The following is a 144,179-nucleotide window of genomic DNA, read 5'->3' on the forward strand; positions in this document are numbered from 1 at the left end:
AACTTTCTAGAAATGGAATTGCTGGGCCAAAGATTAGATGTACTTGATATTTACATAGATACCACAAAAATGCCATCCAAAAAGGTTATGCCAGCCTGTGTTCTTACCAACAGCATGTGTCTGAGAGCATCTGTTTTAAATCTTTGCCATTCTGTTAGTGAAACATGGTATAGCATTGTTATTTTGATATGCATTTCTTTAATCATGGATGAGATCTAGCACTTCTCATACATTTATTAACCATTCATATTTCTTCTTCTCTGAGTTATATTCTTTTTGTGACTGGATTTTTATATTGCAGATAATTTCTAAGAAAGAGTACATGTTTTTGCATTTCGTATTAAGAAACTCTGAAAATTTTAAAGCTTATAATTAAAATTAGAATTATGTTGGTACCAGGGTCATGTATAATGAAATAATGGTTTTTACTTTGGGGAAAAGCTCTCCAGTCCATCTGTGTCTACTTGCATTCGCCATACCCGGGAATAATAGTCTCAGACATTCACATACTCTTTAAAAAGCTGCACAATGACATGTTTTATTGTAACCATGAGGCTCAAAAATATAAAAGTCATAGAGGATGGGCTGGCTCAGTGCCAACAGCACAGAAAACAGCTTTCCAAGGTTATGTAAGAAGGAGGTAAGAAACTACATGATTATTCCATGTGTGAAATTAAAAAGCTGGGGTTGGCCCAGATCTCAAGTGCAGCTGGGAAAGAAACAGGAGCAGTAGTCAAATGCAAAGGAGAAAGTCACCAGCACTGGTGTGAATTCGAATACTGTTTGCCACACAAAGATTAAGCAAAGGACCTATTTATCTTTGTTTCAATTCAAGGTAAGTAGATCTCCAACATAGGGAAGCCCCTGAGTAGGACAAACCAACTGCTTTAGTTTTAGTTTGTTTGGTGGTGGTGGTTTTTGGTTGCAAGTGCAGGAGCCTGACTCAAACTAGTTCAGGCTAAAGGAGAATTCACCGGTTTATGTAAAAGAAAGTTGAGAGATTAACAATGTTCTAGTGTCAGTGAGTTCACGGCTGATTCTAAAGGGCTGTGCCTTATCCTCCAGCTCTTGCCTGCTTTTCTCTGCTTGGGCTCCTTCTCAGGCGGGCTCTCCCTACAAGGTAGAAGAGATGGCTGAGAATATAAAGATGGATAAGACATCATCCCTATTTTTTTCTTTTTTTTTTTTTTTCTTTTTTTTTGCGGTACGCGGGCCTCTCACTGTTGTGGCCTCTCCCATTGCGGAGCCCAGGCTCCGGATGCACAGGCTCAGCGGCCATGGCTCACGGGCCCAGCTGCTCCGCGGCATGTGGGATCTTCCCGGACCGGGGCACAAACCCATGTCCCCTGCATCGGCAGGCGGACTCTCAACCACTGCGCCGCCAGGGAAGCCCTTCTTTTCATTTTATAAAAATTTATTATTAAGGTCATTTCCAGAGAATTCATCTTTATCCCCTTTACTTAAACTAATTCCTTCTTTTCTTGGACTATTTTTGTTCTCTTTCTACATATAACCACTATAGTAAATTCCGGAATATATGTAATTTTTTACCTTTTCACAAAGTCACATTTCATATTTCATTTATTTCATTTGTACTTGCCCAAGAATGTAATCTTTATATTTTTATTAATGGCTACCTAATCCTAATTGTTCATTGACTCAATGCACATTTTTTTTCATATTTAAAGAGCAATTTTAGGTTCACAGCAAAATTGAGGGAAAGGTACACAGATTTCTCATGTACCCCCTGCCTTCACACATGCGTAGCCTCCCCCATTACCAACATTCCCCATTAGAGTGGTACATTTGTTACAATTAATGAACCTACATTGACACATCATTATCAGCCAAAGTCCATAGTTTACAGTACAGTTCATTGTTGGCGTTGTACATTCTATGGGTTTGGACAAATGTTAATGACATGTATCCTCCATTATAGTATCATAGAGAATTTTCAATGCCCTAAACATTCCCTGGGCTTTGCCTACTCTTTCCTCACCTGTACCCACCCCCCAACCCTGGACAACCACCGATCTTTTTATTGTCTCCGTAGTTTTGCCTTTTCCAGAATGTCATATATTTAGAATCATACAATATGTAGCCTTTATTTTTTATTTTATTATTTTAAAATTAATTTTTATTGCAGTATAGTTGCCAATAAGTAGCCTTTTAAAATTGGCTTCTTTGGGCTTCCCTGGTGGCGTGGTGGTTGGGAGTCCGCCTGCCGATGCGGGGGACACGGGTTCGTGCCCCGGTCTGGGAAGATCCCACATGCCACGGAGCGGCTGGGCCCGTGAGCCATGGCCGCTGAGCCTGCACGTCGCGAGCCTGTGCTCCGCAACGGGAGAGGCCACAACAGTTGAGAGGCCCGCGTACCGCAAAAAAAAAAAAAAAAAAAAAAAAAAAGGCTTCTTTCACTGAGTAATATGCATTTAAGTTTCCTCCATGTTGTTTAATGGCTTGTTGGCTTATTTTTTTTTAACCCTGAATAATACTCCATTGTCTGTATGTACCACAATTTGTCCATTCACCTACTGAAGGACACCTTGGTTCCTTCCAAGTTTGGGCAGTAAAGAATAAAGCTTCTATAAACATCCATGTGCAGGTTTTTATGTGTGGACATAAATTTTCAACTCCTTTGGGTAACTACCAACAAGCATGATTGCTGGATCTTATGGTATGAGTATAGTTCATTTCAGATGAAGCTGCCAAACTGCCTTCCAAAGTGGCTGTCCCATTTTGCATTCCCACCAGCAATGCATGAGAGTTCCTGCTGCTCCTCCACATCATGGCCAGCATTGTTGTCAGTGTTCCAGATTTTGACCTTTTTAATAGGTATATAGTGGAGTCTCGTTGTTTTAATTTGCATTTCCCTGATGACATGTGTTGTGGAGCAGCTTTTCATAAGCTTATTTGTCATCTGTATATCTTCTCTGGTAATGTGTCTGTTCAGACTGTGGCCTATTTTTAATCAGGTTGTTTGTTTTCTTATTGTTGAATTTTAAGCGTTCTTTGTATTATTTGGATAACAGTCCTTTAACAGATGTGTCTTTTGCAAATATTTTCTCCTAGTCTGTGGATTGTACTCTCATGCTTGTGACATTGTTTTTTGCAGAGCAGAAGTTTTTAAGTTTTAATAAGGCTAGCTTATCCATTATTTCTTTCATGGATCATCCCTTTGGTGTTGTATCTAGAAAGTCATCACCATAAGCAAGGTCATCTAGGTTTTTTCCTATAGTATCTTCTAGAAGTTTTTATAGTTTGCATTTAGATCTGTCATCCATTTTGAGTTAATCTTTGTGAAGGGTTTAAGGTCTATGTCTAGAGTCACTTTTTTTGTGTGCATGTGGATGTCCAGTTGTTCCAGCACCATTTGTTGAAAACACTATCTTTGCTCTATTGTAATGCCTTATCTCATTTGTCAGATAAGTTCACTATCTATACCAGGGTCTATTTCTGGGCTTTCTATTTTGTTCCATTGATCTATTTGTCTAGTCTTTCACCAATAACACACTGTCCTGATTACTATAGCTGTATAGTTAGTCTTAAATTGGGTAGTGTCATCCTTGACCTTTGTTATTTTCTTTCAATATTGTGTTGACTATTCTATTTTTTGCCTCTCCATATATACTTTAGAATCATTTTGTCAATATCCACAAAATAACTTTCTGGGATTTTGATTGGGATTGCATTGGATTTATATATCAAGCTGGGAAGAACAATATTGACTCTTCCTATCTATGAACATGGAATACCTCTCCATTTATTTAGTTCTTTAATTTGGTTCTTAAGAGTTTTGCAGTTTTCCTCATACAGATCCTGTACATATTTTGTTAGATTTGTACCAGTTATTTCATTTTTGTAAATTGCATTGTGTTCTTAATTTCAAATTCCACTTGTTCACTGCTAGTATACAGGAAAGCAATTGACATATGTGTATTAATCTTGTATCCTGCAAACTTCCTATAATCAATTATTAGCTCCAGGATTTTTTTTGTCACATCTCTTAGATTTTCTACATAGATGATCATGCCATCTGCAAACAAAGACAGTTTAATTTCTTCCTTCTCAATCTGTATACCTTTTATTAAATTTTCTTCTCTTATGGCATTAACTAGTACTTCCACTATGGTGCTGAAAAGGAGCAATGAGAGGGAATATCCTTGCCTTATTCCTGATTTTAGTGGGAAAGCTTCTAGTTTCTCACCACTAAGTGTGATGTTAGCTGTAGATATTTTTCATTTTTAAAATCAAGTTGAGAATGTTCCCATTTATTCCTAATTTACTGAGAGTTTTTATGATGAATGGGTATTAGATTTTGTCAAATGCTTCTTCCGCATCTATTGATATGATCATTTTATTTTTCTTTTTTAGCCTATTGATGTGATGGATTATGTTAATTGATTTCCATTGAATCAGCCTGTGTGGCTGGGATAAATCCCACTTGGTTGAGTTAGGAAGTATTCTTTCTGATTCTGTCCTCTAAAAAAGATTGTAGAGAATCAGTATAACTTCCTCCTTAAATGTTAAATCAAGGTACACTTTTAAAGTACAGTTTGTATTTGGAAATTATATGATAGCTTAGGGTGAAAGAGCTCAAATCCTAAGCACAGTGCCCTGAATTATCATCATGGGAAAAGGAAATGCTAGATCACCTAGAAACCTGTCCTTGGTTTGTTTCAGAGCACTCCTCTCCTGATTTCTACAACATTTACTGAAAACCTACTATATGACAGCAGGCATTGTGCCAGGTGCTTGATAATTAATTAATTAATTACACATGCACATATATACACATATATACATATATGTGAATAAATATATATCCATTTATTTTGTTTAAAATTAAATTTTTTTATTTTGACATAATTTCAGACCTTTGTTGCAATAAGTGAATAAAGAATTTCTACAAATCCTTCACTCAGTTTCCTCAAATATTTACATTTTATTATCATTTCTCTTGGAGAATGATACTTCAGCATATATTTCCTAAAAACAAGAACATTCTTTTATATAACCATAGAACAATGATTAAAATAAGGAAATTAGCATTGATGCAAAAGGACTGTCTACTATATGGATTGTATTCAAATTTTGGCAATTGTTCTAATAAGTGTCTGCTATAGGAAAACAAAATTCTGGATCATATGTTGCATTCAATTTTTATTTAATTTGGAATAATTCCTCACTCTTCTTTTGTCTTTCATGACATTGACATTTTTTTAGGAGTACAGGCCATAAATTTTGTAGAATGTCCCTCAGTTTGGGTTTGTCAGACGTTTATTCACAATTAGATTCAGGATATGACTTTTGGTAAGAATACCACAGAAGCGACATTGTCTTCTTCTCAATGCATCATTTCAGGAGACACATAATGCCAATTTATTCCATGTCCCTATTTTTAAAGTACTTAGCATCTAGGAGTGGTGACAGGCACGCAGAGAAATAACTTTGACGTAGTCTGATTATCACAAGTCAGATGTACATGTGCGTAGACATCTTTTATTCATTCTTCATATTTTCTTGGCTTACCTTTTTGCTCCAACCATTGCTGTTGCAGCCAACTATGCTCTGCCACAGCCTTGCCTCAATTGCATGGAGCATCTCCTACTTTGCAGTAGGAATTCTCTGCCACCACCACCTGGGATGCCTGCAGAAGCCCATCCAGCTATTCTGGCACAGGCACAGACTGGGAAGTGGAAGGAGCTGACACTCACTGGAGAAACCACTGAGGGGTAGAGCCAGTGAATCAATCATCAACTGATTCTGTGTCAGTCAGTTCTGACAATTTTGAGGCACAATTACACAGCTCTTCAAAGGCTCTCATCAGGACAAAGCTCCTGGTACCCACAGTGGTGACCAGCTCAAAAATGCATGCTTGGATTGGCTTTCTTTCCTTCTATTTACCATTCTTCTCCATACTCACACTCCTGTCTCTTGGAATTACTTCCAAAGCAAACCAACTGCATCTAAACCCTTGTCTCAGACTCTACCTTTCGAGGGAACCCAAGATAAGACATTTGATCTCAGGAGTAGACCTAGAAAGCAGACACCCAGAAAAGAATTCTGGAACTGAATCCCTCGCCAGTCAGACACTTGCACTTTTGGTGGAAGTGTGGGTGGTGATAACCCCTGGCCTGAATCAGCGTCACTAAGACTTTTACTGGTAGATGACTGGGATGAATTATAGGTAGAAGGTCAAGCATTTGCTTATGAACTAAGGATAGCCCTTGAACAGTTGGAAGGCAATGGTAATTATAAGACCTGTGGATTGGCTTATTTTTGTTAAGGGCTCATGAAAACTTAAAAAAAAAGAAAAAGAAAAAAGAAAGAAAGAAAAAAAAAGAAGGGACAGGCTCAAGTTACCAACTTTCAAGTCTAGGCAGGCTGTGAAAATCAGAAAGCATCCAAGGCAGTATTTAAAGAGGTGTTTATCTTTTGTATCCACAGAGCAAACTGTGCTCATAATCAGACCCAGGATCGAGTTGTAAGGTAGCATAGCTACAAAGGAGACTGAAATACTGTCTTGAGAAGTCTTCTATGCCAAAGGCAGGGACCTAAAAGGGAATAAATGGAAACCTGAGACTTGCAACAGTAGCATTTAGATGAACAAGCCTGAGAAATGTCAAAATGTCTTCTGAAATCTGTGTTGGTACAAGTAGCTTCCTCTGCTCTGCTTAAGAATAGCCTACCTTTTCTGGAGCCCCTGCAAAAACCTGTATGAAGCAATAGACACATAAACAAAGGTCTGTAAGACCAGGTTAATATTTATTTACCTGAAGGAACTGAGGAGTGAATCCTGAAAGTGTTGGACCAGTGAAGGCAAATGTGGACAGGAGAGAATTAACTAACATTGAAAAACACCTGGAGTTTCATGACATAGCAAGGACACATGGAGCTAGTTCTAATATATTGCTGGGATGGCTCCTTAAAGCTTAGATAGGATGAAGTCCTATAGCAAATGAAGGAGAGATTCTAGAAGTGCCTTGACTTCCTTGAGGAAGGTGTCAGAAGGCTCTGGGAGGTTAGAATGTAAGAACAAATGTATAATATTATACCTGAGAACCCACCATCTGACTATGTCTCTTGTAAGAGCCCAGTGGACACACCTATCTCCAAGGCAGTAAGAAATACAGTGGTGAGGGTACCACTGGCATCTTTGAGAAGCTCAGTGGTATTTATCCACTGTAGGTGACAGTAAGAGATGATGCTATGGGACTGGGCTCCTTAATATTAATTCGATTGATAAGAACACAAAATAGCAGAGGCCAGATGGTAGTACTTGACCAACAGAAGGAAGTGTACATAATTGTGATAATGCAAGGCCAGAATGGCAACCAGAATATCTTCACCCGCAGGGCTCTGTTATAATGACTAATAGACAATGGTGTGTCTCAGGGCAAGTTAAATGAGCATCCACTAGGGTGTTACTTGATCTATATGTACAACCACACACACACACACACACACACACACACACACACACAAATCAACAGCTGGTTAAAAGAAGGCAGATGACAAAGAAACTATAAGGGACTAAAAATAACTACACTCATGCACAGTTAGGGCAATTATCAACAATAAGATTCAAAAAGGTCATAAACTAGCTGCCGTTTTGGAGGTATGGGGAGCAAAGGCATGGTATTTCCCCAAATCCCTGCACACAGTAGCACCAAGGGGCTGGCCAGACCACCTAAGCACCCACCTCCAGCCCAACCCACCAATAGGTCCCTACCAGTCATCCCATTGAAGGAACCAGCCTGCCCTCCTTGGAGCAAGCAAGGGCGCCTGTTACTTGGTTTCATTCCCTCGTGCTGCATGCAGCACAAGTCCCAGTAAAGCCTTACCTGAATTTCTCATCTGGCCTCTTATCAATTTCTATTGATTAAAGGGTCCAAGGACACGGGTCGGTAACAGCACCACATCCCTAAATTAAACACATGTCAAATTCCACATATTCCCCTTAATTCTCTAATTTGCTTTTATCTACACCAGTGACATAGGGTAAGGAGGGGCAAGATGAAGACTGAATTGTTGAAGTGAAAATTATTTCTGTCCATGTTAAAAGGTGTCTGAAAGCAGTTTGGAGCTCCAAAGGCAGAACCCTAATTCTGACTAGTTCTGCATACTGGGTGGAAGAGTTAAAACCAAAATTCTTGGTTTGGGCCAGGACCAAAAGAATGAAAATGTTGCTTTTTCTCATTTCAGTCTGAGAAAAATGCTTTTTCTCATTTCAGTCTGAGAAAAAGCAAAAGTGCTGGAACACAGACATAGCCAGCCACAAAGTTAACAGGGAAGCTATTTTTCCCCCCCTGCGATGCAGCATCTGTCAAATGCCATACCCACCCCTCTTTGAGTGATACTGTTCTCTTGCCAGTGATGCCCAGACCCACTTTACTATTTTCGTTTATTACTAGACTACCCAATTACTGAACGGGCCCTCTCCTCACGACAGCATCCAATCCCTGGTTAATCCTCTTTTCCTAATCCCGCCTCAGAAACAGCATCCAATCCAGAACTGATCCCCGCTCTCCCTAGACCTACAGAGTCCTTTGGCGGGAACCTAAACTTTACAAAAGACTCTTTCTCCTCCCTTTTCCAGTGGTATCCAAGCTTCCTCTGGAGTGCCCTTCCTCTTGATTTACAAATAAATCTGATGTTATCGGATTGCAGGCTTCTTCCAGTTTGGCTTTAACACGAGACAGGTTAGTATCAGGATCTCTACTAGATGTTCCACGATTTTTGCTACATCGTCCTCTGAGCAGTTTGGATTTTCGATTTTTAATAGCTAAAAACAAAGATAAATGCTTTCTATAACAGTCCCATCAGCACATTTCTAGAAAGCAATCCCCTCCACCCCCCATGCAGCCCTAATACCCGTTTAATAATGGCTTTAGTCATTTTATCTGGTTCTCATTTCAGCGAATTCAGCTTAAATGATTTCAGTTCTGAATTCCTGGATTACATTAAAATGTAGCAGATGGGGCGTGCGGGCTTTGAGGGCGTACATTCTTAACGTGGTTACTCTTAATTCAAGACCAATGAGGGCAGGTTGCGATCATTTTTAACAGGCTTCTCCAGGAGGAAATCCCAAGCTTTATCCGTGTTTTCCCGGGCGCCCCCCGGAGGCATAAATTGCGGGATGACCTTTTTGAATGCGGAGAAAGGGGTGCGTGTTTCGTCTTCTGGAGCGATGCACATCTGGATTCAAGCCTGAGAGCCCAAAACCTAGTACCTGGAGCGAAGTGATGGTTCCACTCCGGGTCTCTGAGAAGCGGTCCCGGGGGTCTCGTATCGGGACAGTGGGGTTTGCGGGCTTGGCCGCCCCGACTGCCGGGGATCCCGAATCTCGGCTGCGCCTCTCCAGAGCCCTGCTTTCGTTCCCGTGCCGCCGCTTGGTTTCTCACGTTAACTACCCGGTTGCCCAGCAGCCGCCTCCCCGGGGTAGCCAGAGGCGCACAGCTGCCTGGGGCGCGGGCCCGCTTGCGAGTGGCAGCGCCCACGCCCAGAGCCTTCCGCCCGCCTGCCCCGGCGCAGTGCAGCAGAGCGCGCTCCCGCTCGGGCCGGGCCGGGCCGGCACGCGCGCACGCGCGCAGGGACCCGTGCTCCCCGAGGGGGGAGGGAGCAGAGGGGGCGTCACGGGGGGAAGGGAAGGAGGAGGAGGAGGCGGCCGCGTTGCCTCCGGCGGGGCTCGAGCTCGCCCTCGCGCTCGCCCTCCGCCTTGCCCGAACCCTGCGAGGGTGAAACGCTTTCTCCCGGCATGCAGCGGGAGGAGGGATTTAACACCAAGATGGCGGACGGCCCGGATGAGTACGAGACCGAAGCGGGCTGCGTGCCCCTTCTCCATCCAGAGGTGAGAAACGGCGCCGAGCCCATTCCTAGCCCTTCGATCCTCCAACCTTTCTCCCCCGGACTTGCAGGGGGCGGTGGCCTGCGTGTTCGGGGTAGTGGAACGCGCGGAAGTTGGGGAGGGCGGGGAGGCAAATCCAGGCCCGAGCGCGGCTGTGAGCGGATAACGGGGGAGGAGATAGCGGGGCGGGCCCGGCCGGGGCGGGCTCTGGGACGCCGTCCCTGGCTGTGCCTGGAGGACAGAGGTGGAGATGTTGACGGTTCTACTCTGTCGCCGCGCTACTCGCGGGTGCAGTGGCGGCGGGGGCCTGGTGCTTGTTTGGAACCGCATGATAAGCTCTAGTCCTGCTCCAAGCCTCTCGGGGCGAGAAGGAAGCGCGTCTGGTTTTGATTTCTTCTCATTTCCTTCGCCAGAGTGAATGACGGTTATCTATTTCTCCCATTTGGCTCACTGTGGGGGAGTGTAGGGGACGAACACAGTTTTTTGGCCAAAGTGATGTCCTTCCCGTGATGCAGTAGGCAGCACCTCGGGGCCCCTTGTGTCGGATGTCCTTCTTTGAGCGTTTGTCCTTAAGCGATTAAAAAGAGAGGTCAAAACTTTTGGGAATAGACCCACGCTCACATTAGCTTGTCAAAGTACCGTGTTTTTTCGGGGGGGGTGGCGGGAGCCAGAGGAGGACAGTGCAACACGTTTCCCATCACATGAGTATCTTCACCTGTAAGTAAACAGTGCCCCTCTCCAAGATCAGTAGCATTCTGTTAGTTTATAGCTGAGCTAGTGTTAGTTCAGGCCTGGAAGCAATTCTTGGTGCATTCCGGTTTTTAATGATCCACAGTGATGTGCGGAGGGCAGCAGCAAAGCTTGCTGAAGAACTCCTGTAGTTTTTATGAGCTTAAGGGTTGAAGACAATCTTTGTGTTGTAGGGTGAACAAACATGGAAGTCTCTACCTGGTTATCTTGCATTAGAATGATTCTGTTTATTTCTGGAGTTGGGATTATAGCATGCTTATATTACTTAGTATAATATAAATACAAGCACTTACCCATGTTATATGTTAATACTCATCACCTTCTCATTCATCACTTTGACTTATCAAAAACAGTGGCACAGTTCCTTAGGAATATACCTGGGCCACTCTCAATGAAAAGGCTACTTTGGATTTCTGACAAACAGAGTTCTACAGTAAAACTAAACTTTTTTTTTTTTGACCAAAGTGGTAAAAAAAAATTCTCAGAATTGGCATCGGAGACATCTCTCTTTTAGTTCACACTTTAGGCCCTAAAAATATATCAAGAAATAGACAAAGTTTTCAGATGATGCATTGAAAATGTTGCTAAGGAATATTTCTATTCATCTACTCCTGTGAAAGTATTTTAAATACTTAAATATTGATTCTATAACATAAATCTTCTCTCTTCGTGAACCTTTGCTTTGTGAAATAGTTCATTGTTTGGTACTTTAGGAATAATTTCAACAGGCAACAAATCCAGAAATTGCTTGGTATAATGTAATGGCCTGTAGGCTTGGAATTTAGAGACCAGTCTTCAGGTTGCCATTTCATAGACTATTACTAGAAAATCAACTTCCTCATCATTGAAAGTGGAAGTTGAAGTAGATGATATCTACCATTCCTTTTTGCTTGACAAACACAAGGTCCACTTAGTTTAGGTGTTTTGAGTCTTAAGCTCATAACTACCAGGCCTAAGGTCTTTCTGAATTTTTGCTGTGGTTAGTTTTGCATTCACACCTGGTACAGACCTGGTATAGTTCTGCTGCTTTCTTGCTGTGCATTCTTGGGCAAGCTACTTCCCTGAGTTTTGGCTTCATGATTTATAATAATGGGATGAAATAATAATAGCTAATAAGCTAAGGATTAAGTGAGGTAATATATTCATTTTTGTTATTAAAGTAAGTGGTGTCTTCCTACTCCCTTGGAAAGAAACCTAGCAAACCTTTTTTGCGTTGGTGAGCAAATAATAGTACCTTTTACTCGTTTTTGGAGAGAACATAGACTTTTGGTCAAACTTGGGTTCCAATTCTGGATTTGTAGTAATTAGCCAAGTAACCTGAGACAGGTTCTTAATCTCTTAAAGCCTCAATTTGTTCATCAGAAAATGGAGATGCTGCCTAGTTCACTTGGCTTTAAGGGATTAGGTGAGACTCTTTGTTGAGGTTTAAGAACTGGCACATTGTAGGTGCTCAGTTAATGTTACTCCTTTCTCCACCAAAAGGAGGGCGGTGTTATATATTTATTTTGATTTTGATGACTGGTGTAGGAACTTGTGTGGGTTTTAATTTAGTGGAATAGGATCTTGTAGGAACAAGTTTATTTTACTTTTTATGTTCAAATTTAACATTGTGTCACAAAAATAGTTTCTCACTATTTGTTGAATAGATGAATTATTTGTGGGATAAAGAAATTAGCTATCCTTAAATCTCCTGTTAGTATGCAGACTGCTCACTGTTAAAACCTTTCTTAGGGAATTATGTAATTAGATTAACAACAAACCCTTCTTTTTAGAGATATTTGCTATGAGAGAACCTTACTTTTTAATTAATTAAATAATCCATTCATTTAGTCAGTCACTTAAACATTTGTTTATCTTGAGACTTCAGTATATTTGTGGTAAATACAGTGAGAAACAGTATAGGATACTGGTCAAGAGCCAAGACTCTGGTGACAAATGGAGAATCTAGATTCTGCCACTTACTATCATCATGGTCAAATTACATTTTACGCTTTTGTGAAATTAGGATAATAGTACCTACCTCTTAGGGTCGTTGTGAGTATTAACTAGAATAATGTTTGTAAAGCAGTCATCACAGACCTAGGCATGTAGACTGCCAAGCAAATGTAAAGGGCTCTGACATATAGTGAGTACTGATGCTGTTGACTTTGTTTTCTGATGAAATAAGATTGTTTTATTTTAATGGAAGAAATTAGAGGCTATTTGGAAAAAGATAAACTGAGTATCAGGGGATTAGGGTGCTAATCCCAGCTCTTCCATTTTAGGCTAGCGGACATTTAAACTACACTTAGTTTCTTTGCTTTTAAGATAAAGAGGCTAGACTGGACGCTCTCTTCAGATTTCTTTAAACTCTAATGCTCTGTTGTATGTTGTGATTTTTCAAGATTGATAGGCTTGAGCATCTATCTGCTAGATGCATAGCACTGTACTAGGTTATATGGATGAAAATAGAATAAATAGAATAGCTTCTGCTCTCCAGAAGTTAATGATCCAGTTGGAAAGATATCAGAATACAAATAAGTGCTGAAATGAGAAGTGTAGCCTGTAAGTAGGTTTGGATTTCTGTTATCTAGAATGGTTAGAAGTAAAACTTCAGCAGAGATAAAGACCATATGTTGGTCTACAGGTCCAGCTGGCTTGCTGTCACCAGCCTTCCGTTTCACTCACTAGTATGTCCTCAGTAAGCCTTCTCTGCTCTTTCATAGAATGAGGCCACAATACTCCCTTCAGCCAGAGTATTATTATAAGGGCTCTCTGTCTCAGCAAGGTCTGACTCAGAGCTTTGAACTGGATTGCCTAGATTACCTGGGGCTTTCATCTCTTGCTTGCTTCCTTTTTTTCTCAATTTCAAACTACTGCCTTTTCTCTAATGTCTCATTTTTTTTTTAATGGTAACTTTTTTGCTTCACATGAAATTTGTCCATGTTCATGTCTCATTTTTTCTTTGTTTAGAATATTAAACTGAAGAACTACTACATCTCCTGTCTTTACAGATTTTACAGAATCTATTTTTTGAAACTTTTCTTCAGTGAAAGTGATTTTGCCTTTTTCCTTTACTAAATTTTTTTGCCCGATTATATAGAGATACACATGTGTACAGATATATAAATTAACTCATTTGTTTTCATAAAGCAGATGGAAAGTTACTTTGAAAATTACTTTTCTTTTTCTGATAGATTGCTGGCACACTCTTTCCCTTCAGAACATGTCTTTCTGTCAGTCTTTAGGATCTGATGCCTTTTTTATTCAGCAAAAATGCTATAGTCCATATACTTGTAATTTAGATTTAAAAATACTATACCCTAAGCATAGTAACTACTGAGTCAATATATAAAAATGAAAATGCAACTAATCGGTGACCTCATGGACTGTGGCAAAGCCAAAGTTGAAAATTACTGACGTGTAGAACCAAAAAATTATATTTGATTGTGAGAAATGCCACTTTACTGTTTTGACATCTTTGTTTTGATCCCTATTTTTATTTAATTTGTGAGACCTATCCCAAAAGTATTTATTAAGAGGGGACTGTGGAGTGGGTAAATATAAGAGGATGCAGGTTAAAAGTGAGAATGCTGGTGTTTGGCTGCTTGAGTTCAGATCCTAGTTTTGTACTTACTAGCTTTGTGACTCTGGGCAAGTTATTGAGCTGTGTTCCAATTTTCCAGACTAAAACGGGAATATAATAGCTCCTACCTCATGAAGCTGTCGTGAAGATGAAATGAGAGAATATATATAAAGTTCTGTGTCTGGCACTTAGTAACACAATACATGTTAGCTATTAATGTTATGATTAGTTATTAATACCTCAAGCAATCGTAGTATACATATATTAGATATTGAGGCAACTGTCTAGGTAGCTAAGATAACGAAAATTGGGGTTTGAGGAGAGGACAGGCAGAGTACTCTTTATTATAAGCCTTTTTTGCACTATTTAATGTTCTTAAAGATGTGTGCTTTGATATTTGGAGTGTTTGTTGAGCATCTCAGTATGGCCTTGATGCTTTGATAGGCCATAGAGTAATGAGGAATACAGAATAAGGCATTGTAAAATAACAAAAGGTGAATTGGAGGCCTTCAGATCCCTCAGGATAGATGAACGTGTGTGTGTATTTTGTTAAAAATTTAAAATGCATTGTGGACCTCCTTTCCTCTAGAGAGTATCCTAAGGGTGTGTTAGGGTAGTTAGGGTTGGTTAGTCATTTAAAGTGTCTTGATGTAGTGTGATTTTAACAGAACTCCTAACAGCCACATAATCCAGAAAGATGTTATTTCAATATCAGGGTTATGTGAAATTCTCTTTCAAAGCATCATCTATTTCTAATATTATTTTATGATTAGATTCTATTACAGATAGGTAATTCAAGAATAAAATATCAAATAGTTTAAGCTTTGGAATTTACAAAGTTGATTCAAGGCAGTATTATATTTATAAAATATGCAAGTAAAATTCTCACCCAGTGCAATAATTATCCATTTGTAGGATGATATCTTCTGTTAAATTCTCCTTAAAATAGAGCTACAGGCAGCTAATTTAAAAGTAGAGTGAAACTTGAGCCTTCTTTAAATGAAATATTATGAAGAACTTAATTTCCTGAATTGTAGACGGCTAACAGAATATTTTTGATTTTTGTCTCAAATGGTGTTGAAAATTTTCCAAATGAATTACTCTACTTTCTAGGGTTAATACATACTAAATATGATAGAATCTTTCTTTGATAACTCAGAATATTATAGTGTCCTAGGCTTATCTTTCTGATTACTGATAATTATTGTTGAGGAGATGGAAATGATAGGGCTAAATGTACCTGAAGGGGTTTCTTTGTATATATGTCAGATAACCTGTGTTTTTTATCAGTTGTTTTATACTAGGAAAAATCAAGTGAAAAATACTGTTAATTACTGATTGAGATGTTACTGTACCCTCATTCAGTTTTTTAAAATGTATGTGTGTGTGTGTGTGTGTGTATGTGTATTATGAACTTCTGTTAATTTATGAAGGATTTAATGAAGGATGAAGAAAACTGGTGACCAAAACTATTCCCATTATCATTAAAATAAATGAACGAATGAATGAATGAACAAACCCTTTTGTGAGCTGAGGAAGTTGCTTGTCGTGTTAGTTAGAATCCTTGGATTGCAGATGTCACCAACCTTTTAAAAATCTACTTGGGCAAAAAAGGGAATTTACTGGTCCACATAACCCAAACTCAGGATGGCAGGAGTGCAGTTGGACTCAAGGATAATTGGAACCTGAGCTGAGAATGTCACCAAGACAATCTTCTCTCTCTCCTCATCTCTGCCCTTCAGCTTCATTTTCTCCTAATGCAGAGTAGCTTCTTTCCTCTGTGTAGTGGTGACGTGGATGCCAGCGTTGATATCTCAAATCTCAGCTGACCATTAGAGAGGGACTGCTTGTCTTTCCTTATTCCACATTGGAAAGAGGCAGTGTGTCCACTCCTATGACCACAGGAGAGGGTCTGAACTTTGCCAAGCCATCTTGCTTGGAGTTGGAGGAGGAACAGTTTCCTTAAAGCAGGAATGCTAGCAAGGAAACTGTTTCTGTCCTCTGTACTCTTAGTGTGAAGAACTGTTTGTTTGCTTTGTTCCAGTCTTCTAGTTTTTTACGTACTTTGAGATGCTGTAATTACACTGCACTCATTGTTAACAGTAAATGTTCTAGTTGAGCTACTGAATAGCATGCTGCATGAATAATCTAGACCAAGATTGGGAAACTTCCTCTGTAAAGGCCAGATAGTAAGAATGTTCCAGTTTGTGGGCCATGTAGTCTCTGTAGCAACTACTCAGCTCTGTGGTGGTTGTATGAAAGCAGCTGTAGACAATATGGAAATGAATGGGTGTGCTGTGTTTCAATAAAACTTTATATGTAAAGTCAGGTGCTGGGCCAGATTTGAACTGTGGACTCTATTTGCCAGCCCTGATCTAGATAATACATAGGAACTCCAAGAAATTTATTTTAAAATATATGATATTTCAGTGCATTAAATCCCATTAACCACTGGTGTGCAATAACTTCATCAGAACTAGATTTGCATGGTAGATGGGTTGGGTAAAGTAAGAATGTGTGTGTGTGTGTGTGTGTGTGTATTAGAACCTTATGGAGAACTTCGTTAGAATACACGTGTTTCCATATACACCTCTCACAGTTTCTAATTTAGTATTTGGGTTTGTGGTATGTATGTTTTGAAAAACTTTCAGAGGTGATTCTGATAATACCATACTTCATCCTCCCCTCTCTGATACGCACTTGATGTGTGGGAAAAGTTTTATTACTTTTTTTTTTTTTAACACAAGGAGGAGGAAAGTAGCTAATTTTACATTTAAGGTATGAGGCATTGTATTGTGTGCTTTTCACGTTATCTTCTCAATCTGATGGATAATCACAATGGTAATTGCTAACAGTTACCGAATTATAACTGAACTAGCCACTGTCCTAAACAGTTTTGCTTATATATTCATTCATTTAATTCTCACACCTTTCTTAATACCTTTTTTACAAATGAGAGGATTGAGGCATAGAGAGGGTAAGTAACTTGCTTGGTAAGTGGCAGAATTGAATTAGAATCCAGGTTCAAACTGCTTGAATCCAGTTGCCCATTTTGTATTGTGATAGTGATGATACAGAGTTGATTGAATAGTTAGCTGTGATGGCAAAAGTCCTCATTTATTGGAAAAAATATTTTTAATAGACTATTTTTTAGAGTAGTTTGAGGTTCACAGCAACATTGAGCAGAAAGTACAGAGAATTCCCATATACCCTGTGTCAACAACTTGCCCCGGAGGTGGCACATTTGTTACAGTTGATGAACCTGTGTTGACACATCATTATCACCCAAAGTCTGTACTTTACCTTAGGGTTCACTTTTGGGTTTTAATATGGGTTTTGACAAAGATATAATGACATGTATCCACTATTACAGTATCATACAGAATAGTTTCACTACCCTAAAAATCCTTTGTGTTCCGCCTACTCATCCCTCCCTCTCTGCTAACTCTGGCAACCACTGATCTTTTTGCTGTCTCCATAGTTTTCCCTTTACCATAATGTCATGTACAGTTGATCCTTGAACAACACATGTTTGAACTGTGTGGATCCACTTATGCACAGATTTTTTTCAGTAGTAAATACTACAGTACTATGTGCATCTTACAATCAACAGCATCTTTGATTCTGAGGAATCCTGCCTCTACATAAAGTTTAGAACGGCACTTGACACATAGAGTTAGCCATCATCTGTTTTATAATCTTTCCTTTCTTTCTGCTGTTCAAGGTTATGAGAGAGAATTTTAACAGATTGTTAAATCTGTTTCTACCTTGGAGATTTTATCTCCCTTCACTGTGATTATAAATACTCATTAATCTTCATTCATAATTCTGTAACTATGATCATGAATAAATTGTAGACATTATTTTCTAAGGAAATTTTGCTTTCTGATAGAACACTTGATATAAATATCCAGATCTTACAGCTGTTTATGTAAGAAGTTAATTAACTTGATTTCATAAGTTCCCATTATTTATACTTGTTTTTTCCTTATTTGTCTCCTTTTTCCTGTGGGTAATTGTATGTTACTAAGTCCAAAAAAAGGCCACACTTGGGGAAAAAAATTGACAAACTAGAATCTAGCAGACCAAATAAAAACTTAAACTTTCTGAAATATCCTAACGTGATTTATTTTGTATTGTTGGATAGTATATGAATTTTCAAGGTATCAGAAATTTAAATTCCACCATGGGCTTTTGGCTTTTAAAAGAAAGCAGCACGGAATTATTGTCAAAAAAAATTTAAATAGTACAGAAGGCTATGTAGTAGAAGGTAAAAGCATATATAAATGTATATTTCATATACACGCTTATATACATTTATTTCCTTGTTTTTGTCACATAAATGGTATCATACAATGTTATACAATTTACATTTTTTCTGAATACACTTTGGCCATAGTTTTATCTTAGCGTATGATGATCTTTCCCGTTCTTTGTAATGTCTAGACCTGCCTTGTCCAATATGGTAGCCACCAATGACATGTGGCTATTTAAATTTAAATTGATTAAAATGAATAAAATAAAAAATTGAGTTTTCAGTCATATTAGTCACATTTTAAGTGTTTATTAGCCATGTGTGGCTAGTGACTACTGTTTTAGACAGCACAGAAATATAGAATATATCAGTAATTGCAGAAAGTTATGGGATAACACTGGTCTGGACAGTTTTTAAAAAATTTATGTCTTTTAAAAGTATTTTTTACTACATAACTATTTTTATTGAGACATATTGTGTTTATAAGTTGCACATATTTTAAATGTTTAAGTTGATGACTTTCTTTGAATTAAAATCTTTTATATGGAGATAATTGTAGATTCTCATGTAGTTGTAAGAAAAAATGCAGAGAGATCCTGTGTACCCTTTACCCATATTTTCCCAATGGTAACACCTTGCAAAATTATAATACCACATCCAGGAGATTGATATTGAATCAGTGAAGTTACAGAATATTTCTATCACCACAGAGATCTTTCATATTGTCTTTGTATACCCATACCAATCTATTCTCCCATTTCTATAATTTTGTAATTTTAAGAATGTTATTTAACTGGAATCATGTTGAGTGTATCCCTGTGGGACTGGCTTTTTTTCATTCAGCATAATACTTTGGAGATTCATCCAGGTGTTAGCATGTATCAGTAGTTCATTCCTTATTATTACTAGGTAGTACGTTGGATGTACCACAGTTTATTTAACTATTTACCCATTGATGGACATCTGTGTTGTTTCCGATTCTTGGTTATTATAAATAAAGCTGCTTTAAATATTTGTGTAAAGGTCTTTGTGTAAACATAAGTTTTCGTTTCTGTAGGATAAATGCCCAGGAGTGCAGTTAGTGGGTCATATGATAGTTGTGTGTTAATATTTTTAAGAAACTATCAAGCTGTTTTCTGGAGTGGCTGTACATTTTACTTTACAAACAGCTGTATATGAGTAATCTGATCTCTCTGCATCTCCTTAGCCCATTTTAATAGGTATGTGATGATAAGTCATTGTGTTATTAATTTACATTTCCCTAATGGCTAATGATGCTGACTTTGTTTTCATGTGTTTATTTGCCATCTATATATCCTCCTGGGTTAAATGTCTCTTTGTGTCTGTATTAGTTTGCCAGGGCTGCCATAACAAAAGACCACATATGGAGTGGCTTAAATAATGGAAATTTATTTTCTCACAGTTCTGGAGGCTAGGAATCCAAGAACAACGTGATGGCAGGTTTGGTTTCTTCTGAGGTCTCACTCTGCTTAACAGATGGCAGCCCTCTTGCTGTGTCCTCAACATGGTTTTTCCATTGTGTATATGCATCTCTAGTGTCTGTGTGTCCAAATTTTCTCTTCCTCTAAGGACACCAGTCACACTGGATTAGGGCCCACCCTGATGACTTCATTTTAACTTGATTCCCTCTGTAAAGGGCCTAGCTCCAAATACGTTCACATTCTGAGGTACTAGAAGTTAGGGCTTCAACAGATGGATTTGGGGGGACACAATTCAGCCCATAACAGTATCTTTTGCCAACTTTAAAAAAATGGATTGTTAATTTTACTGTTGAGTTTTGAGAAGTTTCTGTTTTCATTTTTGTTTTTAATACCCTAGACACTACTCTTTTGTTGTGGTTTGCAAATATTTTCTCCCAGTCTGTAGCTTGTCTGTTCATCCTCATAACAGGGTCTTTCTCAGAGCATAAATTTAAATTTTGATGAATTTCAGTTTATAAATTTTTTCTTTTATGGATTGTGCTTTTTATGTCAAGTTTAAGATCTCTTTGCCTAGCTATAGATCCAAGAGTTTTTTTGCCTTTTTCTTTTTTAAACAGTTTATGGTTTTACATGTAACATTTAAGTTTAAGTTCAGGATCAATTTTGAATTACTTTTTGTATAAATTGTGAGAATTAGATTGAACTTCATTTTTTCTCCCCCTTTAAATGTCCAACTACTCCAGCACTATTTGTTGAAAAGCTTATCGTTCCTCCATTGAATTGCTTTTACATGTTGTCAAAATCAGGTGAGCATATTTGTATGTTTTTATTTCTGGGTTCTATCTTCTGTTTCATTGATCTGTGTGTCTATCTCTCAGCCAGTACGACACAATCTTGATTGTTGGAGCTATATAATAGGTCTTGAAATTGAGTAGACTCCTTCCTACAATTCTTTTTTTTTTTTAATTATTTTGCCTGTTTTAGTTGCTTTCGCATATAAATTTTATTTATTTTTAGTGTTTATTTAAAATAATATTTTTATTGGAGTATAACTGCTTTACAATGTTGTGTTCGTTTTTGCTGTACAATAAAGTGAATCAGCTGTATGTATACCTATATCCCCTCCCTCTTGGACCTCCCTCCCACCCCCCACCCCACCCATCTAGGTCGTCAGAGAGCACCGAGGTGAGCTTCCTGTGCTTTATAGCATGTTCCCACTAGCTATCTATTTTACACATGGTAGTGTATATATGCAGTCCTAATCTCCCAATTCGTCCCACACTCCCTTTCCTCCCCGTGTCCACATGTCCGTTCTCTACCTCTGTGTCTCTATTCCTGCCCTGCAAATAGGTTCATCTGTACCATTTTTCTAGACTCCACATATATGTGTTAATATATGATACTTATTTTTCTCTTTCTGGCTTACTTCACTCTGTATGATAAACTCTAGGTCCATCCACATCTCTACAAATGACCCAATTTCATTTCTTTTTATGGCTGAGTAATATTCCATTGTATATATGTACCACATCTTCTTTATCCATTCATCTGTCATTGGATATTTAGGTTGTTTTCATGTCCTGGCTATTGTAAATAGTGCTGCAATGAACATTGGGGTACATATGTCCTTTTGAGTTATGGTTTTCTCAGGGTATATGCCCAGTAGTGGGATTGCTGGGTCATATGGTAGTTCTCTTTTTAGTTTTTTAAGGAACCTCCATACTGTTCTCCATAGTGGCTGTATCAATTTACATTCCCATCAACAGTACAAGAGGGTTCTCTTTTCTTCACATCCTCACCAGCATTTATTGTTTGTAGATCTTTTGATGATGGCCCTTCTGACTGGTGTGAGGTGATACCTCATGGTAGTTTTCATTTCCATTTCTCTAATAATTAGTGATGTTGAGCATCCATTTATATGCCCCTTGGCCATTTGTCTGTCCTCCTTGGAGAGATGTCTGTTTAGGTCTTCCACCCATTTTGTTTTAAAATAAATTTATTTATTTTATTAATTTATTTTTGGCTGCATTGCGTCTTTGTTGCTGTGCACGGGCTTTCTCTAGTTATGGTGAGTGGGGGCTACTCTTTGTTGCAGTGTGCGGGCTTCTCATTGCGGTGGCTTCTCTTGTGGAGCTCGGGCTCTAGGAGCACAGGCTTCACTAGTTGTGGCACACAGGCTCAGTAGTTGTGGCTTGCAGGCTCTACAGTGCAGGCTCAGTAGTTGTGGTGCATGGGCTTAGTTGCTCTGCAGCATGTGGGATCTTCCCAGACCAGAGCTTGAACCTGTGTCCCCTGCATTGGCAGGCAGATTCTTAACCACTGTGCCAGCAGGGAAGCCCTGCCCATTTTTTGATTGGGTTGTTTTTTCTGACATTGAGCTCCATGAGCTGTTTGTATATTTTGGAGATTAATCCTTTGTCTGTTGCTTCGTTTGCAAATATTTTCTCCCATTCTGAGGGTTGTCTTTTCATCTTGTTTATGGTTTCCTTTGCTGTGCAAAAGCTTTTAAGTTTCATTGGGTTTCATTTGTTTATTTTTGTTTTTATTTTCATTACTGTAGGAGGTGGGTCAAAAAAGATCTTGCTGTGGTCTATGTCAAAGAGTGTTTTTCCCATGTTTTCCTCTAAGAGTTTTATAGTATCCATTCTTACATTTAGGTCTTTAATCCATTTTGAGTTTATTTTTGTGTATGGTGTTAGGGAGTGTTCTAATTTCATTCTTTTACATGTAGCTGTCTAGTGTTCCCAGCACCACTTATTGAAGAGGCTGTCTTTTCTCCATTTTATGTTCTTGCCTCCTTTGTCATAAATTAGGTGAGCATATGTACATGGGTTTACCTCTGGGCTTTCTGTCCTGTACCATTGATCTATATTGCTGCTGTTGTGCCAGTACCATACTGTCTTGATTATTGTAGCTTTGTAGTATAGTTTGAAGTCAGGGAGCCTGATTCCTCCAGCTCCATTTTTCTTTCTCAAGATTGCTTTGGCTATTCAGGGTCCTTTGTGTTTCCATACAAATTGTAAAATTTTTTGTTCTCCTTCTGTGAAGAATGCAATTGTCAATTTGATAGGGATTGCATTGACTCTGTAGATTGCTTAGGATAGTATAGTCATTTTCACAGTATTGATTCTTCCATTCCAAGAACATGGTATATCTTTCCATCTCTTTGTGTCATCTTTGACTTCTTTCATCAGGGTTTTATAGTTTTCGGAGTACAGGTCTTTTGCCTCCTTACGTAGGCTTATTCTAGGTATTTTACTCTTTTTGTTGCAGTGGTAAAGGGGATTGTTTCCCTAATTTCTCTTTCTGATCTTTCGTTGTTAGTGTATAGGAATGTAAGAGATTTCTGTGCATTAATTTTGTATCCTGTAACTTTACCAGATTCATTGATTAGCTCTAGTAGTTTTCTGGTGGCATCTTTAGGATATTGTGTGTATAGTATCATTTCATCTGCAAACAGTGACAGATTTACTTCTTCTTTTCCAATTTGTATTCCTTTTATTTTTTTCTTCTCTGATTGCCATGGCTAGGACTTCCAAACTATGTTGAATAAGAGTGACGAGAGTGGACATCCTTGTCTTGTTCCTGATCTTAGAGGAAATGCTTTCAGTTTTTTCACCATTGAGAATGATGTTTGCTGTGGGTTTGTCATGTATGGCCTTTATTATGTTGAGGTAGGTTCCCTCTATGCCCACTTTCTGGAGAGTTTTTATCATAAATGGGTGTTGAATTTGTCAGAAGCTTTTTCTGCATCTATTGAGATGATCATATGGTTTTTATTCTTCAATTTGTTAATGTGGTGTATCACATTAATTGATTTGTGTATACTGGAGAATCCATCCATTCCTGGGACAAATCCCACTTGATCATGGTGTATAATCTTTTCAATGTGTTGTTGGATTCTGTTTGCTTGTATTTTGTTGAGGAATTTTGGGTCTATGTTCATCATTGATATCAGTCTTTAATTTTCTTTTTTTTTTAAATCTTTTTTGGAGTATAATTGCTTTACAATGGTGTGTTAGTTTCTGCTTTATAACAAAGTGAATCAGTTATACATATGTTCCCATATCTCTTCCCTCTTGCATCTCCCTCCCTCCCACCCTCCCTATCCCACGCCTCTAGGTGGTCACAAACCACCTAGCTGATCTCCCTGTGCTATGTGGCTACTTCCCACTAGCTATCTATTTTATGTTTGGTAGTGTATATATGTCCATGCCACTCTTTCACTTTGTCACAGCTTACCCTTCCCCCTCCCCATATCCTCAAGTCCATGCTCTAGTAGGTCTGTATCTTTTTTTTAAATTTTTTTTAGGTCTGTATCTTTATTCCTGTCTTAACCCTAGGTTCTTCATGACCTTTTTTTTTTTTCTTAGATTCCATATGTATGTGTTAGCATACGGTATTTGTTTTTCTCTTTCTGACTTACTTCACTCTGTATGACAGACCCCAGGTCCATCCACCTCACTACAAATAACTCAATTTCCTTTCTTTTTCTGGCTGAGTAATATTCCATTGTATATATGTGCCACATCTTCTTTATCCATTCATCCGATGATGGGCACTTAGGTTGTTTCCATCTTCGGGCTATTGTAAATAGAGCTGCAATGAACATTTTGGTACATGACTCTTTTTGAATTATGGTTTTCTCAGGGTATATGCCCAGTAGTGGTATTGCTGGGTTGTATGGTAGTTCTATTTGTAGTTTTTTAAGGAACCTCCATACTGTTCTTCATAGTTGCTGTATCAATTTACATTCCCACCAACAGTGCAAGAGTGTTCCCTTTTCTCCACACCCTCTCCAACATTTATTGTTTCTAGATTTTTTGATGATGGCCATTCTGACCGGTGTGAGATGATATCTCATTGTAGTTTTGATTTGCATTTCTCTAATGATTAATGATGTTGAGCATTCTTTCATTTGTTTGTTGGCAATCTGTATATCTTCTTTGGAGAAATGTCTATTTAGGTCTTCAGCCCATTTTTGGATTGGGTTGTTTGTTTTTTTGTTATTGAGCTGCATGAGCTGCTTGTAAATTTTGGAGATTAATCCTTTGTCAGTTGCTTCATTTGCAAATATTTTCTCCCATTCTGAGGGTTGTCTCGTGGTCTTTTTTTTTTTTTAACATCTTTATTGGGGTATAATTGCTTCACAATGGTGTGTTAGTTTCTGCTTTATAACAAAGTGAATCAGTTATACATATACATATGTTCCCATATCTCTTCCCTCTTGCGTCTCCCTCCCTCCTACCCTCCCTATCCCACCCCTCCAGGTGGTCACAAAGCACAGAGCGATCTCCTTGTGCTATGCGGCTGCTTCCCATTAGCTATCTACCTTACATTTGGTAGTGTATATATGTCCATGCCTCTTTCTCGCTTTGTCACAGCTCACCCTTCCCCCTCCCCATATCCTCAAGTCCGTTCTCTAGTAGGTCTGTGTCTTTATTCCTGTCTTACCCCTAGGTTCTTCATGAGATTTTTTTTTCTTAAATTCCATATATATGTGTTAGCATATGGTATTTTTCTTTCTCTTTCTGACTTACTTTACTCTGTATGACAGACTCTAGGTCTATCCACCTCATTACAAATAGCTCAATTTCGTTTCTTTTTATGGCTGAGTAATATTCCATTGTATATATGTGCCGCATCTTCTTTATCCATTCATCTGATGATGGGCACTTAGGTTGTTTTCATCTCCGGGCTATTGTAAATAGAGCTGCAATGAACATTTTGGTACATGACTCTTTTTGAATTATGGTTTTCTCAGGGTGCATGCCCAGTATTGGGATTGCTGGTTCATATGGTAGTCCTATTTGTAGTTTTTTAAGGAACCTCCATACTGTTCTCCATAGTGGCTGTACCAATTCACATTCCCACCAACAGTGCAAGAGTGTTCCCTTTTCTCCACACCTTCTCCAGCGTTTATTGTTTCTAGATTTTTTGATGATGCCCATTCTGACTGGTGTGAGATGATATCTCATTGTAGTTTTGATTTGCATTTCTCTAATAATTAATGATGTTGAGCATTCTTTCATGTGTTTGTTGGCAGTCTGTATATCTTCTTTGGAGAAATGTTTATTTAGGTCTTCTGCCCATTTTTGGATTGAGTTGTTTGTTTTTTTGTTACTGAGCTGCATGAGCTGCTTGTAAATTTTGGAAATTAATCCTTTGTCAGTTGCTTCATTTGCAAATATTTTCTCCCATTCTGACAGTTGTCTTTTGGTCTTGTTTATGGTTTCCTTTGCTGTGAAAAAGCTTTGAAGTTTCATTAGTTCCCATTTGTTTATTTTTGTTTTTTTTTCCATTTCTCTAGGAGGTGGGTCCAAAAGGATCTTGCTGTGATTTACGTCATAGAGTGTTCTGCTTATGTTTTCCTCTAAGAGTTTGATAGTGTCTGTCCTTACATTTAGGTCTTTAATCCATTTTGAGCTTATTTTTATGTATGGTGTTAGGGAGTGTTCACGTACCTGTCGACTTATTGAAGAGGCTGTCTTTTTTCCACTGTATATTCCTGCCTGCTTTATCAAAGATAAGGGGACCATACGTGCATGGGTTTATATCTGGGCTTTCTGTCGTGTTCCATTGATCTATATATCTGTTTTTGTGCCAGTACCATACTGTCTTGATTACTGTAGCTTTGTAGTAGAGTCTGAAGTCAGGGAGCCTGATTCCTCCAGCTCCATTTTTCGTTCTCAAAATTGCTTTGGTTATTCGGGGTCTTTTGTGTTTCCATACAAATTGTGAAATTTTTTGTTCTTGTTCTGTGAAAAATGCCAGTGGTAGTTTGATAGGGATTGCACTAAATCTGTAGATTGCTTTGGATAGTAGAGTCATTTTCACAATGTTGATTCTTCCAATCCAAGAACATGGTATATCTCTCCATCTATTTGTATCATCATTAATTTCTTTCATCAGTGTCATAATTTTCTGCATACTGGTCTCTTGTCTCCTTAGGTAGGTTTATTCCTAGATACTTTATTCTTCTTGTTGCAATGGTAAATGGGAGTGTTTTCTTAATTTGTCTTTCAGAATTTTCATCACTAGTGTGTAAGAATGCCAGAGATTTCTGTGCATTAATTTTGTATCCTGCTACTTTACCAAATTCATGGATTAGCTCTAGTAGTTTTCTGGTAGCATCTTTAGGATTCTCTATGTATAGTATCATGTCATCTGCACACAGTGACAGTTTTACTTCTTTTCCGATTTGGATTCCTGTTATTTCTTTTTCTTCTCTGATTGCTGTGGCTAAAACTTCCAAAACTGTGTTGAATAAGAGTGGTGAGAGTGGAGAACCTTGTCTTGTTCCTGATCTTAGTGGGAATGGTTTCAGTTTTTCACCATTGAGGACGATGTTGGCTGTGGGTTTGTCATATATGGCCTATATTATGTTGCGGAAAGTTCCCTCTATGCCTACTTTCTGCAGGGTTTTTATCATAATGGGTGTTGAATTTTGTCGAAAGCTTTTTCTGCATCTATTGAGATGATCATATGGTTTTTCTCCTTCAGTTTGTTAGCATAGTGTATCACTTTGATTTATTTGCGTATATTGAAGAATCCTTGCATTCCTGGAATAAACCCCACTTGCTCATGGTGTATGAGCCTTTTAGTGTGCTGTTGGATTCTGTTTGCTCGTATTTGGTTGAGGATTTTTGCATCTATATTCATCAGTGATATTGGCCTGTAGTTTTCTTTCTTTGTGACTTCTTTTTCTGGTTTTGGTATTAGGGTGATGGTGGCCTCGTAGAATGAGTTTGGGAGTGTTACTCCCTCTGCTATATTTTGGAAGAGTTTGAGAAGGATAGGTGTTAGCTCTTCTCTAAGTGTTTGATAGAATTCACCTGTGAAGCCATGTGGTCCTGGGTTTTTGTTTGTTGGAAGATTTTTAATCACAGTTTCATTTTCAGTGCTTGTGATTGGGCTCTTCATATTTTCTATTTCTTCCTGGTTCAATCTTGGCAGGTTGTGCATTTCTAAGAATTTGTTGATTTCTTCCAGGTTGTCCATTTTATTGGCATAGGGTTGCTTGTAGTAATCTCTCATGATCCTTTGTATTTCTGCAGTGTCAGTTGTTACTTCTCCTTTTTCATTTCTAATTCTATTGATTTGAGTCTTCTCCCTTTTTTTCTTGATGAGTCTGGTTCATGGTTTATCAATTTTGTTTATCTTCTCAAAGAACCAGCTTTTAGTTTTATTGATCTTTGCTATCGTTTCCTTCATTTCTTTTTCACTTATTTCTATTCTGATCTGTATGATATGTTTCCTTCTGCTTACTTTGGGGTTTTTTTGTTCTTCTTTCTCTAATTGCTTTCGGTGCAAGGTTAGGTTGTTTATTTGAGATGTTTCTTGTTTCTTAAGGTAGGATTGTATTCCTATAAACTTCCCTCTTAGAACTGCTTTTGCTGCATCCTATAGGTTTTGGGTCGTCGTGTCTCATTTGTTATTTGTTTCTAGGTATTTTTTGATTTCCTCTTTGATTTCTTCAGTGATCACTTCATTATTAAGTAGTGTATTGTTTAGCCTCCATGTGTTTGCATTTTTTACAGATCTTTTCCTGTAATTGATATCTAGTCTCATAGTGTTGTGGTCGGAAAAGATACTTGATACAATTTCAATTTTCTTAAATTTACCGAGGCAAGATTTGTGACCCAAGATATGATCTATCCTGGAGAATGTTCCATGAGCACTTGAGAAAAATGTGTATTCTGTTGTTTTTGGATGGAATATCCTATAAATATCAATTAAGTTTATCTTGTTTAATGTATTATTTAAAGCTTGTGTTTCCTTATTTATTTTTATTTTGGATGATTTGTCCATTGGTGAAAGTGAGGTGTTAAAGTCCCCTACTATGATCGTGTTACTGTCGAGTTCCCCTTTTATGGCTGTTAGCATTTGCCTTATGTATTGAGGTACTCTTATGTTGGGTGCATAAATATTTACAATTGTTATACCTCCTTCTTGGATCAATCTCTTGATCATTATGTAGTGTCCTTCTTTGTCTCTTGTAATCGTCTCTATTTTAAAGTCTATTTTGTCTGATATGAGAATTGCTACTCCAGCTTTCTTTTGATTTTCATTTGCATGGAATATCTTTTTCCATCCCCTCACTTTCAGTCTGTATGTGTCCCTAGGTCTGAAGTGGGTCTCTTGTAGACAGCATATGGATCTTGTTTTTGTATACATTCAGCCAGTCTGTGTCTTTTGGGGGGAGCATTTAATCCATTTACATTTAAGGTAATTATCGATATGTATGTTCCTATTCCCATTTTCTTAATTGTTTGGGGTTTGTTATTGTAGGTCTTTTCCTTCTCTTGTGTTTCTTGCCTAGAGAAGTTCCTTTAGCATTTATTGTAAAGCTGGTTTGGTGGTGCTGAACTCCCAGCTTTTCCTTGTTTGTAAAGGTTTTAATTTCTCCATCAAATCTGAATGAGATCCCTGCTGGGTAGAGTAATCTTGGTTGTAGGTTTTTCTCCTTCATCACTTTAAATATGTCCTGACACTGCCTTCTGGCTTGCAGTGTTTCTGCTGAAAGATCAGCTGTTAACCTTATGGGGATTCCCTTGTGTGTTATTTGTTGTTTTTCCCTTGCTGCTTTTAATATGTTTTCTTTGTATTTAATTTTTGATAGTTTGATTAATATGTGTCTTGGCATGTTTCTCCTTGGATTTATCCTGTATGGGACTCTTATGCTTCCTGGACTTTATTAACTATTTCCTTTCTCATATTAGGGAAGTTTTCAACTATAATCTCTTCAAATATTTTCTCAGTCCCTTTCTTTTTCTCTTCTTCTTCTGGGACCCCTATAATTCGAATGTTGGTGCGTTTAATGTTGTCCCAGAGGTCTCTGAGACTGTCCTTAGTTCTTTTCATTCTTTTTTCTTTATTCTGCTGTTCAGTAATTATTTCCACTATTTTATCTTCCAGGTCACTTATCCGTTCTTCTGCCTCAGTTATTCTGCTATTGATCCCTTCTAGAGTATTTTTAATTTCATTTATTGTGTTGTTCATCATTGCTTCTTTCCTCTTTAGTTCTTCTAGGTCCTTGTTAAATGTTTCTTGCATTTTCTCTATTCTATTTCCAAGATTTTGGATCATCTTTACTATCATTATTCTGAATTCTCTTTCAGGTAGACTGTCTGTTTCCTCTTCATTTGTTAGGTCTGGTGGGTTTTAACTTGCTCCTTTATCTGCTGTGTGTTTTTCTGTCTTTTCATTTTGCTTATCTTACTGTGTTTGGGGTCTCCTTTTTGCAGGCTGCAGTTCGTAGTTCCCGTTGTTTTTGGTGTCTGTCCCCAGTGGCTAAGGTTGGTTCAGTGGGTTGTGTAGGCTTCCTGGTGGGGACTAGTGCCTGTGTTCTGGTGAATGAGGCTGGATCTTGTCTTTCTGGTGGGCAGGTGTACATCTGATGGTGTGTTTTGGGGTGTCTGTGGCCTTATTATCATTTAGGCAGCCTCTCTGCTAATGGATGGGGCTGTGTACCTTTCTTGCTAGTTGTTTGGTATAGGGTATCTAGCACTGTAGCTTGCTGGTTGTTGAGTGAAGCTGGGTCTTGGTGTTGAGATGGAGATCTCTGGGAGATTTTTGCCGTTTGATATTACGTGGAGCTGGGGCGTCTCTTGTGGACCAGTGTCCTGAAGTTGGCTCTCACCTTAGTTGCACAGCCCTGACTCCTGGCTGGAAGACCAGGAGACTGTCCTCCACATGGCTCAGAATAAAAGGGAGAAAAAATATAAAGAAAGAAAGAGAGAGAGGGGTGGGGGGAGGCAGGTAGGGAGGGAGGGAAGGAAAGGAAGGAAGGAAGGAAGGAAGAAGGAAAAAAGGAAAGAAAGAAAAAGGATAAAAATAAAATAAAGTTATTAAAATAAAAAATAATTTTAAGAAAAAAATTTTAAAAAGTTAAAAAACAAAACAAAAAAAAACGGACGAACAGAACCCTAGGACAAATGGTGAAAGCAAAGCTATACAGACAAGATCTCACACAGAAGCATACACATACACACTCACAAAAAGAGGAAAAGGGGAAAAAATAATCTATCTTGCTACCAAAGTCCACCTCCTTAACTTGGGATGATTTGTTGTCCATTCAGGTATTCCACAGATGCAGGGTACCTCAAGTTGATTGTGGAGCTTTAATCCGCTGGTCCTGAGGCTGCTGGGAGAGATTTCCCTTTCTCTTCTTTGTTCCCACAGCTCCCGGGGCTCAGCTTTAGATTTGGCCCCGCCTCTGCGTGTAGGTCGCCTGAGGGCGTCTGTTCTTCACTCAGACAGGACAGGGTTAAAGGAGCCGCTGATTCGGGGGCTCTGGCTCACTCAGGCCGGGGGGAGGGAGGGGCACGGAGTGCGGGGCGAGCCTGCGGCTGCAGAGGCCAGCGTGACATTGCACCAGCCTGAGGTGCTCCGTGCATTCTCCCGGGGAAGTTTTCCCTGGATCACGGGACCCTGGCAGTGGCAGGCTGCACAGGCTCCGGGGAGGGGACGTGGAGATAGTGACCTGTGCTCGCACACAGGCTTCTTGGTGGCGGCAGCAGCAGCCTTAGCGTCTCATACCCGTCTCTAGGGTCAGCACTGATAGCCGCGGCTCAAGCCGGTCTCTGGAGCTCCTTTAAGCAGTGCTCTTAATCCCCTCTCCTCTCACACCAGGAAACAAAGCGGCAAGAAAAAGTTTCTTGTCTCTTCGGCATCTCCAGACGTTTACCGACTCCCTCCCGGCTAGCCAGCAGTGGTGCACTAACCCCTTAAGGCTGTGTTTACGCGGCCAACTCCAGTCCTCTCCCTGAGATCTAAACTCCAAAGCCCGAGCCTCAGCTCCCAGCCCCCGCCTGTCCCCTGTAATTTTCTTTTTTTGTGATATCTTTGTCTGGTTTTGGTATCAGGGTGATGGTGGCCTCGAAGAACGAATTCGGGAGTGTTTCTCCCTCTGTAATTTTTTGGAAGAGTTTGAGGAGGATAGTGTTAGCTCTTCTCTAAATGTTTGATAGAATTTGCCTGTGAAGCCATCTGGTTCTGGACTTTTGTTTGTTGGAAGATTTTTAATTACAGTTTCAATTTCATTCCTTGTGACAGGTCTGTTTATATATTCTAATTCTTGGAAAATTGTACCTTTCCAAGAATTTGCACATTTCTTCGAGGTTGTCCATTTTATTGGCATATAGTTGCTTGTAGTAGTCTCTTATAATCCGTTGTATCTCTGTGGTGTCAGTTGTGATCTCTCCTTTTTCATTTCTAATTTTACTGATTTGCGTCCTCTCCCTTTTTTTCTTGTTAATTCTAGCTAAGGGTTTATCGATTTTGTTTATCTTCTCAAAGAACTAACTTTTACTTTTATTGATCTTTGCTATTGTTTTCTTCGTTTCTATTTCATTTACTTCTGATCTTTATGATTTCTTTCCTACTACTGACTTTGGGTTTTCTTTGTTCTTCTTTCTCTGTTTGCTTTAGGTGTAAGATTAGATTGTTAATTTGAGATTTTTCTTGTTTCTTGAGGTGGGATCGAATTGCTATAAACTTCCCTCTTAAAACTGCTTCTGCTGCATCCCATAGGTTGTGGGTCATTTTGTATTTTTGTCATTTTTCTGTGTGTTTTTTGATTTCTTCAGTGATCTCTTGATTATTTAGTAGCACCCTGTTTAGCCTCCATGTATTTGTGTTTTTTACAGTTTTTTTCCCCCTGTAATTGATTTCTAATCTCATAGCGATTATAATCTCAGAAAAGATGCTTGATATGATTTCAGTCTTCTTGAATTTTCCGAGGCTTGATTTGTGACCCAAGATGTGATCTATCCTGGAGAGTGTTCTGTGTGGACTTGAGAAGGAAGTGTATTCTGCTACTTTCAGATGGAATGTCCTATAAATATCAATTAAATATATCTGGTCCATTGTGTCATTTAAATCTTGTGTTTCTTCATTTATTTTCTGTTTGGATGATCTGTCCATTGGTGTAAGTGGGGTGTTAAAGTCCCCCACTATTATTGTGTTAATGTCAATTTCCCCTTTTATGGTTGTTAGCATTTGCCTTATGTATTGAGGTGCTCCTGTGTTGGGTGCATAAATACTTATAATTGTTATATCTTCTTGGATTGATCCCTTGATCATTATGTAGTTTAGAATAACCTTGTCTATATACAGAAAAAGTCTCGCTGGGATTTTGATAGGAATGGCATTAAACTCATCTGTCAATGTGGGGAGAATTGACATCTTAACCATTTTTATTCTTCTAATCCATAAATATGGTATGTCTGTCTATTTATTTAGATCTTCTTTGATTTCTTTCATCAGTGTTTTGTGTTTTTTAGCATAAAAATACTGTTTATGTTTGGTTATGCTTAATTTCTGTCCTCTCATGCCCACTGAAGGCATCTCTCCAGCAGTTCTCTACTCACACTTCTACCTCATCAATTTTTGACTCTACCAGATCATTTCTACTATCAGTCATTTCTCCCATCCTGAAAAAAAAATCTCAAAACCCACACCATGTTTTCCTCGATTGCACTTCTCTTCTGCCTACTGCCCTATTTCTTTGCTCTTTGTATCAAAACTCCTCAAGAGATTTGCCTGTACTTGCTGTTCCCAGTTTCTTTCCTTCCATCTTTCCTTTAATCAGTTCTAGTCTGGCATGTGCTTCTACCTTGGCAAAGCAACACGAAATCTATATTGCTGTATCCAGTGGTTAACTTGTGGTCCTCATCCTTGTTGACTTTTCAGCAGCATTGATATAGTTGATCTACCTAAATTAACTTTTTTCAATTTGCTTCTGGGAAATGCAGGTCAAAACAAGATATAATTTAGTACCCACCAGATTCCTCCAAAATTAAGTCTGGTAAATCTAAGTATAGTGAAAAACTCATACATTGCTAGTGAGAGTATAAGTTGGTACTGCCACCTTGGAAAGTATTTTAATGACAGTAAAGTAGAAGATACTCAAAATCTCTTAATCCAGAAGTTCCAATACTAGGTGCTTACCCTAGAGGAACTTTTACAGATGAGACCTGTATAAGATTGTTCATTGCAGTATGATTTATAGTAGCAAAAAAGTCTCTTAGTAGGGGAATGTATGTGGTTTATTCATGTAATGGAATACTGTCTAATAATTTCATTAAATAAACAAGAACTACATGTTTCAGCACAGGTAAATCCCCAAAAACATAATGTTAAGTGAAAAATACTAAGTATTTTAAGATACAGTTTTGTATAATAGGATGTAAAGTGGGATTTTTTTCTTGTCACCTAAGCATTTTTCTTGGAGCTCAAAATTGAGGACAGTAGTTGACAAAGGAGCCCTGCAGTATAAGCAGAGGTGCTGAACCTGCTGGAAAGTGGCTGTGATTTGTACTGGAACTCTATTACCTCTAGTCGGTACAAGATAAAGAGAGACTTAAGTGGGAGCAAAGGATTCTTGGAAGAGTTATCAACCCAAGAGGGAGTGCTGTAGTGTTTATATTGTCTTCCATGTGGGTTGCAAACAATTTCTCTGAAAGATTGGAGAACTTTTCAGGAGGAAAAATACTTCTCTGGCTGAATGTCTGCTGGGTTGTGGAAAATAGTTAGGCCTCCCTAGGATGCTGTCTGAGTGGAGTGTTAGAGAATTCTTGGAAAAGTGTGATTTGGGTCCCCTGGAATTACTGATGGCCCAGAGACTGGGGGCAGCTGCTGCTTTACTGGGGAGGTGTAAAGGTAAGCGATATATAAAATAGCCGTACAGTGGAAGAGCCAGGACACACAACTTCCTCTGTGTGTCCAGTGATGTTGAATTAAAGGTGTTTCCTTTGGGCCAACCAAACACTTTAGAGGCTAGACAGGCTACAGCCATCTTGAAAGAAACTTAGCAAAGAGAATTGCCTGCTGGGCAGAAGCAACCTCAAAGTTATACCAGTGACATAGGAGCTGAGGACTTTTTAGAGGTAAGCTGAAGAATGTCTCTTCTGCGCCAGAGAATGTTACAGAGGGAGGTTCTGTCAAAGAAAACCAGAGATGACAGTAGTTAAAATGGTAAAAATGGATTTCATCCAGGAACCATTGCAATAGGGGAAAGGAGCCCCTCAGTATACAACTGGGCTCAGTTCTGAGTACAGCAAGGACAATTGGAAATTTATAGCCAACAGGCAGAATGAGGTGGGGGTGATCAGTGGAGGGAAAATACTAAGAGGAGACATCAAGGATAGGGAGATTCTTGCTAAACCAACTTAACAGGATTCTTGCTGAGGGCAAGCCAGGGTGATCAGATAGCAAGGACAGGAAATTCTGTAAACTGACTTAGCAGGATTCTTGCTAAAGCTGGACTATGCAGTCCCAGTAAGGATGGGAGGCAAGGTCAAGGCCCATTTGAGAAGAATGATCAGAGGAGTCTGACTGCAGTTTGGTCAAGGAGAGAGTATTGCAGAATTCTCAAAATGCCCCACATGAGAGAGGCAACAGTAGATACTGCCAATGACTGAGGATGTTTGATAGCTGAGAGAAAACTACAAACAGCACCTAGCCTATGTAATATTAACTTTGCCTCTTTACTTCTCACTTTTCCACCTTTATTCTCATCTTCTGGTAAGCAGAATAATGGCTTCCCAAAAATATCAAATCTTAAACCCCGGAACTTGTCCTGTAAGTGTTACCTTATAAGGGAAAAAGAATCTTTACAGGGATGATTAAATTAAGGGTCTTGTGATGGGGGAGGTCACTCTGGATATCCAGGTGGACCCTAATTGCAATTACACGTATCCTTATAAGAGGGAGGCAGACAGAGATTTGAACACACATACAGAAGGAATAGCCCTTAAGAAGCAGACCAGGGAGATTTGAAGATGCTGGCCTCAAATATTGGACTGATGTCACCACAAGCCAAGGTATGCCGGAAGCCACCAGAGCTAGAAGAGGCAAGGAATGGCTTCTCCCCTAGAGCCTCTTTAGAGAGCATGGCTCTGCTGACCCTTTGTGATATTGATGTTTGATTTTGATCTTCCGATCTCCAGAACTATAATGTAATAAATATGTGTCCTTTTAAGGCACTAATCTTGTAGAAATCTATTACAGGATCAATAGGGAACTAACACATATCCCATCACACAGTACTATAATAATTTGTTAGCGTAGTAGTGAGAATACAGATAACAGGACAGTTGACTCTACCTGAAGGAAACAAGGAAGACTATGGTGACTTTTGAAGTGTGAATTAAAGGATTAGTAAAAGTCTTTCAAACCTGAGATGGGGTGTGCCTTCTGAGTAGAATAGCTAACATGAGCAACATGGTACTGAGGTTTTTAAAGTACATGACTGTACTTGGAATGGCTGGTATAAATAAACATGTATGATGCTTGGAAGGAAATGATGAATATTAAAGCTGGAAAAAGTAAGGTGGGGCCAGACCATGCGATTTTGTATGACTGCTGAAATGTTCTTCATTTACTCTATATGCATGATTTTAAGGATTTTAAGCAGGGGAGTGATTGGAACAGCAGTGTAGGCAGACCTTTTAAGAGGATATTGTAGAGGCAAGACAGAAAAAGGTGGTCAAGTGGACATTTGTATCTAAATGCAATGTTATTCATTCTCTGGAATGGATTTGAATAAGGATGACTTAACAACTTTATAAGTGATGGAGAAACAGTAAGGGCATTGCCTGTTTAAAATGGAAAAAAAAATAAGGAAATAAGGATGTACTGTCATTATTTTTTTGTAAAATTGCATTTGATGTTTCTGCCAATGCCATGAAAGGAAAGACAACACTTATTTTCAGATTTGATTGTATTTTTAGACTATTCAAAGAGATCATAAAAAATTAGAGATTATAATTTTAACCATGTGGCTAGATACAAGGTAAATCTGAACATTAGTAGTACTCCCATATACTACTTATAACCAGCTCCAAAATGCAATGAAAATGATTTATATAGGTCCCCGTCTGCATACTACTTACTAGAATAACTCTCAGAGTTATGTAGTCAGGATAAGCTAGGTTTTGCTGCAGTAGCAACCCTAAAATCTTAGTGGCATACGTGTCAGTGGTTTGCTACACATGCATTATGGCTGCTCTGGGACCCAGACTGATTGATTATCTGCTCTCTGGAACATTGCCAGTTTCCATGGCCGACCAGAAGTGAGAGTGAGGAATTGCATACTGGCTCTTAAAACCTATTCTCTGACAGCAACATGTCTCTTTTATTCATATTCTCTTGGTTAAAAGAAAAAAGTCAATCACTTGGACTTACTTAATTTTCCAGGGGCCAAGGACGTACAAAACTACCATGTGCTTGGGAAAAGAACTGGAACTATTTGATGGGTAGCACTAATGATTATGGTAGTATTTTTTTTTTAACAACTGATTATCAATTTATTAAAAATGTTGATTTAAGCATCTGCACTGGTGACTTCAGCCTCGACTCCTGGCTCAATACTGACGGAAGTGATCTGCTTGACAATCTCAGAAGGACTGTGCAGGTCAATGAGTCCCTTGTGGATCCTCATCTGGAAAAAATCCCAAGTCTTAGAACCATCACGACAAGGAGTTTTCCTTGTAGTTATTCTCAGAGTCTTGGTAGACATCTGAACTGGTCCTTTTCGCTTTGAGATTCTTTTCCTTCGCACCTCTGATCAGGTCAGCACATCCCTTCTCCAAAGACTTCACGTTGTGGCTGGTGAGGGTGATTCTAATGCGGTGAATCGCCACCTCGGGCTCCACTGGAGTCTTTCCGGTATCTTTAAAAGCCATGGATGGCTGTGGCACAGCTTCCTGACTGACTTGTTCCTTGGCGAGAGCGAACAGCGGTAAGTTAGGAGCAGGAGTGGGTGGCCCGAGGCTCCGCTGCAGCGGCGACCCTGTCTTCGTCCAAGTGCTATGGTAGTATTTAAATATAAAAGTCAGGACCAAGGAAAAAAATGTACGTGATTATAAAAGTATAATCCTTGAAATATATCAAAAGCATAGATAACAGCTCTAACAATGGAACAGAAGTGTTTAGATCAGTATGAAAAGGTTAGTATCTAATCTTCTCTAAACATAAAATCAGATTCAAATACATTAAACAAACAAATTTCAGGACCAAAATAGAATAAAATGGCCAAAGGATAGGAACAGGTAATTCTCAAAAGATGAAATAGAATAGGAAAATATATTTAAGGTTGAGAGTTCAAGTATTATCTACTCTATTTAAATTAAGGGATAATTTAAAAACAACACCTAGAGTCAGTGAGTTTATGGAGAAATGGTTAATCAGATATTGGTGGTGGGATTATAAATATAGTCCCTTTGCAAAAAACAATTTAGATATTGTATCAAGAACCATAAGAATATTCATACCCTTTAAGAATCTCTCTCTAGGAATTTACTCCAGTTAACACATTTTTGACCAGAAATGTATTAAGGCCACAGGCGTTAGTTTCTACAAAAATCCCCTGGTCAATAATGGGTTAAAAAGAAGAAATGTTAAATGAGTTAAAGGAAGTATTTTGTTGTAGTGAGGAAAAATCCATCCATTTATTCTTTTTTTTTTTTAAGTTATCCTTTTTCTTGGTTTGTTTTTTAAAATTATTATATAAGTTTAAGGTGTACAGCATTGTAATTCAACATCTGTATACACTACAAACCAGGCGTCTAGTTATAATCTATCACCATACAGTTGACCCCCTTCACCCCTTGCTCACCTCCCCCCAGTCCCCTTCTCTTCGGTAAACACTAATCTGTTCTCTGTATCTATGAGTTTTTTTTGTTTTATTTTGTTTTATTTTTCTAGATTCCACACGTGAGTGAAATCATACAGTATTTGTCTTTCTCCTTCTGACTTATTTTACTTGGCATAATACCCTCAAGGTCTATACATGTTGTTGCAAATGTCAGGATTTCATTCTTTTTTATGGCTGAGTAGTATTCCATTGTGTACGAATATACCACATCTTCTTCATCCCTTTATCCATCGATGGACACCTAGGTTGTTTCCATGTCTCAGCTATTGTAAATAATGCTGCAGTGAACATAAGAGTGTAGATGTCTTTTTGAATTAGTGTTTTTGTGTTCTTTGGGTAAATACCCAGAAGTGAAATAGCTAGGTCATATGGTAGTTCTATTCTTAATGTTTTGAGGAATCCCCATACTATTTTCCATAGTGACTATTCTAATTTACAGTCCCACCAACAGTGTACAAGGGTTCCCTTTTTTTCACATCCTCTCCAACATCTGTTATACCATTCTAAGAGGAAATGTAAAAGGGAAGAATATAAAATATATGAATACTGTGATTACAGACTAAAGATATATAAATATTTGGGCAAATAAAGATTGTATAGCAGTATTGAAGGAAATTTGCAAAATTAGGTTAAATTAAAAAATAACACTTCTTCCTAAAAACACATACTCTAGTCTAATAGTGAAAAAAACCCTTGACAAATCCCAGTTGAGGGTCATTCTACAAAATATCTGACTAGTTCTCAAAACTGTCAAAGTCATCAAAAATAAGTTTGAGGAATTGTCATAGCGAAGAAGAGCCTGGGGAGCCATGACCACTTAAATGTAATGCGATACCCTGGATGGAATCCTGGAACAGAGAAAGGACATTACCTAAAAACTAAGGCAATCTGAATAAAGTATAGATCTCAGTTAATAATGTATTAATATTGATTGAATAACAACAAATGTACCATACTAATGTTAGATGTTAATAATAGTGAAAATTGGGTGTGTGGAATATGGGAACTGTGTACTGGTTTTGTAAATCTTAAACTATCCTAAATAAAAATAATCCTAAAAATAAAGTTTTTTTTTTCTTTTCTTTTTTTTTTTTTAAGAAGAGGGAGAAAAATATACATATAGGCATTTGTTCATCAAATGTCTGTGGAAGGAAAAAAAGTGTGCCAGATTTATGTATATTGTTACAAGTATGTATATACATATAGATTAATACTAGAAGGAAATGAAGTGAAACCAGTTTTTAGTGAAGCTAGAAGGTGATGAACATTTTCCTAGTCTAAAATTTGTTGGAAGCAAGCAAAGTGAATTTGATAGTTTGGATTGAGACAGTGGTGGTCCTACAGCATAAAGAGAACCTACCTATGCCTCAAGTTGGCCTCTCTTTTTTAAAAGCAAAAATCACATACTGTTAGCCAGGGATTGGGGACCACAGCAGAGCATATAATATAGCAGAGACTTCTTACTTACTGAAAAAATTGATTTGAAATCTTTCCATTATATCACCAGATCATTTTTGTCCAATCTTCCCTTAAAGAGGGTACATCAAATAGATTAGTAAGAAATTCTGTCTTGAGTGTAGTGCCCTTTGCTGACACTATTAATTAAATACGTTTTAAAAGAAAGTTATTTTATAATTTTGTAGTGGCTACTGCTTTTCCTTATCTTTCTTTGTTCATTTAGTTATATGCTTAATGCTTATGCTGTCCTCTCATTATATATTCCTTTTTAAAAATCCTTATGGTATTCCTAGAATTTAGTTCATTACTACCTAGGTTTTAAGAAGGTCTCACATTTGGCTCATCAGTTTTGGCTAGGACTTAAAAATGAGTCAGTTATGTATAGAGACTTTTTTTCTTTCTTTTTGTCAACAACACTTTATATTGTTTTAGTTTCATCATATACATTTAATGGAATTAGATTTGAGAAGCTCAAAATTATATAATTAAATACAATTAGCTTCTTGATTTAGAGTCCAACCTGTTAGAATGATACCTGACAGCAGACATTTGCACAGTGCAAGTTACAGTCATATGGTTAAGCCCTACTGGTTTGCTAATTCACCTGTGTATATTTATGGGTTAATGCACCAAAGGCAGGCAGGTAACATGTGTCTTGTAGGTAACATGTATGTGCCCTAGGATTTTATTGAATTGACTTTGTGCTCTCTCTCTGTTTGGAAATGCATTTATATTGAGAATTACGGCATCTTTTCATACCTATATTTGCCATTGTATTTTGCCCTCTTTGAATTATCTTCATATTCTTTGCCCATTTTTCAATGTGTTGTTACTCATGCTTTTCTCAGAGCTTTTTTTTTTTTTTAAACATTAGGACTGTTATTACTGATATTCTTATATTTAAATCTTTGACCTGACTGGAGGTTATCTAATATAAGGAGTGAGATGGGAATCTTATAGGAAGAGTCCTTGACTGAGGCCCGGTCCTGCCGGGTAGTCACTTCTCTAGGAAGCCTGGGAAATTGATCTTCACTCTAACTGGTCTTTCATTAAACATTCAGGTAAGTCCTAGAGCTGTTTTGAACAAGTTGCTTAGACCTGGTGAGCACCAGACATACGGTCAGAGTCTCCAGAACAGTCAGGAGAGTCCAGAGTGGCACAAAGCCTCCCCAGAACAGGAGGGTGCATGGTTCTCTCACCAGGAGAATAGTAGAGGCATCTACCTGTATGTTCTCATGGGATGTGTTGCTGACCTGGGAAGCATGCTGGGAGCATGCTCCACCTGGGAGCATGCTGCTCTGAATTCTGCTTTGTGTGGCCCTGCTTTTTCAGACAAGCTTCAGCATCATATGCTATTAAAGAAACTATATCCTTGGCTGTATTTGTTAGCGTCTTTCTACCAAGCACATCACTCTTCTGTGTTGGAGCCTGTTGAATTTTTTTTTTATCCCAGATGGCTAGCCAGTTGTCCATTTATACCATTTACTGAATAATATGTCTTTCCCTCCTGATTCTAATTCTCATTCTTAAAGCTCTATTCCACTGCCCTATTTATCACTGCAGTACTCCTATTTTTTCTTTAGTTTGCTTTCTGATGTATTATAATTAATGGCAGGGCAAGTCCCTGCCCTTACCCTTCTTTCTGAATATTCCTGAACTTACTCTTGCATGTTTGTTCTTTCAGATATACTCTACCATAGAACCGATTCTTGGAGCACCTTTTCTTATAGAGCTCTTATTAAACATCTATATTTGGTTGGTAATAAAGTACTGTGCCATAGAGCAGGTGTCCCCAACCTTTTTGGCACCGGGGACCGGTTTCGTGGAAGACAGTTTTTCCATGGCCTGGTGCGGGGATGGTTCAGGCAGTAATGCAGCGATGGGGGCGGCAGATGGAGCTTCGCTCCCTCGCCCACCGCTCTCCACCTCCTGTGTGGCCCAGTTCCGTAGCAGTCCGCAGCCCGGGGCTTGGAGACCCCTGCCATAGAGGATTCTTTGATCAGTGCTGCCTCCTTCTTTGTTGTTGTTGTTTTTTTTTGCGGTACGCGGGACTCTCACTGTTGTGGCCTCTCCCGTTGCGGAGCACAGGCTCCGGATGCGCAGGCTCAGCGGCCATGGCTCACGGGCCCAGCCGCTCCGCGGCATGTGGGATCTTCCCGGACCGGGACACGAACCCATGTACCCTGCATCGGCAGGCGGACTGTCAACCACTGCGCCACCAGGGAAGCCCCCTCTTTGTTTTAAATGAATGTAAACTAAAGATTAATAGGTCTAGTATTTTTTAAAAGTTAACTAGATTGTATAAACTAGATTGCACACAGACACTTGCTCACTAGTTTATTGGTTATATAATTCCATCCAGGCATGTGAATAAACACGTATTATGGAGTCTATCATCTTGATATGCCATCCAGAGTTTGCCTGTATCTGCCGTATAAGTTTGAGTTTTATCGTATTGATTTCTCTTAGCAGCCGTGTATGGCAGCTGAGCTTGTCCCAGCTCTTCTCCTTCCTGTCTGCTACTTGAGCAGCAGGTTTTGGAGGTGCTTTCTCTCCTTCTAGTTCTGTTCAGCAGCTCCTAGGGCTATAAAAACCTTTGGCTGTCAATTTAGGTACCTTAAGGATCCTTCCAGTGGCTGTAATTTCTTTATTCCAATATATAAAATCATTGTATGTTAGCCTTAGAAGGGATCTTGGAGGACTTCTAATCTAGTGGTTTTTAAACTTTTAAAAAGGAGCTAAATCTTTTTTTTATTATTAAAGAAATATTATGTAAAGCCCCAGTATCTAAAAAAGAGGCTAAATAACAAAGTGCTTTGTTTAAGAAGGGAGTGAATTGAGTGGAGCTGAAACTATCAAGCTCTTTGATGCCCTGATGTTGGTCCTTGAGGCACCTGGGTAGAACTCTAAGCTGATCTTATTCATCCCCCTCTTTTTACAGATGAGGGACCTGAATCCTACCATAGTTAATTGCCTTGCCGGGTTGTAGCCTAGGTAAGAGAATGGCAGACTTTCAATTCATTAGCCTCTCAGTCAAGGACTTTTTCTATTATACCATGCTGCTTCTAATGGAATTACTGCATTCTTAAAAGTTACAATGACCTACATATGTATTTTTTAATTAGTATTACTTTCCTTGGCAGAGATATCAATTAAATTGCATCTTGGTTCCCATTAAAATCAAGGAAAAATTATAGGATTTTAGTGTCATTAAATATTTATATGTTGAAAATTTATCTGATGTATAATAGCAAATTTATAATTAAAAAATTAATATAATCTATACATTTATAGGATATATTTATTTACATTAACACGGTATTTTTTATGTTTTTAAAGTTTAAAAATCACAACTGTTATTCCTAGGCCTAGTGATAATGGTGGTTATCTTGATAGAGAGTGTTGTCATTTGTCAGATTGGCAGGGTACTAGTTCTAGAGGTGAATCAGTTTCCAATGTGATTAAAAGTGAGAAAAAGAATTTAAGCCCGTGTTATTAATTTTTTTTTTTTTTGCAGTACGCGGGCCTCTCACTGTTGTGGCCTCTCCCGTTGCGGAGCACAGGCTCCAGACGCGTAGGCTCAGCAGCCGTGGCTCACGGGCCCAACCGCTCCACGGCATGTGGGATCTTCCCGGACTGGGACACGAACCCATGTCCCCTGCATTGGCAGGCGGGCTCTCAACCACTGCGCTACCAGGGAAGCCCCGTGTTATTAATTAAAAAAAAAAATAGTACAACAGGTTGGAGATTTGCTTAAACACCATTTCCTCTACCTTTTTAGTGGGAATAACTGTACCTCTTGAAAATTACTCTAAGGATATATGTAAAGCCATCTTTTAAAAAAATCATATTTCCCTTACTAAAAAGTAGAAGTAAACAAATAAAAACCATATAATTGTGATAAAACAAATGCATTTAATTTTTAAATGTTATTGGAAAGAAAGTCTGATTTCTAGTACATTGGAAGATCACATTTGGCACTATCAGTGGGGCAAAATGGACGGTAGATAAACTGAGAATACAATTTAATCATTATATATAATAACAGGTCTCTGGGGATAAAAATAAAATTAAATTCACATGAAAGCATTACAGTAGTAAGCTTTAAAAAGAGATTTATTTTTTTATTTAATGAATATTTGTTATTTGTCTCTAAAAGCAACCTATTTGTCCTTAGTAAAAAGTAATAGCAGTTTGCCCTAGCAGATTTTCATATTGAAATAGTTTTTAAAGTTATATTATTACTTTTTGGCCCTCATGTTATCTTTATTTAAGTTTTAACTTAGCTCTTGCTTCTAATCTTTGACTTATGTTTCTTATCTACTTTGTCCTTCCATTTTGGACTGTAAAGGCCTTGAGGGCAAGAAACCATATTTGGTATTTGCATATTGGTTTGCAGTACTGCTTCAAGCCACAGTGGAGCCTGACACAAAAGGAAAACGAGCAATACTAGTGCTGTCTATATTTAAAATCTTTATGTTTAGGATTTGTTTTGTTTTGATTTTTAAAAGATTTTAAAAATCTTGATTATTGAGTTTTTTGGCACTCTCTTAAACTTTGCACTAGCTTTATCCTGTCCTGGCTTGGGGTCCCAGTACATTGTAGAGGACTTGTTTATAGCAAACTTTCAGTACATGTTTTGTTGGACATTTTATTTCATTCTGCTTGTAAACTATGGCCGGGTTTTTATTTTCCTTCAGATGTCTTATGGACCTATAGAAAAAGTCAGAATTGAAAGTTTAAAAGGTTATTTTCCTTATGGTAGGGGAGAATAATATCAGAAAAAATTTAGAAAAAAAGGAAGTGCTACTGATCTGAGAAATGTCTTTCTTTTAACTTGCTCCACTGAATATAGAGCATAGAGAAGTTGAGAACTGGAGTTCAGTGGAGAAATTAAATAGAACAGTTTTAAAAAATTAAATTGGGTAAGTCTTATGTATTGGTTAGCTTCATCAATTATTCAGAGTGTTGTATACACCCAATATACTATACCTGCTTGTGTTCATATTTAACCAGTTCTATTTTTTTTTTTTTTTTTTTTGCGGTACGCGGGCCTCTCACTGCTGTGGCCTCTCCCGCTGCGGAGCACAGGCTCAGCGGCCATGGCTCATGGGCCCAGCCGCCCCGCGGCATGTGGGATTCTCCCGGACCGGGGCACGAACCCGTGTCCCCTACATCGTTAGGCGGACTCTCAACCACTGCACCACCAGGGAAGCCCAACCAGTTCTATTTTAATGGAGTCCAAGAACAACCTCTCAAAAAAATCACTTAGTAAATTATATGCAGTATGTGTAATATGTTGTGAATCTCGGCTTAAGACTGATGTCTATTTTCTTTCTTCTGCAAGTGTGGATTTATGATTATTACGGTGGTATTTTAATATTGGTGGTGGCATTTTCATAAGGAAAGGTTATATACTAAGCTGAATTTGCTTTTGTGAAACTTTTAAATTCCCTGTTGTTGAAAATATTCAATAATATTGTTGATAGTCTTCTAAATGTATGGTTCAAACCAATCAGTTTTGGAATTTTCCACATAGATTAAATGGCTAGAGTGAGCTAAAGATAATAGACTTTTTCCTCCAATGAAATACCATAAATTTGTATTATTAAATATCAGTGGCCAAGAGAGAATGAATTGTTGTAAGGATTTAATTCTCTCCAAATATCTTGTTATGCCTTATCCTTTCATTTATGTGTGTGTGCCTGTAAGAGAAAAATATCAGAATCATAGAAATTTGAACGGATGGTAGTAGAACCAAACATGCTCAATTTTTCTGTTTTCATATAAAAGAAGTAATTGTATATGAGTGCTATATTGAGGAAGCTGACTATGCATAACAAATTTTGTATTTTAAATAGAAAATTGCACATAGCATATAAGTTTTAAATGGATGTAATATTCTATAAAGCCGTTTAATTAAATTTTTATATAAACATTAGTTTCTTTAAGGTGTTGACATTTTTAGAACTACTCAAGCAGATTTACATTTTATTAGAATGCCCTATTGTTCTTTATTCACCTAATAGTAGATGCCTTAACAAGCCCTCAGCATGAAGGAGTATAAGAAAAGGTGATATCTGAGAATAATAGAATAATATACCTGGGTTCCTTTTTTAGGACCTTAGTCTTTATTTGGCATGTGATGAAAGTTTTGAAGTAGAGTGTTAGAGCTAGGGGGTTATGCTGGAATAGTAGAAAAATTGGTCTGAGAGAATGAGAGTTGATTTGATGAAGAAGTAGAGTTCTGTGGAGCTAAAGATGAATTTCAGTTACTGATTTGTCACTGATTTACAGTTTTGTAGCTTTTCTGTTGTGAGACTGTGTGTAAGGGGTAGATCTGTTTGAACATGCTTTTTCTCCAAAGAGTACAGACTTCAGCATAAGGTTAAACTTAATCTTTTAAATAACAAACATTCTTCAAACAGCACAAAAGCAATAGTAAAATACTGAAATATTTTCATACTTCATTTCTCAATTCTTATCTCTATGTACTTTTTTTTCTTCAACAGGAAATCAAACCTCAAAGCCATTATAGCCATGGATATGGTGAACCCCTTGGACGGAAAACTCATATTGATGATTACAGCACGTGGGACATAGTTAAGGCTACACAGTAAGTTTTTTGTTGCAGTTGTTTTCTTTTTGACATCTGTATTTTAAGGGAAATATACATTTCTTTCTCTTTTTGATATTCTCTATTTGATAATTCTGTACTTGGTGAGACATTGTTTTCATACTTTCCTTTAGTTCTTTGTACAGATTTAAAATAGCTGATTTAAAGTCTTTGTCTAGTAAGTCCAATGTCTGGGATTCTTCAGGGACAGTTTCTATTAATTGCTCCCCCCTGCTCCCCATGGGTTATACTTTTTTGCTCTTCTGCATGTCTTGTAATTTTTTGTTGAAAACTGGACTGTTCAAATAATGTAACATGGCAGTTCTGGGTATCAGGTTCTCCAGGGTTTGTTGTTGTTTGTAACATTTCTGAACTAATTCTATAAAGTCTGTATCTTTGTCATGTGTGCCCAGTGAAGTCTCTCCTTGGTTAGTTAGTGGTCAGAGACTTCTTAAATCCCTAGAACCAGTAAGTCTTGATCTTTGTCGAGGAACTCTTCATGCAAGTGCAAGTTGAGACACTCAGCACTCAGCCAGGCAGCTTACAGCTCTGCCTTAGCCTTCACTTTCTGCTTGCAAAGAACCTCAAGGTCAATCAGAAGTGAGAGCTTAGGGCCTTCTCCAGTCTTTGTTGAACATGTGCATGGCCTTCTAGCTTCCCAAGAATATGTCTGAGCTTTTCAAGCCCCTGTGGATATCTCATTCCTCAGCTTTTGCTTAAGCTTTTTGATTTGTCTGTTGTTTGTCCCAACTGCTTTCCATCCTCTCAAACAACTGTTACGTTAAAACATTTGACAAACATCCCAGAAAGGAGGTTTTAATGAGTTTGGGTGAGGTCTAATAGATAAGCCTTTCAAGTAGACTCTTCCAGGGAACCACCATATAGGTGAAATAATGACTCCTCTTTGAGAATGAGGCTTTGAAGGAACTCCATTCCTATTCTGCTCACTCTGCTATCAGTACCAGGAATACAACTTATTTTTCAAGGCTGCTGGGGAGCAGAGGATGGGACTGTGGTATTTTAAAACACCACAGTCCTCTGTTCTTCCTGAAATTCAGCTGTTTTTCTTGACTAAAGATCCCTTGGATTGCTGAAAGCCTTTTGTTAACTTTTCCAGAGTTCTGAAAACGTTGATACTGCCAGTTTTTTCATTACTTTTGTGGAGAGGCAAATTTTTGGAAGTCCTTAGTCCACTGTCACCCTACTTTCCTGAATGTTGTATGTAGTCAAAAATCAAAGCACATTGTCCCAACTGTATTTAGCAAACAAATTATACTGCTCTACATTCATTTTTCCTTTTGAGACTTTGCTCCTATTAATATATTCTTTCTCTCCTTTGTCATTAATGTGTCTCACCCTAATGCATGATTTCCATCAGCAAATACACTGCAGGATCTTTCATGTTAAGAAAAAAAACAACCACTTTTCTTTATTCCTCAAATACCCTTCTAATTACGCTTTTTCTTGAAAAGTATCTATGTGTGCTGTCTATAATTTCTACCTTTTAAAACATTTATTTAAATTTTAAAACATTTCAATCCTACAGATAAGTATAGAGAAGAATATAACTGTCAGATTAAGCAGATGCTAACATTTTGCTGTAATTGCTGCAGGTTGCTCAGCATGCTCTTTTCCTTATCTCCTCGAGGAAACCTCTCTTGAAATTGCTGTGAATCATTCTCATGAACATTCTTGTACATGTCTACAAACATCTGTAAACAAAATATGCTATTATAATGTATGCTTAAAATTTACATAAGTTGTATTCTACACTACATATCCTTTTGCAGTTTGCTTTTTAAAAACAAACAAAAAAACTATATAGCTTTTGTGATTTATCAGTGTTGGTAAATAAGGACCTAGTCTGTCCTGTTTAACTGCTTTGTAGTATTCTATCATTCCTTATCGAGGTATACTTTAAATCGTTTCTACTGTTTCATTATTTCAAGCATCGCATCAGTGAATGTCTCACTACCTGTTCCCCTGTGCACATAAACAAAAGTTCTTCTAGGGTAGACAACTCAAGTGGAACTTCTGGCTTGTTCAGTGTGTTCTTTTTCAGCTTTACCAGTTCTTGCCAAATGGTTTTCCAAAGTGGCTGTGCCAATTTATACCCCCATCTGCAGGAAATGAGTTCTTTTTCCACTGCATTTTTGCTCAGTTCTAGTTTTGTCACACTTACTAGTCATTGTCAGTTTGAGAGCTGTGAAATGGTTTTTCTCTCTTTTGATAGGCCTTTCTCTGATTACAAATGATATTGAATATATTTTCTATGTTTATTGGCCATTTGGGTTTCTTCCTGTGTGAATTAACCATTTTAAATATACCTATTTTGAGTTCTTTTGTCTTTCTATAATTAGTTTGTAAAAGTTCTTTACGTATTTTGATGGAGTCTGCAAAGAAGTTAGTGAGACCTGTGTCCCTTTAATGTCCTCCAAGAGTCCCATCTGCCACTCTCCCAGCCCCTTCCCGCCCCTAGTCATGCAGCTCATGATTAAGTACTCCTCTTCAGTGTATCCAAACTCATATTTTTTTCCTGTAACAATGTGCTGGACCTTCTCTGGAAACCTGCACTTCCAGAAAGGCTCTGTCATCTGTGGTGACTGTGAAAGACAGTGGTGACTGGGGCTACCAGATGGTGGCTGGAGCCAGTTCGTGGGCCACTGCAGGGTCCACAGCTAGGAATAGGTCTGTATGCCTGGTACCCAATGCATGGGTGGGTGAGACTCTCCCAGCTCTCTTGGCCGATGGTGCTGGATCCCATAGTGCCCACAGAGGTCCATGGATAGAGGCTGAATTATTATTGTTGGAGGGGGCACAAAACGATGAATGTCTTCTTCCACCATGATGGTGATGTCACTCTGCAGTCCATTTCTAAATACTCTTTTTTTCTTCCATTTAATCTTGTATAGTACCACATTGTTTTAATTATTTCTTAGTCTTCAAAATTGTCTCAGCTATTCTTGGTCTTTTACTCTCACAAATGAATTTTAGGGTTCTACTTGGGACATTCATGAGATATTCATTTGGGGTTTTAATTAGAATTTCATTAAATTTGCAGATAATTTTGGGGGAAATTAGGGTATATATTTCTTTAGGTCTTAATTTAACGTCTTTCATTAATTAACCTTATTTACAGTAAGAGTAGTATAATTAAATATGCTTCCTCATTATTATTTTAGATAGTTTAATATTTTATGTTACAGTGGTATGGAAATCTGATCCTAAATTTATTTTATTTAGATACTTTGTTTTCATGATTATTTGGCTGGAAAAAAGATAAATCTCACAAAGATACATGATTCCCTAATGGAAGAATTACAACATATGCTGCATTTATTAAGTTACAGTAATTACTTTTCAGTACTATTCACTAAGTAAAGATTTTACTAAACTTTACCTTGTAAATGTACATTTTCTGATGATAGTTCTTGCAAACTAATCAGGTTTTGACATTTTTGTAATTACAGCAAATGGGTTCACACATGTTAGAAAATTGTTTCAGAATTTTTTAGTGTGCCCACATAAGAATGTTTTTACAGTTGTTGTATAAGATCTTTCAGAAACTATATTGTATAATGATAGAAACATTCTCCCGTTGCGGAGCACAGGCTCCGGACGCGCAGGCTCAGCGGCCATGGCTCACAGGCCCAGCTGCTCCGCGGCATGTGGGATCTTCCCGGACCAGGGCACGAACCCGTGTCCCCTGCACCGGCAGGCGGACTCTCAACCACTACGCCACCAGGGAAGCCCCAAACATACAATTTTAAAAAAATATTCTCTTTATAGTAGGTGTTTTTCTGAAATGAAAGTAGTTAAGTTTCTCACTGTGTCTGAAATACCCTCTTTGCCTTGAAGGGGAACAGACTGACTATCTTTACCTTTCTTAAGAATACAGTGGACCACTGAACAGCACAAGTTTGAACAGCTTGGATACACTTAAATGCGAATTTTTTTCAACAAATACATACTACGGTATTAAACAGTCTGCAGTTGTCTAATCCACAGATGCGGAACTGCAGATATGGAGGGCCAGCCGTAAAGTTATATGTGGATTTTTGACTGCGGGAGGGTTGGCGCCCGTAACCCCCATGTTGTCCAAGGGTCAACTGTATATGGTTGATAGCATACCAGTCACAGTTCTTTGCCATCGCTACCTGTGCCCCGCTCCCCAAAAAAGCCAGCAGATTTGAAACACTTGTCTTTTTTGTTAAAAGGAAAATGCATACTCACTTTTAAATGTTAGGAAAGTAACCAGCGATTCTCAGTATAGTTAAAAAGATTTTTATCATCACTTGTCTCATTCAAAGTGTGAGGTAGATTCTGCTCTTTAAGGTAATATGCCTAGTTCACTTAACTGGGCACATGTAAACAATTTTCTGACAAAGAACAAAGAGCTGAAGGAACTTCTGTCATCTCCTGTGAATTGTGGAACTCTTGTTCTTCCCTTAGGTTGATTTACCTTGTGTGTGTGTGTGTGTGTGTGTGTGTGTGTGTGTACGTGTACACATGTAGTACAGAGCCATTGTAGGGCAGCATTGAAGGCTGTATTAAATATTAGTGCAGCTTAATTTCTTTCTCTATTAGCTAAGACACGAATACAGTTTTAATATTGGCTTCTAATGTTCCTTTATTAGGCCACCTTTCCCCCAACCTCACCCTGTGGTATACCTCCCCATTTTGGAGACCACTTTAAGAAATTACAAATATAGTCAAAGCTCATTTAATTTGTTTTTGTGTCTCGTATTTCCAAGGATCCAGTATTTTGTTTAGGATGAAGTTGATGGTTTTTGAGGCTCCATGATGGATTCTTAGTGGTTTGTCATACTGTTCTTTTTATTTTTGCTTATGCTTGAAAATTTCCATAATACAAAGTTTTAAAAAATATATATGCTGCCACAGAATGACCAAAAACAGGAAGGGAGGTAAAGGTCAAGCTATTTGCGTGCACCTTTCTCCTTTATTAAGCGTGAACGTCTTTCCTCGAATTCTTCCAGTAGACTTTCTCTTCTGTCTCATTGGCTTGAACGCACAGGACTCCTGCACCTGCCCTGCTCCCACCCCTACACTTCCTTTCTTATTTGCCTTACGAATTTTGAGGCTAAATTTGTAAATAAAGAATCCTGAGGTTGTAAGACATCCTTTTCTCAATGCTGTTCTAAATCATTGATAAACTCTTTGTTACTGCTTCTTTATGATTTAATATTTTTTAACATAGCTGTATGTATTTTTATAAGCTGCCTTAAGTGTTTTGTAGAATAAGTGGTGATATTAAGAAAAATAAATAACTGATAGACATTTTATTTACGTTATCCTTTTCTCTTCCACTTCATGAGTTATTACATTCTTATAGATGAAAAATTTTTAATTATAAAATGGGTTAGTAATAAAAACTGTTGGAATATTGATATCTTTAAAGTAACATTTTATATTGAGAAAGCCATTTTAATTTCCAGGTTTCAAAATGGAGCATTAGTTTCTTCTGGAAATGCTATTTTCAGCTTTAAATTTCTTGTCAAATAGTGGTAACAATCACATGTTTTCTTTCTTTTCAAGATATGGAATATATGAACGCTGCCGAGAATTGGTGGAAGCAGGTTATGATGTACGGCAACCAGACAAAGAAAATGTTACACTCCTCCATTGGGCTGCCATCAATAACAGAATAGATTTAGTCAAGTAAGCATTTCTATATTTTAGGTAATTAGTTATTACTATAAAATTACTAGAAATAATTATAAAATATATAATTTCTAAAATTCATAGCTTTTAAAATGTAGATTCTGTGTCCTTTTTTCCTGAAAAAAATTGTTTTTAACATATATCGAATGCTTATTATGTGACAGATACTATGCTGAGTGCTTTTCCATGTATATTTCCTTAAATCTTAATTCTTGAAGTAACCCTGTGTGAAAAATAACAATTTTTACTGCTGTCCTAATGATGTGGAAACTGAAGCATAAAGAGGTTAAATATGCTACCAGTGACATAAAACTGATAAAGATTGGAGTCTGGACTTTAACTCAGGCAGTCTAACTTGTAGCTTATATTCTAAATATGAATTCTACGGGTAAAAGCTACAAAAGGAAAGAGAGGAGTTAATAATAGCAGGTAATAATAAACTAATTTCACACCAGCATAACTGAAGAATACTTTATATACTCAGTATAAATTATTTTTATTACTTACTGTTCATCTGCTTGTTCAGTAATAATAAGAGGTGGTTAGATAAGCAGGAGTCAGGATGATAAGGAAGTGTTAGTAAATCTGGCTGAAATAGTCTCTGGCAATTTGGATATAAGATTTTCAGATAGAGACATGAATCTGAAATGAACTGCTTGCAGGTGTGCCTTTTAAGTACAGCGTACAGAGTCTAGAGACAAATAGGATGTTAATATCAGGTAAAAGAATTTGCCCTTAGAGTACTAAAGAAAGATTAAACAAGTAATAACTAACACATTGAAATCCATGAATCACTTTCTTCCGGAGAGCGTATTTCCATTTTATTTGCTCCTTTTTTCCCTTCTTGCATTTCTAACCTTTCCTCTGCCTGCAATATAGGTCTCTTGATGTCTAAGTTCTGTTTTTGTTTGTCAGAAAATGTTTTTATTTCATCTTCATTTGTGAAGGAAATTTTCACATGGTATAGAAATCTAGGTTGGCCGCTCTTTTAATTTTATTTTTGTTTTTTACCCATTGAGAATATCATCCCACTGTTTTCTGGCTTCTGTTACTATTGAGAAGTCAGTCTAAGTATTACACTTTTAAAGGCTTTTTTTTCTTTCTTTCTCTTTTTCTGGCCGCTTTTAAGATTTTTTTTCTTTGTTTCTAGTTTTCTGCAGTTTCATGATGATGTTTCTAGGTGTGGATTTCTTTTATTTACCCTGAATAAGATTGCAAGAAATTCTTGATTCCGTGGATTAATGTTTTCATCAGTTCTGGAAAATCTCAGCCATTATTTCTTCAAACATTGCTTCTGCCCCATTCTCTTTTTGCTCTCCTGGAACACCAGTTAAATGTATGTTTGACCTTTTCATTGTATGCTGTGTCTCTTATCCTCTCTTCTGTGTGTACTGTCCTTTTCTTCTCTGCTTCATTCTGGAAACTTCTGACTTATCTTCCAGTTCATTTATTCTCTATGTGTAATCTGCTGTTAAATCTATTCATTGAGTTCCAATTTTGTTTATTTTTTAGTTCTAGAATTTTAATTTTTTTTTAAACTTGCGTTATTTGATTCATTTGTTGCTGTACTTTTCCATCTTGTCTTATACTTGAAAATATAGTTATTATATAATCTGTGTCTGAGAAGATAGCATTGGGAGTCTGTGTGGGTCTGTATCTGTTATATTATTCCTTTGTGTGCCTGACTATCTTCGAATGTATAATAGACATTATGCTTAAAAACTTATTTGTTGAATAATTTGAGGCCTAAGATGAGAAGATACCATTTGTTTCTGCTAAGCCCAACTTTAATTTAAGCCTTTAGATTTTCTGGATCACTCAGGTGGCTGAAGACCATGCTAGAGCCAGGTTTACTTCTGTTTCTTAATTACTCCTACAGTGCAGCTTTTTGGGGTCCCAGCCCTTATTTTGCTTTTGTCTGCTTAGCTTGCCTCTTGGCCAACTCTTCTGTATCAGCAAATTGTCTCTAGGGTAGATGGTGCCCAAGCAGTTTTCTAATTTCTCCCAGTTTTAATCTCCTGAATCTTAGCCAGGTAAATGCTCATAATCTTCTTAGGAAATATTTGCTTTTAGGAAATATTTCTTTATTTTGTTGAGCTTGTTTTTAGTTTTCTTTAATTGGAGGGTTGGTTCAAATTATCTAGCCTTCTATAGTATCTGTATTTTTTTAAATTACTGTTACTTTAATCAAAATAGTGCATAAACAATTTTAAAAAATCAAATAGTACTTAAAAACTTACAATGGAAACAGCAGTCCCCCCCCCACCCCCTGGGTCCTGTACCTAAGAAGTAACTATCTTCAGTAGTTTAGCTGTTTCTTCAGTACTTACTCTTGTATATTACATTTTTATGTTGTTACTTTTATCTAGAAAGTTATTTTCTTTACACAAATGATAGCAAATGCTTTTCTGCTCTTTTCATTTAATTTATGTATCTTCACATTTTTTCATATCAGTGCAACTAGAGCTACATCATTCTTTTTAAAAAGCTGTATAATGTTTAATTGTATTGACTTAGTTTATTTAATGGTTTACCTATTGGTGAACATTTAGATTGATTCTAGTGTTTTTACTATTTTATACAGTGTTGTAAATAATACCTTGTTCACATACCATTTTGCTTATGTTCTTATATATCTGTAGAATTCTTAGGAGAAGGAAAGTAAGGAGGATGAATTTTGAATTTTAATAAATATTGCCAGTTTTTGTGCTGTTTCTTGATTTATCAGTTATTATATTTTGACTTTCTCTTTTGGGATAACTAGATGTCCTAGAACACCTCACCACTAATACTTCTTCCTCTGTCCTCTTTATAGTTTTAGTTAAATTACTATGCAAAGTTTAAATTGTTGTGCATATGTAAATTATCACTGATGAGCCCAGAAGTGTTCTATGATATCTGTTTTTTTCCTGTAGAATTTTTATTTTTGTCAGAAGTAATAGTTGCTTTCTTTTTTCATTTGTTTAACTTTATGTATATTGGAACTAATTGTTCCCATACTCATAGACAGAACTGTAAAACCCATCTGTGTATGCAAACAGTATCAAATAATTTATTGGTTCCTTTTTTGGTGGAGTAGGTAGGATGAAATCATTCCTGAATTTCTCCATCTTTCTGTTCCAGCCCAGACTGTTTGCTCTTGAGAGCTGCGCACAACAATTGTCTTGAGACTTACCTTTGCAATCATTCTGGGAAATCCCTTTGCTCCAGTGTTGGTTTCAGTTTCCTGGATCTCAGGTTTTTCTCTCTGTTGGTTTACTCTCTGGTTTTAGTAGAGCTCGTTTTTCAGAAACTTTCTGAGAGAGAGTGCTTGGGAGGTAAATCTTTTGAAGTTACTATCTCTTCTGCCCTCAAACCTTATTGGTTGTTTGGCTGAGTGTAGACTTCTAGATTAAGCTTAGTTTTCTCAGAATTTTAAAGCATTACTTTATTATTTTTTTGCTTCAAGTGTTATAGTTAAGATATATTTGATCTCATTCTGTTGATCAAAAAATTCACATTTGTCTTGTGTTTAAAAATAAATAAGAAACTCTAAAATGAGAAATACAGACAAAAAGTCTTGATGTTGCCTGCCTTATGGATTGTTCCACCACTTATGGGCAAGTGAGGTTACAGAATAAAGTCACTAACTATAGAATGGGTTAATAACTACAGTGTCTGTGTATATTATGTCTTCAGAGGGGTAAACTTAATTTCTTTTTTTTAATTGGGGCATAGTTGCTTTACAACGTTGTGTTAGTTTCTGCTGTACAGTGAAGTGAATCAGCCTTATGTATACATATATCCCCTCTTTTTTGGATTTCCTTCCCATTTAGGTCACCACAGAGCACTGAGTAGAGTTCCCTGTGCTATATAGCATGTTCTCATTAGTTATCTATTTTGTACGTAGTACTGTAGATATGTCAGTCACAATCTCCCAATCAGGGGGGTAAACTTAATTTCTTACAATTCGTAGTTTAGCAAGTTACTTTCCTAAAACAAACATAATGGTGAGTAAATGCAGTTTTCTATAGTAACTGGTATTTATAGCCTCAAGATTAATTTTTTACTTTTCAGTCTAGAATTACACCCTTCTTAGAAGCTACAGCGTATTACTATTTCATGGATGCTGGCAGAAGATACATGACTCAGGTAGAGACCAAGGACTTTATTATTCATAGCACAGCAAATAGCATGAACATCATATTTGCATAGCTCCCTAGGTCCTATGGGAGTGGCTTGATATGGTCAATGCAGCACACACAGTGGATATTCATTGCTTTTATAGTACATGGGAAGCAAAGTCGCTCTTTGTCCCAGAGGGAGACGTTACCTCATCTCTCAAGGTTGCTTGATGCAAACAGAACTCAGAAATGGCCTGTGTAGAGTGGTCAGGACCTTGCAGTCTTCTCATATACTCAGCAAGACATATGGGAGCCACCAGAGACCCATGGAGAAGTGTCCCTTGTAACAGTTATGTTCCATCAGGACGTACTGTAGGAGCTTGCTTCAAGCAGAGTTAGTTGGGTCACTTTTCATGCTGTTAAGATATTAAAGTAAGTATAATTTGGAAAGGAGGAGACCTTCACCTGGCCTGGATGTCTTATATTCCTAGTGTTTTCAAGTGGAAGTCTTTTAACTATTTCTTAGATTTTACCCTGATATAATGAAATAAAAAGGATTAGTGCAGGCTTTGGTCTTCAGCAGTCTCCTGTTACTTCAAGATTCTTTGTTAACAACAGCTAATAATGCTTGTAGTCTCTGATTTTAGTTTGATTTCAAGTCAAGGTGTTGTTAATGAATATGGGGCTTTGTTAAAAAATATGTAGCTTATAATTTCTAAGAGCACAGTGTGTGTGTGGCTTATTCTTCTTCCCTGGCGACATATAAGCTCTTATTCTTTATTCCCCACTTTGTGAAAGTTTACATTATTGTGCATTGATATGGTCCTTTTATAGCTATTGTGCTTTAGGGAGATGTTCTTAATTTATCTTCTAATCCTTCTTTTGAATTTCTAATTTTATCTATGGCATTTTCAATTTGAAGCATTCTCTCTTGATCTCTACCCCCCACCCCACTTAAAAAAAATGTTTTGTTCTTATGTCATGAGTATATTATCTTCTCTTATTTTTTGGAGACTATTTATTATAACTTTAGTTTTCTAAGTTCTTCTCTATATATTGTCTATTTTGGGCTTCTTCTGTTTATTTTGGTCTCCTTCCATGTTTGAAGCTTTCCTCAACTATCTGGTCATGTTTGACCATTCATATTTAGGAGAGACATAACAAAGCTGATTGGAAGTTGTGGGACTTAGGAACCTCCCAAATGTCCCTTTAGCATGTAAACTTTCATTGCAACGTTTTCAGTGTCCCATGTGTTTCTGTGATGTAATTCCTTGAGTCTTAAATTTCTCTGGAAAGATGCACTGAATACACCTTTTGGCAAATACTGAATGGCTGAATGTTAAAATCAACAGGAGCATGAGAAGCTTAGAGACATTAGAATGAATCTGAACTTTAATAGAAGAGTTTGAATTATCACTATAATAATATTAAAAATTTAAGTAGTCACATTTTAAGATGACAGTGCACAAAGAAAACTAGTCTAGCTTTGTCAGCTGCTTGATTGCTTCCATGTCACTAAAATGCCTATTGTGATGCTAAATACACACTCACTTTCAGTGAGAATATAAGTTAGAAAACAACAATTTTTCAGCAGCTTATATTGACTTTGAACCAGTGTTTCTGTTTACAGTCCAGCTTCTTATTACTTTCTTTTGAGGTGACTATTGCCTTTAATCCCTTAGCCTTTCTAGGGTTTTATAACATATTCTGGTTTGCTTCTCATTGGTGTTCTCCTCTGGAGACATTTGGGTTTTAGCGCTTTGCTTTTCATCTTTCAAGTATTTGTTGCTATCTCTTGTTCATTGATATTCTCTTCTCAAAATCTAGGGATCATTAGTACCCGCAAGTACATTTCTTGATAATAACCATCTTATAGTATTGCAAGGAGGCTTGAGTTTAAAAATAAGAATTATACAATCTTCTCAGAATTTTATAGTTTCAACTAGGGTCTTAAAGCTACAAAAAAATAACATGTTATAAAAATATAGTATTTTTCTTCCAGAGGTTTACAATGAAAAGGTGATAGAAGTTACTCTTCTTTATCATGCAGAAAAAAAATTTCCCCTATCCTTGTTAAAAAAAAGTTGTACTTTAGAACTAGTTTGGAAATCACTCATTGCCATAGTCCTAGGAAGGATTTGAAATGTGAGTAAAAATACGTCTCAGGAACACAGATATATTAACTATAGAGAAGGTAATAAAATTGCTTAAGAAAACTTTCTAGTTGGAATTTTAAAGAAAATATTTCCTATCAAAGCTGTTCTTTGGCTGTGCTGTACTTCTCTTTGGGCTCAAAAAATCATTTTCAATTATTGCATTAATGTCTACTGGGTACCTTAAGAAACAGTTTAGGAGCATTTGAATGTTTGTGTTCAGACTGTCTGATGTTTTGGACTGGAAATATTTTAGTCTAGAAATATTTTAAGTTACTTCAAACTGTATGATAGAGTGGAATTGGGCCCTTCATTGCATAATGCTTTAAAAGCACCAACTTAAATGTATAAAGCAGAAAATATCTGAATCAAGCTTATAAGTACTGAATATATTAAATGTTTGGAACTATGAGCATTAAGAGTGAATGCATTAGTGATCTAAAGCAGTAATCACTTAGAACAGTTTAAGAACCTCAATAATATACATATGTCAAACATTTGCCATCAAATGCCTTGAAATCATTTGTATTCAAGATTCATTGCATTGATCAGTTCCAAAACAAGCATTATATAAGCAGCTAGGTCCTGTTCATTTCAGAGAATATCAAGATGTTATGACATGAATATAGTAAGAAATGAGGTTGCTGTTTCTTTTTAAAGCAACTCAGCTTTAAAAGCATAACAAATAAGGCATCATAAAGAACGTTTATGTTATACTTTACAGTGTATAAAACTCTTTCACATATGTTGTTTGATTTAATCTATAGTAATCTTGTGAGGAAAGTAAAGCTGAGCTTAAAAAGCTGAGCTTCTACCCATGGTAGGCTATGTGTCTGGCCTGCTCTACAGCTGTTGTAATTCCAAAATTCTACCTGATGCTGCTGTAGGATCCAAATCTTTGTGGTTCTCTGACTGCCTTCTTTTTTATATGATTGTTATTTGGCTTTGCTATTCTTTATTGTAATTTAAAAAATTACTTTTCTTTTACTTGTGGAACAAAAGAGAGTGATATGTTTGATGTAAAATTCTGCTAATGTATTTTAAAAACTCACAAAAGATTGTTTATTGTCCAAGGCATAAACTAGCATGAGATCTAAAATGAAAAACATTTCTTTATTTTTCATACAGTTTCTTAAAATTGAAAATGAAAGTTGTCTTAATTATTTAAAATTTTGTCTTATAGATACTATATTTCGAAAGGTGCTATTGTGGATCAACTTGGAGGAGACCTAAATTCAACTCCATTGCACTGGGCCACAAGGTTTAAATTTAATTCTGGATTTTTTTTTCCCCTTTGGTTCCTTTAGCAATCTATAACTAAGTAGCTTTAAAAAGAATATGAGGAAATGAATGGGAGAACTTGTTATGCCAGTAATTAATATCAATAATGTGCTAATGTATTGCTGTCCAGTGTTACCTGCATTGGAAGCAAAGTTTATTGTCCAAAGTGTCCTTAAGGAATTAACCATGCTGATATTAATCCAGTTAATTATAAGATGGTGTTAAACTTTGGAATACTTTTGCAGCCTACATATGTTTACAGTGAAAGAAGTATCTAGTTCATGGGACAATTAAGGTCATATTGGAATAGGATTAATAGAATATAGTAACTATTTATTACATATTTAAAGAAGTTATGAGTATCTATAAATTTTCAAAAACCGTTTATACCAGTTAAGACTTAAGAACATAAAATCCTAAATGTGTCTTGACATATACCTATTTTAAAATAACATAAAATAAGATTTGTGTAATCTTTTCCACCATTACCCTATTTTTTAAAAAAAGATCTTTCCAGAGTTTCTTGTTTGAAATAACTTTATGTATTTAAGTGTTTATTCTTTTACGTTTTAGACAAGGCCATCTATCTATGGTCGTGCAACTAATGAAATATGGTGCAGATCCTTCATTAATTGACGGAGAAGGATGTAGCTGTATTCATCTGGCTGCCCAGTTTGGACATACCTCAATTGTTGCTTATCTCATAGCAAAAGGACAGGTAAAAAAAAGTCACAATGGGGTAGATTTTAACCAAACGTTCTTCATGGTTTAAATACCTAATATTATTGGTGTTAACAAGTGTAACAGTCTAGTGATATTTAAATAGTACTTTCTGATGGATGAAGAGAATAAATAAATATATAGTTAGTTTGATATTGAGCTGTTTAATGTAGTTAACATAAAAATATGAAAACCAGTTATGATCTAGATAATGATCCATTAAGGTGGGTTTTTTTAATTTCCAGTAGTGACAGAGATGAATTCCAGAAAGTAAGGGAGAAATTTTAAGTATCTATTTTTTTCCCTTAATTACATCTTTTGAATATATCATCTGAATTCATTTAAACTTTTTTGAACATATTACTGGTTACTTTCTGTATTAAGTCCCTCTCAAGGGGGATACATTCCTTAAGTCATTTTCTCTGTTTCTGCTATATAAAATACTGCTTCTTACATGTCAGAAAAATTCTCATGATTTAAGTGATTCTTCCTGATTTCTCCTGAATATGTAGTGACTATAATCATATTAAATATTATCAGTTTCTGTGTACCATGATTTTCATTTGTTTCAATAACATGTATTTTGTTAAAAGTAATGTCACTCAGTTTTTCTTTCATGAGTTTTCTCTCATTGTACTTAAACATTAGTTTTATAGCTAAGGAACTTATCATAAGAGAAAGACAAATGATTTTAATTCAGTGCTATTAACATATATTTGTTATTTCAATTTAAAATATTAGATTTAGAATTTGAATAGTATTTATTTTATGAATCCTTTAAGGTATTTGCTGTTGGCAGTGACAGTCAGTGACAGTTGTGTGTTGTACACTATTGCTAAGGAAAAGAGGCATAGACTGGTTAAATTAATTGCTGGAAGGGGGAGTTTATTATCCATTACTGTGTAAACAGACTACCCCCTAAATATAATGGCTTTAGAACACAACCAACCATTGTATTTCACAGTTCTGTGGGTTGACTGGGCTTGGCTGGGTGGTTCCTCTTGTGATAATGGCAGGGGGCTGCAGTCGTCTGGGGGCTCAACTGGGCTGGAGGATGGCTCACTTGCATACCTTATATCTTGATAGGAATGGCTAAAAGGCTGGGCTCAGTTGACAGCTAGGCCTCTCTCTTTTTCCCCATGCAGTCTTAGAATTTCTTCTCCAAGATACCCCTCCATGTGGTCTCTCTAGCAGGGAAGCCAGACTTCCTACATGGTGGCTCAGAGTGCCCAAAAGAGCAAGAGCAGAAGCTGGCTGACGTTTTGAACTGGCATAACAGCATTTCTGCTCCATTCTGTCAGTTAAAGCAAGTAACAGTGCCAGCGCATGTTCATTGAGGGAGCACAAGGGCGTGAATACTGGGAAGGGAGGTTTATTAGGGGCCATCTTTGGAGACCAGCTACCACAAGGGATCATCTTTGTTCTCCTACGGTTCCTTCTAGACTGGCAGTTGAAGCAGTAGATGGCGCTGTTGCACGTGGCATTGTCTTCAGTGGCCTTCTGTATTACAGATATAAGTTTACAATACATGTTCACTTTTTTTCTTCCAGTTTTTAACTGGGTAGGAAAAGTGGTGTAAAGTTTTCACTATTTTTGTTAGCTTATTGATTTTGGAGTTTGGATGTTTCAGTAATCATTTTAACTCTGACATAGTATGTAGGCTATAAAATTCTTCAAGGGCAGAGATTTTTGTCACAGTACCGCTTGTGCAGTAAATGCATGATAATGTTAATAAATGTCTGACAAGTAGTTTTCTTTTTCATGAGTACGAGTTTTTTTTTTCTGCTTAGAAAAGTAACACATACTTATTGTAAAATATTCAAACATAATAGAAGAGTATGACTTAGAGAATGAAATCCCACCTCTTCCTTTACCTCCTCTCCCCACTGAGATCACTTCCTTTAACAGTTTAGTTTATATTTTTCCAGACTGTTTTTCAATCTATATGCTAAAATATTGTAAAAGAAAACCACTCTAATGTGCATTACATTATACTTGAAATGGATACCAAAGTCCTTCTCTGGCCTATTGAACCATGTGTGGTCTAGCCCTGGATACCTCTGATTTCATCTTCTGTCATCTCTCCCTCACTACTGCTTTAACCACACCCGTCTTCTTGCTGTTCGTTGAACAGCTCTGATAAGCTTCTGTCTTAGGGCCTTTGTGCTTGCTCTTTTCTTCTGCTTGGTAATTCTTTCCTCAGTCACACAGTTCTCTTTTTCTCCCTCACTTTAATCAGATGTTTGCTCAATTTTTATTAGTTCTGATTAGTTCCCAATTATAAGCAGTAATAAAATTAGTATATTTCTAATTTCTTCGTTCTCTTCCCTGTCTTACATTGACATTAGTCAATTATACTGTTTTTCTTAGTGTTAACTTGTTCTGATAAATTTCTATTACTTGATTTTTCAGCTTTAAATAATATCCTTTGACTCATAGCTATTACAGATTAGGTACTCATTATACTTTCTTTTCAGCCTTTTTCCATTTCCCCCCCATTTTTGGTTAATTTTATCAAATTTACATTCTTAGGGCTTGTGGCATTTCCATTCAGTTTGTCATTCTATTCTTCACAATTGTTTCATGTTAGTTATACTGTTAAATATATTCAGTGCTCACTACCAATTCTTTTGGATGATTTTCAGGGAAAAAAAGGGGAAAATGCTAAGTAATGGAGCCCTGTTGATCATTGAATTACCATAACCTTTTGATCTGGGCTTGTTAATTCTTCCTAATAGAGAATACTCATACGTCCAGGCTGAACTTGGAAAAGAAGTACCAAGTTTTAAATCCCGACCCAAAGAAAGAAAAGGTTGAATTTCATTTTTCTTTTAGTACTCTACAGATGTGGCATAATTTTACATTTTTTATTTTACTTATTAATATTTTAAATACTGTCACTTTTTAAAAAGGATATGAAAAGACTTACAACTAAAAAGGAAGAAGAAACTTAAATATAAGAATTTACATGTTTGCTTTAATTGGACATCAAATTTAGTTGAGCTTTCTTCAAACCAGGGCAGTGAAGGAAGTAAAATAAGTGACAGAACTTAACTCTCGTCTAAGAAACAAGGAAGTATGTCATTTCTTCAGAGAAGATTTTTTTTTAAGATTTTTAGTGGAAAAAAATCAACATGTATAATGTAACTATTGAGTGAGGTTACATGAGATGTTCCCAACAACACGTAAAATAAATTTAGAAATAGATGTGTAGTGATAAGGCATAACATTTGACTACAGTTTTCATGAAAGAGACTAAAACTGATGATGTCCAAGGATATGTGTTGTCACTTGTCAATGTGGTGGTTCTCAGCATTTTTTCTGCCTCAATACATTTGGATATTTGAGACATACTCCCATCAGTAATAGTAGCTTACAGAGAACCGCTACACAGAGTTATGAAGTGTTTTATAGTGTACTCACTATAACTCTGTCCTCTCTCCACTGACTGGTAAATTAGATAACATAACTTGGATAAGATCTGCTGGTTTAATGTAATCCAGGAATGGGAGATGGGGAAGGGAAGAAGAGGAAACTTAATATTTATTGAATGTCTGTTGTGTTCCAGGCTATGGAATTAGTTTGCTTTACACACATTATTCCATTTAATCCTCACAGGGGTCTTATGAAGCCATTATTTGTATTCACATTTGTAGGTGGGAAAGCTGAGTTTCAGAGAATTAATGTAATTTTGCCAGTTTTATAGTTATTAAGTGGTAGAGCTAGGAATTCAAAATCATGTCTGTCTTATTCTAAAGCCCATGCCTTTCCGAAGTCTGGAAGAGTAGATAGATAAACATGTCTTTTCATTTAACAAATGTTTTTTGATTATCTACTCTTCTGGGCACTGAGAATACAAAGATGAATTTAAAATAATTTCTGTCTTCAAAGAAGTCCTGTTCTAGTTAATGAGACAGGTGCCTCAGGCAGATTGGAGTGGATCAGGAGAAGGAATTTTAGGCAAGTGAAACTGATAGAATCCCTGATACATCAGCCTGTCTTGAAAGGAGATTTAGATAACTTGAGAAGAGTTTTGGTTGAACAGGTAGTAGTTTTAATTCTAATTTGCTAAAAAGAAAGAAAAAGAAAACTAAGCAAAAGGGAGAAAAAATGCAGTACCAAGGAAAGCAAAAAAGTTGGGTAGGAGAGGAAAGTAATCATAGTTTACTACATACTTTGTTGGGAATAGTATTCATATATATTTACAGTAATGTAAATATCAAATATTTATAGAACCAGAATTACAGTAGATCTTTTCAGAGGAAAGAATAGGAAAGGTGCATATTTGTGATGGGGCAGTGAGAAGAAAGAGAGAATTTGCTATTTTACATATTGAGGATATGGAAAATATGCATATTTAGGGTAATGCCTAAAACTGAAAAATCAAAAAGTAGCAATTCAGGTATCATATTTTAAACATGTGGAGGTAAAGACCAAAATAATGAGCTAAAAAAAGTGAAAATCGTGGGGAGTAAGACAGAGGATTGCTTTATTACCTTGCTTTTTCACCACAAACTTTGTAGAATTAGTTAATTCTAAAAATATTTATGTGTAGTGATAGTGATAAAAAGCAAACAAACTTTTTTGAATCTGTTGAAGTTTATTGAATTTATTCTTTGTTTTAAAATGCCTAGGAATAAGCAGGGTTTTATTATTCCCTCCTATCATGAATTAGTATAAATAAGTTTTTCAGAGACATAAGTCATTTATTTAATCGATCCTTTGTGGGTGAAAGATCAAGAGTATGTTAAGATCTTTAAATGAAAACATTGAAAGGCTGAGTGAAGCATCTTAAAAGGGAAGACGAGAAATAGAAGTTAATTAAATATTGAATATATACTTAATATATGTCAATTAGATACTTATATCCACATTAATTAAAATATTCAGTGATAATAGTTTTATTTTAAAGTTAAGAAAGAAAAAGTTTCATAAATCACCCTCGATTGAGTACTGTTATTACGCTGGCTTCTCCTGTGATGTGTAAATTATATTTTTCTCAGTAAATTTGGCAGGAACTTAAAAGTTTTTACTGTCTGACTTTCTTTTTACTCTATCAGGATGTAGATATGATGGATCAGAATGGGATGACGCCTTTAATGTGGGCAGCTTATAGAACACATAGGTATGTAACCATTTATAAAATACTTATTCAGATAACTTTCAGCATAATAAAATGTAAAATAAGTGATGAGAAAAAGCAATTAATGTTATACTCACTAATATTTAAAATTCTTATAATGAGTACATAGTATATAACATAAATTACCTTTTTGGATGTTTTGAGTTTCTGTGTTTACCTTTATGTTGGTAATTGTAGTATCCTTAAGGTATTCTTCTTTTAACAATTTCCAAGAATGGAAGACGTTACCTTCTTTTTAAAAAGTGACTCATTTTTATGTGATTTGCATATTGGCAACTTTAACATACTAATTAGTAAGTTGCCTTAAATCATTTTTGGAGCAATCTAGATTTAAATTTTTAATTGTTTAATTATATAGATATTAATGGCATTAATCCCTAGGTGAAAAATAATAAATGTCAGGACGAAGTGTGCTCTCTCTTCGAAGTAGTTTAGGTTATATGGTGTTGCATGTATTTAACACTTCATATTAAGAATGTTGTCTCATTACTCATTATAAAATTGTTGAAAATAGGTTAGAATAGAAGTGTTCCAAGATGGAATGCAACCACAATCAGTTTAGTATCTGTAATGATTTCTATAATTGAAATTAGGGTTGTTGTTGTTGTTGTGTTTTTTTTTCCTTTTCAGTGTGGATCCAACTAGATTGCTTTTAACATTCAATGTTTCAGTTAACCTTGGTGACAAGTATCACAAAAACACTGCTCTGCATTGGGCAGTACTAGCAGGGAATACCACAGTCATTAGTCTTCTTCTGGAAGCGGGAGCTAATGTCGATGCCCAGAATATCAAGGTAAAACTAGCCTGTATTGATTGTGCTTTGTGAAATGTGGTTACCAAGATGGGAATTCCTTAATAAAATATAGGTTTTTTAAGAGACTTTCAGAGATGGAAGAAACTTCTCATTTAAGCTCAACCCTTCCATGCAAGAATTCGTTTTGAAAGACTGGTTTATTTACTTTCGTCTTTTTAGTATTGGAGTAATTTTCAGATTTTGGTGGCCCTTTCATTAGTGAATTCTTATTGACTTTTGGAAATTAAATTACATAATCTGTTTTTATAGCTGAATAGTTTTCTGGTTTCTTTAAGAAGATCATTGCAGAGAAGCACAAGTTTATATCACAAGTATGCATAATAACTTTTAGTAATTTTTTGACTTGGTCATTGATTGTCTCATTTTTTTAAAGTTCAAGACCTTTAAATTTGATAATCACCTTCATGATGTTTATAGGAGAACTCCTCTCCCCCAAATGCTGGACTATCCAGGAAAAATATACCAAAAAATTATACAAAATTATCTAAGAGCAAAGCACAATTAACATTTACACTCTGAGCATTTAGGAATTTATAAATATTTTATGAATACCTGCAAGAAAATGCTATTGGTAGTCTTAAATTTTGGTTAACCATTCTCATTTTTAAAGCTTCAGAATCCACCATGTCTTCAGCAACAGACTCTTTCTGTGAAATGACTTTAAAGTTTTAAACATCATCTTTTAATAATGTGCATTCATAAATATCTTTGTGCCCATTGACAAATTTTCTTTCATTTTGACTATAGACCGTAGTATTTTCTGAGTCATACTTCTTAAATTTGTAAGGAATATGTGCTAATTAAATATGAAAGGAGTTCGAGTCATATAATAATCTAAAATGCCAATCAAAAAGTAGGTTATCTCCTGCTGGATCAGGGCATCTTTTTATGTTGCAATGAATAGTTCTTCCTCTATCTGATTACTCTAAGAAGAGAAGGTTAAATTACTAAAATAAAATAGTTTAAATTTATTTACGATTATAACCAATTTTTATAAATGAGTCTAATTAGTTAAAAGTAAATATCAAATATCTTATTGGAAACGGTAAGAAATTGAGAAAACCATGTATTTTCTTTTTTTAAAATTTCAAGTCTTCGTGTTTTTACCCAAAGTGATCAGAATGGTCTAGTATCTGCTAGTAAATGTATGGAAAGAGGAAAGTCAACTTACCATAGTGCCTGACGTGTGATGGGCGCTCTAAGTATTTGTTGACTGATTGAAGATTTGTGTAGTCTTGAGCTTTAACTCTAAGCTAGTTTTCATGACTATGCTAGCATAACTCTCTGCCACTTCTGAAATCATAGAGAGAAATTTTTGCTTTTCCAAACATTTTTAAATAGGAAGTTCTGAAAAGTTCATAACACTGTGATTGGTAAATTAGGCTGACCCCAAGGCCTAAAGTATAAGAAAGGAGGAGTTTGACTAAACCTGACCAATATCCCCATGAGAAAAAAATTAATGAGATGACCTTATGTTTTATTATCTGAATTGCTTTAGAGTGTTATTTTTTCATCTCTTAGCTACTAGATAGCCATTCCTAAAGTGAGTCATGCCCCAGGAATACATTTCTAGTATTTAGTGTTATATTTTTGAAAAAATAGAACCAATTTTCACTACAGCAAATAGTGAGTCTCCATAGAGTTTGCCAAAAGTCATATAAATATATTGAAATTACATTTGTACCAAAGAATTATGACAAGATGACTGCACAGTTTTGGAATTTGAAACTAGTAGTAGTTTCAAATATACACTAGTAGTGTATATTTTCAGAGCATTTAAAAATATCTTTTCTTACCATATAAAATTTTAGATAACTTCTCTTCATTCATGAACTTTAAGTATTTGAGGTGTGGTTTGTAAGTTTAATGTCTTTTCAACTTGTACTCCACATTAACCATTATATAAACTTTTGATTAGTCTTAGTAAAAGAAATAATCTATAATGAATTTCAACAGAAAGGTAATGGTAAGAATGGAGATAGTTGAACTGATTTAAATGGTTCAAACCTTGTATTTTTAATGTTTTATAGGCTCAGCACATGAATTATTTGGTACCAAGATGGGATAAACTGGAATGCAGCTTCCTTAACTAGTACAGTTCATGTGACGACCTTCCAGAGTCTATCGTGTCAAATAATTGAGCTAATTATTGTACCTATAGAACTTTTACTGAAATACATCTATTTTTTTTGTTAACTTTCTTTTTATTAATGTTTTAATTTTATCTGACTGTATCATCAAGATTGGCCATTAACAAAAAGGAGTTATTTTAAATATAATTCCTTGCTAGCTCTGGAGTAACATTTTTTTTAACTTTTTATGAGGTATAATTGGTATATAACATGATACAACTTTCAGGTGTACAACATAATGATTTGACATCTGTACACATTGCAAAATGACCAACAAGTCTAGTCAACATCCATCATCATACACAGTCACAAAATTTTCTTTTTTCTTGTGATGCAAACCCTCAAGCTTTGCTCTTAGCAACTTCTGAATATGCACTATAGTATTATTTTTTTAATATTTTTTAAAAATTTTGGCTGCACCGGGTCTTAGTTACGGCATGCAGGATCTTTATTGCGGCATACAGACCCTCTTAGTTGCGGCATGCGGACTCTCTTAGTTGCAGCATGCAGGCTTCTTAGTTGCAGCATGAGGACTCTTAGTTGCAGCATGCGGACTCTTAATTGCGGCATGCGAACTCCTAGTTACGGCATGCATGCGGCATTTAGTTTCCCAACCAGGGATTGAACCAGGGCCCCCTGCATTGGGAGCATGGAGTCTTACCCACTGGACCACCAGGGAAGTACCTGCACTATAGTATTATTAACTATAGTTGCCATTATGTACATTACATCCTCGTGACTTATTTCTTTTAGAACTGGAAGTTTGTACCTTTGACCCACTTCACTAATCTTCCTCACTCCCCACAGTGCACTGCCTACCTCTGGCAATCACCAATCTGTTCTCTGTATTTATGAGCTCGAGTTTTGTTGTTGTTGTTGTTTGTTTATTTTTTTTTGATCCCACATATAAGTGATATCATATGGTATTTGTTTTTCTCTGTTTGACTTATTTAGAGTGACATTGTTTTTAAAGGAAATAAAGTCTAAAGGAGTTGCTTCAGTTGCTCAGGGAACATTTATACTTTCAGAGTAAAAATAATCTTTTTTAACCACACTGGTGTAAAAGTAGATTTTTGTTTAAAAATGTACTTTTAATGTAATTAAAAGGACGAAATAAGTATCAAATACCTTTGCTACTGGAATCTGGCTGATTCCTAATATACTGAAGTCTAGTCATCACCTTCTAGTGGAAACCATTCATTCATTCAACAGATATTTGTTTAATGCTGGGGAGTCAGTGTTTAAGATAGATGAAGTCCTTATTCTCTCAGAACTTATACTGTATTGAGGAAATGGACAATAAATAAATTAAAAACACATACACATAGGCAAAAGTGGTCATGACGAGGGGTAAGGGGGCCACATCAGGTGAGAGTGATTTGTGAATGCCTCTGAGATGACGTTTGCTTTCAGACTTGTCTGATAAGGGATCAGTTATGCAAAGATACATGGGAAAAACCTTTCCACATAGAACAGTGGTCCCCAACCTTTTTGGCACCAGCGAACAGTTTTGTGGAAGACAATTTTTCCACGGACTGGGGTGGGGGGCAATAAATGTAATTCAAGCGCATTATGTTTATTGTGCACTTTATTTTTATTATTATTACATTGTAATATATAATGAAATAATTCTACAGCTCACCATAATGCTGACAGGAGGCGGAGCTCAGGCGGTAATGCAAGCGATGGAGAGCGGCTGTAAATACAGATGAAACTTGACTCGCTTGCCTGCCGCTCACTACCTGCTGTGCGGCCCGGTTCCTAACAGGCCACAGACCAGTACTGGTCCGGGGGTTGGGGACCCCTGATGTAGAGGAACCTACACATGCAAGGCCCAAGGCCAGGAATAAGCTTACCATGTTAGAGGTGTAGAAATGACAGCTTTGACCAAGCAGTGAGACACTGAGAGAGAGAGACAGGTACAAGGCCATGATAAGGAACTTTAATTGTATTCTCAGTCATGAGAAATAGTTGGAAGGATTTATGTAGAATGGTTATATAATCTTTGTGTTTTTAATATTTTTTTAAAAATTACTTTGGTATTTGAAGAATGTATTGAAGAATTAAGAAAATGGAAAGGGGCTTCCCTGGTGGCGCAGTGGTTGAGAGTCTGCCTGCCGATGCAGGGGACACAGGTTTGTGCCCCAGTCCGGGAAGATCCCACATGCCGCAGATCGGCTGGGGCCGTGAGCCGTGGCCGCAGAGCCTGCGCGTCCGGAGCCTGTGCTCCACAACGGGAGAGGCCACAACAGTGAGAGGCCCGTGTACCGCAAAAAAAAAAAAAAGAAAAGAAAATGGAAGGGATAGATGAAGATCAGTTAGGCTCTCATAATAAATCAGGCAAGTGATGATGTTAGTTTAGCCTATGATTGTAGAAGTAGTGATGGAGTGAAATGAATGGATTTGGAAATGATAGTTTAGAGTAGAAAAGAAAAGGTAGATTAGAAATGAAGGTGAAAGAAAAAAACATCGATGACTTAGGTTTTGGTTTGAATAACTGAGTGTCTTGTGATATGTATTGAAGTTGTGAAGATGGAAGGAAACAGACTTTTTTGGGAGTGAAGGCAATAGAAATTGGTTCTGTTTTAGTCATATATAATTTGAGGTGGTACGTTTTAGCTATGTGGAATGTCAAGCTAATTAAGTAAACTTAATTTTGAAAGTGAAAAATTCATAAATAAATAAAAAACAACCAACCTAGATTTTTTGTCCTAGAATTTGATAAAGTCGATTCATAGCTGTGTATTTTTCCATTTTTCATTTTAAGTCTTGAGAAAGAAAATCTGGTTGATAACTATAAATTGTACCAAGATGGAGCCTGTAAATCTGGATATGGCTTTAATAGCTAGTAAAAGTTACATTCTTTAAAGAATATGAAAAATTATAGTTAGTTATAATATTTATTAATTGGCCCTATTTCTTCTAAAATAGCTATTTCCTAAATAAAATTAAGCTTAAGTTTCTTAGAAATCTGTCTTGATATCCTTGTAAATTAGTTATTTGAGTAAGGGATTCAATTCTTTTAATATATAAACAAATGATTATTTTATCAAAATAAGCACTTATCTTACAGACAATAAATATTAAATGATAGGTGACTTTAAAATGACTACTTTGATCCTTAGAAGGATTAGGAATGGCCATAAACCCTTGATTAGAGGTTCTTAATCTGGGACCCAGCAGTGGATTTTGGTTAGGGGGTGGGTCCATGGACTTCTGAAATTGTTATAAATAAAGTATCAGCACTTTTCTGGGGAGAGAGTCAATGGCTTTTCATCAGACATGACTTAAATTAGTTCAAAAACCATGGCCCCAGATACTGGTTACATAGAATAAATTCATATCTTCTGAAGTAATAACAGTGAGGAGGGGGAGTGATTTGGGATACTAAGACTTTAAGAAAAATGACCTATGCAGTAATCCCTTTTCATGGTAGCATCTCATTTGTGAATTTAAAGAATATTTCACCCCCTTGCACATGCTTTTGGTTGATAAGTTTAGATGAACTGAGTTTGGGGAGGGCAGTTAATCCGAGTGCTGCCTACGCATTTATGATTTTTCTTTCTAAAGTTATCAAAGGACGTAACTTTTAGCTTGTGCAAAATATAAAATTACTGAGCTTTGTTAATTAATATATTGAAAAACGCTTATATGGTTTCTTGAAAAGAGGTAAGAAACTATTTTCAGAAGATATCTCTTAAGTACCCCACCTAGATGGTCTCCAAGGAATAATTTTCCTTAGTTTTAATAATGAATTTCCACCTCACTTAGGCAAAAAGTGATCTTCCACCTGCCACGTTCCATAATGTTTATCACACCAAACCCCTGAAGAATTTCTTTTATTACCAGTTAGTTACATAGTCTATAAATACTCCATGATTCTTGTTATTACTGCTGCGGTTATTATAATTTACTATTTTGGCTGACACATGGAGTGTTTAAATATAGACTTGACTTGGAACCCTGGTTTTAGTATAATTCTTTAAATTAATTGCTTGTTTATTTTACCAGCTGAATAAAAGAACTGTATAAAAGTAGTCAGATGACTAGAGGAGTAGTTGAAAGATTGCTTAAAGCTCCCTCCATCTTTTTATCTAGGCAATCCTTAGGTGTCACATGGCCCTCTAGTGGAAGGGATGCTCAGCTGGACCGAGGCAACTGCAGGATATTCTCTGGGAGTTGTTACCCAAGGGATTGCTTTTATTCAGGTAATCTTTTAGTTTGGATTAATTAGCTGGTTCTGACAACCTAGGTGACATAGAATTTTGGAATAGGTAAGGAGATATTTTAAAACAAATATCCCTATTTGTGGAAGACCCACCTAGATTAGCCCATTTCTTATTAAATACTATTGATCTTTTTATTAAAGGATTGGTTAGGCTTTTTGTTTTTATTGTTGTGTTGTTATTGTTGTTGCTCTTGGTGGTAGTGGTGTGTTTATTTTGTTGTTTGGTTCTTTTTATTTTTCAGTGTTTTTTTTTAAATTAAATTGTACTCCATACTTGATTAATAATTATCCCTCATAAGTAAGGAACCCAAGGCTCCTTATTTCTTTATTTTCATCCAGTTTTTTAAAATAAAATTTTAACATGTTTTTTTCTTTTTTTAAAGTAATTTTGAATATTCATCCATAATTCTTGAAATTTTGGTAAACAAAATTATTAATTTTACTTTTCTGTTTAAGGAAGGATATAAAGAGTGGAGAATATTAAATAGAATAAAAATGTAGGTATCTAACTTGCAAAAGGAGAAATAAGATTTTAAATTAATAAAGGCAAAAAGAAGCATAGATCTAGAATTGGGGACACTCATTTCTTGTTTCTTACTGCCTTTAAAACATTTTAGTTCTGTTATACTCTTTGGAATTCTTTTTCTTGCAGTTAAAGGGAGCTACAAGTCTATAATGTAAGATTAACCATTTTGTGTTACTACCCGTGTTCTCTTTGGAAATTTCTGGATGGGTGAATGAATTTAACATGATCAAGAATACCAATATAACAGTAGAAGTGGAAGTTGACTTTTCTTTTTCTTCCCTGTTCTTTTCTTCAGACTTCGTTCATCACTGAAATTAAACTGAGAGATTTCTGGCAGTTTGGTATTACAGCAGGATGGTTTGTAGCAGTAACTATTACTAATGAAACCCTTAAAGAATATGAAATAACTGGATAAACTTAATGGTAGCCTCTGATCCAGCAGGTGCTAAAATACCTACTTTTTGATTACTCTCTAAGTTAAAATGCAAGCAAATATAGAATCTATAGAATAAGAGGTATAAATACATTTTCTGATTGTACCTTGAATGGGAAGGTATAAGTAATATATGATTTAGAGTCTTTTAGTAATTGACTTTGCCAAATGTAAAAACAATGTTAATGAACTAATACTGCAGTCAATTTATTTTTGTGGAAGTGCTTTAAAAGTTCGTAACGAAAATATTCTGCTTTTCCTTTCATTTTTTTTAACGTGAATTTCTTCTGCTTATATTATCAGGGTGAATCAGCACTTGATTTGGCAAAGCAGAGAAAAAACGTGTGGATGATCAACCATTTGCAAGAGGCAAGGCAAGCAAAGGGATATGACAATCCATCTTTCCTTAGAAAGTTGAAAGCTGATAAGGTAAATTCATGACTGCAGATTTTCAATATATAGTAAGATTCATAAGCATATTTTCTTAGCATGAGTATTTACATTTACAGCCTTTAATCTTGGCATTGGCCAGTGTAATTTTTAAAACATTATTTCACCCAAGTAAATAAATGTAGATACCAAAGTTTAAGAAAGATGGTATATGTGAAATTGTTTAGATTTCCATAGGCTACTAACATAAGCTTTAATGCATTAATTCAGCTGGCCTTTGTTAAGTAATAGATAATAAAAGTTTTTCCTGTTTAAGTGTATTTTTTAGTGTAGTAATAAATTGTGAAAAATCTTAGTCCTAATATATATATATCTTTTTAAAAACTACTCACAACTCTAGCTATAGTTAATTTAAGCTTTTCATTCTTTTATAATATGTCATAACTTTTATTAGAGAGGGAGAAACATATTATTCACTTCTTTTTAGAAAGTTCATTTTAGATCTTCCATAAAACCTTCAGTTTTTAACTGTATGACTATTGGCTCAGTTGCCTAATTGTATGATTTCAAAACTAAGAACATTTTCCTGAAAGGCGGGTCTGTATTTCTTAAAAGTTTATTTCCTTAAAAGGAAAAATTAGCTGACAGTTTTTTTGTATACCAAAATAATTGACAGGGTATTTGCTAACTTGTCAGTAATCACAACTTGAATGGCATTAAGCCTTAGATATCATATATGTCCTATTTAGGCTGCTCTAGTGGTAATACTGTTTGTATAAAGTTAACGTTGATCTATCTGTTACTGGAACAAAATAAGTTTTGGGTAAAGGGAAATAGAATTGAAAGCATGTCTCATTTATTTGTAGGAGTTCAGACTTCCTTAATGAGCTGAAAAGTTCACTGGTCCATTACTTAGACTTCAGAAGAATTTATAGTTTATAAACATGTCTATTTTCAGTCCCATATTTGAGACTAAGGAGCAGTTTTTGCATGTCATGTCAACTTTTCATTTCACTATTAGATATATTAAAAATAGTTATTTATTTACTTTGATGTTGCTCTGTCCTCTAGAATTTAGAGCAGTTTTGCTCAACAGAGTAAAAAGTGGCTAATTTCTCATAATAACTAGGCTACTAGTAAAAATGTCTTTTATTACTCTGGAAAATCCCATTGTCTTTATATGTTCATTTTGCTTAGTGTAAATATGCTAAAGGGTATTTTTTTAATGTATTGTCAGATGAAAATGACTTTGTAAATTCAAGATGTTTATTAATATATAAAGTTATTTATTATAGCAATAATGAACTATATGTCAGGCTTATGTGTTTGGATATGGTTTCTTTTAAAAAGATTGCCTCATTAAAAGTTTAGCACAATTTTATTAACATTTGTGTATATTATTGTGATCAGAAATTGCGTATTCCTGGTTTTTTGGGTTTTGTTTTTTTGCATTAGTAGCTTTAAATATATTATGCATTCTAAAAAGGTCACTAGATAAAAATATATGATGGATTGGGGCTTTGTGTAATTAAGTATTTGTGTAGACTGTTCTCTTTCCATCTCACATTAGAAAAATTTAAATTATGAACATGACTTGGTTTGCTAGTTTAGTTAAAACTAAACACGAAAACACCCAGGACTCAATAGCTTTTTACTAAAAATAAGTCATCCCAAAAGGAAAAAAAAGATATTTTTGGACAGTGATAGTAGACAGATATGAAAGGAGTCTTGATTTTAGAAAACTATTTTAAAAGCTGTTTGATTTTTAAGATTAGAAGATTTTAGGCAGATTTATGGTTAAATAAGTGTTACTTGCTTATTAATGAGTTAGAAGGAAATCTCTAAATCAGTGTTTCTCAGAATTTAGAAACCTACGATCCCTTTTGTTAACAGTGGAAATCTCACATGTATTACTTTTTAATGTTGTTTATTGATTATGTGAGAATAAATCTGGGAAGATGGAGTAGATATATTTTTTTCCCTATTCCTTCCTGCCAAGTGCAACTATAAAACCTGGACATTATGTACAAAACAAATACAGGAAGACTGAAGATGGAGACAAGGTGGCAGAGCAGGTAGGGAGCTAAGGATCCAAAGAATGACATGGTGGTGAGTTCCCTGCATTTTCTTTTTTTGCCTCATATTTCCCAGAAGAGGAACTGACAAAGCCAACAACCCAGAATCATGAATGGGACAGACAAAAAAATGCTCCCCAAAAACCTGCTTTTTAGCCACAGGACCACAAGAGAGGCAGCTTATTTAGCACGATAGAAACTTTTAGAAAATAACTTTCTACTACAGCCAAACACAACAGAAAAAACATGGCTCCACCCTGACTCACAACAGCAAAGGCCTAGACTTCGCCCTTACCAGGCTATAATGATGTGCCCCAACTTCTCTCCTGGGGTGGTGTCAGGGAAGGTGGAGTGGAGACTTGGGACTTTCATCCCCACTGGCTGTTAATGAGGTCCCATCCCCTGCTGTTATCAGTGGAGACCACATAGGAAACAGTAATGAGGCACTTGTAACCCTCCCAGTCAAGGAGATACCAGTAGAGGTATAGTGGAGAGCTGAAAGTCCCACCTTTGCCTGTCCATAATGAGGAAACCCCTCCTCAGGTGTCAGTGAAGGCCCCCTTGGAATCCTGGACTTTCACCTCACCTGCCAGTAATGAGAAGGTGTCTCACTTCCCTCCCCCTGCCTACATAAGAGGAATCCACATAAAAGAAAAGGTTTAAATAAGATCCAGTGTCTCATAATACCCAAAATGTCTAGGTTTCAAACAAAAATCACATATCAAACCAAGAATCGAGAAGATCTAACTGAATGAAAAGAGGATCAGTAAATGCCAGTGTGATGACAGAGATGTTGGAATTATCTGACAAAAGAATTTAACAATCATCATAAAAAGCCTTTAGTGAATACTTACGAACATGCTTGAAACAACTGAAAAATAGAGTCTCAGCGAAGAAATAGAACTATAGAAATAGAATAAAGAAGAACCAAATGGAAATTTTAAAACGGAAAATTATAATAGCCAAAATAAAAAAGACTCAGTGGATGAGCTCAACAGCAGAAGAGAGGAGACAGAGGAAAGAATCAATGACCTTGAAGATAGACGATAAAAATTACCTGTTTTCAACAACAAAAGGAAATAAACTGAGAAAAACAAGCAAAACAGAACAGAACTTTAGGGACCTGTGGTTATAACAGAATATCTAACACTGATATGATTGGAGTACCAGAAGCAGAAAAGTGGGTGGAGCTGAAAAAGTACTCAAACATATGATGGCCCAAAACCCCCCAAATTTGGCAAAAGACAGACCTGCAGATTAAAAGTGGAGCAAACCCTAAACAGAATAGACTCAAATCCAAACCAAACACTCATAGTCAAACTTCTGGAAACTAAAGACTACAAAATAAAAATCTTGAAGTCCCCTTACCAGTAGGGGTAAAACTATTCAAGAACACTGGATTTCTCATCAGAAACCGTAGAGGCAGAAGGAGCTGCCACATTTTTCACGTGCTGGATGGAAAGAACTTTCAATCCAGAATCCTTTATCCAGTGAAAATATCTTTCAGCAATGAAGGAGAAGTCAACACATTTTCAGATAAAGGAAAAGTAAGAGAATTTGTGGCCAGCAGACCTGCCCTAAAAAAATGGCTAAGAGAAGTTCTTTAGACAGAAGGAAAATGATAAAAGAAAGAACCTTGGAACATAAGATCATGGTAAGCAAAATTATGGGTAAATACAGTAGACTTTCCTTCTTATCCTACCTCTTCCAAATTATGTTTGACAGTTGAAGCAAAATTATAATACTGTTTGATGTGGATCTAAATGTATGTAGAAAACATATTTGAGACAATTTATAATGTAAACAGGGGAGGGTAGAGGGACATTAATGGAGGTAAGGTTTCCACATCTCACTTGAATTGGTAAAATGATGACACCAGTATACCGTGATAAGTTATATTTATATAATACTTAGAGTACCCACTAAAAAAGCTATTCAGAGAGATATACTCAAAAACACCATAGATAAAATAAAATTCTAAAAAGCTTTTCAGTAACCCACAAGAAGTCAGGAAAAATAAACCAGAAACAAAGACACAGAACAAACAAAAAAACAAAAAATAAAATTATAGATTTCAACCCTAACGTATCAATAATTAAAGTAACTGTAAATGGTCTAAATATACCAATTAAAAGACAGATATTGGCAGTGTGGATTACAAAGTGTGACTCAACTATATACTGTCTGTAAGAAACTCACTTCACATACAGGAATATTGGCAAGTTACTTATATGGGCAAGTAGCAGAATGGAAATGACATATACCAAAAGCAGGCGAAGACAGTACAAAAAGGAAAACTATAGGCGTACCTCATTTTATTGCATTTCACAGATATTTTGTTTTTGTTTGTTTGTTTGTTTTTGCAAAGTGAAGGTTTGTGGCAATCTGCATCTAGTAACTCTTGTTGGTGCCATCTTTCCAACAGCATTTGCTTACTTCGTATCTCCATGTCACATTTTGGTAATTCTCCCAATATTTCAAACCCTCCACCAGCAAAAAGATTATGACTTGATGAAGGCTCAGATGATGGTTAGCATTTTTTAGCAATAAAGTATTTTTTACTTAAAGTGTGTACAGTGATTTTTTAGACATAATGCTATTGCATGCTTAATAGACTACAGTATAGTGTAAACATAACTTTTTAAAATTGAAATGTAGTTGATGTTCAATATTATGTCAGTTTCAGATGTACTACACAGAGATTTCACATTTGTATACGTTATGAAATGATCCACATTGAGTCTAGTAACCGTTTGTCCCTATACAAATTTATTACAATATTATTGACCATATTCCTTATGCTATATATTACATCCCATGGCTTATTTATTTTATAACTGGAGGTTTGTACCTCTTAATCCCCTTCATCTCTTTCACCCCCAACCCCCTCCCCTCTGGCAACCACCTGTTCTTTGTATCTCTGAGTCTGTTTTTGGTTTGTTTGTTTGTTTTTTTATTCTCCATATAAGTGAGACCATATGATATTTGTCTTTCTCTGACTTATTTCATCTAGCATAATACCTCTCAATCCATTCATGTTGTCACAAATGGCAAGATTTCATTCTTTTTTATGGCTGAGTAATATTCTGTTGTGTATATAGATCACATTTTCTGTATCTATTCATCTCTATCAATGGGCATTTAAGTTGCTACCATATCATGGTTATTGTAAATGATACTGAAGTGAACATTGAGGTGTATATATATTTTCTAATTAGTCTTTTTGTTTCTTTGGGTAAATACCCAGAAGTGAAATTGCCGGGTCATGTGTCAGTTCTATTTTTAATTTTTTGAAGACCCTCCATACTGTTTTCCAGAGTGCCTGTACCAATTTACAGTTCTACCAATAGTGCACAAGGATTCCCTTTTCTTCACATCCTTGCCAACATTTGTTATTTCTTGTCTTTTTTGATGATAGCCATTCTCACAGGTCTGAGGTGGTATCCTGTTTTGGTTTTGATTTGCATTTCCCTGATTAGTGATGTTGAGCATCTTTTTTTCATGTGTCTGTTGGCTATTTGTATATCTTCTTTGAAAAAATGTCTATTCCAGGTCCTCTGCCCACTTTATAATTGAGTTGTTTGTTTTTTTGATGTTGAGTTATATGAGTTCTTTGTATATTTTGGATATTAACCCCTTATCAGGTGCATCATATGCAGATATCTTCTCCCATTCAGTGAGCTGCCCTTTTGGTTTGTTGTTGTTGTTAGTTTCCTTTACTGTGGAAAAACTTTTTAGTTTCATGCAATCCCATTTGTTTACTTTTGGTTTTGTTTCCCTTGATTGAGGAGACAGAGCCAAAAAAATATTGCTGAGACTGATGTCAAAGAGCATGCTGCCTGTTTTCTTCTAGGAGTTTTATGTTTCAGGTTTTACATTTAAGTCTTTAATCCATTTTGAGTTTATTTTTGTGTGTGATGTGAGAAACTAGTCCAGTGTGATTCTTTTACATGTAGCTGTCCAGTTTTCCCAACACTATTTAATGAAAAGGGTTTTTCCCCCTCATTTTATATTCTTGCTTCCTTTGTTGTAGATTAATTGATCATATAAGCATGGGTTTATTTTTGGGCTCTCCATTCTGTTCCATTGATCTGTGTGTCTGTTTTTGTGCCAGTGTCATACTGTTTTGATTACTGTTAACTTTGCAGTATAGTTTGAAATCACAGATTGTGATACTTCAGTTTGTTCTTTCTCAAGATTGCTTTGGCTATTCAGGGTCTTTCGTGTTTCCATACAAATTGTAGAATTACTTGTTTTAGTTCTGTGAAAAATGTCATTGGTATTTTGATAGGGACCACACTGAATCTGTAGATTGCCTTGGGTAGTGTGGTCATTTTAACAATATTAATTCTTCCAGTCTTTGAGAATGGTATGTTTTACCATTTGTTGTGTCGTCTTCAGTTTCTTTCATCAATGTCTTATAGTTTTCAGAGTACAAATCTTTTACCTCTTCGGTTAGATTTATTCCTAGGTATTGTATTTTTTTTGATGCACTTGTAAATGGGATTGTTTACTTAATTTCTCTTTTTAATGGTTTGTTATTACAACAGAGTTTAGTTTATTAATTTTGTATCCTGCAACTTTACTGAATTCACTTATTAGTTCTAGTAGTTTTTTGGTGGTGTCTTCTGGGTTTTCTGAATCTAGTGTCATGTCATCTGCAAACAGTGACAGTTTTACTTCTTCCTTTCCAATTTGGATTCCCTTTGTTTCTTTTTCTTATCTCATTGCTGTGGCTAGGACTTCTAATACTGTGTTGAATAAAAGTAGAAGAGTGTGCATCCTTGTGTTGTTCCTGATCTTAAAGGAAATGCTTTCAGCTTTTCACCACTGAGTATGATGTTAGCTGTGGGTTTGTCATATATGGCCTTTTTTATGTTGAGGTATGTTTCCTTTTACCCACTTTGTTGAGAGTTTTTATCATAAATGGATGTTGAATTTTGTCAAAAGCTTTTTATGTATCTACTGAGATAATCATATGGTTTTTATTCTTCAGTTTGTTAATGTAGTATAGCATACTGATTGATTGGCTGTTTGGGTGGCCCCAGATGGTGGGGGGGGCAGTGCTCAGAGATGGTGCCACCCAGCTGGAGGGTGGGCCAGTTTCTGGGTACTAATAGGCTAGAGGGAGGATTCTAAAAGGGTGCTTGCCCACCCTAGTGTTATTAGGGTAGAAGAAGTTTCCCAGAATGGCTGCTACCAGCTTTTGTATCAGCAGGGGTCTCTCATTTGCCTCCTGCCTCTCCAGAGGACTCTCCAAGATCAGCAAGTGGATCTGTTCCAGGCTTCTAACTGCTGCCTCTTTGTGCTGAGACTTGGAGCATCTCAGATTTTTCCAGGGTCCTTTAAGAGCAGAGTCTCTGTTTCCTGTAGCCCTCCAGCTCTCCTGAACATGGGTGCTGCCGGTTTCCAAAGCCAGGAATTCTGGGAGCTTTACTTCCTGGTGCAGGACCCGTTGACTGAGGAGTCCCACACGGGGCTCAGACCCCTTCTCCCTCATAGAGGAAAGGCCTCCACAATTGTGATATTCCTTCCATTTGTGGGTCACTGATCCTGGGGATGTGAGCCCTGATTATACCATGTCTCCACCCCTCCTACCCATCTCATTGTGGTTCCGTCTTTATTTCTTTAGTTATGGAAAATCCTTTCTGCTAGTCTAAAGGTCATTTTCCTAGAGAGTTGCTCTGTAAATAGTTGTAAAGTACTTGTATGCTGAAACATTTTAAATGCCAATGAAGGAAATCAAGGATGACCTAAATAAGTGGAGAGACATACTGTGTTCATGAACTGGAAGACAACTTAGTAAATATGTCAGTTGTCCCCAAGTTAATATACAGGTTTAATGTAATTAAATAATTCCAGCAAAATTTTTTATTAGTATATACAAGATTATTCCAAAATTTATATGGAAAGACAGTAGACTTAGAATAGCTAAAACTATTTTGAAAAAGAGGAATCACTCTTTGCAGTTTTAAGACCTACTATATAGCTTCAGTAATCAAGACTGTGTAGTATTGCTGGAGGAATAAAGTGATCAGTGGAACAAAATAGAGAGCCCAGAAGTAGAACCACAGAGGTATGCCCACTGACATTTGACAGATGTGTAAAAGCAATTCAATGGAGGAAAGACAGCCTTTTCACCAATTGATATTGGAGCATTTGGACATGCAAAGGCAAAAAAATAAACCTCTGCTCAAACCTCACACTGTATTAAAAAATTAACTCAAAACTGTTCAAGACTTAAATGTAAAATGTAAAACTGTAAAAATCTAGGGCTAGGCAAAGAGATTTGACACAAAAAGTATGATCCATAAAGGTAAAAATTGATCATTTGGATTTGGATCAAAATTTTAAACTTACATTCTATGAATGACCCTGTGATTAGAATGAAAAGGCATACTACAGACTGGGAGAAAGTATTTACAAGCCACATTTCCAACAAAGGACTAGTTTCCAAAATGTATTAAGAACTTTCAAAACTCAGCAGTGCAAAATCAATACAATTAGTAAATAGGCTAAACAAGAGATATTTTCACCAAAAAATATATAAAAATGGCAGATAAGCAGGTGAAAAGATCTTCAACATCATTTTAGTCATTAGGGAAATGCAAATTGAAACCACAGTGACTTACTATTTTATACCTGTCAGAATAACTAAATAAAAAGTTGCAACAACACCAAATGCTGATGAGGATGCCGAGAAACTCATCTGTTGCTGAAGAATATGTAAAAAAGTACAGCAACCTGGAGAACAGTTTGGAATTTTCTTTTAAAAAGCTTAACATGCAATACCATACAACCCAGAAACTGTACTCTTAAGCATTTATCCCAGAGAAATGGAACCTTATATTCACACAAAAATTTGTATGTGAATGTTTATAGCAGCTTTGTTCATAATAACCCAAAATAGAAACAACCCCAACGTCCTTCAGTGGGTGAATGATTAAACAAACTGACACATTCATGCCGTGGAGTATTCCTCAGCAATAAAAAGGAATGAACTAATGGTACGTACAATAACCCAATGAATATTTGGAGAATTCTATTATGAGTGAAAAGCCAATCCTATTAGGTTACATACTATATAATTCCATTTATATAAAATTCTTGAAATGACAAAATTATGGAAATGTAGAACACATTAGTAGTTGGCAGAGGTTAATATGGCAGTGAGGAGTAGGGTATGAGGGAAATTGCTATAAAAGGATGGAAATATTCCTTGTAGTGATGGAAATATTCTGTATCTTAATTGTGTCAGTGTCAATATCCTGGTTGTGATATTATACTACGCTTTTGCAAGATATTAGCCTTTTGGGAACTTTGGGTAATGAGTACTTGGGATCTGTCCACATTTTTTATTAAAACTGCGTGACCCACAGCTAACATCATACTCAATGGTGAAAAGCTGAAAGCATACCTTCTAAGGTTGGGAACAAGACAAGGATGCCCACTCTTGCCACTTTAATTCAACGTGGTTTTGGAATTCCTAGCCACAGCAATCAGAGAAGAAGAAGAAATAAAATGAACCCAAATTGGAAAAGAAGAAGTAAAATTGTCACTGTTTTCAGATGACATTATGCTATACATAGAAAACCCTAAAGACGTTACCAGAGAACTACTAGCACTCATCAGTGAATTCAATAAGATTACTGGATACAAAATTAATATACAGAAATCTATTTCATTTCTATGCACTATCAACGAAATATCAAAAAGAGAAATTAAAGGAACAATCGCATTTACCATCACATCAAAAAAGAATAAAATACCTAGGAGTAAACCTACCTAAGGAGGCAAAACACCTGTACTCTAAAAACTATAAGATGCTAATGAAAGAAATTGAAGACGTCACAAACAGATGGAAAGGTATACCATGTTCTTGGATCCATGTTCTTGGATTGGAAGAATCAATATTGTTAAAATGACCATACTATCCAAGGCAGTCTACAGTTTCAACACAATCTCTATCAAATTACCAATGGCATTTTTCACAGAACTAGAACAAAAGATTTTTAAATTTGTATGGAGCCACAAAAGACCCAGAATAGCCAAAACAATCTTCAGAAAGAAAAACGGAGCTGGAGGAATCATGCTCCCTGACTTCAGACTATACTGCAAAGCTACAGTAATCAGAGATTCCAACCAAGCCGGGAACGTCAACAAGGGAAAAGAGAGAGCTTCTGAGACAAAGTTCGGGGTTAACCCATTGCTGTGGTGAGAGGCTTCAGTAAATCACAGCTGAAATACACTGGACAAACGTTGGTGATTCCCAGGAGTTAAGAAAACAGATGCAAAAGCAGAGAAAATTTTGTGATTTCTTCGTCTTTTCAGCACTGCAGTTATGTGTTCTAAGCATCTTCTGAAAGCCTCTTTGTAAATACTTTTAAAAGGCCAGAAAAATGTTAGTGTTGCTGCCTTAGATGTTCCAGTCTGCCTTCTGCCTTTCTCCGATGACTACACCATTACAATCGAAAGAAGAAAATTCCAGTCAAGAAGCCTTAGAGGGCAGACAGCAGAAGCAAGAAGAACTACAATCCTGCAGCCTGTGGAACAAAAACCACATTCACAGAAAGAGAGACAAGATGAAAAGGCAGAGGGCTATGTACCAGATGAAGGAACAAGATAAAACCCCAGAAAAAAACTAAATAAATTGGAGATAGGCAACCTTCCAGAAAAAAAATTCAGAATAATGATAGTGAAGATGATCCAGGACCTCGGAAAAAGAATGGAGGCAAAGATCGAGAAGATGCAAGAAATGTTTAACAAAGATCTAGAAGAATTAAAGAACAAACAAACAGAGATGAACAATACAATAACTGGAATGAAAACTACACTAGAAGGAATCAATAGCAGAATAACTGAGGCAGAAGAACGGATAAGTGAACTGGAAGACAGAATGGTGGAATTCACTGCTGCAGAAGAGAATAAAGAACAAAGAATGAAAAGAAATGAAGACAGCCTAAGAGACCTCTGGGACAACATTAAACATAACAAATTCGCATTATGGGGGGGTCCCAGAAGGAGAAGAGAGAGAAAGGACCGGAGAAAATACTTGAAAAGATTATAGTCAAAAACTTTCCTAACATAAGAAAGGAAATAGCCACCCAAGTCCAGGAGGCACAGAGAGTCCCATACAGGATAAACCCAAGGAGAAACACGCTGAGACACATAGTAACCAAATTTGCAAAAATTAAAGACAAAGAAAAATTATTGAAAGCAGCAAGGGAAAAATGGCAAATAACATACAAGGGAACGCCCATAAGATTAACAGCTGATTTCTCAGCAGAAACTCTCCAAGCCAGAAGGGAGTGGCATGACATATTTAAAGTGATGAAAGGGAAGAACCTACAAGCAAGATTACTCTACCCGGCAAGGATCTCATTCAGATTCGATGGAGAAATCAAAAGCTTTACAGACAAGCAAAAGCTAAGAGAATTCAGCACCACCAAACCAACTCTACAACAAATGTTAAAGGAACTTCTCTAAGTGGGAAACACAAGAGAAGAAAAGGACCTACAAAAACAAACACAAAACAATTAAGAAAATGGTCATAGGAACATAAATATCGATAATTACCTTAAACGTGAATGGATTAAATGCTCCAACCAAAAGACACAGGGTCACTGAATGGATATAAAAACAAGACGCATATATACGCTGTCTACAAGAGACCCACTTCAAACCTAGGGACACATACAGACTGAAAGTGAAGGGATGGAAAAAGCTAGTCCATGCAAATGGAAATCAAAAGAAAGCTGGAGTACCAGTACTCATATCAGGTAAAATAAACTTTAAAATAAAGAATGTTACAAGAGGGAAAGAAGGACACTACATAATGATCAAGGGATCAATGCAAGAAGAAGATATAACAATTATATGCACCCAACATAGGAGCACCTCAATACATACGGTAACTGCTAACAGCTCTAAAAGAGGGAATCAACAGTAACGCAACACTAGTGGGGGACTTTAACACCTCACACCAATGGACATATCATCCAAACAGAAAATTAATAAGGAAATAAAAGCTTTAAATGACACAATAGACCAGATAGATTTAATTGATATTTATAGGACATTCCATCCCAAAACAGCAGATTACACTTTCTTCTCAAGTGCACACGGAACATTCTCCAGAATAGATCACATCTTGGGTCACAAATCAAGCCTCAGTAAATTTAAGAAAATTGAAATCATATCAAGCATCTTTTCTGACCACAACACTATGAGATTAGAAGTCAATTAGAGGGGAAAAAAACGTAAAAAACACAAACACATGGAGGCTAAACAATACATTACTAAATAACCAAGAGATCGCTGAAGAAATCAAAGAGGAAATCAAAAAATACCTAGAGACAAATGACAATGAAAACACGATGATCCAAAGCCCTTGGGATGCAGCAAAAGCAGTTCTAAGAGGGAAGTTTATAGCAATACAAGCCTAGCTCAAGAAACAAGAAACATCTCAAATAAACAATCTAACGTTACACCTAAAGGAACTAGAGAAAGAAGAACAAACAAAACCCAAAGTTAGTAGAGGGAAAGAATTCATAAAGATCAGAGCAGAAATAAATGGAATAGAAACAAAACAATAGCAAAGATCCATAAAACTAAAAGCTGGTTCTTTAAGAAGTTAAGCAAAATTGATAAACCATTAGCCACACTCATCAAGAAAAAGAGGGAGAGGACTCAAATCAATAAAATTAGAAAGGAAAAAGGAGAACTTACAACAGACACCACAGAAATACAAAGCATCCTAAGAGACTACTACAAGCAGCTCTGTGCCAACAAAATGGACAGCTTGGAAGAAATGGACAAATTCTTAGAAAGGTATAACCTTCCAAGACTGAACCAGGAAGAAAAAGCAAATATGAACAGACCAAACACAAGTAATGAAATTGAAACTGTGATTAAAAATCTTCCAACAAACAAAAGCCCGGACCAGATGGCTTCACAGGTGAATTCTGTGAAACATTTAGAGAAGAGCTAACATCCATCCTTCCCAAACTCTTCCAAAAATTTGCAGAGTAAGAAACACTCCCAAACTCATTCTGTGAGGCCATCATCACCCTGATACCAAGACCAGACAAAGATACTACAAAAAAAGAAAATTACAGACCAATATCACTGATGAATATAGATGCAAAAATCCTCAACAAAATACTAGCAAACAGAATCCAGCAACACATTAAAAGGATCATACACCATGATCAAGTGGGGTTTATCCCAGGATTGCAAGGAATCTTCAGTATATGCAAATCAATCAATGTGACACACCATATTAACAAACTGAAGAATAAAAACCATATAATTATCTCACTAGATGCAGAAAAAGCTTTTGACAAAATTCAACACCGATTTATGATAAAAACTCTCCAGAAAGTGGGCATACAGGGAGCCAACCTCAACATAATAAAGGCCATATACAACAAACCCACATCAAATACCTGTCTCAATGGTGAAAAACTGTAAGCATTTCCTTTGAGATCAGGAACAAGACAAGGATGTCCGCTCTCACGGCTATTATTCAACATAGTTTTGGAAGTCCTAGCCACAGCAATCAGAGAAGAAAAAGAAATAAAAGGAATCCAAATTGGAAAAGAAGTAAAACTGTCACTGTTTGCAGATGACATGATACTATACATAGAGAATCCTAAAGATGCCACCAGAAAACTACTAGAGCTAATTAATGAATCAGGTAAAGTTGCAGGATACAAAATTAATGCACAGAAATCTCTTGCATTCCTATACACTAATGTTGAGAAATTAAGGAAACGCTCCCATTTACCACTGCAACAAAAAGAATAAAATACCTAGGAATAAATCTACCTAGGGAGACAGAAGACCTGTATGCAGAAAACTATAAGACACTTATGAAAGAAATTAAAGATGATACAAACAGATGGAGAGATATACCGTGTTCTTGGATTGGAAGAATCAACATTGTGAAAATGACTCTACTACCCAAAGCAATCTACAGATTCAATGCAATCCCTATCAGATTACCAATGGCACTTTTACAGAACTAGAAGAAAAAATCTTAAAATTTGTATGGAGACACAAAAGGCCCCGAATAACCAAAGCAGTCGTGAGGGAAAAAAACGGAGCTGGAGGAATTAGACTCCCTGACTTCAGACTATACTACAAAGCTGCAGTAATCAAGACAATATGGTACTGGCACAAAAACAGAGATATAGATCAATGGAATAGGTTAGAAAGCCCAGAGATAAACCCATGCAACTATGGTCAACTAATCTATGACAAGGGAGGCAAGGATATACAGTGGAGAAAAGACAGTCTCTTCAAGAAGTGGTACTTGGAAAACTGGACAGCTACATGTAAAAGAAAGAAATTAGAACACTCTCTAACACCATACACAAAAATAAACTCAAAATGTATTAGAGACCTAAATGTAAGACTGGACACTATAAAACTCTTAGAGGAAAACATAGGAAGAACACTCTTTGACATAAATCACAGCAAGATCTTTGTTGATCCACCTCTTAGAGTAATGGAAATAAAAAGAAAAATAAACAAATGGGCCCTAATGAAACTTAAAAGCTTTGGCAAAGCAACGGAGACTACAAGCAAGACTAAAAGACATCCCTCAGAATGGGAGAAAATATTTGCAAACGGACAAAGCATTAATCTCCAAAATATATAAACAGCTCATGCAGCTCAATATTAAAAAAACAACCCAATCAGAAAAGGGCAGAAGACCTAAATAGACATTTCTCCAAAGAAGACATACAGATGGCCAAGAAGCACATGAATAGCTGCTCAACATCACTAATTATTAGAGAAATGCAAATCAAAACTACAATGAGGTATCACCTCACCCCAGTTAGAATGGCCATCATCAGAAAATCTACAAACAACAAATGCTGGAGAGGGTGTGGAGAAAAGGGAACCCTCTTGGGAATGTAAATTGATAAACCACTATAGAGAACAGTATGGAGGTTCCTTCAAAAACTAAAAATAGAATTACCATATGACCCAGCAATCCCACTACTGAGTGTATACCCAGAGAAAACCATAATTCAAAAAGACACGTGCACCCCATTGTTCATTGCAGCAGTATTTACAGCAGCCAGTTCGTGGAAGCAACCTAAATGCCCAACAAGAGACGAATGGATAAAGAAGATGTGGTAAATATATACAATTGAATATTACTCAGCCATAAAAAAGAACGAATTGGGTCATTTGTAGAGACATGGATGAATCTAGGGACTGTCATACAGAGTGAAGTAAGTCAGAAAGAGAAAAACAGATATTGTATATTAACACATATATGTGGAACCTAGAGAAATGGTACGGATGAACTGGTTTGCAGGGTAGAAATTGAGACACACATGTAGGGAACAAACGTATGGACACCAAGGGGGAAAGTGGCAGAGGCGGGTGGTGCTGGTGCTGTGATGAATTGGGAGATTGGGATTGACATATATACACTAATATGTAAATATGGATAACTAATAAGAACCTGCTGTATAAAAAAGAAAAACAGCTACAGTAATCAAAACAGTATGGTATTGGCACAAAAGCAGATTGTATAGATCAATGGAACAAGATAGAAAGCTCAGAAATAAACCCATGCACTTATGGTCAATTAATCTACGGCAAAGGAGGCAAGAATATACAATGGAGAAAGGACAGTCTTTTCAGTAAGTGGTGCTGGGAAAACTGGATACCTACAGGTAAAAAGAACAAACATTCTCTAACACCATATCAAAAAATAACCTCAAAATGGATTAAAGACCTAAATGTAAAACTGGATACTATAGTACTCCTAGAGGAGAACATAAGCCAAACACTCTTTGACATAAATCATAGCAATATTTTTTTGGCTCTGTCTCCTAGAGTAGTGGCAATACAAAAATAAACAATTGAGACCTAATTAAGCTTAAAAGCTTTTGCAAAGGAAACCATAAACAAAAAAAGACAATCTGCAGAATTGGAGAAAATATTTGCCAGTGATGCTACCGACAAGCGATTAATTTCCAAAATATACAAACAACTCACACAGCTTAATATCAAAAAAACAAACAACCCAATGAAAATATGGGCAGAAGACCTAAATAGACATTTCTCCAAATAAGACATACACATGGCCATCAGGCACGTGAAAAGATGCTCAACATAGCTAATTATTAGAGAAATGCAAATCAAAACTACAATGCGGTATCACCTCACACCAGAATGGCCATCAATAAAAAGTCTACAAACAATAAATGCTGGAGAGGGTATGGAGAAAAAGGAACCCTCCTACACTGTTGGTGAGAATGTAAATTGGTGCAGCTACTGTGGAGAACAGTATGGAGGTTCCTTACAAAACTGAAAATAGAATTACCATGTGATCCAAGAATCCCACTCCTGGACATATATCGGGATAAAACTCTAATCTGAAAAGATACGTGCACCCCAATTTTCATAGCAGCACTGTTTACAATAGCCAAGACGTGGAAGCAACCTAAAGAAGATGTGGTATATATACACAATGGAATATTACTCAGCCATAAACAAGAATGAAATAATGCCATTTGCTGCAACATGGATGGACCTAGAAATCATATTAAGTGAAGTAAGTCAGAGACAAATATCATATGATATCACTTATATGTGGAATCTTAAAAAATGATATAAATGAACTTATTTGCAAAACAGAAATAGACTCACAGACATAGAAAACAAACTTATTGTTACCAGAAGGGATAACAGGGGGTAGGGGGAGATAAATTAGGAGTTTGGGATTAACATATACACACTATAAAACAGATAAACAGCAAGGACCTACTATATAGCACAGGGAACTGTATTCAATGTCTTGTAATAGCCTATAATTGAAAAGAATCTGTAGAAGAATATGTATATATATTCTTTTATATGTATGACTGAGTCACTTTGCTGTACACCTGAAGCTAACACAACATTGTAAATTAACTGTACATCAGTTTAAAAAATGGATTTAAAAAACTGCACGTGGGGCCTCCCTGGTGGCGCAGTGGTTGAGAGTCCGCCTGCCAATGCAGGGGACACGGGTTCGTGCCCCGGCCTGGGAAGATCCCACATGCCGTGGAGGGGCTAGGCCTGTGAGCCATGGCCGCTGAGCCTGCGTGTCCGGAGCCTGTGATCCGCAACGGGAGAGGCCACAACAGTGAGAGGCCCACGTACCGCAAAAAAAAAACCCAACAAAAAAAAAACTGCATGTGAATCTACAATTATTTCAAAATAAAAAGTTTAATTAAAAAATAGATTACTGAATTGTAGAATCTGGGTGGTGGATATACAGATATTCACTATAAAATGCTTTCAAATTTACTATATATTAGAAACGTTCTGTAATGAAATATACAAGAAAATAGATTTTTCATGTCTACATATGCAGCGCATCACCATTACATCTTTACAGTATTATAATGCGTATATTAAATGACAGCTTGAAATAAATCCAGAAATCACACACATCAGTATTTAACCAGGTGAAATGAGCCTATATTCACACAAAAAATTATATGTGAGAGCTTATGATGTCTTTATTTACAGTCAGAAACTGGAAACAAGCTTAATGCCTCAGCTGGGGAATGGATAACCAGACTGTGACACATCCTGTAATGGAATATACTCAGCATTAAAAAGGAACTTACTACTAATACACGTAACAATATGGATGAATGTCAAATGCATTTGCTAAGTGAAAGAAGCCAGATTTAAAAGACTGCATTCAGTATGACTCCTTTTATGTGACATTCCTGCAAAGGAAAAAGTAAAAAGACAGATATCAGACTGGTGGTTGCCAGGGCTTGGGCCTGGTGGCAGAAGGTATTTCAGGGCTTGATGGGACTGTTCTGTGTCTTGATATTCATGCTTGTTACACAACTGTGTATATTCATCAAAACTCAGAGAACTGTACACAAAAAAGGGTGAATTTCACTGTATGTAAATTGTCTTAATTTTTAATAATGAAAAAGTGTGGCCATTAATAATGAAAAATATGGCCATCGCTAAGGGAGAACAAGTGTCTTGACTAAAAACAAACCAAGTTAAAGATAATTTTAGAAAATACTTTTTCAAATGACACATGTCCACCTTCTCTCCCACCAATACCCACCCTTAGTCATACACTCTCTCCTCCCAGTTGTAAACTTTCTCTAATGTCTTGATATGGAATTCACACATAATAGAGATGAAGAAACAAACTGGAAGGGTGTTATTTCACTACAGCATAAAATTAAACTCTGAAGTCAATATGTTTAATTATAAGTCTAAGTTAAAATTACACAATTAGTTCAGAAAATGAATTACAGTGGCTGAATTGGGGAAGACATGGTCATTTATATGAAAAAGTATTTATTTCAGTAGAAGCCAATGGCATGAAAGGTGTGCTAAAAATAAAAGAGGCATAATATAATATATTCTTGGCCTTCAGAAAGGTAAATATTCAATGATGAGAGTAATATTTACACTCTGAACTTTGTTGGATCACAGCTGGAATATCTTATATAGTTTTGTCACTTAAGGTAACTCGAGAGACTTAACAGCTGCTTGTAAGTTTGTGAAGGACTGTTATGTAGGAGTGGCAGTAGACTTTGTGTTGCTGTGAAGATACCAGGGAAGCAGGCAGGTTTTATACTTATGAGTATTTCTAACAGACCAGTACAAAAGTGAAATGGTACTATGTCTGAAATATTAAGCACTCTGCTTTGATATGTGTTCAGAGGCACATCGTCTCCATTCTGTGGTCTCTGGGACCCTGTAGATTGATTTTATTCTTTATCTTACTTTAAGGTTTTAATATACTGTTTATATGTATTATTAATATCTTCTCCAGGCTAAGCATACTCAGGTTTCCTTATCTGATATAGCTGTTGGACCTTCAGTCATTCTGGTTGCCCTTGTCTCCTTAGTTATCAATGCTTTTGTTAAAATGGGGTGGTATTTTCATGAACTGTTTTCTAGCCTGTCCACGTGTTGGCAGGTGGTACTGCTGTCTTCTGTATCTGACTATCTAGACCCAGTCCTATAACTTCTATTCTCATTTTCTACAGTTTTAACCAAGAACTTTTAAATTGTTTACTTAATACCTCTTTCTAGAAAACAGAGGCTAGCACCTTAAATAGTATCTGTACATAGTAGATATATTTGAATGAATAATTTCACCCCTGTTCTATGTTTTCACACAGGTAACAGTGATTCACATTGAGGTTACTTGAAACATGCAAAAGTTTCTCTCTTTTTTTTTTTCTGTACAGGAATTTCGGCAGAAAGTAATGCTGGGAACTCCTTTCCTAGTTATTTGGCTGGTTGGGTTTATAGCAGACCTAAATATTGATTCTTGGCTCATTAAAGGGCTAATGTATGGTGGCGTTTGGGCTACAGTACAGTTTCTTTCAAAGTAAGTGTGTTGTTTTTAGCTATATTTTTAACTGGACATGTAAGAATATAGTTTGGACCTGGCTATATAAAATTAATGTTTTGTATATTTAGAACACTGCCTGTATATAACTTGTTTGATCTTAATTTAATGTTAAAGAGTTTTTGGCAGATTTATATCTGAAATCTTTAACATTTTTAACATTGTTGTTAAAAAGGACTCTAAAGGTACTTCCAGTGACAAGGTCTAACATATAATTTTTAAGGCTAAAATGCAGCTTTAAGACATTTCAATAGAAGTAGACTCAAGTTTGTTGAACTCTAAATGTAATATACATTGCTTATTTCTGGGTAACTATAATGCTTGCGCTTACCTTTCCATAGGAATTATATTTTCTTTGATCATAGGCAGTGTGCAAGAAAGGTTTGATTTTAGCACAAGGTAGAGTCTAAGCATATGAAGTAACGCTCAGTTTTGTTTTGTTTTAAAATTTTCTCTTTCTCCTTTCTTATTTAAACATTGTGATCATGCCCTTTTCTTCTTATCCCTAGATCCTATTCCCCTAAAGTGGCCCATCCAGCAAACTAGGCAGGCATTTATGATCCAGAACTTCCCACCTAATTTCTATTCCTTTAGTACCTTGTTTTCACCAGAATTTCAAAAGAGAGTTCTGAAAATAATTCAGAGAGAGATGAGAATGGCTGGTAATGCACTAATGTGGTAACTCTCAGGAAGAGGCTTAATTCTAGGTAATTAATCTCATTTTAGTGTTTCTAGGCACTCCAAGGGGTAGTGTAGGTAGGAATTCAGCAATACTCCCTACTTAGTGTACATGGATGGTTGATCCTGCTTATGTTTAATAAAATTTATCAGTATTTATTTTTCCTGAATTCTGTAAACAATGACCTTTAATTCCTCCAAGTTAGCCAGTTCATTCTCTTTGAGAAGATGTGCTGAAAGCTTAGTGGGAATGTGTAGGTAAGGAGAAGTAATGATGAAACATAGAGAAAAACTTGGGGATTGCTTTGCGCTCATTTGTTCAAATTATGTCTTTGGTGGGTAATATGCTGGGTGATAGAGTTACTATATATACTAAAGTGAGTTATTGATTTAAGAGAATAGGAATACAGTGAAATTCTAAAGTTGAAAAGTACATAGAATATAATTTTAATTCTGATGAATTAAAAGTAGCTTAAGACTCTTGCTGAGTCATTCAGCTGTGCACTCATTTCTTATTGAATATTATGAAAACAGTATGGATACTTAAGCATCCTGGATTTCTGGGTTTTGTTAAGAGTATACTATACAGAATATATGTGATTTTCATTTAAATAAATAAATATTCTTTTTTACAATGAAATATGGAGTTCAAATTCGATAAAACTTCTTGTGTTTTACAGATCCTTTTTTGATCATTCGATGCATAGTGCATTGCCCCTTGGAATATATTTGGCAACCAAATTCTGGATGTATGTGACGTGGTTCTTCTGGTTTTGGAATGATATCCTTTGGTTATAAAGGTCTTAGTTTAATAATAATTTAACATAAGAGCTGAACTACTCACGACGTGCTACAGTAAAACAGTATTCCTAGAAAAATAAGTATGAACTAATGTATTGTTTTTAAATGTTTCATATTTAATAAATTGCTTTTCAAAGCTGCTTTTAATAATATCAGTAATAATAATAATAGTGACCATTTATTGATTTTTTAAAGGGCATTTTCTTAAATACTTTGTGCTCCATTTAGTATACATCCTATACGTTAGTACTGTTGTCTCCATTTTATAGATGAGACAATTTAGGCTTAAATAGGGTAAGCAGTTATTCTTGCCCAAGGTCACACAGCTAGTCTCTAATAAAGCAGGGTAGAAACACATATTTGTCTTATTCTGTAACACTTACTCTGAACCTTTCTACTGAACTGTGATTTCCATGTTTTAGTGTCAAATTATTTTCTCTAAATATTTTATTATTATCACAACTTACTATTTTGCTGTGATAGGTAACAGTTTTCTCTTTTGCTTCATGAAAAACATGTAATGCTGTATCTTCAAATGTTGCTAACTTCAGCATATTATTTCAATGTACTATACTTTTAAAAAGTAATATAATTTGAAATTGTAAATGTGTGTGTATGTGTGAGATTCAGATCTCACATCTCAAGAAGTCAGATTCACATCTCAAGAAATAAGGACAATGTCAATTTTTGATATTTTTAATAGAAAAAAATCAACCAGTAAGACAGTCTGTTTTATTATAATAAAGGTACATGTTTCATAAATGTCTTAATCATTTTTCAAGACATTGCTATAAAAAGTATATAAGATTTTAAATGGTATGAATTATTCAGTGACTTTTAACTGTTCTGAACAATATTAATTAATAGCTGGTTTCACTTCACAGTGTTACATGTTTTAATATTGCACTCTTTTTAAGTTGTCTTGTGTATTAGACAAAAGCAAAATATGCTAATTTTCTTTGTGAAATGGAGCCTCAGAATTGTAACTACACTTCTAATTCTTATATTTTCACAGCATTGTAGGATTACCTTTAGAAAGTATAGTACTTTTAAATACTTTCTTAGCATAGTGTCTACTGAAAATTTTCCATGTGGCAGTTTTCACTAGCTCATTCTAGGCTTGTATTATACTTTGATATAAAAATTGTTCTTCAGGGATTTATTAAGCATTAGAACTATCTTATTGGAACATTTAATGTGTAAAACATACCTGCTCATTTTCAGTACCTCATTATTTTAAATTTATAAAAAAGCACTGACCTCTGAAATGACTTCAGTATTCCAGACATATTTTCTAACTTTGCTTCCTAAATTGGACAGTAAATTTTATGTTCAAGAAAAAAAGTCAGATTCACATCTCAAAATAATTTTAGACTGTTGCTGTACTCTTATTAATCTGTTTGGATGTAAGTAGAGAAAAACAGGATAATTAGTAAAGTACCAAATAATGAAAACTTTATGCCAGAGAGTTTTATATAGTCTGTGTATAAAGACTTGTGCCTAGGAACATCAGATGGCACTTAAGCGCTTGGAGACCATTTTAAACAGCAAAATCACCAAAAGAAGCACACAAATGCTAAACAAGAAGGCAGAGTATTGCCTCATGTAACTCAGCGGGGAATGTGTGCATAGGGCAACTCATATTTCTTGCTGCTTTGCACATACAAATGACTGCAAAAGCACTGTCAATATTGATTTTGGAGTTACAAATAAATTCTAGCTCGTAGGCATGAGGATCAACTGTATAAAAGTTATTTTAGTTCTCATAATATGTTACCCAACTTAAGTGCTTTTGTGGTGGTAATGAGTATTATATTGATGTAAACCATTTGTTATAATAAATTATTTTTCTTTTTTACTATTCATTAGATAAGTATTACCCCATATACGTGTTATATTTGTTTAGTGACTTTCTGGTTTATAGTTCTTTCAGATATGTTGTTTTACTTGGTTCTCAGAACAATCCTTTGAGATTAAAAAAATAAATCACACAAATCATAATGCTATTTTCTAACTGATGGAAAAATTGAGGTTCAGAGAAGTTGTATGTCTTGCTCAGAGTTACATAGCTAGGTAATTATCGAGAGTCTGATATAGAACCCAGCTCTTTGACCTGATACAGTATGTCTTCAAATGCCCTATTTTCTACTCTGAACATAATTTTTAAGTTCCTAAACCTTCTTAGAAAGCAATTTAGCAACCTGTAGAAAGGGCCTTTGATCTGTTAATTATAAGTAAATAATAAGAGATAAGATCAAAGATTTATTTACAAGGATATTTATCATAGTACCATTTACAATATAATAGGGAAAAAATGGAAATAACCTAAATGTCCAACCTGAATAGGAGGAAAGATTTTTCAGTTATGTGACATATGGTACATGATAAAATAGCCATTAAAATGCTTTTCTAAGACTTAGTGATATGGGCTCATACTTAGAATATAACAAATGAAAAAATACTAAATTGTATTTACAGAGAGATTCTAATTTTAAAACGTGCAAAAGATAAGAGCCGGAAGTGAGTACATGTAATTTTAGCTGTGGTTATTTCTGGGTGTGAGATTTGTGAGTGATTTTCTTGTGCTTTTATTTATTTGAAAATTTTGTTCATTGACCATACTTCATTTATAATAATCAAACAACTCTAAAATTCACTGTGGTAAACAGTAGAGTCTACTGTTTATTGTGTTGGCAACACTTTTGAAATAACTTATTAGGAATTTTATATCTAAAAATAATTATTTTTCAATCAGGTCTTAAGCTTCTTAAACCAAAGGTGGATGTGAGAAACTTATGGAGCCTGGATCATTACATATGTAAAAATGAAAACAGTGCAGAATTATCATTTTCACCATTCTTTCCTATGCATTTTCCTCTTGAGCATTTTTTCCTGTAGTTTACTCTTAGGACTTCTTCAGTTTTACATGTATCTCTGCTAGTTTCCTTCTCATATTTTCTAAGCTTTTTAATCCCTATCTTTAGGTATCCAGTCATCACCTGTGAATTCCAACAATACTGCTATAAGTATTCTTGTATATCTTTTTTTTGTGCACATGTGCAGGTTTCTGTGAAGTCATTAAAGATACTCTTACAAAAGTTCTTAAGTTCACATGTGTTTGACTACTGTGTGTAACGAATGATGTGACGGGAGAGGTCAGTGTCTTCCTTTTTGCTCATTAGAGAACTCATTGCTCCAACACACTCTTTCCTCACTCAGTTGCAGTATCAACCTCGATATTTATCAAGTTTCCTGTACTCTATTCGGTTTATTGATCTGTGTGCCTTACCAGTACTGTATTATCATATTACTGTAGCTTTACTCTTAACTCATGATATCTGGTAGGCCAAGTTTCCCAACTTTTTGTTTCTCAGGAATATCTTACCTCTTTTTAGCCCTTCGCACTTCTACTTAAATTTTTAAAAATCAGCTCCTTAAGTTCCATGGGAAGCCTAATGCAATTTTGATTGAAATTCTATTTAAGCTATAGAATAATTTAGAGAAAAATGACTTCTTTCTGATATTTAGATCTTTGCTATTTCAGAATATCCTAGAGTGGGTGGCTTAAACAACAAAAATTAATTTTCTCACAGTTCTGGATCAGGATGCCTGCATGGTTATGTTCAGGTGAGGGCTCTCTTCCCGACTTACAGACAGTCACCTTCTCCCTGTGTCCTCACATGGCAGGAAGAGAGTGAGAGAGATCTCTTCTTTCCTCTTCTTATACAGCCACAGTCCTGTTGGGTTAGGGCCCCACCCTTATGACCTCATTTAACCTAATTATCTCCTAAAGAGCCTATCTCCAGGTACAGTCACATTATAAGTTAGGGCTTCAACATATGAATTTGGAAGAGGGGAGACACGATTCAGTCCATAGCAGAAGTCCAGGGTGGGATTGATAAGAATTCTGACTTTGTCTTTTCATCCACATTTCCCATACTACTAATACAGATGGAGGTGGGATTAAGAACTACCCCAGGCGGCCTGTCTCACCAGAATCATCTTCTTTCCTTGACCTCCAGTTTGAACTTTATGGTATAGTGTGGCTTGTCCTCTTTCCAAAGTTGTTGCTTGCATTTTGTGGATCACTTGGTTGGTTTGATTGACTGTTTTTGGTTCATTTTGGGGGTATTATGGTAAGTTAGAGCTGTAGTTCACAGCAGGCATCAAAATAACATCCAAGTAGATTAAAGAGTTAAATGGAAAAAGAAGATTCCATAAACATTTAAATGAAAACATTGATGACAAGTATTTGTTTTATTTCTAATTGGAGGAATGTTTAAGCATAAAAACAAATACAAATTAAGAATAAAATAGTGCTTCTCTTGCTTCTAAATTCGCAGCTCTTTTCCTTTACTCAATGCTAGTGCAAACATAGTGATCAACAAATATGTATTGCTAGTGGGGTTGTAAATTGGTGTATCTTTCTGTAAATAATCTGATGGTATAAAAATATATATCAAGCAATAAAAATGTTCATACCCAAAGATATTGTTCCCATAATATTTAATGACCCAGGGTATACTGCAGAGCACTTTGGAGAGGCAGAATAGCATAGGTAGTAAGAGCCTAGCTCGTAATACCAGCTCCACCTCTAATCCATTCTTTAATCTTAGACTGCTTAATTAACCTCTGCCTCAGTTTTATCATGGGGATAGCAGCAGGCTTTATCATAGGGTTTTTGTGCAGCCTAAATAAATGGCTTGTAGTCAGTGATAAATTTTATTAATGTTAATAAATACACAATGATCTCAATTATGATTAAAAGTGCAGAATACCAAAAATAAAAGGAGTTATCTCTGGGTTGTGGAGTTATTGTTTTTGTCTTTATGCTTTTTAGTGTTTTCTAACTTTCATTAGGAAAAAAGGTTTACAAAAAACAGCCATACCAAAAAATTATTTCTGTTAAATGTTTTAAATTAACTGCACTGATCTATTGCTAAAGCTAAGTTTAAACTACCATTTGAAGATATCTAATCTCTTTCCCTTTAAAAAAGCAAAGAAATTCTTTAAGTTCATCTGATATTTAATTCCTGAATACCCCTTTCAAACCTGTAGTCATTTACTGAGCTGCTAGTTAGCTCCCTGCAAATTTAATCCAGGCTGTAAGAACCTGACCTATATATACTTATATGTTAGCACTTTTTGAAACTGTTATAATAAGATACTGCCCTGAAAAATGCCACAGTTCAGCATTCGTTGCACATACATTTATCCAGCTTTATTCTTAAGCGAATTTTGCTGTTGGAAGAGCTGAAAATTTGACTTTCTGTTTATTCTCTTCTGGCTGTACCCATGGATTTTGGGGAATAAGGATGGTGAAAGTTGGGAATAAATAGGGGACTGGAGAAAGAGAAATCACTTTTATATATGGCAGGTGATATTAACTACTCTTTCTTCTTCCTTTCTTTCCTCTTGTATTTTAAGTAGTTGTTTAGTGTTTTCATATTTACCACACAAATATAGGATTGTTTCATTCATGAAGCTGTTCTTTCTTTCTTTCTTTTTTTTTTTTTTTTTTTTTTTTTTTTGGTACGTGGGCCTTTCACTGTTGTGGCCTCTCCCGTTGTGGAGCACAGGCTCGGGACGTGCAGGCCCAGCGGCCATGGCTCACGGGCCTAGCCGCTCCGCGGCATGTGGGATCTTCCTGGACCGGGGCACGAACCCGTGTCCCCTGCATCGGCAGGCAGACTCTCAACCACAGCGCCATCAGGGAAGCCTGAAGCTGTGCTTTCTTACCTGTGCTTCATAAGAAATGTAGAGTGTGTATATATGATAATGTCCAAATGTCTTAACAGAATGTTTGTATGATACTTGTACTACATAAAATCTTTTTTTTTTTTTTTTTGGCCGCACCCTGTGGCTTGTGGGATCTTAGTTTCCTGACCACGGATCGAACCCAGGCCCTCGGCAGTGAGAGTGAGGAGTCCTAACCGCTGGACCGCCAGGGAATTCCCAGCCTAACATTTTATTAAATCTTTTGGTTTTTTTTTTTTTTACATGTACATGGGGGCCTTCATAAATAATGAAGAAGTGACCAGAGTAGGAATCTTTATGCCTTTTAGCAAAGAAATGATACATTTGTGAAGAAATGACAAGCCAGAGGGTTTGAGCTAGGGGCAGTCAGTTATGGGGATGTGACTAGGAGCTGTGTGGGGAGACTAGTGGAAGAGAAGGGTTAGTGCAGTCAGTATGTGAACACAGGTCCCTGTCTGTCAGTGTCCTTCCCAGGCTTTGGTGATGAGGTCTTTCCTTTCTTCTCTGGTACAGGGAAGGCACCATTCTCGTGGGAAGTTTTGTGGATAGCTTTTGTACCTACGTAAAATCTTGAAAATGGTATGTTTTGTGTCCCAAAAATGTGTTGCTCTAGCAACATTGCTTTATTTCTCCCAGTGTTATTGAAAATAGTCTTTGATTCTTCACTTATAAGTGCCTAGTACATTTCTTATATTTTCATTAGGTAGAAAAATGTAAACATAGAAACTGTTTCTGTTTTAAGCAGGTTTATAAGTACCTTTTCTAAAATTAAGGCCACCTTGAATGTGGGCAAAAATGGCAACGGAGAGAATGTAAAAACAATCTTTTAAATATATGGGTATGATATCTAAGTGTTTGGTAGATTTTAATGCATATAGATAAAATATTAATAATATGCTAATTACTTTCAACATGAGAAGTCCCTTCATTTTTGTCAAAAGAAATAATGATCATTTAAAAATAATGTATTCACTGACTTTTCAAAAGTGTCAGATAACCCTACCTGATTTAAAGTTTATAAAAAATTCACATTTTTATTTTTTATACTTATTTATGAGCAGAATGGGAAATGTATTTATTTTGATGTAATAGGTAGACTAACATGTATAGATGTAATCTATTTTGATGTAATAAATAAACCATCTTGTATTTTTTTGGAGATTTTTGTGTGTATGTGTGATACAATTTTACAGATTATAAGTTTACCTATAATAATAACTAGTTTTCATTGCTTCTTTAGATTCCTTAACTTTAGGTACATCTCAACTTTTTATTTATCCATCTTCCATTCCTTGTCAATAGTATTGCACTTTTCTACAATTTTGGAAAATCTTGGAAATCAGATCCAGGGATTATTAAAGCTACAGAGGAACAAAAGAAAAAGGTAGCAAGATACAATCTAACTAGTCACTTGTGTTTTATTGCCAGATTATCAGTATTTTTAGCAGATAATAGAGTACAAAAAAGGAAACTAGAAATTTCAAACCAAACTGAGATTATGTGTAGTTGGTGCTCACCTTTGGTGTTCTTGTGATGCCAGTCCTTACAGTTCCATGACATTTTAAAATTTCATCTTTCTCTCCTTTATAAGGATTATGATTGTTTTGAGGGACAAATAACAGTAGTTTACACATCTCTGTAAACCTTCAGCAAATAAATATGCATTCAGTAAATGTTTGTTAAATGACTGTAAATTAGAAGGCCACTAAACTGGTTGATAGTGTAGATATATTGTTCTAATAACTGAAATGTTTGTATATATGATCCAGGGCACCCCTCATCTATAGCTGAGGTACGTAGGAAACTGAATTTATAATCCAAAGATGTCACGGTAAGTAGAGAATTGGATTAGAAGCAATTAGATCATTTTAAGAGCTGTTTAATCCAGTTTCTGAAAACAGAACAAATCCTGATGAATTATTTCCTATCCACATGGATTAAAACACTAGTAGGTTCTTACGGTCTTATCTTCCCCTTTCTAGGCTGCATAAAGAGTGCTACCCTTATGTTCCAGTATTCTTTAGACATTACTGGTTATTGATTTGCCAGGTTTTCTTAGTCATAATCCAGTTCTGAAGATTCAGTTCTTTATTGGACTTAGGTTTACATTCATCCCTTAATCATCAAAACCTTATAGAGACTAGTTCTTAGGATAGGTCATTTAGTTTTATTCTCAGAGAAATATTCCCATAACTAAATTTAGGGTTGCTTTTTCATATATCCAAGAAATAAAATTCCTGTATTCATATTATAATGAAATAGCAGAAGTAAGCGAAGAGATTTTATTATCTTTAGCTGAAAACATTGGTTAATTAAAAATGAGCATTGTGTTTGCTGCTACTCATATATTTATTTTTATTGAAGTATAGTTGATTTTCAGTGTCGTGTTATTTTCAGGTGTACAGCACAGTGATTCAGTTATACATATATATATTTTTTCTGTTTCATATTCTTTTCCCTTATAGGTTATTACAAAATATTGAGTATAGTTCCCTGTGCTATGCAGCTGGTCCTTGTTGGTTATCTATTTTATATTTAGTAGTGTGTATTGATACTCATATTGATGGCACAATAGTTGGTATTGTTCTGTTTTGAATAATTTTTTTTTTTTAATTCACAGACAATAGTTGAACTTGCAGAGACAGGAAGTCTGGACCTCAGTATATTCTGCAGTACATGTTTGGTAATATTTTTTTCTTTATTCTTCCCTCTCTCCTCTTCCCCTACCAGTGGCATAGCATAGAGAGTTTGGGAAACCAGGACAGTTTCTTTCACTGAGCACATTTCTTGACCCACCCCTGCAAAATGCCTTTTAGATCATGGTACAGGAGGAAAGATGGTGAAAAGATGTCTCCTTTCCAATGTCCTTATTCCCCCGATGGTAGCCCTTAACTACACTTCTGATTCAGTGGTGCCATTCATTTGTATTCATTCTTATTCTCTTTTTCTCTCTTAAAATGTAATTCAACAAATAAAAAACTAAGTAATAAAAGTATTTAAAATCAAAAGTTTACTGTGATTCCCTAATATACTGTTATCCTAATTACATTTTAAGAAAATTTATTCTTATATTTAAAGGTCACAGTGGGAAATTATTAGATAACTTTTAAGACAACATGGCCTCTAAACTGGTTCAATTAGAGCAGTTATCCATCTGTATTAGAGTGTTTATTCAACTTAGAGCACTATTTTATCATTGATATTAAACATTGTCATATTCAACCAGGTCATAGATAAAGCTATATATGAAATTAAATGGCATTTACTTATGGAATCAGATATAGTGAAACTGACATTGTTTTATTACCATAGACATCTAATTTCTATAGAATAATACTGTTTTGTGTTTTAATGATTTTCTGCTTAATTTTTATAATTAGTTCTTGTGGAAAATATACAGACTGCCGCAGTGGTTAAACCATATTTCTCTACATGGAAATGGAAATATCCCCAAATCATGCTTGAAACTAAATGCCCTTTTATACTTTTAAGTTATACACTACAACTGAACTAATATCTTAACAGTTGAATAATAATAAAATAATTGACTTAGTTTAGGATTCTGGAATGAGTTTTTGAAACTAAGCTCTACTTCTACAGATTCTTTTAAGTTGTTTCACTTAACCAAACAGTTGTTTGGTTGTTTGTTTCTTTGACCTAACAGTTATGATTTTGGATGTTCAAAATATATACTGCTTTACTCTTGGTAACAACTTTAGGGTACTGACTGATTCTTTTGTATTTTCAAGCATGCTTTAAAAAGGCTTTTGTTTCTGTGCTTTACAATAGGTAATTTACAGAATTGTATTCTTAACATTTAGGACATTTTTATACTCTACTATTCTGTGAAAATATAATTCTGTTCCACAAAGTCAGGTATACATTGCTGATATCCTTGCCATATAGCAAACAGGTTGTTTTTTTTTTTTTAACACTTTATAGGCTACGCATTTAATCAATTATACCAAATTGTCATTCAAACATTGTATATGTGCTTTTAGCAGTACACTCAAAGCAAGCAGTGGTACATGTCATGAATAGTTAGACAACTTCACTAGAGAATTTTCTTTCCATCCTGAACATTGGGGTTAAAAGTATGGTCAGAAGTAAAACAATAACTTTCCATTTTGATAGGAAGACAAACATTTGGTAAACAGTTCAATTAAATTAGTTGGATGGTTCTTCAGGACTGATACAGATTCTTGGGTCAGCTGCCTACCACTGCTGTTGTTTTCTTATCCTGGTGTGGTTGTCATTTGGGGTCAGCAGTCTTTTCTATAGACAGTTCAATGCAGAGGCCCTTCTTAATTGGGAAATATGAATTTAAGAGTTGATTCTCTTCAGTTTCCTTGTGCATGAGGTACTTGAGAATACCTGATAAGAAGCCTTTCATCTAGGTTGGAGACAGTCCTTTAAATGGTACTTATTCCAGTATGCATAGCCCCTTGGTTATAGATCATGGGGCACCTGATCTTCATCCAAAGATCGATTACAGTGATCAGCTTCAGAAACAAGCTTAGGATATCTTCTTAATAACTCAGTTAAGCTTTACAATAACATAACATAGTAACAAAGAGCCATTTGGGAAGAGAGTTTTAGACAGTAAATACTGACCTCAATTAACAAAACTAGAATTTAACATCTATTGAAACATAATCTTTTCTGTCTAAAAGTACCCCCATTTTTATCAGATATAGCCAAATTATGATTGTAGAAAGAATATCCCAAGTGGAAAACACATTTTCTAACCATTTCTTTTTTCATTGTGAGGGCATCAGTCTTGCAGTCAGCAAACAGGTTCTTTATATAGAGTTGCTCAATACAATTTCATTATTAAGTAAATATCTGATGGTAAGAACAAGACTTTCTCTCATCATAGCATAAACATTTTATTATATATTATGTTATCATAAGCTGCATAATTCTGGATAGATAATTTGTTATTGTAAAATAAAGAGCTTGTTCTATTATAAAATGATTCACATTGACAGAGGTATTTGTCATTATATGGGTATCTTTACTTTGAAAAATACACAGACACATGTAGATAAGAATTTTCTAAAAATGAATTGCTCTGTAAGTGAACTACGGCAACTGTTGTGTTTAGGAGGCTTGTGTCAGTTTTTGTGCAGAATTCATTGACAGCTGTTGCCCAGAGGGGAGACTTAGCTGAGAGTTGGAAGTAAGGATAAAATTTGTTTGATATATCCTACTTCTTTCTGCTAATAGGTTTAGTCTCATATCTGTGGTGAAGAATGACTTAGCCTTTTCTTGGGTCCACAGATTTTTTAATACATGTAAGAACCGCATAGTGCACCTATGCCTTTTTCTTAGTACCTCAGAATAGTGTGTAATTTATGCAAACTGTTGGGGAAATGTTAGTGCTTTTATTGAAACACCAATAAAGGATATTACAAAATTTGTTTCTAGCAAGGGTTAATAACTGTAGCTCTTGTCATGTATCCAGCATTGGGACTAGCAGCTCTTTGAAGATCGCCAATGAGTTCTTGTATTCACTTGGTTGCTTTAGAGTAATGTAGAGAAAAACATTTCATAACACTTAAAACATCATAAACATGAGTTTTTTATTGCCTGTGAAGACCTGAAGAATGTATTTTATGTTTTTTAAAACAAACAGGGACTGCCTAAACTTCTTAAGCATGTTGTACTTTCTTAGATAAGGTCGTGCAGTTCAGCAGAGGAAGTGCTGTACCTTAATCTGAGATCTCAGATTTCTTTCACTAAAAGAAAGACGTGTACACTTACTGGGATTTTTTGCTGGATTTGTAAACTTTGGGAAACATTTTATTAATGATGCGAATTTTAAAAGCTCTCTTTTATTCACTTCTAAATTGACCTTCCTTTTACTAAGGAACCAATTTCATTTTATTAAGCAACAACCAGTATTATGACCATTAATTGCAATACATTTTCATTAAGAAGCCTGAAGAGTGATATTTGAGGAATTTGAGGGCTGTGAATTAAATATAGTACCATTCATTGCAACAGCAAATTGATCTTTGATTCTTAATTATTTTTGTGAATTGATGGTTCTGCCCTGTCTTAGGAATTTATATTTTAGAGTAGACTTATCCTCTTCATCTTTGTTGTTGCAGTTGAAATTTTATTAAACAAAAGTGATTTTTGTTTGGTTCTATTCCTTTGGAAACCTTGGTATAATCCTTTTCAAAAAATACCGGGTTTTTTTCATATTGTATTTTGAGAAAATAAAATGTTCGGCTTTCCTCTCTTAGGTATAGTGCCTTTCATAATCTTTTAACATGCCTGTTAACAGATACGGAAACCAGTGAGGTCCAAACACTGTGGTGTGTGCAACCGCTGTATTGCAAAATTCGACCATCATTGCCCATGGGTGGGCAATTGTGTAGGTAAGTTTTATGAGTAATTTCTAAATATATTGTTCATTTAAATTACTCTAGGCAACTAATGAAGTACAATATTAAAGTAGGTGTAGAAGGTTCATTCTAGCACCCTACAATACCCCTCGTTCCCCCAATTATTTTCTGAGTGCCAAAACATCAACTCAGTTGTAAGAGAGAGGGGAAAAGACATCATAAAATCAGTGTCTAGAAAAGATTGATATAATTTCTCTATCAATTCTCTCTGGTGCCTACTCTTTCCTGTTTTCTCCATTGGATAACAGTGAAATCAATAAGGGGGCAGATTGTGTTGTTTTTTAGTTAAACTAAAGAAAGTAAGGCAATAAAAAATATTTAAAGGTTGCTATGTACAGAGGCAGAGAAGAATGACAGATAAGAACTCTACATATCTCAGTGTTCAAGAATGGCATAGTCTGAGGAAATGAACTAAGTGGTCTGAGACGTGGCCCTGGAGATTTTATGAGAGGACAGCAGGGAAACATTACAAAGATTGTATGACTATGTTGGGGAGAAGCCTTTAAAAAGTAGGATTTTAAAGTTTATAAAACTAAAGATAAAATAGGATTATTTAAACCTCAAGGCAAATAGTAGAATTAAAGCTCAAACTTGTGATTTATTTGGTTCATTAAGACTCTTTTGAATGAATATCATTGCAGTCACTACATCTTTGTGTGTCATTATAAGCATTCTTTTATTTTAACAATTTTATTAAAACATTTATTTTCTTGAAGAACATTTTGTAAAATAAATAATGTATGTGATTATTGTCCAAGGTGTATCTCACTTTTCATGGAATTTCGCCACCCCTACCTCACCCCTAGGTGTATTTCCAGTTGTTTTTTCTTAGCTAAAAAAAATTGCTTCTGTTTTGTTCTTTAGGTGCAGGCAACCATAGATACTTTATGGGCTACCTATTCTTCTTGCTTTTTATGATCTGCTGGATGATTTATGGTTGTATTTCTTGTGAGTACAATTAGTTTTTTATCTTCTTAAAACACGTGTTTGCATACTCATGCTTTACCATATTAACAAAAAATATGATAATGACAAATGTGTTTTAACTAAAAATTATGGTTTGGGGCACCTCACTACAATGAAGCATAGAGAAAAAATAGATATAGAACTGTCAAACATGTTCAACATAGAGTATAAGAAACAGAATTATCAGTTAATTATCTTTTAATAGGCTTTGAAAAGCTTCTGGGTAAAAAACACCAACATTTTTCACATCACATGCTTGCTTTACTCTAGTAGTTTATAGATTTTGTGATTGTGCTAGTTGCTCTTTCTTACCAAACAGCTGGGAAAATATAGTTAAGTTTGCACAGAACTTGAAATGTTTTGAAGAGTAAGGTATAATTATTGCCTATTAGAGAATATTTAAAAGGTTAAGAATAAGTTGTCATTCAGTGATCATATGGGTATAGTATCTTAGAAGAAATGATGGGGTTTTATTGCACTGAGAACATAATTTGGAAAGAATTTAAATGAAAATATTAGTTACTGTCCTTCAGGGCTTGGTGGTATTTAGCACAAAGATGTATTAGATACTGACTTAAAAATAAGTCTTGGATGATTTCCTAGTCCTCCTACTCCCACAGATATTAAGAATAATCTCTGTTATTGCCCTAATGAAAAAGGAGGTTACTTCCTCAAATAGGGATTAACAGAGAGAACGATTTTGTCAGAGATCTTTACCTAATTTCTGGCAGCCCAACACACCTGAGAGAGAGAGCATAGTCCTACTAATAACATCAGTTCTTTATGGCAGCAGCTCTCAAAGAGTAGATTTTGTTTTGGAAAAAGTCCCCCTCACCAAGGTGATCTTGTGTTATGTTCCTCCCCTCCAAAGAAGTCTCACATATCTGTATCATCTTATCTTTGTATAAAGGAATTGTTTTTTTACATATTGTATGTATGCAATACCAATCAAATAAAAACTGTATTATCGTTACAGTACAGGTTTGTTTGTTTTTAGGATTGCCTGCTGCTTTTTCTATTTCTGCTTTTGATATGTTTTTTCACTAATGTACAAGGGGATTATTTAAGAGTATGAAAATACTTCCATTGAAAGTCATCAGTTAAATTCTTGGATCGTGTTTTCTAAGTGGTGCCTACCACAAATGTCCACACGAGGTGCTTGGATGGTTATGAGTAAATTTGCGTTCTTCTGCTCTGATTTTAGACTGGGGACTCCACTGTGAGACCAGTTATACCAAGGATGGATTTTGGACATATATTACTCAAATTGCCACATGTTCACCCTGGATGTTTTGGATGTTTCTGAACAGTGTTTTTCATTTCATGTGGGTGGCTGTATTACTCATGTGTCAGATGTATCAGGTATGTGCAAGTGCATTATTTGTTCTTTAGTGTGCAGAGAACTCTTAAAAATTCACTCCTAGCTTAAAAGATAACAATGTATTCTCTTTATAACCATTCCTACTTTTCAGTAATTAAAATTTTTTCAAGAGTTAAAATTTTCAGTTTGCTGTTCCTTTCTTCTTCACTCTTTCTCTCCACCTCTCCTCCCTCTTCTTATATTATGAACTTTTAACTTTCACTACTACTGTCATCAAAACTTTTTATTTCTCTTTCCTGGTTTACATACATCCAGTTGGATATAAGTGTGAGCTTAGACTGATGGTTCCATTAATTTTGTGTGTGTTTTAATATTTTATTACCTACAAATATCAGTATTTACTCAAGAGTTTTTTTAATTAGGATTTTTAAAAAAGCTCCTTCTTAAAGGGGCTGATGGAGAGGTAGTATGTACATAATGTCCATGCCTACACATACACAGTGCCAGGTGACCTGTTTTTAAATATTTTCCCTGTTTAACCAGCTACTTCCCACAGAGTCAGATGGTACTGTGTAAACCCGCTTGATGATCTCCTGATGGAAAGCCAGAAACAGACTCCATCCTGATCCTCTTGAGAATTAACTTGTTTTATATTAAATATTCAGAGAGTTAATGGTTTGCTTTCTCTTGCCTCTTAGATATCATGTTTAGGTATTACTACAAATGAAAGAATGAATGCCAGAAGATACAAGCACTTTAAAGTCACAACAACATCTATTGAAAGCCCATTCAAGTACGTACATATCTATGAATTTAATATTTTCTCTTGACATATAAAGTTCCTTACTAACTAAACTCAGCAAATATCTAGTGAGTACATCAAAGAGAAGTATTTTCTTTAAGAATGGCAATAATATATGAAACAGGGAATATTTATTTTACTTAACAATGTGTAAAATAGCTTATAAAACATACCAAATACCAAGATTTCTGCCAGGTGAAACATTGGTTAGTTCACCATAACTTTAGTATTTATCACATTAACTGTATATAAATTTGTGATATTCATTTTTTCCTTAATTATACAATTCAAACTTTATTGACCTACTAACGTTTAGTATTTGTTCTTTAACCTTTCCATCAATTTATAAATTTTCATTCAAAAATGAATGTATCCAGAAAATTGAAATAAGATTTTAAAAAATACAGTTGATTAAAATTCATTATTTAGGGAAATTTCCCAGACTCTAGGGCAACTACTTTTTGGTGCAAATTACTTACTTTATTTGCCCTCTGAATGACACAAAAATTTCCACACACCTAGTTTTCTTTTCTTTAATTGAAGTATGATTGACATATGACATTATATTAGTTTCAGGTATACAACATAATGGTTTGATACTTGTATACACTGCAAAATGATCACCGCTAAAATCTAGTTAATGTCTGTCACCATACATAATTGCAAATTTTTTTTTTCTTGTCATGAGAACTTTTAAGATCTATTCTCTTAGCCATTTTCAAATATGAAGTACAATATTAACTATAGTCACCATGCTGTACACTGCATCCCCAGGGCTTACTTATTTTAGAACCAGAAGTTTGTACATTTTGAACCCCCCTCGCCTATTTCGCCCAGCCCCACCCCCAGCCTCTGCCCTCTACCAGTCTGTTCTCTGTATCTGTGAGCTTGAGTTTGGTTGTTCAGATTCCATGTAAGTGAGATTATGTGGTATTTGTCTTTCTTTGTCTGACTTATTTCACTTATAATGCCCTCACAGTCCATCCATGTTATCACAAGTGGCTATATTTCCTTCTTCTTTACAATGGCTGAATTTTATTTCATTGTGTGTGTGTGTGTCGCATTATTTCAATCTATTCATCTGTCGATGGACACTTAGGTTGTTTCCATATCTTGCCTGTTGTAAATAATGCGGTAATGAACATGGGGTGCAGATATCTTTTCAAGTTAGCGTTTTCACTTTCTTTGGATAAATACCCAGAAGTGGAATTGCTGGATCATATGGTAGTTCTATTTTTAATGTTTTGAGGAACCTCCATACTGTTTTCCACAGCGGCTGCACCAATTTACATTCCCACCAACAGTGCACAAGAATTCCCTTTTCTGCACATCCTCACCAACACTTGCTTTTCTTGTCTTTTTGATAATAGCCATTCAAACAGGTATGAGGTGATATCTCATTGTGGTTTTGATTTGCATTTCCCTAAAAATTAGTGACGTTGAGCATCTTCTCGTGTCTGTTGGCCATCTGTATGGCTTCCTTAGAAAAATGTCTATTCAGATCATCTGCCTATTTTTTAGTTGGATTGTTTGCTTTTTTGCTATTGAGTTGTGTGAGTTCTTTATAGATTTTGGATATTAACCCCTTTTCAGATGTATGATTTGCAAATATTTTCTCCCATTCAGTAGGTTGCCTTTTCATTTTGTTGATGGGTTTCCTTTGCTGTTCAGAACCTTTTTAGTCTAATGTAGTCTCATTTATTTATTTTTGCTTTTGTTGCCTTTGCTTTTGGTGTCAGATTCACAAATTCATCACCAAGACTGAGGTCAAGGAGCTTACCACTTGTGTTTTCTGGTTTCAGTTCTTACATTCAAGTCTAATCCATTTTGAGTTAATTTTTGTGTATGGTGTAAGATAGTGGTCCAGTTTAATTCTTTCGCATGCGGCTGTCGAGTTTTCCCAACACCATTTATTGAAGAGACTGTTCTATTCTTTTATTTATATATATATATATTTTAATTTGCATTCACTTCAAAGTTAAGAAACAGTAGTTTCCTAATAATAGAAATATTTAAAACTTTGAGTTTTACTCAAGCTGCTTGTCTACTGCCATCAAGCTTTTGTGGTGCTGTTAATTGTTGCATGTTTGTGGAAAGCATGTAAACCTTTAAATAAAAGCAAAAATAATAGAGTCGGTTGAGTAGTTTTGAGAATTCTCCCATAGGCACAATAATTGTATAAGGTGTAAAACTGACTGCTTTTCCAAAGGTATTCTTGAAGTTCTAAAATTTTGGGAACTTTCCTTAATATTTCTTTTTTTAAATTGCTATTCTTAGGTACACTGTCAAGTTTATGCTATTGATATTATTTTGTCTTTTACTCTCTCAATTTTGGATATAGTTTGTCTCCTTGCCAAAGAGCCACCAGTCAAGGAAAGGTTTTATCAAAAATTGCGTATTACACAGGAATGAAAGAAATGCAAATTTGAATAACTTTAATATATAATTGTATAACCCATTGTATTAGCAAAAGAGAAAAATCAGAGCCGTGAAGAAATATGAATGCATACATATTTTGTAGAGTTATAAGCAGGTTCTTTCTGGCAGGAAACCTGAGTTCTTAAGTTTCGAAAAAAATATATTTAACATTAAAATGATATTAAACTCCTATTAAATTATTGTACTAATAGACTTTTTTTTCTTTTTCTTTTTCTTTTTTGGTGGGGGTGGTGTTTAGCCATGGATGTGTAAGGAATATTATAGACTTCTTTGAATTTCGATGCTGTGGCCTCTTTCGTCCTGTTATTGTGGACTGGACCAGGCAGTATACCATAGAATATGACCAAATATCAGGATCTGGGTACCAGCTCGTGTAGCAGCATCTTTATCCTATGAAGCATATTGCTGAGTGGTGCCTGAAAATTGTGTCTGTCCGTGTCTTTCTCACACTCGAATCCACATCCTTTGAACAAACAGCATGCTATATGTAGGGCTAACTGTGAATTTTAGTCTTTTTTTCCAACACTTTTATTAACAAAAGTAAACATGGACAGAACACACTGCCACTTCTGGGAAGAATAAAGGTCTTAAAAAGAATGTTAATGGTTCTTAATATGGGAATTCACAAAATACTCAACTTTTTGGTTTTGTTCTCATAACATTTTTCATGAAAAAAGAGTGAACTTATTCTGTTGACAGACATGGTATACTGATCAGAAATGCTTGATTCTAGCTAAAACTAAATTTATGGTATACAGCTAAATTTTATGATGCAATCTAGTATTGCATTTAATTCCAAGAAAGTTGTCTTAAATTGCTTCAGACTAGTATTATGTACGTGTTAGAATGTACATGTAAATACTGTGATGAAAATCATGTTGTTTTATTAGGGATCTACTGTAATGTGTCTTCAAAGACACAAGAAAATAATGTTCACCAAAAAATGTGCTAACAATATTTTATTGCTATCAGCTGTTGGCAATGCTGATATATTTCTAGTTCAGTGAAATAATTTTTAGTAACCTTGCTCTAAGGTTTTATGGTCTGATAATAAAGCACTTGCATGAGTATAGTAAGTCATGTTATTTTGTTCAACTTAAAAGCCCTACTAAGTGCATGATACACCTCATAGTATGTATACTGGCACACACTATCCAGTAAAGCATAAATTAGAATTTAATTTGATGTGCACATAGTCCAGTTTTTTAAGGGTTGAGCTATTTTCAAGAAAAGGCAGAACAAATAAGTTAATGCAAAATTCTCAATAATAGAAATAAATGGCTATACTGCAAAATAAAGTGTAGACAAAATAATGGAGTCTAGCTAAAGATGGAGCATGATCTCTGTACATATAGCACATGTGAATAAAAGAAAAGCTAATGGTATATTCTGGTTTTTAAAGAATGACCTATCAGAAAGAATTTTATCCCTAAGATTGTTTCAATTTTCCCAATATTGAATGTTTTGAAATTTGTTAATGCTGTCTGAAACAATTTCAGATTTTCGAATTGTCAAACATGATGCACTGATCAATTTTTGTTGCAGCATTTCCATACTCTCATCGTGAACTGTTGGTCACTGCTTCCATAACTATTGTTTACAGGTTTAGTCCTCTTAAGCGCTGTAGCAAACTGTGGTTCGAGCAACCTGTGGGAAACCTGTGAGAGGGAATGGGCTGGGGGAGGGTGGGAAAATGGTGGTCCGACCAATGACAGATCCTAGACCAGTGTAAAGATTGCGTATCTGCATATAAATAATTTATCAAATAGTTTTCTCTTTGTGTCTCTATGTGTTAGTGTATTTAAAGCTGCTCATTTCATTTTATCCAACCAAAAAGAAAAGGGAGATAATTAATGAGCTTCTAGTGATGTTCAATATCGCTGTTAATAAGCATTATACCCTGCAAGTTCACTGCATGTCTGATGCTTGGTAAAATTAGTATTCTCTGTAAAATGCAGATTACAGGTATTAAAGCAGTCTAGTGGTATACCCGCCCCTTGCCTTAGTAAGAGGAGCAGTGAAAATGTATATAGTTGATGTTCAGTATTTCCAAGTACCATTTTTATATAGTAGTTTCTTTGAGCATAAGTCATACATCAAAAAAATCACTCTTAGTGTACTTGAGTGTTTTAATATTAGAAAATTGGCATACGTACTTTATTTTTGAAAAGGGAAGAGATGGGTGTGGGGTGGCAATAGCATTGTGCCATTTTGTCATAGAATGTACAAAATTGGTTAACTTTACAAATGTCTCTGCTAGTTTTGACTACTAATTGGGGGAAATTTTAGATAATTTTTAAATTCAAAGTTATTTATAAAAGGCTAGAATTCATTTTAATTTTTTGTATTTTGAGCCACTTCACGTGAAGACTCAGTTGCAGTTTTTATCGAATACATTTTTATTAACAGTCAAATACAATGGTGGTTTTCTCAGAGTTTGGATGAGAGTGTTGTTACCATGTACTTTCTTTATGGTACAATATTCTTTCCAGTGCAAAGGAGATGTCTTTCAGTTAGACAGAAAAAAACAAAACTCTAGATGTATACATGGAAAATATTAGCAATGTTAATGCTTTAGTACTAGCCATCTCATAGTACCAGTGAAATTTATAACTCAGAAATGGTCTGATGGTCAGGAGCCAACCATGCCTCTGTGTACCGTCTAATTATTTTGTAGGTCTGTGTGTGGAACCAGTTTAACCCCGTTCTAAAGTTGTGTATGAAGGTGACCCTTTGGGGAATAGTTCGTATCAGCTTCATTGCATACTTTTAGCAAATAGGAACTTATTTCTCAGCTCTAAACATGAATTACTTCTTTGGAATTTTTTCCTTATTTTATTGTTCCCAGGAATTTATTTGAAATATTAGTAGGCATAAAACAGCATCATTATTATACTTAAGCTATGGATATTTTTATTTTATATTTTCTTTATTTATAACTGTGCCAAGTATTATTTTGCTACTTAACGTGTTACTCTGTGGAAAGAAAAACCTGTAAAGTGTTTAATAAATTAGCTCTCCTTACATAAATTAAATCTGTCAAAATTTTGTAAAATATTAATCAGAATAAATATTGACTCTTAAATGTGTGTTTGGTTTTTTGCTCAGTTCTCTTCAAGAAATTGATGAAACACGGGTAGTGGTACCTGTGATATGAAAAGATTATTCTATATGTTTATATCTGGGTCAACTAGGAATCAGGTGGCAAGACTAGAAATTGGCAAAAATAGAAGGTAGTGGTAGTATTCTTTAAAAAAAACAAAAACCAGCAACCTCTAATTCTGTGTGTGTATGTTTGTGTTTGTAATGAATTTTTTTAAAATAAGAGAATATGTTTTTTTCTTTAAGAATTTTGTATTCCATGGAGTTACTTAGGATCCTCAAGGACTGTATGAATCTGTAAGATTTAAATGTAAGTATGTCTAAAGACTCTGTAGTAAAATAGTGGAAAAGGAAACCTACCAAGCATTGATCTCAGTTACTTGAGAAACCCTGCATGACTAAGAAAGCTTTATTTGGGATTTCAAAAAGCAAAAATTATGGAGGAACCCTTTCCTGTTGTTCACATGATTGTTTATGGTTTAATTGAGAACGCAGTGGTATTAAATATTTTCAGATTGGACTAATTTTCATTTCATAATTATTTTACGGTATTGAAAGTAATGCCTCCAGAGCTGTGTAGAACTCAAGTAACAATATTTTGAACAAATATAAATAATAAAGGAAATTCTACTGTAAGCCCTCCCTTTTCATTCCAGTTAGGTACTTTTCTCCTCTTTGTCTTCTTGTCTGGATTCCCCAGTCCTTCCCAGATTGGTAGATTGTACCTATGATGTAGATTTCTGGTTCTAAGAGTTTACAGAGATAATTGGAAACAAGTGGTACATACCAGGACAAGAAATATTAGCTTCAGGTCAGAAAGTAAACCTTCAATTTCATAAAGTTCTTGGTATTAGAGTTTTCTATTAAATATCTTTATGTGACTATTAAAATAGAAAAATCTGTAATTCCAAGTGGAAACTTCAGAATGTCCCTTGATCTAGGTCAGCTAAGTCATAAACTCAAGGAAACCAAATGTGCCTCTTAGAAAACTCTTTTTGCCTTTGAATTGGAGTATGAATGTTTTGCTCAGATAAATTTTACCAGAATATCTCTGTCATCAGATATTTACTGGGATTGGAAAATACTTTTTAATAGACAGCAGTGTTTCTAGTACTAAGTAAGAAAGAGGGATTATTTCCATCCAAAGCATTAGAAAGCCTCATTGCTGCTGCTGCTGTTTCTTGGATCTGTAGGTTTACAGTTGTCATCAAATTTGGAAATTTTTCAGTCATTGTTTCTTCAAATATTTTTCTTCCCCCCCTTTCAGCAAACTCCAGTTATACGTATATTAGGCCACTTGAGATTGTCCTATAGCTCAGTGATAATTCATTTTTTAAAATTCCCTTTTTTCCCCCAGTGTTTATCTTGGATAGTTTTTAATGTCTTTAAGTTCACTTACATTTTTTTCTGCACTGTCTAGGCTGTCTGTCATCAGTACTATTCAGTATTTTTTATCTGCCACATTATAGTTTTCACCTACAATGTTTTATTTGAACCATTTTTACATCTTCTGTATCGCTACTTAACTCTGAAAATAGAGAGTACAGTTATAATTGACTGTTTTAATATTCTTACCTGTTAATTTTCATATGTATGTCAGGTCTGGGTTGGTTTTGATAGATTTTTATTCATCATTATGGACTGTATTTTCCTACTTCTTTGCATGCCTGGTAATTTTTGATTAGATGCCAGACACTATAAATTGAGTGCTGGGTATTTTGTTATTCTTATAAAAATTCCAGAGCTTTGTTCTGGGATGCAATTATTCGGAAACTTTGATCCTTTCAGGTTTTGCTGTTAAGCAAGATTTGTTAGGCAGGACCAGAACAGTCTTCAGTTCAGGGTTAATTATTCCCCATTACTAAGGCAAGACCTCAGTAATGTACTGAGGTCTCCATCCAGAGCTCCAAGAGTCACACTTCTCAATCTCACTGGTGAGAATAGGCACTATCCCCAGCTCCATATGAGCACCAGACACCATTCTCTCTAAATCTTTCAGGTGTTTTTTTCCGTAATCTTGGATCTTGGGTAGTTACCCCGCATGCATGTGCAATCAGAACACAGCTGAAGACTTGCGGCCGGGCCGGGGGGGGGGGGGGGGGTGTTGGATGGCGCTCTACAAATTCCTGGGATTCTTTCTCTGTGCAGCTCTCTCCAGTCCCTCCAAAGCTAGCTGCTCTGGTTTCTCTGGACCCTCAGCTCTGTGTCCTCAACTTGGGGTGCCTTACAGTTCCCTCTGTATTCTCTCTCCTTAGACTATAGCCTGGAAACTCTGAAAATCCCAAGACTGACCTCATTTTCTCCATAACTTTCCTTTGTTGCCTATTGTCATTCGTTCTCAAAACCATATTTTTTCATGTAATTAGTCTGTGTTTTTGATTGTTTCAAGTGAGAGGGTAAATCGGGTTCCTGTTATTTCAACTTGACTATAAGTGGAAGTCTGAGTTAATACATTTTTTTAAAATTTTGTTTAATTTCTAATATGGAAAGTAATGATAGATGTAACTGTCATAAACAAAAGCTCTTTGGGGGTCCTCAGTAACTTGAAGAATGTAAAGAGTTCCTGAGATCAAAAAGTTTGAGAACCAGTGGTCCAGGCCATCATTTCCCAGTGCTCCTTGAGATGTTAGTGGTTCCATGGACAACTAATTCAGTGCAAGGCTTTCTTCAAGTTAAAACAGACTCCTCAACTACAAGATCTCAAGGCCTTCAATCTGCTAGCATGCAGTGTGAATCTACAGGAACATAGATAGATGGCTGTAATGCTCCCTGAACTTAATTGATCGTGAAGACTTTTTAGAACTAGAGTTGCCAGCAGTCCTCCCTAAATATACCAAACCACCACAAGGGGCTGAAAATATCCCAAGTGGGTCATTTTTAAAACAAATGCAGCATGCAGCACTTTAATATCACATTTGGATTACTTTGGGGCTACTCTGTTGACTTACCTCCAAATGATGAAAGTGATTCCTCTGAGAACAGAGCCTGCCCAAAGCCAAATTCCCTTTTCCACTCCTAGAACCACTGGAAGCTAATTTTATAGTTTTGGAGTAGCTGTTTTGCCATGGCTCCCAATTTAAGAATAAATTTAATTCTGAAAGGGGGGTCTAAACTTTATCAGGCAGAAATTTCAAATTACCAGGTACCTGGCAACTTCATGTAGAATATTTTCCTATCAGATATCTATTAGCATCTCCAGTACAATTTGGGAAACATAGTTGGATGGGAAATGTTGGCTCTGTGTGGGAACAGTTACAACATTCTGCTTATCTACAGCACTGAAAAATTTAGTGGTTAAAAAGGCATTTTTGTTCACAGATTTGCAATTTAGGACTCAACATAACTCACTTTACTCCACTGGGTGTCAGCTGGGATGGTTCAAAAACTGGGGACTGGAATAGCCTGAAAGCTTACTCACTCACATGTCTGTTAGTTGATACTGGCTGATGGGGAAGATCTTAGCTGAGATTATGGCTCTAATACTTACATGTGGCCTCCCCATGTAGTCTGGGCTTCCTCAAAACATGGTGGCTGAGTTCCAAGAGTAAGCATCTCAAGAGAAAGAGGCAGGCAAGAGCTGTGTTGTCTTTTCTAACCTAGCCTGGTCCATTATACTCTGTTAGTTAAAAATGAGTCACTAAGGTTGACCCTTATTCAGAGAAAGGGGAATTAGACTCCATCTTTTGTTGGAATGTCAAATAATTTGTGCATGTGTTTAAAACAACCACAGAAAAAAATCAGAAGTTACTCCGTAAATCTTCTTCAGTTCAGCCCAGTCCCTTTATTGTTAACTTCCCCAGCCTGCTTACCAAAAAGACCCTCCCCTCTCCCACGGTGAAACTTGCCTTATGGAACATGTGAAGTATTCAAGGCTATGATATAAATAACCATGAATTCTTTCACCTGGTACACCCTCAACTGACCTTTTCCTACCACGTTTCTGCTTTTTTTTTTTTTTTTTCTTTTGAGGTCATATAAGATTAAGATGTATTCACAGATTAGGCTGGTTCAACTTTACAAATACACATTACAGACTAATATCACACCCTGCCGCTGAAAAATAAAGGGTTGGATTGAGTCTGGTAATGAACTAAAAGTTTCTGGAGAAATAATGAAAATATACCTTATATAGTCTGATATTCCTTTTCTCCCTGAGCCAGCTGAATATGCCAGGACAATGCAGCATTTGCTAATTTTGCAGAATTGAGATTTGTGAGAAAAACACAAATCCTCAACCCAGTTTCTAGGATTAGTAATTCACTATCAGATGAGAGTGGGGAGTCTTTAAAAAGTCACACTGAGCCTCAGATTCTGTAGTTGTCTGTAGGTAGCTGTTTATAATGATCTTTAGATCGAGATAAATCAAAAGAATTTTTAAGTGTTTTAACAGTGTGCCTACCCTGGGTCAGCGTACCTTTCTGAGAAGCTTGTTAGGAAGGCTTCGATGGCTCCACCCGTAGAGATTCTGCTTCTTTGGGGCCTAGGAATCTGGTTTGTAATACTCCCAGGTGACTAGTGCAGGTTGTCCAGGAGCCATGCTTTAGGAAACTGCTCCCAGCAAGAGAAGAGCAACTACTGAGCTAGAGTGGGGCAGGCAGGCAGGAGTTGTGCACTGCTGAATTAATTGCCAGCTCTGAAGAGCCGGAATGGCGGGGCCTGTTGCCTAGCAACCCTCACTCTGGAGGCACACTTGCCAGCTTAGAGAGAGCCACCTTTTGCAACAGCTGTAATGCAAACATTAACCTGGTGAGTCAACCGCTTAATGGGGTGGACTCTCTTTAACCAATAAAAATGAAGGTGGGGACCCAGATGATTTACCACTAACCGACATCACAGCACTCCTCCAAAAGGTTAATTGAAAGACACTGAACACTAAATTAAGCTGAAGTTTTATTTAAAACGTAAAAGAAATGGTTCTGGAAATGCTGATGAATAAAGCGAAAGGATATAGTGCTCTCTTCCTACTAGTCAGCTGGCCTAGCCAAGTACAGGGCAACATACAGTACTTAAGTACTGGTAGAATTTCACAGCAGTTTAGTGTTAGATTATCTGTGCCTAGATTATGTGGAGTTTCTCAGTGTGTGATCTGGGTTCTGGGTTTGCGCCTCTACTGAGCATGAACAAGGGCTCCTGCCCCTTGGCCATAGCCAAATCCCTTGGGCCCAAAGTTTTTCGCATAGCATCCTACAAAAGAAAAGGGAAGAGTTAGTGCAAGTCCATTAAGCTTTGCTAGCATTGCTTAAGACTGATGTATCAACAGACATCCGTAAATTGAAAAAGCTGTTGGCTATGCCAAGAAGAGTTCAACTTATTTAAGGTGTAAAGTGTGCCATGTAGTAACTACGTTAAAGCTGCGAAGGTGAGTCCGAGTCTTCTGGTTCCCTAGTGTTCAGCTCGTGGTCCCAGCTGAGTTACAAGTATGCAAATCGGGCCAGACAAGTTATATATTTGTCTGTGACCTTCATATATTCATATGCTTTGCTTAAAACATTAAGCTGAAAGAAGACTATTGTTTGTTTTTATTTGTAGGGGAGTTTTAAATGACCAGGAACTTAACTTACTGTATCATCAAAAATGTTCTGTGGTTTTTCTGTCATCTGTAAGCATCTCTAGATCTTTTATTTTCAGATACCCAGCTTTTCCCCATTTTCAGAGTGCTTTTCGTCCTTTTTTTTTTTTCCCCTGCTAGTGACATTTCCTTCACTAACAGCCAGTGTGAGATACCCATATGGACACCAATAACTGAAGTTAATTTTACCTTTACAATAGATTTCACCTTCTTTCTCAGTCAGAGTCGTTGACTCAAGACTCTTCCCACACTTGGCACATCGGAAGCAGTTTTTGTGCCAGGGCTGGAAGAGAGGAATGAGTAAGTTTAGATGCTGTGGCACAGTGGCTCAGGAAGATCAACCCAAAACAGGGTCCTGACTACTGTGGGTCAGCCCCAACCAGAAGGCTGAAACTGCACCCTCTACATTCTTGGTTGCTTGCAAAAGGGCTGAGTTCAGACTTCATCCACAGAAGACACGGACCGGACCGGGAGCTGTGCCACGGAAGGGCCGTTTCCCTAAGAGCTGTCTGAAACCTCGCCGCAAGCCCTGTGTGCTCCTTTGACGACCGCCTCCTTTACGGTTGAGAACACTGCAGCTCAAAGAGGTGAAGTGGTTAAGCAACTTCTTCAAACCAAATTAGCATCAGGTGCCCTAAGTCACTGCTTTTTTTGGGTTTTTTTCCCTTTCACTACACTGAAGAACCTGCAGAGTCCAGGTTTGTTAAGTCTGCCCTTGTCAGTTAACACCTTCAGGAGCGCCCCCTATGAAAACAAGGTTCTTTTAAACACAGATGTGATTTGTCAAATAACGGCATCACTTCAAAAAATTAATGATTCAGATGGAAATTCGATTAAGAAAAAGTTTAATTCAGGCATTTATTTATAAGGCAGAGCACCTGAGTGGGCTGCAGCGGGGCCTGTGGGAGAAAGGTAGTGGAGAGTAGTCATCCGTGGCTCTTAGCTCAAGACGGCACTTTACCTTTCCAGCTCCAATGATCTTCTCGGCAGCGTACACAGAATCCCCACATCTGGAACACTTCTCAGCACCTCCGTATTTCTGAGCAAATTTAGAAGTGTTTGGATTTGTCGTAGGCCTGTGAGGTTGAACACTTGTGGAAAGGGGAGAAAAGGAATTAGGCAAGATTTTCCAAAGGGCCCTTATAAGCCTTACAAGGCAGGCACAATGGCACTCTGGGACTTAATTGCTATACTGTCCCTTGGCTGGAGGCCTCCACAGGCCAGTACAGGGGAAAGAAGGAGGAAGAAATAAATCTCAGGGGCTGGCCAGTTATTTTAACCTATTTATGGGCTCATTATTGTTACAAAAAGACAGACAAGGCTCCAAACTTAAATGTCTGTCCCTCTGAATCTAAACTCATCAGAATTCATTGAATCCCCAGTGCTAACCTCTCCACTAAACAATTATGTTCTGTTTTATGAAAACCTACCATAGCACATATTTTCACCCCACATTCATATCATTATTATTATTATTCATATTACCACTGGAATCACAGCTAGCTTTTTTACTTCACAGAAGATAGAAAAAATCAGTAGTAACTTAAGCAGTTAAGTTCTGCACATAGGTCAGCTGACTTAGGCAGTAACTAGGAAAATTAAGTATGTTTTACAGATTACTTAATTCCCCAATATATTAGGGGAAAGTATGAATAAATTACATTTTTCATGGGAAAATATTTTAGAAAGTTTGCCTATTACTCTGTGATCTGTTTATCTTTACTTTTTCTCTGTACAATGTACTGTTTTTGTCAGTATTTACAGGTCACTAGGTAAACCTTGTTTTCCTCTCACTTCCTGTAATTTTTTTCCATTCAGTATGTAGATGTACCTACCATGTAGAACACCATTCTGGGCTCTGAAAAGATTTAAAGGCTTTCCTAAAGCCTTACAAGTAGGTTGAGCAGATAAGATGTGACAAGAGTTAGCACTCTGCAAAGGGTAGCTAAGTGTCAATTTTTCCTACTAGGAAAACAATTTTATCCTAGTTATATTTTATTAAATAGGTTACATACATATTTAAAGTGTTAATTTAGGAATACTGCCTTTTCATAAAACAGTTTATTCAGACTTTACATATATCTTTAATATCTTCATCTCCACTATATCCATTTTTTAGTCATTTAATGGTTTTCTACACTTCTACCTAAGTTGTTTAATATACAGCATTTCTTGAATCATGTTTGATGTGTCCACTGGAAATTTTATTCTAAGCAACAAATACCAATTCCCAGTACTAATTCACAGGACCGAATTTTCCATTGTCCCTAATATGGGCATATTTTTTTAAAAATCTCCACAACCCACTGTATATATAGTCAGCCCTCTTTATCCACAAGTTGTGCATCCACAGATTCACCCAACCTCGGATCAAAAATATTCGAGAAAAAAATTCTGGAAAGTTCCAAAGAGCAAAACCTGCATTTGCCACACGCCAGCAGCTATTTACATAGCACTTGCATGCTCAGATTTTATATCCGTGGGGTGTCCTGGAACCAGTCCCCCATGGAAACCAAGGGACACCTGTACTTACTTTTAAAAGTGATCTTTAAAAGCTATTCACAATGATATCCAACACTTGCAGTTAGGAGTTTTCCAAGAAAAATTTCCAAATCTGCCAATCATATTAAGAAGAACTTTATATAGATTATCTCCCATCTCCCTTCCAGCAACCTCAGAAGCCATGGTTAATTGCTACCTCATATGACAGATGAGGAAACAGGGGCTTACATTTAAATAACTTGCTGAAGGCCTAGAGAATTAGTAAATTGGTGAGCCTGAACTAAAAAATGCAGGTCTGCCTCAATGAAGATGTTTCTGCCCACTCAGTGGTGCCTCTTCAAGAGATCCCCCCGAAGCTGTTTGGTCCCCATAACTTTCACAATGACCACGTGCCATAAGGGCAGTCCAGACTGCAGGTACTCCCAGAGTTGTCATTAAGAGGGGCTTCTGGAAAAGGAAATCCCTACACCTGGTCCTGCAGGATGAGTAACATGTGGCCAGGCTAAGAAGGGGAAGAGGCAAGGACACAGATCAACACAGGCCAGCATAGAAGGTTGGCTAATTATTGGAGAATATGGAGAAGCAGGAGTAGATAAAGAGGAGGGGCCATTGGTCTTTGTGACTTTAACCCATGGCCACAATTGCTGACTTACTTTTGGGGTCATGGATGAGTTTTGTTTGGGGGGAATGTGTACAGGTTTATGTGTTTGAAATAAAATCTTGGGAAACAAGAATAGATTTTAACAAGTTGGAAAGGGAAAGCAGAACAAGAACAATGAACTTTAACAAAGTCAGAGGTAAGCTGGGGTCCTGCAAGTGATGGCATGCAGCAATGAATGCGTCAGCCCTCATACAACCGATGCCCAGCAAGGCACCACAGCTCAGAAAGTGAGTGTGGAAGAAACAGGAGAACAGAGAGGTGGGCCTCGATGCAGGACAGCGCACAAGTATGCGGGCCAAAAGGACAAAAGTTCAAACCCTGGCTCTGCCACTTACCTGTGTGAGCTGAGCCTTAGTGTCCTATCTATAAGGTAGGGACAAAGTAACTCAACTCACAGTTACTGTGAGGATTATATAGAATGAACATAAATGTTCAGCAGACGTTATTTCAGGCATACCATAATGCACTGTGCTTAAGATCATAAGCTTTGGAGTTACACTGGGTTAAGTTCCAGGCTCTACAATTAACTAGCAGTGCGACTTTAGGCAAATCACTTAATTCTCACTGTCTCACTTTGTTCTTGATTAAGATAGGAAACCCTACCTTACAGGGTTGTGAGGATTACATGAGTTACCATATATTATTGCATGGTGTCCAGTCTACAATAAGGGCACAATTAATGGCCTTGTCCAAGGAAAGGCCATCTTATTGGAGTATTACACAGTTTTGGCCTCTTCAATATAAAATGGATGTGGAAAATGTGAAGTTCAAATGAGGGAATTAGTCAAGAACAGGAATTAAATTCCACATGAAGAAATTATGTCTCAACATGAATTACTAAGTGAAGTTTGGCAGATTTAGCACTTTGGTACCGAAACCTTTAAAATTTAGTAACACTAACCTCATAGAATCAAATACAGGAAATAATTTTCATTTTTAAGTAAGAATTGTAAGCTAGAGAAAAGTAATTTCTTGGTGAGGAAACAGTCTTACATGGAAGGGCTGACTGAGGAATTTTCATTGACTGCTTAATTGCACATGAGAAATGCATCTCATGATTCCGATACTACATTTCTCCATCATTTGATTTCATGACGTCTGGTCTGTGAAGTGCTGTGAAACGGAAGTAAATTTAAACCACTTGCTTTTGAGAACATCACAACTCCTTGATAACACCTCATAATGCCAAAAATCGGGACTGGAAATCACTGGAATAATCAATAAGAACTTTGCCAGGTCCCAAACTGTCCATTATTTCAAGCTTAAAGAAGGGTCATTAGTTTATACTAGAAAATCTGAGTCATTGTCTTTGATTCTTTCAAGCTAAAAATCTGGAAACTCCCAGATTCCCGTTCACCAAGCAACATGAATTGCCACCATGCCTTCCTGAAGGTCACGTGGTCTTGACTCACCTCTCGGGCTTGATGCCCAGCCTCTCGCCCCGGTCCATGTTGAGTGTGCCCGCGCCCTGGCCGTACCCGTAGCCTTTCGGCCCGTACTTCTTTCCATAGCAGGATTTGCAGTAGATCTCGTCATCGTGAATTGCCACTGTTGTACTATCTAAATTTTTCCTGCAAACCACTGAGGGGGAAAAAGACTTTAAAAATATGCCAAAGATTGCCTTTTTCCTTAGAACAGTGGTGGCGCTGACACAGGGCCTAGAAAAGGTAAAGGCACAGGCTCTCTCACATTCCTAGTTTATTCTCTGGTTCCCAAAAGCCACTGGAGAGCACCTGGACAGCTCGCTACCTGTGAGGACGATTTGCGTTCCTCCATGGATACGATGGTCATTTCAGAAATACATTAGAATTTTAACATCCTGAAGCCTCAAACTTTTTAGTAGGATCTGCCCCCCAGACAAGAGGGAGAGAAGTTTCCAAGATGTCTATAATTACACGAACAAAAGGAACAAAACTAGCACTTTGCGCCCAAGACCCTTGCTCCCAACCTTCAACGCTCAATCTTTTTCATCCCCTTCATCGAAGTATTAAAGAACAAAAGGGTAGGAGCGCCTTGGGCAAGCTGCCTCTGCAGCCCCTCCTCCCCCAAAAGCACCCCCAGGGATAAAAACGGTTTTAAATCCAGAATTCTAGTCTTCATCACTAGTCCAGAAGGGAAAAAGCAGTCTTCTTTCATCTCGCCACCGGCTTCTCCAGCAGTGATAAGTATGTCTGAAAATCGTCAAGTGGTTTAAAGTCTGCATTTGTTTTCCCTTCAGTCCCAAAGGAGAGCACATTCTTTCTTGATGGATTTCTTACCACATTTCCACGTATCCCACTTCATAAAACTGCCAAATGTCATCATGTTTTATCCAGACATTATTTCACTTTCTAAGACTTCAATTAAGCTTGAGAAAAAAAAAGACTCGTGAGAGAGCTCACTGGAAGCACAATCGGGCAGCAGGAAACCCAAGATTAGTGCAGTAGAAAAGGGGATTCCCCCCGCCCCTTATTTAAAAGAGAGGGAGAAACAAAAAGAGGAAGGACAGAAAGAAGGGCAGGGAAAGGCGACTAGCTGGCTGCTTCAGAGTAGAGTTAAATGATGAAGTTTTTATTATCTTAGACTGAAGTCTTCTCTGGTAGAACAGAAATGACATCATCTACTTTGAACCTTGCTGTTGAGGTTCAAGTACTGAAATATATCTGCTTAGAGTTAACCTAAAATCGTACACTGCTGAAGAACAAACACCCTTAACAGACAGATTAAATAGAAAAACTGGTTTTAAACACATATTTATTAACCGGAGCAAGTTTAAATGTAATGAGATTTTGACTAGAGAACCACCCCTTTCCCCCTAGGCCTCGTCTGTATTCTCTGCAGTAAAATTCTCCTAAGGTCTGCAAACTCCTCTGAATTATTTCCTTAAAAGGCTTTAGTCAGCAGAGGCACATATTAGGAAGGAGTAATAAAGATGACCAGTAAAGACCTTGACATTTAATAAACACTGACTTGATTACGGTGTAGACATCCTGGCTTAACCTAGAGGAAACTGAGAACAGTTTCTCAAGTATTTACATTTCCTCTTTGTTCACATACCCTCTTGGTTACAAAGCTGCTGAAAAATATGGATTCCTTTAAAAAAAATTAACTTCTAAGAGAAGAAATGGTTAAACCAAATCTGAGAAATGCTAGCTATTATGGAGGCGTACATAGCAAACATTCATATGTTGTATTTGTATTCTTCGTAACTGCAACTCTCTGTTGTCTTGTTTCTGGTCGTCTGCAAAGCAGTTGCTGTATAAAAAGGTCCAGACACCTTAAATGCTGGTGCCTAGAAGGAGGAGGACAACTAAAATTTGTGAGGGAAACTCTTTCTGAAGATTATTCCTTAGTGTAACCAGACTTCTTTTTAACATAGGCAGTTTCTAACAGTAATTTTCACTGCACAGTACTCTAGATATAGCGGAGAGCTGCACAGACGGGTGGGTTCCTCACGTAACAAATCCTTCGTTCAAGAAAATTTTGTCATTTGAATCAGAAGCTGATTGATGTTGAGCTTCCTGAAGCGGCTACTCTCCTGTTTTAAGACTGAAGACTTGGTTGTCCTGAGAAGGAATCTGCCGGGGAGAGGGGGCTTCTCTCCTGTTCCCTTTCTCTCATTATCAGGTACTGACCATCGTTGGAGCAGACGCCCACGTGCTGGTTCGTGGTCTGCCTCCTGTCTGTACCAGCCACTCCGGTAATTCTCTCTCTATAAACAACAGTAATTCCCCACCTGCTTCTGTGGGATTTTCATATCCTACGTTCCTTTCCCTCAAATTTAGGACATCAATAACAAGAAATAACTCTGAATATTCACTACCAGAGAAGACAGAATTTGAACTTCTAGACATGTGAATTTCACCTAACAGTGTGGCGAGAAACCAGCCAGTTAGGTTTCAAAGAGAAGGAGCGCTGCCAGAATGAGAAAGCTGGGGCGGATGGGGAGTGAGCCGTTCGTTCAGGAATCGGAGCCAAGCCCCTGGGATGTGCCAGGAACTGTGCTGGGTGCCAGACTATAAACAGCCCCGAGGTCTCGGTGAAGCGGGGGAGACAGACGTGACAACAGATAAAGTACAGGGGGTGCCAAGTGGAGGCGAAGCGCTACGGGGACCCAGAGGCCAAGGGTCTGGGTCGCCCCTGCTGTCCTTGCTGTGAGGCTGAGCGCTTGCACTGTCCATGGGGACAGACAGGCAGAAACCACGGGGCTGCTAAAATCATCCTTGTTAACAAAACCACAGTTTCTTCCTGAAATCGGTGAACTGAATCTTCTGACACACGAGTTGTGTCCGCGCGAGCGCGGGGGGTGGGGGGAGACTCACTGCACAGGAAGCAGCAGCGGTGGAAGCTCCGGCCATCGCACTGCACCTCCTCTGCGTGGTACACAGTCCTCCCACAGGCCCCGCACTTGTTGCCACCTCCCCAGACGGGCATCCTGCAGGAAGACAGAATCGTTAGAACGGACCCCTACCGTACGAGACGTCTCACACGCCCCCTGCAGGGCTTTTTACACCAGGGGACAGCAGACAGCGTTGGTTTCTTTATAACCTGCCCTGGCCACATCTGTAAAAGACCTGCGTTCCTCCAAAGTAACCTCGTCTCACCTCCCAAATCACAGCCCTCACTAGGAAACGGGCTTGTCGTGCACAGGTTTTTTTCTCCTACAGGACAAAGGACCTGCGTTTAGTACAACAGTGCAGGTCGCCAGGCACAGAACAAACTGCCGCCAGCATCCCCGGGAGTTGAGAAAGCAGCTTAGGGAGTGGGAAGGCAGACGCTGCCCACGCCCAGCCTCCAGTCGAAATGAACTGGTTTAAGGCCCAGCTGAAGAACTTACACTTGGGTGGAGGTTTTTACATGTTTCATTCATTGTAACATCACCAAATTCTTAACCATAGAACATACACGAGCTATGACACACTTCTAGGGAGGAGGGAAGTGCTGGGCGGCCCAGCAAGATTAAGCTGTATATTTTCTGCTCAAGTTATGAGAGATTATAGCATAAACACTTGCTTCTCTGACTAGCACAACTGCATGGCTGGAGCCTGGGAGTAACCACAACGAACACCCATCCAGGTGGCTATCATTTAAGTTTCTGTGCTTCACTAATCCCAGTGTCCTGAAGTCCAGCCGACAGTTGGTTTTCCCTCTCTGTTGGGCCTGTCCGTCCACACAGAATAGGCTACCAAGTTGCCTTCCTGGCAAAATGAATTGTTTGTTGACTGTGTCCGAATAACCTCTGAGCAATGTGGCCTGGGGGTAGAACTGGAAGTTTAAAACCTTGGCTATCTTGCTGTGAAGTAGCGCAACGTGTTCTAACCTCCTTCGCAATGAACTGGTCTACCTGGACCCAGTTTAAAACGCCTAGTTCTGAATGGACAGTGTGCTCAAGTGCCTTTGCCAGTACAGAAAGTTGTCCTGCAGAGACAGCGTGTTATGTTAGACCTGCCCTGAGTGGTATCTAAAAACACAGTAGAAGAATTCCTTTCATCCCCACTATCATTTCCAGACTTCCCTTTGCTGAGTGCCATTTGCAGCCCTTGTCTGTTGCGTCTCCTTGGATGAGCTGCTGCCTCTCTAGTAAACAGCTAGCTAAGAAGGCTGAGAAGTCCTTACTAACTCAAGTCTGGCTAGAAAAAAAAAAGGGACAAGGACAGCTGCTAAGCAAAAGGCTGAAGAATCTTCAGTCCTTAAGATAAAAAGGAGGGTGGAGAAAATTCCTGTCCCACTTGCCCAACCTACACCGTTTTGACAATCGAGAACACAATGACTCCCTGAACACTGAGATGAGGCCTTTACACAGGAAAGATTTACAGAATTAACCACTGTGCTGGGCACCCTTCTGGGGCACAGCCTTCTCTGGCCCCTCTTCTGGTAATACTTCCCCCAGATTTTCTTGAGGGCAGCCACCACCTCTTTCTTGGCGCACGTGGTTTAGAGAAGTACTTATTAACATGTGGTCTCCTGGTGACTGTCCACTGTGCTGGCTACCAGTTCGAGACAACATTCAGATAAAGCGTTTAGAAAGTTTTCTACAATTTTATGCCACAACAATCAAGAGCATGATCAGTGGGCTCCTCCTGTTGGACAGAGGACAGTCAGATAATCCGTGTGTATTTGGAAATTAAAATAAAAAGAATGGTCCTTTACCACAGATAGTTGGAGAAGCACTAGTTTAGAGGGTGTGACTCTACCCTCAATTCCAGGGCTGGACATGCGATGCCTCCCTGCAGTCAGATGAGTGCATTCCCCCTCCTGCCATGGCGACTGGTTTAGGAATGGGCACAGGACCCCAAGCCAGTTCAGTGGAAGTTAAACCCGGCCTTCGGTTTAGAACTGTGCCAGTGCAGGAGTGGAGTTGTTAGCAGCTGTCTGGAAGAAAAGAACCTAAGAAGGAAGCCAGCACAAAGGAAAACAGAGACTAGTTTAGATAGTCTTTAGCCGCGCCTTGTTGTATCCTGTGCTCTTCAATTATATGAGCCAATAAATTCCCCTTTTTAAGCCTTGCGAGATAGAGCCCCTGGTCCTAGAAACAAACAGGAACGACACACAAAAAGACCTGACTGATACGACTAGTTATCCCTACGTTGTTGGCCTCAACTTGCAAAAAGCCTGTTTCCCTTGTTCAGACAGGAACAGAGTCATTTCTAGGGTCCACAAATGTTACCAGGCTCCTGCGAAGGCATCCATATAGGATTGATATCCAGCAACAATGGAATATATTTGCAAGCTTTTCTTTGGTAGTTGCATAAATCTCTTATTCCTGTCCCTGGAGACTGGTGCTCCATTGTTTAAATCCACAGTGAAACTTGAGCCCGGCTATAGAACCTGACACAAAACTTGGCTTCAGCGCCTGCACTGGCTTGAGTTTGGAGGGCAGTTAATGATATTGACTTTGCCCCATGGCTCCAAAGCTACCCGTGTTCTGGAATGCTCACAGATACAACAGACATCTGCTGGAAGTATCCCATGATTTCTGAGGAAACCAAACACCAAACCCAGACTTGCAGGTAATGACGTCACAGTGACTTAAAATCAGATCCCAACCATCAACAGCCCAGCTGGCTTTTAAAATACTTTTATCATCAAGGCATTTCTCATCATGTTAGAAAGGGTCATCGTACCACCAACCCGTATCACAATTACTTTGGAGCAATCACCAATAAGGAGCCAGACTTTCCATCAAGACAAACACTATCCTCGGTTGTCTCTAAATAACATTTAAAAATATATAAAAACTAACTCATCACTCTGTGTTACTCTCTCTCTACGATAGAGCAACTTGGACTTTTAAAAAAGGAAGAATATCTTCCCTTTCCTTGTGTAATTCAGGGTTGAATTCACCCCTTGTAAAGTCAAGTCTGATTCTTACTGTACTTGCCACGCCAGCCAAATGTGAATAGGTCATCTTTTCGGGAAACACCTATCCAATACCTTTTCAGCTTACCTTTTAAGAGCTTCCTTCCTTTGAGGGTGGGGACCACAGCTCTATCTTCTCCCACACCATCAACCAGAGTGCTTGGCATATGTCAAAATATTTCATTTCTATTATTTTAAGGAATCCTTCCTTTTTCAACTTGTCTTTACTCTTCCCAATTTGATCTTATGCTTATAAAGACAAAGGTAGCACTGTCCTACTTCTCCGTCACATTCTTGGATTCTCAGTAAAATTTCCAAGTCATTACCTTTTTAAAAGTTCCACTCAGTTTAAAGGCTTTCCTAAGGATTTCTGAATAACCCTCTCTGTGGGCCAGGCTAATGGTGTAGTCGAGCATCCTCAGAAAACTTCAGATGGGTTTACGTTTTATTTTTTAAGCAGGATAGTGGATAGTTGGGTGTTCCTTATGTTATTCTCTATCTTGTATGTCTGAAATATTTCGTAATGGAAGGAAAGAAGGAGGGAAGGAAGGAAGGAAAGGAGAGATGGAGGAAGACACTGATTTAGACAGACCTGGGTTAACTTCACTATTATAGTGGTTGTGCAATGTTGGGCTTAATTTTCTTTTCTGCAAAAAAGGAGGGAAAGGTAGCTCTCCCTACCTCACAGAGATATTGTGAAGATAAAACACAGTAAATAAATGCCTTGGCAGACATCCAATAACTGGTGGCTTGAGGGTGGGAGGGGCATCTCATGCGGTCCATCCTGCTATCAGTACTCCTATAGGAAACCCACTGACTAGCATCTATAGAACACAGCTCAGAGCAACAAACAGTAAAGGAAAAAGTTATCTGATTAGTCACTCATAAACCTTTCTCTGGAACATTACAATGCACTGCAAGTATAACAACAGTTCCACTTGCGGGGACTAAGAAATGAAGTTCAAATTTACACTTTTAGGGTGAACCCCTATGCGTGTCTGCTGAATTTGGCAGAGGGAAATGGGACCATCTTCCATTTCTGTCACTCCTAGCATTGCTATGCATATATTAAAAAAAAAAAAACATACACACAAAAACCCAAAGCTTCATTTTTCCTACAAGCCCTTGGCTGCACTACTCCACAACAGCTGACATTAATCACAGCAAACTGGATTTGCACTGAGCAATCTGGGCTGCATGCCTTTCCCCGATCCTATGCATTAATTTACAAAATGGTAAGAGGAGAAATAAAACCCCACGTTACATACACCTCGCAAAAGAGGCCAAACATGGGCCAATTCCGTTTTTTTGTCTTGTTCTTTGGTTCTCATTGCCTGAAAGAGCTCCAGCACTAGGATTTATCCACTGTGTTGGATTAAAAAGCTTGGTTTACATCCAAACACCTATGTGCAGTTTCTCTTTGCTGCTTCCCCCCAGTCTAAGACACCACCCAGAATCAGTAAGACTTAGCCCAAGAAGAAAATTACTAGAGTCTAAATCTGAGTCACCTTGCGGTAAAGTTAGGTCATTCTCTAGGTAACCAATGACCACAGGGATCATTCTCCCCACCTGTGCTGCGCTGGCTGCCTTATTTTAGAATCTGAATGACTCAAACCCATGAATTTTGAGCCTGTGTGCCGCCGCTTGTAATTTAAATTAACTGGTCTGATGCCGAGTGAATCCGTCTATAAACCCAGATTCTAAATGCTTCCAGAAGATTTGACATCTTATGACTACATGCAGGGCTTTGTTATTATACAGAATCTTTGTTATTATGCTATAACTTCCCAAAAGGAGAATCTACTATAAACCAGTTTCATCTTGAGCCACATCCAGAGGGGGTCACTTGTTAAAGAATATGTAACTGTCCCCAATTACAATGATTTTTAAAGAGGCCAGAGTTTGAGAGCTGTAATTAATTGGAAATTAAGCTGCACTCAATGCCCATTCTAGAAAGGTTTTCTTCTGCAACCCAAACTACCTGCTTAGTCTACTTCCCTTATCTGAGTGAATACCACTGAGCCAAGGGTAGGACTCTCTGTGTCTTAGTGATGGGCTCCAAGTTCCATTTGGCTTCTTCTACCAAAGGTAAATCCTCAAGCTGGTCTTCAAGAGAGCTCGGCCTCAGGATGAACTAAGAAGATGGATTTTGGAGTCCACACAGTCTCATTTCCCTCATATGCAAAATAAGGGTAGCAGAACCTTTCTTTCAGAGTTGTTAAGAAAATGAGATGAGAAAATGCTTACAGTTGGCATTCAGTTATTGGCCGCCTTTATCATCAGTATTTAGCAATGTTCAGTCTTTGTTATCAATACTTATCTTCTCCTACCCATCTCAGTCCATCCATTCCTTCATTATGTCCCTAATCCCTCTACATCAGGAAAACTGACTTACCTCCCTCCCTCCCACCCTCACCCAGCTAACTCCTGACTTCATTTCTGAATCTCAAGTAATTCTTCCAGGGTAGGGGCAGCTAATAAACACTGTAATGCTGTACTGTTTATGAAGCTCTCCTATAAATCTATTAATTCAACATCTTATAAGCCATATCCTGGGTTGGGAGCTGAGGATAAAAGGGTAAAGGAAGGGTGCCTGTTTCTCAGGGAGTTCTACTTTGGTGGTAGAAGTATGTAAACAAATAACAGCAAAGTAACCCAAATCACAGAAGCGTGTAGAAGGGGCTTTGGGAAGTCTGTATGGTCTGTTGATGGAGGGACGCCAAAACAGTTTCATCTTATTGATTGATTGATAGTGATTCCTGGAACTATGTTGATAGTGATTCCTGGAACTATTCCTGATTGATTCCTGGAACTATGTTGGAAAAGATTCTGGAGACCAGTCAAGGTTCCACATTAAAGATCACTGGGGTTAATAATGTCTGCCATAGAAACTGCAGTGCACGCGCCACCTCTAAGACATTCCAGGGATAAGAGAAAGAGTGTGAACTCAGAATGAGACAGATGTAAGCTTGCAAGTCAGTTACCAGCTCTGTGATCGTGGCCAAGTTCCTTAACATCTGAGCCTCCACGTCTTCAGCTATAACTTGGAAATGGATGAGCGCTCTGCCGTAGGATGGTTGGTTAACGAGATAACATTCGTAAAGTACCTGGCAGAAGCCTGTGCTCCACAAATATTGGTTTCCTTTTCCTTCAGGAGCGCTAGCGGGCCGGATTAATGGTTACCAAACGTTCAGCGGTTAAGTGACTTGCTCAGGTCACTGACCTCCAAAGATGCAGATCTAGGCTCAACCACTCATGTCTGACTCCAGAACCACAAGCTGTCCCCCAAACTCCCATATCTGATTGAAGGGTCGAGAACATTCAAACCACCTGAGCGTGATCAATCCTTGAGCTATCAACTTACACGCAGGAACACCTTCCTCTCTGGCCAGTCTTCATCCACCCACCTAGCAGTTAGCAAGTGTCCTCTATGTGCTAATCGCATACCCAAACTGCTACTTTCAACCAAAACGTACTCTCTACCACTCCTCTCTGCCAACCGAAGTCCATCCTCCTACTGAGGGAAGCCTCCCTTCTATCTAATAAGCTGTCCTTTGTGTACCTCACCCTCACCATTCATTAGTAATTCCGTATCCTGTTGCCACTCATGTCTTCAACTCGGAGGACACCTTGACCCAGATTTGGAGGCTGTCAAATCACACGTTAGAACACAACTGCGCTCTCAGCTCGGGCACTCTGACCTCCACCTGCCAGCCCCAGATAGCCACAATCTGTGCAAACTACGAGCTATTCAATTATTCAAACAATTTAATGTTTGTGTGATTTTTACATGGAGTCAGACTGAGACTTATATGCCAAGACTACTGTTTATTTGCCAAAAGATCTTAGGCTGTTATCTGATCTGTTCGTTTTCTCATTTTAAAAACGGAGATACTGCTTATTTATATCGTAAGGCAGTTTTGAGATTGAACAATACATGTAAAGCCCTTCGAATAATGCCTGCCACATGATAAATAACAGTAATTAGAAGTACTTACGTAAAGCTTACTATACCTATGTTAAGTAGTCTACTTATATGAACTTAATCCTCATAACAGCTGAGGTAGGCATTATCCTCGCTGCATGGGTGGGAAAGCTGAGGTATAGATTATTAAGTGGCTCATAACTGTAAAACCAAAACACAATTACCAATTCAACTTAAAAATACCAGAGAAACTCCAATAGACTATACTGAGTTTATTTGACTGATGTTTCACTAAAACTAAAACACTGCTAGCAACACAAATACAGCAGTGACTGATGTGGCTCTAGCACAGGTTCTTTTAAATTGGGTATTTTCTGTCCTGCTGTGGGGGGTATGCGGATTTGATTCTGTCTTCGCTTTCCTCTTCTGGAGGAGAAGCCACCATGAAACCTAACTGGGAAGTCATGTGGCCCTAATGTATTAAATGGTATGTGTCCTCTTATTAGTCAAGGACAATTAGTAGTACTGTTGGTACAAACAAAAAAGCAAGGAACCTGACAGCCTTTGCAAAGGATTCACAATATACTTCTTTTGCTTCTTCCTCTAAGACTTACACTAAAATGTACAATCTTTATAATCAGAATTTGTGCCTGGCTCCTCCACAATCCAGTTTGAGAAAACTCCCGTAAGTCAGTCAGGGTTCTTAACCTGGGGTCCACAGATTCCTTGAAATTCTGGGGATCGCTGAACTTGGTACCATGTACTTTATTTTATACACCAAAAACAAGTTTGAGAAGGGGTCCAGAGGCTTCACCAGACTGCCAAAAAGTTCCATGACACAAAAAAGTTAGGTATTACCATCCTAGGTAATCAAGACCCCAAGTGTAGGGAACCCCACCCAATAGAACACAAGGGATGCCATGCAAATACCAGCCCAGGAAATGATACAGTTGAGGAAACCTGTGAATATCTGCAAAGGGAAGAAAGCTGGCCTCCAGGCAAGGCCTAGGCAATACTGTTCAGAGTCAGCAATCTTCTGGAAGAGGCTTTCACTGATAGCCGTTTCCCCCTATATTCAACAAAGTGCAGAACAGAGTCTAATTACAAGGAACCTCTCCCAAACTGGGCTGGGTTTTATACAAGGAACAGCATGCCTTCCGAGAACCCCTGCAAGGTACGTGCTATTACACCCATTTTACAAGATGAAGTAACTGAGACCAGAGAGTAAAATAACTTGCCTAAGGTCATCAAACCAGTGGCTGCTGAAGCTGGAATGTGAATTTGGGCCCAACTGGTCAGTCCTGTCCTTCTCACCATGCTATGCCTCCTCTCCCGCTGTGGGCTTGCTCTCCCCCGCTCATCTGATTTACCTGATTTTTGACAGAGAAGAAAAATTAGAGGCCCAGATGTCCACGTTTAGTGGCGGCGTCAAGGCTGGACCCAGGCTTCTAAAGCTCATTTATTACAGCCCCCTCTAATCTATGCCAACATTCTTGCTATTTTAGTATAAAATACAGTTTCCTCAAAATCCAAGTGAGTTGGCAATTTCATCAGGACAGACCTCCAATGAGTACTGCTTTCAGCCCAGTATTTGGCATATACCAGTATCAATCAATATTCGTGAATACATTTGGAGGAATCCATTAAAAAAACTCATGATAGAAACTGTAGATCAAATCTGCTAATATTTCTATTGCTTGAGTCCAATTAAATCTTTGTTCTCTACAATTGCAATCTTACTCATTCCTTCATTCATTCATTCAATTAACCAGCATTGGCTCTGGACCAACCGTGTGTTTAAGACACCCAAGCCAAGCACTGTGAATTTCAAAGACTCATGGGATACAGACCCCCCCGTGTCTACCTAACTTCACTCTGAAAGAGCAAAGGAAACGAATCCAGGGTAAAAAGAACCTTGAGAAATATTGGTAAAGTATAAGTGGCAGTCAACTTCAGAGGGCAATGACCAAGGAGACTGTGGAGGGAGACCACAAAAGACTTAAAAAAATTTGTTCTCGTTTGGTATGCAGTTTTTAACGTATGTGCAACTCACCCTTTAGGAATCCATTGCCCATCTTTCCTGAAAATTTGAGTCAAATTATAGCCAACTCTGTGGCTGTCCTATTTGAATTCTTGGCATTTTTTATAAGTAGAGTTTTAAAACAGGTTAACTAGAAAAGTTAAGAACTAAAGAGACCATTTTTACTGCCGAGTTAAAAAAAACTACCCCAAATAAAAAGTATTTATAAAAGGAAAAGGAAAAGGAAAAAGTCTGGTCTGCAGACTGCAAATAAAACAGGTTGAACATTTGGGGTAACCATTTAAAGAAATATCGTTCTACAAACGTCCTGGCTGGGTGGGGGGGCGGGCAGGGCAGACCAGACGTGGGTGTCTCCCGACTCAGAAAACCCACCCTGCCCCCCCCCCCGGGGACTGCCTACGTGGAGCTTTGGAACCGAGGACGTGATTTGCAGGACCTGTTGCAGAATTTACAACCAAGCATTCTTGCTTTCCCGGTTTGTACCTGAATGGTAGAAAGTTCCGGAAAAAGCTGGGAGTGATCAATATGACGTTTCACTGCTGTGCCTTCAACATTTAAGGTTCAGCGCTCGGTGGGCAGAGACCACCAAACAATGGGGATACCAGGAGCTCTGTACCGCAGCAGGGGAAGGATTTCGGGCTCGACAGGCTGGGGGAGCCCCCTCAGCACCCCCAGGGCTCCGAACCATCTGGGAAGGTCGCCCTCGGCGTGCAGCACACTCGGGGCACAGGAGACCCCGAGACTCGGATCCCGCCCTCCCCTTTGCGAAGAGAGAACGCGCCACTGGAGGAGGGGGCCCTAGGCTACTAAAAGGCGGATTAGCAGCCCCGCGAAACTCTCGATCCCACCTCTCTCTCCCAGAGAAACCGGGATGGAGGTCGCGCACGATTATTTCTCTGCGCAGCGGACCCGGGATCCGAGAGCAGGGCTGAGGCGGCCACGGGGAACGGGGCAGGTGTGTGGAGATTGGGGCGCAGGGGAGAGGAGGATGGCTAGGGGGACCAAATGGGGACCAAGATGGGGACATCGGAGGATATGAGAGGGGGCGCCGGCAGGGCGGCCTCCGCATCCCAGGAGGCTGAGGGAACCCCACCCCCGGGGTCGGCGGAGACGCCCGCACCTCCCTACTCACTCGAGTCGCAAGCAGGACCACGCACCGCGGGCAGAACTAGCGAGAAGCAGTCGGAGAGAGCGCGGCGGGAGTCCGGGAGCCGGGACGCAGGGAGCGCCGGTACCTTTTCAAGCCCCTGTGGGCGTGGCCAGTAGGTGCCCCGCCCCTACTCCTCCGCGCCCCGCCCCGCCTCGCCTCGCGGCGCCGCGCTGCGCCGCGCCGCGCCTGGCCGATTCCCGGACCGGCTCGGCGGGCGGGAGAGGGGAGCTGCTCGCGGCCGGGCTCCGGGGTAAAGACAGCGAGACAAAGGCAGAATCCCGCCTCTTCCTGCTGCTTCCCGCGCGGCCAGCATCTTCCCACGTAGCGGGACCGCTCCCGCCGACTTTACTCCTCTCGCTCGCAACGGGAGCCCGCAGTTTCTAGAAGTGGTTAACCGGAGTCGGGAAAGGAGGCTTCCTCGCCCTGCAGAGAGGCCGGACGGCGGGACTGTCCCGTCGGGAAACAGCCCTCGCCGCCCTGCTACGTGCCCTTCCGACCGCGGTTGCCAATTCTCCTTCAGGAGGGAACAGTTCAAGGTCGAGTTTCCAGCAGTAGAAAACCGGCCAGATCGGGAGTTTCCACCACACCTTCCCTTGCCTTACCCTTATAAGTAAACTCAACGTGATTAACTTCCCCAGTGGACAAGTATCCGCTGGCTCGATTTCCAGCTTCTGGGAATCCGCAACATTCCTGTTCTTAAAGAGCAAAATTTCTCATCTAGATTAAATAAATGACGTTACCAAAAAAGCCTCATTACTCAAGTGTTTTGCCTTTCCCACCATCGGGGGGCACGGCTGCACACGCTGCCGAAGGGGTGCAGGGGGTGCGGAGAAACCCACCCGGAAACCCGGGCGCCAAAGGGCCTTGGGATTACATTTGTCGGTATCAGAAAAGCCCAGGGACAGCAGTGACAACCGAGGGGACCTAATACCTGAACTACAGGCTGATTTATTGTTTTAGATGAAAAGAAAAACAAACAATGCCATCTTTATCTTGTTCACATTCTAGGCCGACTGATGACCTCTGTGCCAGAAGTGAGGATCCCTGAGAGTTGATGTTTGGGAAAGTGGAACACTCAAGAAAGACAGTGACCAAGGCTTTCCCTCAGGCCACAAATGCAATAGCCTCCTCTAGTGCAGAGCTTCTCAAACTCCACACTGTAGACATTTGGGCCTGGGTAATTCTTACCTATGGGGGCCGTCCTGGGTGTTGTAGGATGCCTACAGCCACTAGATGCCAATAGCACCCCTCCCTCCACACTGTAACAGTCAAAAAGTCTCCAGACAGTGCCAAATGCCCTCTTGGGGAGGGGGCAGAGGGCATTGGTTGAGAACCACTGCCCTGGTATATATCTGCATGATAAATTGCAGAAGTGGCTTATAATATTATTATTGTTTTATTTTATATGGTGGGGCCAATCCAGGATAAACCCATTATAAGAGCAGCCTTATTCTCTGTCCACCCAGTACTGTACAAAAACACATAGTGGTGATTGACATCTCCTGATATTGTGGCAGGAGTCTGGAAGTATTCCTGCCTGCTGTGAGCTTTGCTAAATATGGGCAGTCCGTGTTTTCATGACATCAGCTAATGTAAGAGCCAACATGAAAATTCTGTCCTTCTGATTCGACATTCCCTTTATCTCTGCTGCTTACAGTACTTACTTTTTCTTGCATTGGTTTATGTCGTGTTTCTACTGAATGAAACTATTGGTGAATTTTGATGCCGCACTGGTTTTCAGCACACTGTTGTCCTTTCTCTCCCACCCTTGGGTTCTTTTTGATGCTTCCATGACCTGACCTGTTTGCTTTCTGACATGCTCATGTTGTCCCTAAATCCCACAGCCACCTCCTAGCATTTGACGTTGGGCTTGCTCCTGACCTGAAAGTATTTCTGCTATCTGTCTATCTGTCCCTCTATGTCTTTGTCTGAGTGTATTTTACAGTGAGTCTGGGGATAATGTGCAGCATTTAATTTTGAATAAATCTATATTTGTATCTAATTACCCACAGTTAAAAATATTTTATTTCTCTTTAAACATTTCTTTAAACTGTTGACTCTTTTCATTATAAATGTTAGGAAATCCTTTCAGTTTATTTAGACAGAGTGGTGCAAAAGAAAGAGTGTGAACTTTGGAAACAAACAGATGTGGTTTCAGCATACAGCTCTGACGCCTACTAGCTCTGTGAGCGTGGCCTAATGCTTGACTTCTTTGTATCTGTTTCTTTATCTGTAAAATGATGATAGTACACACCTTGTAGCATTGTTGGGAGGATTAAATCAGACGATGTATGTAAAATGCCAAGTATAGCACGTGGCACCTGGTAAATACTCCATAAATGATGATTGTTATGTTAAGCAAGCGTATCTTGATGTCCTCTTCTGACTTGAGAAAGAAGTAGAAACTGGTCTTTGCTGAGCATTCATCTTATGCTGACTACTGAAGGGTTTGGTAGTAACAAAGTATTATGTGTTTTCCAAAACAGTTAAGAGCCTGCCAGTAGAAAGTAGATTGCGTGCCTGGGGAAGAGCTAGTGGGAGAAATGTGCGCTCCTGGAGAAGAATAAGCCTTTCTTAATTCCATATGGTCCTAGTCTGTTTGACTCCTTCAACCTTATTATAAGAGGCAAAATTGAAGGTTAAATGTGTCCAGCAGGATGTTTCTTTTTCCCAAGAAACGCACATTATACTTGTAACAGCTCCTTCAGTCTCTGGAACCCATTAACCAATTTTGAATCCAAGTCCTTTGTCAACGTTGCTGTCCTAAGGCAAGCTGAACCAAGGTTGCCTTTCTTCGTGACCTTGTGCTCCAAGGTCAGATTTTTCAAATATTTTTATTTCATGCTACTTTTTCTTAACAAAACTCTGAACCAGATGAGTGTGAATATAAACACAGGGCTTCTTTATTTTATTTTAGGGCAAGGATTTCTTCCCAGAAGCCAACTAGGTGGAGAGGAATCTTTTAGTATACGTTAAATAAAGGAAAAAATAAATTCTCTCATTTTGCTTACGTACATGCTTAATAATAAAGAAGCAGCTGTTCCCACCTTATTTCTTAGCAAAGATTTAGCAGCAGTGGTGGGAATTAAAAATTACTCAGACTCAACCCTGATACTCTGTGAGGCATTTTCTGGCAGAGACTAGAATAAGTTATATATGCTTAAAGCCTGAAAGGTAGATTAAAGTATCATTTTTTATACTTGCCATAGTTGCTTTTTTTTAACTTGCTTCAAACTCCCACTTTCTTATAACCTGCATTATTTCTTAACCTTTTCTTTAACGAGTACTCTTTGTCTTCAGTGCTTTATCTTCTCTTACAGTGTTGTTTAGGTTTTCTTTTCTACCGGAGCTTTCTGGCTTTTCTAGCTCTGCTTATGCTTGCTTATAACAGCGGAGTTTTTCTAGCTCTACTAGTATGAAAAATACCATTAACTTTAACCTCCGAATCAGTCCGTTTCATCCATCTTAACCCCTTAAATGCCCTATCCCACTTTTCTCTCTTCTTTGCAGTTGATGACATCACCTTCTCTTTCATTCGAATTCCCAGCCACCAGCCAACATTGCCCTCAGCCTTCCTCCTCTTTGCCTCGAATGGCCCATATTTTCTCCCATGTTTACACTTGCTGTCCCTGACCTCAGGGGAACAGGTGGTTCTCCAACCCTTACCAAGAATATTCACTCTGCTTGTGCTTCTGATTCATTTGGGCATTCTTTGTTATATTCCTTTGCTCTTCAATTTCTCTGTCTCTACTGCTTCCTTTCCTTTCAGATTACAAAAATGCTATCTACCCCATATTTTAAAAAGCTGAGAGAAACTTCCCTGAATTTTGTAGTAGGTTCTTAAGAGGCCCAGGTTTTGGGGGGGTCCATATGCCTTTAGGGAAACACCTTTACAGCCCTGATTTGGGGTAGAGCCCTGGAGCCAATCTAGGCCTTCCAATCCCTGGTTTGGATGGGGGAGTCATCCAATCAGAGGGAGTCTCTGAACTCTGCTGGGATGTTGAGCCGGAGCCGTGTTCTCCTGTCTGGAAGGTGCTGTGTGTGTACATGAGGTCTAGAGTTGCTACAGTCATTTTTTTGATGGTAGGAAGCCAGCCTGAGAAGGATGCAGCACAGAAAGGACGGAGAAATGGAGCCAGAGCTCTGAACAAACGACTCACAGAGTTTGTCTACCTGCAGGATCTTTTCATTTGGGGAGCAAATGAATTCCCACTGATGTTTATTCCCTTTTGAAATGGGTTTTCTGTTACTTGCCACTAGGACTCCCAACTGATTGTTATGGTTTAAAACTATGTCCACAAATTCTTTGATACTCCTCCCTTCATCATGCGGCATTTAATTCCCCTCTCCTTGAATGTGTGACTGGTTTCCAGAAAATAGAATAAAGTGTATGATTCTAAGACTAAATCATAAAAGGCGTTGTGATTTCCTCCTTATTTTCCCCCGACTCCCTTCTCTCTCTCCCTCTCCAGCTCTGTCTCTCTGTCTCTCTGTCTGTCTGTCTGTCTGTCTGTCTGTCTCTCTCTCTCTCTCTCTCTCTCTCTCTCTCTCTCTCTCTCTCTCGGATGGATCACTTGCTCTGGGGAAGCCAGCAGCCATATCAGGAGGACACTCAAGCAGCCTATGAAGGGCCCACATGGTGAGGAACAGAGACCTCCAGCCAACAGCCCCCCGGGGAGTTGAAGCCTTTTGCCAACAAAAACATGAGTGAGCTTGGAAGGAGATTCCACGGTCCTGTCAAGCTTGAAATGACTCCAGCCCTTGCTACAAGTTTGACGGCACCCTCATGAGAGACACCGAGCCTCTCACTGCGGTCATCAGAGAGTCCCTGATTGCCAAACCAGTCACCATCTTTCAGTGCTTACCCTACTTGACTTCTTGGTTATGAGACAATGTCGGATAAATATATGATTGTGTGTACACTCACAAAATGGAATTTCCTAAGAAAGGTCACAATTCTGAAGTTTTGCACAAATGTTAACTTCTGTCTTAAGATACTGTTTTGGTGAGAGATGGGAATA

At 37.3% G+C, this 144,179-nt stretch overlaps 2 protein-coding genes and 1 pseudogene across 2 annotated transcripts; 1 reads left to right on the forward strand and 2 right to left on the reverse strand.

Annotated features, from left to right (window-relative positions):
• The first annotated feature begins 9,056 nt into the window (after positions 1 to 9,056).
• Positions 9,057 to 115,959, forward strand: ZDHHC17 (zDHHC palmitoyltransferase 17). The gene is made up of 17 exons (XM_027107080.1): positions 9,057 to 9,853; positions 46,494 to 46,597; positions 52,154 to 52,276; positions 59,719 to 59,796; positions 60,390 to 60,534; positions 65,597 to 65,661; positions 66,310 to 66,472; positions 74,116 to 74,241; positions 93,527 to 93,669; positions 95,049 to 95,149; positions 102,186 to 102,310; positions 103,547 to 103,609; positions 107,222 to 107,315; positions 108,207 to 108,290; positions 109,513 to 109,670; positions 110,328 to 110,422; positions 113,109 to 115,959. The coding sequence occupies exons 1-17, from the start codon at positions 9,761 to 9,763 to the stop codon at positions 113,245 to 113,247; spliced, it is 1,899 nt and encodes a 632-aa protein (XP_026962881.1). The 5' UTR covers positions 9,057 to 9,760; the 3' UTR covers positions 113,248 to 115,959.
• Positions 37,192 to 37,552, reverse strand: LOC113620775 (40S ribosomal protein S20 pseudogene; annotated as a pseudogene).
• Positions 115,960 to 120,849: 4,890 nt separating the features above from the next.
• Positions 120,850 to 139,244, reverse strand: CSRP2 (cysteine and glycine rich protein 2). Its single transcript, XM_027107081.1, has 6 exons — positions 139,141 to 139,244; positions 129,006 to 129,118; positions 126,117 to 126,285; positions 122,503 to 122,632; positions 121,731 to 121,824; positions 120,850 to 121,156 (listed from the first exon to the last, which is right to left on the reverse strand). Exons 2-6 carry the CDS (start codon positions 129,115 to 129,117, stop codon positions 121,080 to 121,082), a joined length of 582 nt encoding a protein of 193 aa, XP_026962882.1. The 5' UTR covers position 129,118; positions 139,141 to 139,244; the 3' UTR covers positions 120,850 to 121,079.
• Positions 139,245 to 144,179: the final 4,935 nt, after the last annotated feature.

The sequence above is a fragment of the Aethalodelphis obliquidens genome, unplaced genomic scaffold (genome assembly GCF_003676395.1).
Source record: "Aethalodelphis obliquidens isolate GAN/ISIS:26980383/991018 unplaced genomic scaffold, ASM367639v1 scaffold8, whole genome shotgun sequence".
Classification (NCBI taxonomy): domain Eukaryota; kingdom Metazoa; phylum Chordata; class Mammalia; order Artiodactyla; family Delphinidae; genus Aethalodelphis; species Aethalodelphis obliquidens.

Excerpts from the sequence above, each read along its gene's own strand:
- ZDHHC17 (XM_027107080.1), top strand. The coding sequence starts at position 9,761 with ATGCAGCGGGAGGAGGGATTTAACACCAAGATGGCGGACGGCCCGGAT. Across the intron at positions 60,535-65,596 it reads ATCTCATAGCAAAAGGACAG|GATGTAGATATGATGGATCA; the intron begins GTAAAAAAAAGT and ends TTACTCTATCAG. Across the intron at positions 102,311-103,546 it reads CAGAGGAACAAAAGAAAAAG|ACAATAGTTGAACTTGCAGA; the intron begins GTAGCAAGATAC and ends TTTAATTCACAG.
- CSRP2 (XM_027107081.1), bottom strand. The coding sequence starts at position 129,117 with ATGCCCGTCTGGGGAGGTGGCAACAAGTGCGGGGCCTGTGGGAGGACT. Across the intron at positions 126,286-129,005 it reads CCGCTGCTGCTTCCTGTGCA|TGGTTTGCAGGAAAAATTTA; the intron begins GTGAGTCTCCCC and ends TTTCCCCCTCAG. Across the intron at positions 122,633-126,116 it reads CTGGGCATCAAGCCCGAGAG|TGTTCAACCTCACAGGCCTA; the intron begins GTGAGTCAAGAC and ends CCTTTCCACAAG.